Source organism: Fundulus heteroclitus, chromosome 17 (genome assembly GCF_011125445.2).
Source record: "Fundulus heteroclitus isolate FHET01 chromosome 17, MU-UCD_Fhet_4.1, whole genome shotgun sequence".
Taxonomy (NCBI): Eukaryota; Metazoa; Chordata; class Actinopteri; order Cyprinodontiformes; family Fundulidae; genus Fundulus; species Fundulus heteroclitus.
Genome location: NC_046377.1, coordinates 21243716 through 21385825, shown reverse-complemented (window position 1 = coordinate 21385825; position 142110 = coordinate 21243716). Strand labels below are relative to the sequence as shown.

The 142110-nt window shown below is 40.7% G+C and overlaps 8 protein-coding genes across 16 annotated transcripts in view; 4 read left to right on the top strand and 4 right to left on the bottom strand.

Moving 5' to 3' along the window:
* The window catches only part of LOC105937148 (SLIT-ROBO Rho GTPase-activating protein 1), a 45467-nt gene extending 12669 nt beyond the window's left edge, over nucleotides 1-32798 (top strand). Inside the window, exons 3-23 of one of the 4 annotated variants that reach the window (XM_021324414.2) lie at nucleotides 1221-1275; nucleotides 1350-1457; nucleotides 7096-7158; nucleotides 7305-7502; nucleotides 7603-7731; nucleotides 8720-8941; nucleotides 11371-11472; nucleotides 15263-15460; nucleotides 16712-16796; nucleotides 16900-16927; nucleotides 17043-17076; nucleotides 17587-17647; nucleotides 20098-20175; nucleotides 20256-20390; nucleotides 20642-20747; nucleotides 24098-24322; nucleotides 26340-26419; nucleotides 26649-26829; nucleotides 28536-28667; nucleotides 30304-30637; nucleotides 31837-32798. In XM_021324414.2, coding sequence (XP_021180089.1) covers nucleotides 1221-1275; nucleotides 1350-1457; nucleotides 7096-7158; nucleotides 7305-7502; nucleotides 7603-7731; nucleotides 8720-8941; nucleotides 11371-11472; nucleotides 15263-15460; nucleotides 16712-16796; nucleotides 16900-16927; nucleotides 17043-17076; nucleotides 17587-17647; nucleotides 20098-20175; nucleotides 20256-20390; nucleotides 20642-20747; nucleotides 24098-24322; nucleotides 26340-26419; nucleotides 26649-26829; nucleotides 28536-28667; nucleotides 30304-30637; nucleotides 31837-32289 — 3007 coding nt within the window. In that variant the 3' untranslated portion in view covers nucleotides 32290-32798. Of the gene's footprint in view, nucleotides 1-1220; nucleotides 1276-1349; nucleotides 1458-7095; nucleotides 7159-7304; nucleotides 7503-7602; nucleotides 7732-8719; nucleotides 8942-11370; nucleotides 11473-15262; nucleotides 15461-16711; nucleotides 16797-16899; nucleotides 16928-17042; nucleotides 17077-17586; nucleotides 17648-20097; nucleotides 20176-20255; nucleotides 20391-20641; nucleotides 20748-24097; nucleotides 24323-26339; nucleotides 26420-26648; nucleotides 26851-28535; nucleotides 28668-30261; nucleotides 30638-31836 lie in introns of all 4 variants that reach the window. The other 3 variants (XM_021324413.2, XM_012878312.3, XM_021324412.2) reach the window with 3 other exon arrangements.
* A 2916-nt stretch (nucleotides 32799-35714) lies between these two features.
* On the bottom strand, nucleotides 35715-43306 carry c17h12orf66 (chromosome 17 C12orf66 homolog). Its single transcript, XM_012878311.3, has 3 exons — nucleotides 43014-43306; nucleotides 39801-40107; nucleotides 35715-36630 (listed from the first exon to the last, which is right to left on the bottom strand). The coding sequence occupies exons 1-3, from the start codon at nucleotides 43243-43245 to the stop codon at nucleotides 35811-35813; spliced, it is 1359 nt and encodes a 452-aa protein (XP_012733765.2). The 5' UTR covers nucleotides 43246-43306; the 3' UTR covers nucleotides 35715-35810.
* A 5615-nt stretch (nucleotides 43307-48921) lies between these two features.
* On the top strand, nucleotides 48922-61162 carry tmem19 (transmembrane protein 19). Of its 3 annotated transcripts, none has more exons than XM_036149210.1 (8): nucleotides 48922-49005; nucleotides 54945-55092; nucleotides 56375-56488; nucleotides 58102-58239; nucleotides 58316-58392; nucleotides 58467-58644; nucleotides 60559-60768; nucleotides 60849-61162. In XM_036149210.1, the coding sequence occupies exons 2-8, from the start codon at nucleotides 54963-54965 to the stop codon at nucleotides 61007-61009; spliced, it is 1008 nt and encodes a 335-aa protein (XP_036005103.1). In that variant the 5' UTR covers nucleotides 48922-49005; nucleotides 54945-54962; the 3' UTR covers nucleotides 61010-61162. The 3 variants fall into 3 exon arrangements, with proteins under 3 accessions (XP_036005103.1, XP_036005102.1, XP_012733762.1); XM_036149209.1 differs by lacking the exon at nucleotides 48922-49005 and adding an exon at nucleotides 50898-50998; XM_012878308.3 differs by lacking the exon at nucleotides 48922-49005 and adding an exon at nucleotides 53516-53638.
* Nucleotides 61163-65358: 4196 nt separating this feature from the next.
* Nucleotides 65359-78978, bottom strand: LOC105937142 (RAB3A interacting protein (rabin3)). 3 transcript variants are annotated; one of them, XM_021324429.2, is made up of 14 exons: nucleotides 78826-78978; nucleotides 75397-75463; nucleotides 74568-74684; nucleotides 74306-74472; nucleotides 74049-74220; nucleotides 72493-72588; nucleotides 72194-72271; nucleotides 70851-71057; nucleotides 70631-70759; nucleotides 69014-69126; nucleotides 68894-68917; nucleotides 68567-68666; nucleotides 67390-67459; nucleotides 65359-65877 (listed from the first exon to the last, which is right to left on the bottom strand). In XM_021324429.2, exons 3-14 carry the CDS (start codon nucleotides 74655-74657, stop codon nucleotides 65795-65797), a joined length of 1329 nt encoding a protein of 442 aa, XP_021180104.1. In that variant the 5' UTR covers nucleotides 74658-74684; nucleotides 75397-75463; nucleotides 78826-78978; the 3' UTR covers nucleotides 65359-65794. The 3 variants fall into 3 exon arrangements, with proteins under 3 accessions (XP_021180104.1, XP_021180106.1, XP_021180105.1); XM_021324431.2 differs by lacking the exon at nucleotides 72493-72588; XM_021324430.2 differs by lacking the exon at nucleotides 68894-68917 and having other exon boundaries at nucleotides 78826-78977.
* A 2880-nt stretch (nucleotides 78979-81858) lies between these two features.
* On the top strand, nucleotides 81859-90715 carry LOC105937141 (sialidase). Its single transcript, XM_036149054.1, has 5 exons — nucleotides 81859-81962; nucleotides 83893-83921; nucleotides 83965-84065; nucleotides 86535-86814; nucleotides 86946-90715. The coding sequence occupies exons 3-5, from the start codon at nucleotides 83988-83990 to the stop codon at nucleotides 88322-88324; spliced, it is 1737 nt and encodes a 578-aa protein (XP_036004947.1). The 5' UTR covers nucleotides 81859-81962; nucleotides 83893-83921; nucleotides 83965-83987; the 3' UTR covers nucleotides 88325-90715.
* A 9703-nt stretch (nucleotides 90716-100418) lies between these two features.
* upf2 (UPF2 regulator of nonsense mediated mRNA decay) lies at nucleotides 100419-124031 on the bottom strand. Of its 2 annotated transcripts, none has more exons than XM_021324415.2 (21): nucleotides 123928-124031; nucleotides 122131-122496; nucleotides 121039-121818; nucleotides 120805-120965; nucleotides 120533-120724; nucleotides 120316-120462; nucleotides 119476-119579; nucleotides 119290-119375; nucleotides 119020-119128; nucleotides 118674-118787; nucleotides 118358-118474; nucleotides 116937-117326; nucleotides 115072-115347; nucleotides 113239-113422; nucleotides 109989-110137; nucleotides 105480-105584; nucleotides 105306-105404; nucleotides 105047-105220; nucleotides 101099-101240; nucleotides 100693-100813; nucleotides 100419-100605 (listed from the first exon to the last, which is right to left on the bottom strand). In XM_021324415.2, exons 2-21 carry the CDS (start codon nucleotides 122463-122465, stop codon nucleotides 100500-100502), a joined length of 3891 nt encoding a protein of 1296 aa, XP_021180090.2. In that variant the 5' UTR covers nucleotides 122466-122496; nucleotides 123928-124031; the 3' UTR covers nucleotides 100419-100499. The 2 variants fall into 2 exon arrangements, with proteins under 2 accessions (XP_021180090.2, XP_012733742.2); XM_012878288.3 differs by having other exon boundaries at nucleotides 123924-124021.
* Nucleotides 124032-127187: 3156 nt separating this feature from the next.
* Nucleotides 127188-136216, bottom strand: slc35e3 (solute carrier family 35 member E3). The gene is made up of 8 exons (XM_012878292.3): nucleotides 135978-136216; nucleotides 133790-134254; nucleotides 133591-133701; nucleotides 133447-133506; nucleotides 128572-128670; nucleotides 128378-128460; nucleotides 128178-128262; nucleotides 127188-128083 (listed from the first exon to the last, which is right to left on the bottom strand). The coding sequence occupies exons 2-8, from the start codon at nucleotides 134189-134191 to the stop codon at nucleotides 127982-127984; spliced, it is 942 nt and encodes a 313-aa protein (XP_012733746.2). The 5' UTR covers nucleotides 134192-134254; nucleotides 135978-136216; the 3' UTR covers nucleotides 127188-127981.
* A 3123-nt stretch (nucleotides 136217-139339) lies between these two features.
* Nucleotides 139340-142110, top strand: part of nup107 (nucleoporin 107) — a 21772-nt gene continuing 19001 nt past the window's right edge. The window contains exons 1-2 of the mRNA XM_036149363.1: nucleotides 139340-139469; nucleotides 141401-141480. Coding sequence (XP_036005256.1) covers nucleotides 139462-139469; nucleotides 141401-141480 — 88 coding nt within the window. The 5' untranslated portion in view covers nucleotides 139340-139461. The remainder of the gene's footprint in view (nucleotides 139470-141400; nucleotides 141481-142110) is intronic.

The window sequence follows — 142110 nt, the reverse complement described above, 5'->3', positions numbered from 1 at the left end:
GCAACCTTCAAGTGTCCAGCTGTTATTGATGGTCTAGGACAAAAACGTCTAAATGAGAATTTGTTTTTCTGGTTTATTATTGCTTTAAAACTAAATGCTTTCGCCAATTTGTGGTCTATCATCCAAAATCGTGCAGGTTGTTCCATTTATTAAGTTTAATCAATATCTGAAAAAGATTTAGTATTTATGCTTTGATGCATTTCTTAATGTTCTACAAAACCGATCAGCCCTAAAAGAAAAGTGGACATTTTTATTTATAAAAGAAACCCCTGACAGTTCCTCTCTATTTAAGCAAAATTCATTAAGGTGTTTCTAAGTTTAAATTCATCAGGTACACAGGTACACAACCTTATGATTTTAGATATATTTACACATTATTTGTCTTCAAATGGAAAAGTACGCTAATCAAGGCATTTTCTCAGACTTGTTATTTTGTCCTTGTGTAGACTAAGCAGCTAACTTATTTTCTTTTCCACCAAAGGGCTCGTGGTGTCTTGTTTTGGACCCGGTTCTTAAGTGGTTCTATAGGGAAACACAACCCTGACTGACCCACACAGATTTAAGCAGGTTTTAAAAATCCTCACGATGTTAAAAGAACAAAAGTGATTATAAAGAGCTCTAAATGACATAAAATTCAGTGGACGCCGCTCTAAGCAGCGTGTTGACATAGGATAGTGGCGCTTAATATAAAAACAAGCAGCAGAAACAAGACAGACATGCTCTCGCGTTGTTCTCATGTTTTGGGTAATTTTATTAATAATGAAGTTTGGTGTTATTATTGACTTTGTCCTAAATGAACCAGATTAGGAGTGAAACATGGTGTTCAAAACATAAACATAAGCTAAAATTGTAGTTAGCTAGTTGACAACACTAGCTTGCTAAGCTAGCAGAAAAGCTGAAACATTTCACGACCTCATCTCTTTCTGGAGGTATTTAATTGGGGTTTGTTCAAAAGTAAAATAAATAAATAAATATAGAACAACTTAAAAGGTAATAAAGATGAAAATAGTCATGTGAAACTAAACTAAACCATGCTTGTAGTCTTTGTTAGCATCTGAGCTCATGCTTGAAGTCTTTGTTAGCATCTGAGCTAACAGGTCAAGTATTGTAGCTCCATTTTACTATCTTATCCTTTGTAATTTTAAATAAAATATCTTAATATTTATTTATAAAAATTTAATTTTTAAAATGTTTTTTTAATATTATTGTTTTAATTACAGAAAGGACCAGAATCTGCTTTCTCCAGTCAACTGCTGGTACTTGTTGTTAAACCAGGTGAGTTAATGTGTTTCCAACTTTTCCAAAAGAGACACAGAGGAAAAAAGATTAATTATTTAAACCTTTTTTAGGTGAGGAGGGAGAGCAAAGACCACGCCACCCTCAGTGACCTCTATCTGAATAACGTCATCAGCCGCCTGACGCACATCAGCGAGGATTCGGCTCGTCTCCTGAAAAGGGTGAGGCCCCTGATTGTCGTTGTTAGACGTGGGCTTAAGCACTGGATGTCATTTGAATAACCCTGGATCTCCCAGGAGCTGAAATTTATAATACAAATCTATTTTAAAAATCTACGTTTTAACCCATAACTATAATTCCCTGTGTTAGCCTAAAACCAATCAGTTTTGTTTGCATATCCTGTGTATTTTATACAATGAGTCCACTGCACAAAACATGTTACTATTGACTCTTAATGTGTGCAAATGTGGAACCGCCGCAGCACAACTTCTTTTCTTTTCAAGAAAAGGTCTTAAAGTAAATTGTTAATTGGTAAATTAGACCTATTCATCTTTTATCGTAAAATGTATTTAATTATCATAGTCCGGGGGGGACTGTATCGGTCAGAGTTAGGTAAATAACACAACAAAGTGTAAGAGAAGAATGTATTTATGCATCTATATATATATATATATATATATAGATAGATAGATAGATAGATAGATAGATAGATAGATAGATAGATAGATAGATAGATAGATAGATAGATAGATAGATAGATAGATAGATAGATATATATATATATATATATATATATATATATATATATATATATATATATATATATATATATATATAGATAGATAGATAGATAGATAGATAGATAGATAGATAGATAGATAGATAGATATAGATAGATAGATATAGATATATAGATATATATATATATATAAAAACCAAACTGACAATTTTTTTAATATCACAGCATTCTGGTAATAATTTAATTAAGCATGGTTTTTCTAACAGCATTACTTACGGCTTTTAACAATAAAAAGCAGCTAAAAACTATTGTTATTCAAAAAAACTCAACTATTTCTAGGCTGGGCTAAGCCTTTACTGTCTCAGAATCGTAGCATCACTTCTGATTATCGTAAGATATTTTATTTGTATACTTGTTTTATGCTACAATTTTATGTTTTGAATACAAACTTGTAGATTAGGATAATTATTTGCCTTTTTAATGGAAGAAAGGAATTTTCTTTAAAAGAACAATCGCGAGGCAGTTGCCAAACAGTGATGATGTTATGTACAAAACAACAAATATAATCATTTTTAATGGTTGCCAAACATTAAGCAATAAAAGGTCTCCGACTTAAACATGAGCTTATAAAGCGTAGAAATATGAGATTTGACCACAGAGTCGGAGAAGTTCAGGTCAAACGTTGTGTAACAGGCTGTAGCTTGGAGATCTAACAAACCTGCACCTTACTTAGGGTTTTAAAAGCATTCTGGGATGAGCTGGGTGTGCTTGTGTCTGCCCAGTGGAGAATGACCACATGTGAAACGGTGATTAAAGAAATTCAGTCAGCATTTAAGTAGAGGCAGTATTTCTGCTCCAGTTCTGACCAGCATTGTTGCTCTTACGCGCACAGATACCAGCACTCCCTTTTACTTCCAAAACCCGTGTCACCAGCATGCTTTATATTCCAAAGTCATGCAGTGGTTGTGTAAAACATAGCAGTAGTGAATGGAAGCAGCTGAAAGTCTCACTTCATGAGGTTTTAGGTAGTATCACTGCAATTTATCCATCAGAAAGCTTGCCTAAAGTGTGTTTCTCTGCAAAAATGGTTTCCTAAAGGCCACATGTAGGAATTGGAGAAAAAATTCTGACATACAATCTTTCATTCACTTGGCTCAGACACAAATGAAAAATGATTCGTTGTGGAGCAAATTGATGTAGGTAAACAAACAAAAAACATTAATTCACGCAGTAACCAGAGGCCATTAAATGTTTCGTACTAGCAGAGGAAAGGTGAATAATAAAATAAAGGTCACACCTTTTCTTACCTGATTATCGTTATACCCACAACCACCAGCAGTCGTCGTGGTGAAGATTCTCATTGCTAGAGTTGTCGGTCGTAGTGGGGGCTTCTGCTGTGTCTTCGTCCCACAGATTTGGATTGTTGCCTCTCCAGAAGCCAACATTACAGTTGTTCCATGAAACCTTGGGGGGATTTGAAAGAAGAGTCAGTGTGTTGTGAGTGAGGAGAAATCTGGCCTCTTTGGTTTTGTGAGCTTTCCATTCTTTTGCATAGGGGATCAAAGTAAAAAGTGCTCACTCCATCTTTTTCAGTCCCAACATTATTTTTCAATGCATTCCTGTTTAAAAGGTCTGTTTCTGTTTTCTATTTTTCTTGCTGCTTTCATACGACAGGTCATCATCCATACTTGCTGGTGCCACCGTTTTTCAAAATTAAATCTTATTATCTTAATATTTTCAAGATGTTTAGGTTTGTTACGCTTTCATTTAAACTCATAGAAACAACAAAGCATCTAAAACGTGAAGAACCTGACAGACCTGACAGCGATCGGTACACTTTATCACTATAAAGACGTCGACTACTAGCTTCTTTAAATAAACCACGCGAGGACCTCTTTAAATGCTGCGGGTCAGAAACATCGGCCGAGCAGCATCAGACGAACAAATGGATGTGACCGCACACAAACAAATGAATTCATAATTGAAGCCGAGCTCGTCTTCCTGCTCCGCTGAGCCCCCTGCCTCATGCATTAAACAGCCAAGCAGTTTGGGTAAGGAGTTATGTGGCAGCATCAATATTGCATTATGCTAAAATGTCTGGAATCCCAGGATGGATGAATCTCATTCCCAAAGCGCCCACGGACGGCCGGCGTCGTCATGGTCACTCGGCCGGATGTCTCATCTCGGCGTCCGTCTTCTGAGGAGGGTTTGACGTGATGGAGGTCCTCCGCTCAGAGCTGCTGGCAGTCGCTGCACTTTAGCTGGCATGAATAAAAGACGAGCCGGAAGCCAGATTAATAATGAACGCTGCGAGCTAAAGTTAGCGGCGGCAGAGACTGCGCTTGTGTGTTTAATTTGTTAAAGTCCACAGCAGGCCCGCGCAGAGCTCTGTGGACTTTACTTCTCATTAAAATCCACTCTTTTACTGCAGTAATGACAAAAAGGACACATGTAGAGACCTGCACACACACAGAGACGAAGCCCAGAAAAGTCAGTACAATTTACCCAGTGACTTTGATGATAAATGCTTTTAAAATAACAGAATCACTGCAAAAACGGAACTAAAAATAAGTCATATTTTCTTGACATTAGTGTATTTGTCCTTGATTTTAGCAGGTAAATAAGATTATCTGCCAGTGGAATGAGTATTTTAACCCCTACAATAAGATAATTAGACATACTGCACTTGAAATAAGGTGATGGAGATGAGTTGTTCCTAAGGCAATTACCCAGTGACTTTGATGATAAATGCTTTTAAAATAACAGAATATGCCCAAAAAATGAGGCTAAAAACTCAACATATTGGTTTGAAACTGGATTTTGTGGTCCAGTACGTTACAATAAATATCCTCTTAAACACGTTAAAAAGATTTCTGAAAGTCTTTATCTTCTTAAAATGACTAAAACAGCAATGTTTTTGTTTAATGTCACTGTTTTTTAAGTCTAAAGGATGTTTATGTACAATTAATGATGGTCTAAAATCTCTCTTACATCTACAAAAATGTATTGAATCCTGCAATTATTAAACTATGTCCAGTATGAATTTAATACAAAATTAAGCAGATCTTTGTAAAATATAATTAACATGTTTTCAAAAATAAATCTAAGTAGGACATCCATCCATCTATTGATCCAATGTGAACATCCTTGTACGTCTTTTATGGCTGTTTTTGGTTGGTTAGTCCTTGTCTTAATTAAGCAAAGACAAATATATAGAAAACTGGACTTTTAACTCCATACATTCTATCCAAATTTAGCCTAATTATCAAACCCAATCCCATTTCCAGCACGTTTTGGCATCAGTAGACATCTCTGTGTAGATCTTTCTTAACCCTTTTCATTTTTCCACCACACTGTCATGTTGATTAGATGATAGAAAGCATTGACTTTGCAACGCAACACCAGTGCTGGGTGGACAATCCAGCCGCCATGACAGCTCAGAGAGGGTGAAGATAGAAATCTGCTGCCCAAGTGATAGCCATTCTGCAAGTTTGCATCATAAGAAGTTAAAAAAGTCAACATAAAATTCAAGCAATGAGTGAATCAATAAAAGAAAAGGCAGAGTAAAAACAATCATAAGGCTAAAGTTCAGAAAGACTCATATTGAGGGCTTAAATCTAATCTAATTTATTTCTAAAGCACATTTAAAACACCAAAATTTCACCCCCAGATTTATGGCAGGAGATTTCAAATATGGAGTCAAGGGCCACTGGGGCAGAATATGGGACTTTTCTCAAGTTCAAAAGAATTCACGGCGATCCAAGCTTTGATTTGATTTAGGCAAAGTATAAGCATCATGTTTTTTCAAAGAAATGTAGACTAAACAATCATCAGGATAAGAATGAAATGAAATTGGAAATGTCCTCAAAATTTAACCCAAAAGTGAGAAGATGAGAGAAAAGAAGGGGTCCCAGTAATGAACCCAGAGGCCCCACTGGCAAAAGACATTCCAGATGACACAAACTAATTTATGCCGATACAAAAATGTCCCTCAGGTAAGACCTAAACCACTCCAAGGCTTCACCTGTTATACTAACACAGTGAAAAGAAAATGTCATGATCAACTGTGTCAAAGGCAGCCGTACGGTCAACATAATTAGCAATTATAACCCTAACCCAGCAGCTAAAATTATCGTTAAAACCCTTTGAAAGAGCAGATTCAAGGCTCTAAATGAAACACCTAAGCCAGGGGTGTCCAAACTTTTTGTTAAATGGGCCAAAAGTCAAAGGAACTCAAGGGTCAAAAAAAAAAATTTAAAACCAAAAACATGATGTTCATTTTTGACCTGCTCTACTAAATACGATCATTTTAAATAAATTAGTCATATTTTATTGTCGAAAATGAATGTGTAAATTATTGTAGAGCCAAAATTTTAAAAATGATTTTGCTCATTTGTTGTATTAAAAGATGGTCGTCCAGTTTTAAAATTATTTTTGAATAATTTAATTTGACTCCAACATTAAACTGAACTCTTTTTGTTCTAGCAATATAATAACAGTATTTGGGTCAGTTGTTCTTCGAAAACACTTGCTGTAATTAGCCAATTTTAATAATTGGATTCAAAGCAGATTTTAATGCACCAAAGTCTGCATTTAAGTAATTAAATGTCATTGGATAAATGTTACTATGAAATTAAAGATTATGTCAAAAGTGTGTTTATTAACAGATGAATACTTTTTGTTGTACTTAACATTTTCAATTGTAGGATTTTAACATTTCTGTAATGATTTTGCCATAATTAAAAACTAAAATCTTCCTTCTGCATCAGCCATCTATGCGGGTGGAGCAAATCTTTCTTGAAATGCAGATGGAGGGGCCACTCAGAATCAGTACAGGGGCCGCACTTTGGACCCTAAGCAAAACAATTTATCGCTAAAACTGAGTTTTATTCGGCAAAATTAACTTTTCCCAGTATTTTTATAAGGAAGGGGAGTTTGGGGATTGCTTTAAAATCTGGAAACAAATGAATGGAAAACCCATTCTTTCTAATTTAAATGTTTAATCCCTTAAAACGTCCAGGTCTAACTTTGAATAACGACAGCCAGGACGGGTTTCTGCGATGCGATTTTGAGCTTGTGTTGATATATTCTTCTTTTTTTTTATCACCTGCGTCTCTCAGAGTAAGGAGATCCTCCTGCAGCTTCAGGAAGACCTCATGAAGCTCCTTAATGAGCTTTACACGGTAAGTGAAACCACATTTTTGAGTGTTTTAACGCAGAATATATTACGTTTCTCAATACCCTGGGTTATTCCACGTACACTGGACTTTAAAATCAGTGTTTATCACGATGTGAAGAAAGAAACCACGGTCTGACTGCTGTTGCACAGGTGATGAAGACGTATCACATGTACAACGCGGAGATGATCAGCGCGGAGGCCAAGCTGCGCGAGGCGGAGCGCCAGGAGGGCCGCGTGAAGGGCGTGTCGGGAACCGGCGGAGGGGTGGAGCCTGTGTTCGGCCTGCGGATAGAGGAACGCCACCAGAGGCGCAACGCCGCCCGCAAGATGGAGAAGATGAGAGAGAAGGTAGAGTAATCCTGTCCCTGAAGAAATGAACGCAAAACGTTGCAGAATAATGACTATAAATGGATTCATACTTTTATTATTTTATTGCTTTTGTTCATAGAGGAAGGCAAAGTATTCAGAGAACAAACTGAAGACTCTGAAGGCGAGAAATGAGTATTTACTGACCCTGGAGGCTACCAATGCCTCCGTGTTTAAATACTACATCCACGATCTGCCCGACATCATCGACGTGAGTATAATAGCCGCTGTTTATGGGAAAGTAGTCCCTCTGTACGATATGACTGGTTCAAAAATCCTACGACTATAATTAGAATCAGAAACTCAATGGAGTCGTCAATTGAGGCCAACTGGGCTGTTATTCTGTCCATTTTAAAATGTTTTCTAAATGCATCAGAGAAAGACTTGCTCATTTGTCTAACTCAAAATAAAATGAATTGGTATAATTGCAACTGTAAAAGTTAAAACTAAAATTACTTTTAAAATCCTATAGCCTAAATTAGAGGATCTCTCGAAAATCACTTGTTTTTTTTTCCCCAATATTGATTGGAAGAGTGATTAACTGTCACATAATTTCAGTACAATCAAAGGAAGAAGTAAGTTTAAACTTCATTATCAGATAATGTTTTAAAGATTTTGACAAAATCTCTAATGAATCACTAGTTATTGAACCCTGAGGGTAACATAAACAGCAAAAATAGCACAGAACCCGAGGATGGAGCCTTGGGGAACTCCACATGTAACTCTGGCTGCAGATTACAAATATTGAACAATGTGGACTGAGAAACTCTGATTTATTTGAATGTTTTATTTGGTTCATAGCTAGAGCAGAATTGGAGCTGTATCAATTTACCTGTATCTATTTACCTGGAAATTAATTTCAACCATTTTCACAGTTAGTTACAATTACAAGAATGACTTATTCTAATCATTTTAGGATTTTAAGAACATTGGTAAGGCCTATGAAAACATTACATTTAGGTCATTTCTGATTAAAGCTACAAGAGTCAGAGAAGGATAAACTTAACAAAAAACAACCAGAAGAAGTGAGCTGAGTCTAAGGTAACGTTTCTATATTTAGAAGAACAAAAGGCACATTAAACAGCTTTTTCACAAATGTAGTAACTTATTTCTCAGGTCAAACAATCTCAGAAAAACATCTTTCCCAAAATAAACCGGTTTTTAGCTTTTCTAAAACTTAGTCTCAACGTGTTTCTTAGTGCTGTGACTTAGGGTACCACTCCAGTCTGAGCCGGGCTCTGAGGACCTACCTATCCGCCGAATTGAGCCTTGAAGCCTCCAGGAGGGCGGGCCTGGAGGTCCTGGAGGGGGCTGTGGAGAACCTGGACCCCGCCCGCGACCGGCAGCGTCTCCTGGGCCTCTACCCCACTGCCTTCTGCCCGCCTCAGCGCTTCGGCTTCCAGGCGCACATGGGTGACACGGTGAGTAGACGTTTAATTGGCAAAAAAAGGAAAATAAAAAATGAGAACAAAACTCATAAATGTATTTCTCTAACAATCAGCCAGACTTTCAACAGATAATTTAAAGTTTTTACAGGGTTCCCGCGGATCCTTAAAAAGTCTTAAAAGGCATTGAATTCTGTATTATAAAACTAAGGCCTTAATTGGCAATAAAATGTCTTAAATCAGTCTTTCTTAGGTCTTAAAATTGTTACCAGGTCATAAATAGGATTTTATTTTTATAATCCTTACCAAACAGTAAAATAATTGACACAATTAAATTTTTTTTAAATTTACTGAACGGCTCAACTTAACAATTATTGGTTCTGTCCCGATAGCGGAACCAATAAAAACTGATGCGGCCGGATCATAGCTGTGAAAAAGAGTTGGCACTGGTTATGTTGTAGTTTTTAAAACTGATTTATAGTTTATTTTAGTAGGGAACAAGACAAAGTTTGTGAATTCAGTTCAGTAGTTGTTAAAAATATATCTGTAATTTGTGTTTTTTAGCTTTCTTCCTATATGAAATGTTTTTCAAAATTTTTAACATGTCTACTGGGCCAGAAAGTAATGATTTATGTTAAAATAAACATTTGGGTGAAGTTGTCGCAACCAGGTTTTTCTTGTTTATCATGAATTTGATCTTAACTTTTTATTTCAAGTGGCATTAAAAAGTCTTAAAAAGTCTTGAATTTAACTTGCCTTATGCTGTAGGAACCCTGTTTTAAGACAGAAGTGACCAACTTAATGCAGAATCAATAGCTACAGGGTCTTCAGATTAGCTGAAACAGTGCATAGGGAGATTTATAGGATGGACCTCCATGGCTGAGATGCTGCATCCAAGCGTTACGTCATGAAGACCAACGCAATATGTCTGACGCGGTGATTTAAAAGACGTCAATGCTTGACTCTAAGCAGTGGAGACGTGTTCTCTGGAGTAATCCCTAATGCAATGGACGACCAGGACAAGAAGAAACTGATCTGGTTTCACAGAGTCCTGAACTCAGCCTGGCAGCACATCTCTGGTATGAATCAGAGCAGAGACTGCTTCTCATCCAACATCAGTGTCTGACCTCATAAATAGACTTTGAGGAAATCAAAGTCTTTGAGATGTCACCCAAGTTTACTTCTGGATACTTTGGCATTATAGTCTCTGCTCTGTCTTCTGTAACCCCCAGTCAGTCGAGGCAGATGACCGTTCATACTGAGCATGGTTCTGCCGGAGGTTTTCCTTCCCGTTAATGGGGAGTTTTTCTTCCCACTGTCACTTCATGCTTGCTCAGTATCAGGGATTGCAGCAAAGCCATGGACAATGCAGAAGACTCTCCCTGTGGCTCTACGCTCTTTCAGGAGTGAATGCTGCTTGGTTTCCTTATATAGGAAATTTTTGACCAATCTGTATAATATGATTGAACTTGACTAAAGTGCCTTGAGAAGACATGTTTCATGATTTGGCGCTATATAAATAAAATTTAATTCAATTGAATAGTGTGTTTAGTCCAGTCCCCGTTGAACAGACTTCCTTGACTAAACAAATCCGTGACTATCAAGAGAAACGTCTTATTCTGAATAGATTGAGGACTTCATCTAAAGCGCTCCGGATCAATAGTTCTCCGGACAGTTTCTTTGATTTATTTTTTGGCTCATTTTCAGCCGAGTACCTGAACTTTTTTCAGTCATGATTATAAATTGGATCCCTGGGCTCTTTTGTTACTAGCAGCTTGTCACAAAGACGCAATTTGCGTTAATTTCTTCAGTCGAATCGATAAAATAATCCCAAAGATAACAGTTTGTCAGGCAGGAAACAGGATTTCAGCTTCAACGAGGTGATTCTAAAGAGTAATGAGGGGAAAACCTGGTACTAAGTAGATTAACTGAAGGATGAAGCATCCATTACGGTCACTGTTTGATCCTTTTCCCTGCTTCTTTAGGACATATCTTTCTGCTCTAGAGTTTCCGGTCTACCTCTTATTTTGTGGTAAATAATATTGACTGAGAGAGTGCAAAAAAGTAGCCAAAGTAAAAAAAAAAAAAAAAAAAAGCTTTAGGAAACGTGCAGAACAACTGAGCAAAACCACTTTGAAAGATTTAGAGGAAGTCTTTGAATGAAATATAAAGACATTAGGGCTGCATCAAGGCCTTTCCAAATTAAAGAAATACCTAAAACGAAATTCAAGGTAGCCATTTGTGCAAATTTAAACATTATTTTCTGTTATGTCGTTGTTTTTTGTCACAATAAGACTTCAGTCCTTCGTAAAAAACAAAAAGAAGAACTTTATCATATTTTTGGGACGTTTTAACAATATTCCGACATATAACTTGCTATTTAGAGCTCATCAGATACTGTAGCTGTAAACCAGAGCTAATCAGGATTTTTCTTCTCGCCGTGACGCTGTTTATCTCCATATCAGACGACGCAGATCGCCTCCCAGCCGCAGGTCCAGGCTGAACTCTCGCTGCGCCTCACTCAGCTCCAAACCCGCCTGGCGTCCCTGAAGATCGAAAACGAGGAGGTAAGACACACAAACACAATAAAATGATGATGGTCAGAAAATCTCACATCTAGCTACACTCATACAGCCACTCTGTGCACAAAAAAATAAAACTAACCTCCTCCTATCCAATGAAATAGAAGCAACGATGATTCAAAAAAGCTGAGATGACTTCATTTAAATTAAAGGAACTCTTTAAAACCACTTTTTTCTTTTCTAAAAACACAAGTTATAGGAAGCCAAATGCTGAAAGAAAACTAATCATTATCTACCGACAATGAAACTGATCCTGAAAGAAGTTGTGACAAAAGTTTTAGTGAATCATTAGTTTTTGAAAAAATAGCATTTTTATGAATCCCCTGTTAATTTGGGAAATTTATGATTAATTTGAACAAATACTTTGCTGCAAGGTGCGCATATTTAAATTTTCTCTAAATTATACACACAGGCTCAAATATATACATACACCCCAGCTAGTCTTTGGTTAAACGGCTCTCAGCAAGTCGCGCCTCGATCACAAGATTCCAGCATCCTTCTGGTCGGACATTTGACATTCACAGTCGGTTTAAATGGGTTTTGGTTCAAATCACAGACCAGATTTTAAACAGAGTCCACAAATTTCCAATAGGAGTGAGGGCTGGAGCTTTCAGAAGACCATTCCAGAAACTCTGTGTTAGCCTGTTCTATCCTTTCCTGATGTTTATGTGTGTTTATGGACCACACTGCAAAAACGGAACTAAAAATAAGTAAAATGTTATTAAAGTTAGCGTATTTATCCTTGATTTGAGCAGGTAAATAAGATTATCTGCCAATAGAATGAGTATTTTGACCTCTAAAATAAGATAATTAGATAAACTACACTTGAAATAAGAAGATAGAGGTAAATTGTTTCTATTTTAAGTGCAGAAATCATCTTCTATTGGCAGATCATCCTATTTACCTGCTCAAATCAAGGAAAAATACACACATTTTAAGAACATTGTTCTTATTTTTAGTTCCGTTTATGCATTTTCCTCCTGGGACACCCAACTGAGTCCAGATCTCTAACCATTTAGCTGCTGATCTAAAGTAAAGGTAGACACTGGACTAAGTCATCCTCCCTACTTTTTCCATCCAATTTTTGTAAAGCTTCAGTACATCTGGAAGGTAAACGTTCCCACAGCATGATGCTGCCACCACCATGCTTGACAGCTGGTACAGGCTTCTTCACATTGTAGCAGGTTAATCTCTAACCTCCTCCTTTCAGAAGACATTTGGCTTGTCTGTGTGGATAGTTACAACGTTCAGTCCATCTTGAAGGCGTTGACGTTGGAGCAGGAGCGTCTTTCTCGGTTAGCACCTTCTCAAGCTAGCCTCGCTGTGGACGGGGACACTGGTGCTCCAGCAGTTTCCCGTTCATTGCGGTCTTTATGCTCGGTGAGGTCCTGGGCTTTTCCTGAAAATACTGACCGGTTTCCTCTCATCTGGGCAAAATTATTCCCCAAGTGGTTTTGGAAATGGAAAAAGCAGGCAGGCCAATGGTAAGCTTCTGGAATCATGTTGAGAAACTAACCAAATTAAATTAACTCTATCAATTCTGCTGAGAAGAGAGATCAAATATGCAGCCCGAATGATGCCTGGAGCTTGTTAATGGCCACAGAAAGCATGTAGCGGTCAGAAATAGAAATGTGTACCCCCGTTTCTTGTTTTAAAAAAAAAAAAAATCATTGAAACTGCTAGTTGCGTAATATTTCCACTCTAGAAAAGAACGAGTCAAATAAAAATGACTTTCATGACGATTAGTAAACGGAAACTTAGTCGCAGCAGCTCCCAGGGAGCTGAATAATTGACCCGTTTGACCTGCTGAAATAATTCAAATTAATTGGATTTCTCCATCTTTTCAGTACGACTGCTGCTGAGCATTTTCTGGTTTGAGCTGTTAGATTCTGTTTAGTGTGTTAGATAAGCCCTAAAAACAGCAAAAAAAAAAAAAAAACACTCCAGATCACAAGTCAAAATAATTTATACCGTTTTAATTGGGTGATAATGCAGCAGATGTAGCCCCTAAAAATAAAGCTGGGCGACTCGCTGCTGCTGCAGTCTGACGCTGCTGTCCTCGCTGTTGTAGAGCACAGAGGGCAGCTGTTAACTCAGCCTGAAGGGCATAAAACTGCTGAAGGCGTCGGGATTAATGAGCAGCATCGCATCGCATCGTCTCAGCAGCTCCCAGCAAACAGAAAACCACACCCCGATCATCACAGGCAAATAAAACCCGCCCTACCTCCAGTATATGAGCTGTAAATACACTTTGCATATGAGGTGTTTGTGAGGAATTAAACCCTCTTAACGTTACCTTTCCATTTAACCCGACATACTTTACTTTAAATCTTTCAAGCACAAGCTTCGTTATGTCGGACCCACAACGGCTGAGCAGGCGAAAAAGCACTGCTTTTTAAAATAACATAAAAACGAGAGGGAAAAAAAGTAGCCAGCGTCAAAATTAAAACCGTGAGATTTTCAGGAAGCCTGGAGAACTATTTCACGTCTTGTCGAGCACCCTGCAGGCTGGGGTGGAGGTCCAGCCACCCTAAACCTACAGCTAGGGATACTATGCAGTGGTTTGCATCATGGCAGAATGGCCTAGTCAAAGTTAGTGATGCTTACAGACAGTCTATTGCAGGGGTGTCAAACATACGGCCCGCGGGCTGGATCCGGCCCACCGAACAATTTAGTCCGGCCCGGTGGCTAAATGCATTATCATTATTGAAAAAATAAATTATTTTTTATTTTTTTTCCCCAGTGTCCGGTCTGGCAATGTGGCAATAAGAATTGTTGTCTTAATGCCAAAAAGAGCTCATCAGATTTGACTTTCACAAGTGGAGCAGTACTGCTTTTGCCATAGTGCTCCGCTTGATTTATGAATGTGAATAGTTTTATTATGATTCATGCGGGGAATATCTCAAATGATATGGACATTACAATGGGAAAGTAGGATAGGAAAGGAAGAACAAGAAGAAAAAAGAAAAGGTGAAAGAAAGAGGAGATAAAAGGAAGAGAATGATGAAACAATTATTAAAAAAAACATGTACTTCGTTTAATTGAAAATCTGCAGTTCCTATATTGTCCACGAGGGGTGCTGTGTTTTAATTAGCAGATTAAGCTTCAGGTGTGGAAAATTTTATTTTAAATCATTTCTTAATTTTTTATCTGTTTGATGTATTTTGGCATGCAGGACAGTGTTTTTAAGTTCCAAAAAATTTTAATTAATGTTTTTCCACATTGTATAATCACTGTGATCAGTTCTTATGCATAATGCACAAGTAAATGTTTAACTGAGTAAAAGTATTGTTGAAATTGTACATACTTTTCTTAAAAACGCTGAGGTTATTCATAATATATTGTGTAGAAGTGAAATTAATTTAATATAAAAATCAACAACAAGTCCACATTTATTAGTTCTATTTAATCTTGCAATGAGTTTACTCGTGTGGCCCTCTTGAGATCAGATTAAGCTGAATGCGGCCCCTAAACCAAAATGAGTTTGACACCCCTGGTCTATTGAAAGATGAACTCTTGAAGATGAGCAGTTTTCAGACATTTGTGTGCACAGATGAGGAAAATTTTAATGTTTCTTCTTCACTTCACAGTTCTGCCCTAATTAGAGTTGATCCATCACATAAAACTGTAATTAAACACGTTTAAGTTTGTGGTTGTAACCTGACAAATGTCAGGGGTGGGGGGGTATATGAAGAAATAAGGGATAAACCAAGACTTTAGCCAACAAAGTCAACGTATCTCAGCTTCGGCATGTTTTAAAAAATGTTTCCTTCAGGTGAAAAAGACCTGGGGTGCCACTCTGACCACCCTGCAGGACATGACGGTGTTGGACGACTGCGACGTCTCCCAGAGCTTCACCCACAGCCCGTCCTCCGAGTCGGTCAAGTCCAGCGTGTCGGACGGCTACCTGAACAAACCCAGCCTGGCCAAGAGACGAGCCAACCAGCACGAGACGGAGCTCTTCTACTTCAATGTGAGGAAAGCGCGGAGCAGCGCGCTCACACTCTCGCTCTCCGCCCTGGACCTTACTTCTCACACCAGAAAAAGACACTTAACCTCTATTTTCTTACAGACTGACGCTATATCAGACCACACGCTTCCTGTTTTAGGCCTGTTAGGATTACCATGGATTTGTAATATTCTGAAATGGTCGAAGCAACGGCTGAAGAGCTTCTAAAGATGATGGCTGAAGTACTGCACCAACATGGGCTGAAAAGCCGCTCAGAGAGGAAGAAGCAACACTCAGAGAGATGCCCTGTGGTCGGGTGAAACCAAAATTGAAGCTGTGGAGTACAGAGGTGGTGTTATCATGTCGTAGGCGTGTTTTGCTGAATAGTGAATTGTCATCTTCAGCCATTGCAAGAAGGTTGAAGATTCAGTTCAGTTCAGTTTATTCGAACAACAAAACAATATAAGATGTGTAAATACAACACAACACAATGAATACATAAACCATAATAAATTGTTCGAAAAGGAATGGGACAAAGTATAAACTTTTAAGTTTCCCATCCCTAATGATTCAAGTGACCTAAGTTGCTCATTTAACTAGTTACATTCACTCTTCCATATTAATCTACCTGTTTTTTATCTTTCCTCGTCTACATATTTATCCAAAAGTAATTTTTTGTACCTTCTCTTAAACAAATTTATGTTCACACTCTGCTTTAAACACGGCTGTAAACTATTCCATAACTTCACTCCACTACTTGATATAGTCATTCTTTTCATCGTTGTTCTTTCAAAAGATTCAAAGTTAATGTTCTGGAGCGGCGAACAAACGGTCCTGGAGGAGTTGAAATCCATGAGCAAGGCGGCCCATAAATCTGACCCAGCCTAGAGAAATGTACATAAACTCTTGAGAAGCAACTTGGGGGATCCTAACAGACCTAAAACAGGAAAAGTTTATCCTGAATTTAATGTCAGAGGCAAGAAAAAAAAAAAAAAGGTTATATATCTTTTTACATGTTGTGGTTAAATATTTTCTGATAAACCATTTCAGTGGCAAGGTTAATGTGTAGATGTTGTTTGTCTTTGTCTCTGAAGAAACTGAAAATGTCCCTTTTTGAAAAAGTGTATAACTTAGAAATGTGAGCTTTAGAAAAGCCGCTGCTGCTTTTATCTGGGCTGTTTTTGTGTTTTATCTGAAAAAGCAGCAGGAACTCTGCAGATTTCCTCTGGGGGTGAATAAAGCTCTGTGTCATTTTCTCTATTTTTCAATCCTCAGAAGTTTCGCGAGTATCTAGAGGGCAGCAATCTCATTTCTAAACTCCAGGCCAAACATGACATATTAAAGAAAGCCTTAGCTGAAGGTACGACTGACAGAACCTCTCGTCCTTCAGGACTCGTGTTGGAATACAGACAAGCATCCGCAACTGTTACCTTTAAAAATGTTCTCTGTTCTTTTTGTTTCAGGATATAAATCTGAACTGCTGACTACCAGGTAAGGCATTTTCTCATTGTCACATTACTCATTATCTCTTCATTTTAATAACAAGTCTTACTTCTCTTTCGACGCTCTTTCTCTGCATCTCTTCCTCCTTTGCTGCTCATCATAGTCGTGGGCGAAAGAACTCCCATAGCAAGCACCAGGTAGAGTTTCGCCTTAGTCTGACCAAAGGGGTTCATCTTGGTTTTGCTAGATTGATAAATGCATAAATTTCACTGGTTCTTCAGTCCATATCAATCAAAAATATTTTAAAGTGTATTTATTTTATCTCTATCACAAAAAATGGAAATATGAAAAATGGAAAAGCTAATTGTTTGAATTCATTAACTGTAGTTTTAAAATTCTTTAACAAATAAATGAAAGAGCAAAGCAGCATGCTAAAAGCAAAATCACTCCATTTGATGTTTTAAGCTTTCATTACAATTTCATGACCTTTTCTTGATCTTTTTATTTTTATTGTCTCTTTTAAACTTGGTCAAAAGTCTTCTGCTCTCTGATTGGATATGAGGATTTCTCCGTTAGACATTAATACGCCTCTGGTTAAAAAAAAAAGCTGTCCTTCAATATTGGTTTCACTCTCTCTAAAAACAATCATAATTTCAAGTTAATTACAGAAAACATTAATTTCAAAGTTGCACTCTTGGTGTTTGTAGGATTCAACTAAAGCCATACCCTTGCTTGTGGAGAGCTGCATCCGCTACATCAATCTACACGGTAAGTCTGAGCTTTCATATTTAATGTTATTATTTTGAGATATTTTACACATTATTTTGCCAAGTAATTTTAAGTGATAAAAAATATATACATATTTCTTTTTAGTATTTTTTCCCCACAATTAACAGATTAGGATCATGAAATAAAATTGAATATCAGACAAGCATAGGCTGAGTAAATGCAAAAAAAGTAAATAAGGACTTGCCTAATGCTTAATCCTTAATGCTTCATGCATTAAGCGAAGAAAGCTTCCTAAACCAAACTAGCTACGAGTAAAAATTTACTCAAGCCCTTGTTAAATCCTAAATTAATCAATTCTTTTGGAAAGCTGAGTTTTTTGTTTTTCTTTTGTTTACACACACCCAAACCTCCTCAATGCCAGACCAGAACAGAACCAGTCAAAGATCTCATATCGTGCTTAAAAAACTGAGAGGGTTTCACCATTTTTGTGCATAAATTTCAGATTAATCCGATGTGAAAGGTTTTTATCCCATTTGATGGATGTTATTCTTTTATGCAGTGGTTATGATAAATATGTATTAGTTATTTTGCATTATGCTGATGATAATGATATATTTGGAGGGTCAAAATCTAGCAGTGAATCCTTATGGAGAGGCATTCTGGCATGGAAAATGAATAAAAAGTCTATTAGATTGTTCAAAATCTTCCTACTCAGCTTTTAACTTTTGCTTAATAATATAAATATTTATGAATTGTGTAGATCAAAATATTTTGGCCAAAGTTGTGAAGTTTAGAGTATGCAGTATTTCAATGAAATAAAAAAATCTATTATTTAAATACATTCCAATAATTTATTATAACTATTTCAATTTCTAAGATATTTTGTGGTCTGAAATTTTTTTATTTTATCTTGTTCTAGATTTTTTTCTCAATTCTCCTCACTAAGAAGGGGAAATGGGTCACTTTTAATAAAAAAAAAAAGCTTCCTGTATTTGGTCATGCTAAACCAGCGCCGTTTACAGTACAAGTCACTTGATGTTTGTGGTCCTATATTATATACAAATAAAATTAAAATCACATAATTAATATGAGACAGTGTTGTACCCAACATTTTCTGTCAGGAGGCTCCCTGATTACACCTTGGGTAGAGTAGAGCCTTGATTTATATTCAGGATGAGATAAATATGGGTAATAAATATTTTCTTCCACCTATTTTGTTTAGACCAGGGGTGTCAAACATACGGCCCGCGGGCCGCATCCGGCCCGCCGAACAATTTAGTCCGGCCCTGTGGCTAAATGCATTATCATTATTAAAAAAAAAAAAAATATATATATATATATATATATATATATATATATATATATATATATATATATATATATATATATATATATATATATATATATATAATTTTTTTTTTTTTTTTTTTTTTTTTTTTTTTTCCCCAGTGTCCTGTCTGGCAATGTGTCAATAAGAATTGTTGTCTTAATGCCAAAAAGAGCTCATCAGATTTGACTTTCACAAGTGGAGCAGTACTGCTTTTGCCATAGTGCTCCGCTTGATTTATGAATGAATAGTTTTATTATGATTCATGTGGGGAATATCTCAAATGATATGGACACTACAATGGGAAAGTAGGAGAGGAAAGCAAGAACAAGAAAAAAAAACAAAAGGTGAAAGAAAGAAGAGATAAAAGGAAGATAATGATAAAACAATTATTGAAAAAAACATGTACTTCGTTTAACTGAAAATATGCAGTTCCTATATTGTCCACGAGGGGCGCTGTGTTTTAATTAGCAGATTAAGCTTCAGGTGTGAAAAAAATTAAATCATTTCTTAATTTTTATCTGTTTGATGTATTTTGTCATGCAGGACAGTGTTTTTAAGTTCCAAAAAATGTGAATAAATGTTTTTCAACATTGTATAATCACTGTGATCAGTTCTTTTGCATTATGCACAAGTAAATGTTTAACTGAGTAAAAGTATTGTTGAAATTGCACATACTTTTCTTAAAAACGCTGAGGTTATTTATAATATATTGTGTAAAAGTGAAATTAATTTAATATAAAAATCAACAACAAGTCCACATTTATTAGTTCTATTTAATCTTGCAATGAGATTACTCGTGTGGCCCTCTTGAGATCAGATTAAGCTGCATGCGGCCCCTAAACCAAAATGAGTTTGACACCCCTGGTTTAGACCCTGAATAGGATGAATTTTATTTTTGTTACTTGTTTCACTGATTTGGTCCATTGCCACATTAAATCGATTCTATCAATTTGAAATAAGTTTTATATCTAAGGATTAGGGTATTAAATGAGAATCTAGTTATTATTAGAGAGTCATCTCTGCCTGATAAATACTGACGGTAACAGACCTTCATTTATTCCTGCTGATAAAAGCCGAAATAGTAGAAATAAGTAAAAGGATAAAGACAAACGGAGAGTTAAACGCAGCTAAAGTTAACATCCAGATGCCGTCCCCACAGGTCTTCAGCATCAGGGCATCTTCCGGGTTTCGGGGTCGCAGGTTGAAGTCAACGACATCAAGAACTGCTTTGAGAGAGGTGAGACGTCACCAGAGGGTCACATGACCGACCGGCTGTTCAAATGTCAGGCCGTGACGCCGCTTCTGCTGGTTGTCCAGGTAATGACCCGCTCATCGACGAGGAGAGCAACCATGACATCAACTCCGTGGCCGGGGTGTTGAAGCTGTACTTCAGGGGTTTGGAGAACCCTCTCTTTCCCAAGGACAGGTTTAATGACCTTATCTCCTGCGTGCGTGAGTACCGCCCGGCATTAAAGCGCCGCTTGAATCTGTTTATCTGCAAACCCACAAGGCTCTCAGTTTCCCTCTCGGTTGCTTCCTCTTTGTTTCCCATCATTGTGTCTTTGTCTCTCTGAAGCCTGTCCCCCCCCCCCCCCCCCACCACCACCACCACGTTAGAGACACCGAGCCGCCTGCCTCTCTCTTTCTTTGGTGTTACAGACACCTCTCACAACATCTCTGTCACGCCTGTTTTCCTGCTGCAGGGATGGAAAACCTGTACGAGAGAGCTCAGTGCATCAGGAAGATCCTGCTGGGCGTCCCGAGGGCCACGCTGGTGGTGATGCGCTACCTGTTCGCCTTCCTCAACCAGTGAGTGTCCTCGCCTCATCGCCTGCACTGCAAAAACAGAACTAAAAATAATTAAAATGTTCTTAAATGTTGTGTATTTTTTCTTGATTTGAGCAGGTAAATCAGATGATCTGCCAATAGAATGAGGTTTTTGCACTTAAAATAGGAACAATTCATCTCCATCATCTTATTTCAAGTACAATATATCTAATTATCTTATTTTAGGGGTCAAAAATACTCATTCCATTGGCAGATCATCTTATTTACCTGCTTAAATCTAGGATATAAACACAAATTTTAAGAACATTTTACTTATTTTTAGATCCGTTTTTGCAGTGTGGTTCTCCCCGTTCCACGTGGTTCACTGGGAGCACTGCAAAAACGGATCTAAAAGTAAGTTAAATTTTCTTGAAATGAGTGTATTTGTCCTTGATTTAGGCAGATAAATAAGACTATTTGCCAATGGAATGAGATTTTTGCACTTAAAATAGGAACAACTCATCTCCATAGTCTTATTTAGAGGGCAGACTATCTAAATATCTTATTTTAGGGGTAGAAATACTCATTCCTTATTTATCTGCCTAAATCAAGGACAAATACACTAATTTCAACAAGATTTTACTTATTTTTAGTTCCGTTTTTGCAGTGAGAGGACATGAGCCTCATCTCATAGCGGGAGGCTTAAGAACCACTCGTTCTGGTTCTGCAGCCTCACAAATAAATATAGAGTGAAGGCGCTGCGATGGGATGGCGAGGCAGGAAGTGGGACGTGCAGGCATGATGTTCCCGCTGCGTTAAATGCAGTTCTGATTAAGAGAAAAGGGTGTGTGAGCTGGACTGTTATTCACTGGCCAGCAGTCGAATTAAAGCTGCAAAGACAGACTTGGAACCATCAATCAAGAACATTTAGTCTCTATAGGAATGTAGCAGTCTAGCCAGACTTTATTCAGACGACGCAATCAATGATGAGGACTGATGGACTATTTATTAACAGACAGAAAAAGACACCATAGACACACCGTAAGAGCTGTAGATAAATAAAACAAAATTACTCCCATTAACATATGACCATGTTTCATATCTATATAACAAAACCATAAAGGATGAATGCCATTAGCTAGCATTAGCTTATTCAAACTTATTTTAGATATATAAACTCTAATAAACGTAGTCATTATAAACATAAAACTACACAACAAAGCAAACTATACCTGTTCGCCTTCCAGCTAGATGCCATATAAAATGTGGATGGGAACCCGTAATGTCCTTTAACAAGCAGCAAAACCGTTAGGTACGGCCGTTGGAACGTAGCGCTTCTTTCCGTTTTACCGGAACCGGAAATAGAAAAACATGCCTTCAAAATAAAAGCCCCGTGAGCCTTTTTGCCGCAATTCACTATTAATGTAGAATTTATTACTTAAAAACGGAAGAATCAGGAACATTAGGCATAAAAACTAAAGAAAATATATGAGTGAAAGTATATCTAACAAATATCAGTTATAACAAATAGTCTGGGTCATTTACAAGGAGGTTTATAAAAGTGTAATTTAAAGGCATAGCCTCACTCTTTGTAGGTGGGGCTGAATTAATCTCAATAATTTGGCCTTCTTGTTTATTTTTATTTTTCTTTTAGTTGTTCCAGAGTTGATACAAAAAAAGCCGTTTTCTAACGATTATTTTGTTTATTAGGGAAAATAAAAGCCCTCCAAACCAACCTGACCCTGAGAGAGAGTCTTTTCAGTCGCCTACTTACACGGGGTTAGCAACAGCGAGCGCTCACTACTTCGATTCAATTCAATTCAATTTTATTTATATATTTATATATATATATATCGATTTAATGTGGCAATCAACTGGTTTCCTTATATAGGATATTTTTGACCAATCTGTATAATCTGACCCAATCTGTATAATATGATTGAACTTGATTTTGTAAAGTGCCTTGAGATGACATGTTTCATGATTTGGCGCAATATAAATAAAATTGAATTGAATTGAATAGCGCCAATTCATGAAACATGTCATCTCGAGGCACTTTACAAAGTCAAAATCAGTCAGATTATACAGATTGGTCAAAAATTTCCTATATAAGGGAACCAGTTGATTGCATCAAAGTCTCTCCAAGCAGCATTCACTCCTGGGGAACAGTAGAGCCACAGGGAGAGTCGTCTACATTGTCCATTGCTTTGCAGCAATCCATCATACTGAGCAAGCATGAAGCGACAGTGGAAAGAAAAACTCCCCATTAACGGGAAGGAAAACTCCACACAGACGTAGCAGAGTTTTACGCTGATTTCTGAAATAAATGGGACCTTTCTGGCAACACGAAGTAGGCTGAAAGGTCTACGCAACACATCATGCTCTGATAAAGCAAAGGAAGTAACGCATAAAGTTATATATTGCCATTTATCATTTGTTAGTTTTGATGATCGGGGTTTACAGGCGATGAAAACGGCAAATGAATTTCTTCAGGAAATTTGAGTATTACACCAGACCAGTAATAAAAAATAATTTTTAATAGAGAAATGCTTTAAGGCGAGACAGTCGTGGGGAAGGCTGTTGACTCTGACGCAGGGGCGGTTCTAGACAGGGGCCAACAGGGGCCCATGCCCCTGTAGAAATAGTCCTGGCCCCTGTTATGGCCCCTGTACTGAAGACATGATATTAAATACACTTCTCTTAATTTTTTGCAATGGCAAAGAAACCATAACTGATTGGTCACTTTGACCAATATTATTACTATTTTTTACCTATACAGTTTTACTCTAAAAAAGTTTAAAACTTAAGATGTTTCACGTTTAGCTTTAGCCGTATTGAGCAGGGGGGAAAAGTTTTCAACTGCTAGATCAGGGGTCTGAAACCTGCAGTTCCAGAGCCACAAGTGGCTCACTTAATATTATTACACAGTTAAATATTGCCATTTTATTGTTTTTTTTTTTTGTTTTGTTTTGTTTTTTTTGTTCTGTGCCCCTGTGAAAAAACACTGGCCCCACCTTGGCCCCCATGGTAAATTTGGTCTAGAACCGCTACTGCTCTGACGTCCCCCATGAGGTGGGGAAGTCACCAAAGGTCCTTCCTACAGAAGCTGGATGATCAGAGTCTCCCATCGTGGCATTTTAAGGGAAAGTTTAGTGGAAGGAAAGATGTGTCGTATAAAATAATAGTATAACTAACAGGCCTCAAATCCAACAACCCAGACAAGCTGAAGGACGCCATTGAAGCTACCTGGGCTTCCTTCACGCTGCATTGATGCAGGAAGAGAAGCAAAAACCGAGAACTGAGTGCAGATGCTGAGCAGTCCACGGACATTTTGGTTTTTATTCCTGACGCCTTGTTTATTAAAAGCTCCGTCCTTTCCCCCCCCCTCACAGTCTCTCCCAGTACAGCGACGAGAACATGATGGACGCCGGGAACCTGGCCATAGTGTTCGGCCCCACCCTCCTGCCGACGCCCGACACTCTGGACCAGGTGGCCTGCCAGGCGCACGTGAATGAGGTCATCAAAACGGTCATCCTGCACCACGACAACATCTTCCCCGACACCAAGGAGCTTCCGGGCCCGGTGTACGAGAAGTGCATGACCGGCGACCAGTACTGGTGAGCCCCACCGCCGCCGGCCTCCGCCCCCGATGCGCGTCTCCCGTTCACGTTACACTTCAAAAACGTTTAAATGTTCTGCTTAGATTTAAAAAAAAAAAAGCATCTGCAGGCTTTTCCTGGTAAATATGGAGCCGGGCGTGAAAGCGAAGCTGGTGAGATCCTCCTTAAGGCCCATTCATACCTCACGTAAAAGACGGATACGTGTGGAGTGTTTCATACGTTCTAACCGTCGATTTCGTCCGTATTTTGACACGAAAATTGGGAGCTTACGATTACGGACGAAACGGATCAATACGGAGCAACGCTACCGGAAAAGGTGGGGGCGCTATTGAGTTTGTAGTACATGGGGCCCTCATGGGTTCCATTTCTTTCTCAGTTGGGGCCCTCATGGGTTCCCTTTATCTTTCTCAGATGGGGCCCTCATGGGTTCCCTTTATCTTTCTCAGATGGGGCCCTCATAGGTTCCCTTTATCTTTCTCGGATGGGGTCCTCATGGGTTCCCTTTATCTTTCTCAGATGGGGCCCTCATAGGTTCCCTTTATCTTTCTCAGATGGGGCCCTCGTAGGTTCCATTTATCTTTCTCAGATGGGGCCCTCATAGATTCCCTTTATCTTTCTCAGATGGGGTCCTCATGGGTTCCCTTTATCTTTCTCAGATGGGGTCCTCATGGGTTCCCTTTATCTTTCTCAGATGGGGCCCTCATGGGTTCCCTTTATCTTTCTCAGATGGGGCCCTCATAGATTCCCTTTATCTTTCTCAGATGGGGTCCTCATGGGTTCCCTTTATCTTTCTCAGATGGGGTCCTCATGGGTTCCCTTTATCTTTCTCAGATGGGGCCCTCATGGGTTCCCTTTATCTTTCTCAGATGGGGTCCTCATGGGTTCCCTTTATCTTTCTCAGATGGGGCCCTCATGGGTTCCCTTTATCTTTCTCAGATGGGGCCCTCATGGGTTCCCTTTATCTTTCTCAGATGGGGCCCTCGTAGGTTCCATTTATCTTTCTCAGATAGGGCCCTCATAGGTTCCATTTATCTTTCTCAGATGGGGTCCTCATAGGTTCCATTTATCTTTCTCAGATGGGGCCCTCATAGGTTCCATTTATCTTTCTCAGATGGGGCCCTCGTAGGTTCCCTTTATCTTTCTCAGATGGGCCCGCTTACAGCTCATAGCTTATCTCCATCAGTCCATGAGGTCAATATGGAACCTGTCCCCCAGGGGCCCCACTCAGTCACCCTTATGGGTCCCAATCAGCCTGACAGCAGCTGAGCCAATCAGGACTAAACTGGTCCCTCTAGAAGACTTTCAGACCTTAGGGGTCAAACGCTGCTGATCTGGTCCTAGTGAGATGAAACCGGTCCAGTCGGTTCGGTTCGCAGTTCTAACAGCAGCAGGAGTTCTATTCATATTTCCGGGCAACAAAATCACAAAGAAGGTTATAATTCTGGGCTTTAAACAATGGCGGGATTCAAGGAACGACTTGTGGAGCTTGTCTGCAAATACCCACACATATGATGTGTCGTGTCCGGGGCACAGGGACAATTAAAAAGTTTACTTATGGAGCAAATACAACAAAATCACGTCTTTGACCGTCGGCATGTTTGATCAATGACGAATTATTGGCGCCCAGCACTGCCACCTAGAGGACATATTGGTTATTGCGCACCTCAACGGACGGAGGTATGAAGGAGTCAACGGATAGAACGTACGGACAGAAATACGGACGTGTAGGCCAAACGTAGGGTATGAACGGGCCTTTAGAGGTGCTGCAGGGTGACGGAGACGTTACTTGTCAGGCGGTTTGGCAGGAACACGCGTTGCTGAAGCGAGATCCGCTCAGCTCCTCTTCCTCGCCGCCCCTGACTTAAATCCTGACATCCTGTCGGTCTGTGTGGAGCAGCCTCGCCTCCCGCTGTGCAGCGCTCCTCCCTTTGTTCCCGCGCTGAATGGACGGCCTGTCAGTCTGCTTCGCTCCCCTCATCCTCTCCTCCTCTTCCTCCTCTTCCTCTCCCCGCAGCGAGAGTCCGTTCAGCGAGCCGGGAGCCCTGGAGGAGACCGAGCCCGACGCCGGCACCGAGACCCAGACCAGCGACGAGGGTACGCCCTGACCCCTCACACGTTCGCCCACTCGCCATCCCAATCCCTCCGTCTGCTGGTGGAGAGGGGTTGCCGCGGCAACGGCAGCCATGGAGACGCCACATTCCCTCGTCCCAACTCCCCTCCACCCCTCCCTCATCTCCTTTCTGAATTGATGGAACTTGTTGGAATGCCGTCGTCTGATTGGCTGCGGCCTTCCTCTCTTTTTTCCACACCCCCCCCCCTGCAGAGGGCGAGGCCGTGGAGGCGGTGGCCCGGTTCGACTACGTGGGGCGGTCGGGCCGCGAGCTCTCCTTCAAGAAGGGCGCGTCGCTGCAGCTGTTCCAGCGCGCGTCGCACGACTGGTGGGAGGGCCGGCACAACGGCAGCCGCGGCCTGGTGCCTCATCAGTACATCGTGGTGAAGGACAGGCGAGTGCACAGTCCCAAATGGTTTGTACTCGTCAGCGTCTGACAACGCTACGTTCTCACTGCTTAACGAACGCCGCCGAGCTTTCAGGAGCTCAAAAACTGATTTGTTGTCTCATCTCGTTTTGATTCATTCGTTTATCCCAAAAACCCGCTCCATCCTTATGTCTAACAGTAATTATTAGTATTATCTAAGCTGTAATTTAGATTTTATTTGAAAGTAAATTGCATTTTTTTTATTAATTAAGCTGAAATAAAAGTAAAAATTTCAAACTAAAATTTCTAATATGTTTTAATATCTGATTTTTAATCATCATAATCTCAGGTCTTCCTTTAAAAAGAGGTTTATATAGAGGTAACAGATTACCTCACTGTTGACTGTCCTGGTTGAATAAAGCTTATCGCAGTTATCTGAAGAAATTAAACCTTTTTAATTTAGTTTTTTATGTAAATATATTGAAAATTTTATAAATTACAAACCCACAGAATATATTTCAACACATAATTGCAAATAGAACCAACAACATAATGTATATGCTGTCTTTTAATTACATTAATTATGCTATATAATTGTATCAATCCTATTTAATCACATTTAAATAATTTTCTTTTATTTACCTTACTCAATTTAATTTCCTTCACTTTAATATTTCTTATTGAATTTTTTCATGTTCCATTTTTAAATTATATTTAATAAAAAAATATATTTTTACTTTAATTTTAATAATAACGTATTCTGATTTAATTTAATATATTTTATTGTATGTTTCCCCTTTTTTTCTTAATGAATTTGATCCGTGTTCTTGGCCAGAATTTTATTTTATTCTTCTCATTAAATTCAATATTATTTCTTATGTTTCAGTTCAATGTAAACAATTTCTTTCTTTTGATTTAAATAATTTGTTTTACATTTTCTCATTGAATGTAAGAAATATTTTCCTGTTTTTTCATATCAAATTAATTTATTATTCAATTTGAAATAATTTTTTCTTTTCAATTTGGTTTATTTATTTTTTTAAGTTTTAAATTACAATCCATAATACGTTTTAAACCAGATAAGAAACATTTTTAGTTTTAATTAATTTTTTTATTTAAATTTAAAATTAATTAATAAGAATATTTCTTATGTCCATTCAGAAATACTTACATTTATTCTTATTTTGGATTTTGTAAGTCAAAATATATAAAAAATAATCACTTCCTAACAAAATAAATAGAATCTAAAATAAGTCTGTTTATATTATCCATTTTGCAGATTTATATTTTCCTCATTAAGGGTGAGGATAATGAAGGAATATTATCACTACTACTACTATGACTATTATTAATACTGGAAACCTTAAGTGTGAATTGGGGATATTCTTGCATGGGACACAGATGTAATTGTTCATGTTATAAACTTATTATACTGCTTTGGATCTGCTGTTTTAAAGTTTTTTTCTGTTTAAAGCTGTTATTATGTTGAAGGTTGTCTGTTTTTGTAATAGTATAAAACTGCCATTTCATAATTACCCGGTAATTAGTCTGTGTTATTCATTGACGAGCTCCTCTGATGGATTTCACTGGATCTGCCGCCCTGTTGATTAACAGACTAATTGGACTCAGGAGTCTCTAGCCTTGCTGCTATTGATCTCCTAATTGATGATTGGTGCGTTGTGTTGGCTCAGCAGCGATTTGTCCTGACCGAGTCCGTACTCTTGTGTCTTCAGGGCCGACGCCATGTCGGACACGCTCAGTCAGAAAGCCGACAGTGATGGAGGGAGCAGCAGCACAGAGGACAAGAGGTCCAGGAGCGAGCTGAGCTCCCCGACCGACATCCGACCGCCGGAGAATTTTAACAGGTCTGTAAGCCTGAAGTCATGGTGGAGTCTCTCATCTCCAGCTCCTCACCTCTAAAAATACCTGCGGATCCAGGCGTGCTGTTTAATCAGCTGCTTCCCATGTGATGCTTCCCTCCCTCCAGCTGTCTCTCAGTCTTTTCCTCACATTAAAGCCTAAGAAACCAGAAATGAGCAGGAGAAATGCCAGTTGTGGCGCATTAAAGAGACCCAACGGATAAAAGCTGGAGGAAAGTTGAGCCTATGTAAATAAATCAGTCCCATATTCTATTAAAAACATTCTTAAGAAGGCTAATCGTGAGTGTGAAGCAATCATTTTATAAGAACTCTTACGTTCTCTTATGTTGAGCATCGTGCAAAGGTATAATTTGGTATCGGTTTCACAAATAAGGAAATGCTAAATCTTTTTACCACATCAGCATCAAATTCTTATTAGTATCAGGACTTTGAAACAATTTTGTGACTTTGTTCTCAGAATATTACGACTTTGCTCTGGTAATATTAGAGTAAAGGCAATAAATATTTGGCCACAGAGGAGTACATTTCCACAAAGTAACTCAAAGCTCTTGGGATTAAGTTCACATGTTTACATTTTTAAAAGTTGTAAATATTTGAGAGAAAAAATCTACAATTTTTCATGATTAAAGGCATAAATTTGCTATATTAAAACTAGGATATTCTCTGAGAGAGTCAGAAATCTACGCGTAAATAAGCTCAGACGTGTATTAAAAATGTGATTAAAGTTTGATATAATACATTTCCTATTGCAAAATTAATTATTACGATTACAAGTTGTGTAAACCTGAAATAGCTTAGTTACAAAAGCGCTCCAATGTTTCCAGAGATGGAAACCCGTGCTCTAGATTATAAGAATCTATAAACTCAAGCACCTAATTAATCATCAGTCAAACAATGTCTATCCTCTACTGATCCACAACTAAAGAACAGAACTGCATTTCTAATCTCTGCATATTAAAGGAATGGTTAATAGCTATATACCAAACGCCCAAATCTACAGTAAACGGCATTTAGGGGGTTCCTGGAAGCTAAAAGGAAAGTTTATTTGCTGGCCGACATGTTTAAAACATGTTATTCAGCAAATATAGTTGTTTCCTGGTACTCGATGCCAGCACCAGTCAGCGGCTGCAGTAGAACCACAGAGCGCCTTACTTGAGGTCCGATTCGCTGCTACTCGGGTCTCTGCTGACATGCAATTCTATGGAGTTAGTTTCCTGCCAAAAGGTTGTACACAAAAAAATGTGTTTCACCCAAAAAAAACTTGTTTTGCAAACTGTCCCCAAACGTTGCACTCAAAATATCATTTATAAGTTTTCCCAGAGTACAAAACGGTCTCTGCTCGCACAAAACAGACTACAAAGTGGATACCCAGATAAATGCATTGCTGGCGGGTTTTTTTGTGTACAACGTTTTGGCAGGAAACTAACTCCATACAGTTCTCTCATGACGGGTTTGGGCTCTGCCTGAGGCCGTGCTCCAAGGACGGTGTTGAATGTCTAGAATGACCAAGCAACATTTGAGGCGCTGTCTATCTAGTATATTTGTATATCTATATATAAATAAAACAACCTTTCTTTAGATCCTTGCAGATGAGATGTGTTCTCGTCTTTCCCGATGCCAGCCACAGGAGAAAGCGAACCGACGGTCTCTTCCGCCGCCCTCTCTGCCGCTCCAACGACAACCACGGAAACGGAGGCGTGATGGAGCGAAGCTCTCCGCCCGTCACGGGTCACTTCAGTCCCAGGGATCTTCTACTGGGGCGGAGCCAGGGCATGACCCCGCCCCTCGACAGCCCGGAGCGCCGGCGCCGCTCCGCCGCCGTGACCCTGACGGTGAGCCGCCACGATTCGCTGCGGAGGCCGGAGGACACGCCCATACGGCGCTCCAGCAGCGGCCAGCACAGCTTCAGCGACTCCCTTCGATCCAGAGCGATGGACGCCGAGGCGCTGGCACAGGTTCTGATGTTTTACTGTGATGTCTGAATATCTGTTCTCCAAAACTAAATACAATATTTGAAACTCTATAAAGACATACAGGACTGTCTCAGAAAATTAGAATATTGTGATAAAGTTCTTTATTTTCTGTAATGAAATTAAAAAACATGAAATGCCATACATTCTGGATTCATTACAAATCAACTGAAATATCGCAAGCCTTTTATTGTTTTAATATCGCTGATTATGGCGTACAGCTTAAGAAATCCAAATATCCTATCTCAAAATATTAGAATATCGTGAAAAAGTATACTAGTAGGCTATTCAAATAATCACTTGAATCGTCTAATTAACTCGAAACACTGCAGGGTTTCCTGAGCCTTGAAAAACACTCAGCTTGGTTCAGTAAACTAAATCACAAGTGTGGTAGTGGTTAAGAGACGACATGAGATTCTCACAGTAACTGGTGTACTGACCATGGCATTACTGTCCTTGATTGGCCTGCCAATTCCCCTGACCTGAACCCCATAGAGAATTTGTGGGCTATTGTGAAGAAGAAGCTGAAAGACACCAGAGCCAACAATGCAAATGAGCTAAAGGCCGCTATTGAAGCATCCTGGGCATCCATAACACCTCAGCAATGCCACAGGCTGATTGCCTCCATGCCACGCTGCATTGATGCAGTAATCTGTGCAAAAGGATTCCCAACCAAGTACTGAGTGCATTAATGGACATTTTCAAATGTTGGATTTTGTTTTGCTGTTATATATTTTTTGTTTTTACTTGGTCTGAGGAAATATTCTAATATTTTGAGATAGGATTTTTGAGTTTTCTTCAGCTGTACGCCGTAATCAGCGATATTAAAACAATAAAAGGCTTGCGATATTACAGTTGATTTGTAATGAATCCAGAATGTATGACATTTCATGTTTTTTAATTGCATTACAGAAAATAAAGAACTTTATCACAATATTCTAATATTCTGAGACAGTCCTGTATAAAGATAAAACTATAATGACCAACTTCACACTTTATGGCTTTGTACAATTCTCCCGTCTTTTCTGATAACTCGATGATAATTTTCAAGCCCATTTCAGTCACTCGAAGCCGTCTTAGAGATGTTTCGATCCAACGGGTCAGCTCTGATTAACTGGGTTGGACCGAAACGAGACGAGATCAAAGGTTTTGAGGGTCAAATTGACTCGTCTTCCTGTTTGCAGGACATCGAGGAGACGGTGACCGTAGCTCTGGGCGAGCTCCGGCAGCTGGAGCGGCAGGGCTGCCGGCCGGCCCCCGATGTGGTGCTGGACACGCTGGAGCAGGTGAAGAACGGCCCTGTTGCTACCTGCTCCTCCGAGTCCCCCAGCCCCCACAGCACACCTAGCACCCCGGGCACACCTGGAACACCGGGCACCCCTGGGACCCCCGGAACGCCCGGCACCCCGAGCCCCCTTAGCCCCGTAAGCCCAATTAGCCCGCTACCCGGACCCCCCGCCGGGCCTCCCAGACCGGCCAACCCGTCCCCTGACGCCCTGGGCTCGTTCAAGCCTGTGGCAGCTGCCCGCATGGGTGCTCCCCTGCGGCCCCCCGCTCTGAGACCGAAACCCGTGGTGCCCCCCAAGAGCAGCACCCCGCCCCTGCCCCCTCCGCTAGACAAATCCTGCACCATGTGAGCCAAACCAGGCCAAAAAGCCAGGCCGAATCAGGCCTACCCGGGCCAAAACTGGGCCAGAAGAGGAGATCAGGGTACCGCTTAATGATTCTAATCAACGCGAAGGTAGAAAGGGTAGGGAAAAGGCTTTTAATGTAGTAATAAATTATAATCTATGACATGACCTATGATATGATATGCCATGATATTTCTGTGTCGTCAGGTTGGTGTGTACTCTCTTGATGTGTAGGAGTTTCCTTTCTCCATGTATCGAAGCATTAATCAAAGGTTAGCTAAAAAGAACTGCTGGTGAGGCGGAAAGAAAGTCCCGTTAACACGTAGTCTCGGTGAAGTGAATGTTGTGTCCCCAAAGACACCCGCTGGCCGCCGCGTCCAGGACCCCCACGGGTCGGCAGGAGGACGGCGGCTCGACAGCGTGCGTGACTTCAGTTAAAGCGTTTCACTCGGTTTCAGCTGCTACGCTCACCCGGGCCTCTCAGAGGTCGCTCGGTGACACCCCCCCACCCCCAACCCCCCCAAAAAAAAACAAAAAAAAAAACTTTAATGAATGTGTTCAGCTTTTTTAACGACTGTTCGGCCATCTTTACTGAATGTTCGGTGGGCGGCCCTCGCCGTTTCACAGCATCCTTGAGTTTGTCCTCGTTTGTTTGAGCGTCGACGCCTTGAGTGCCACGACACACGAAACCCGAGCGCAGAAAGCATGCCACCTCCGTCGTGTCTGTCTGTACGTCCGCGTGCGTGTGTGTCTGTGTGTGTGTTACACTGAAGTCACTAGTTAACCTTAAAATCTACAATAAGCTAACAGGGTGGGGCTCTGTGTGTGTGACAACGCCCAAAAACTACACTTGAACAGCACAGTGAATGTGGAGCGTGGTGTTAAACTGGACCGGGCCGTGTGTGCACATGTGTGTGTTTTGGTGGAAGTGCCTTTTTTTTTCTAGACCCTGGTGTTTTTTTTCACCCCCCCCGCCAAAAAAGTTGTGAATCCACTCACGCATGTCCTGACTGAAAGAGCAGCAGCACTCCGAATGAAATGATCCCTAAAGTGTTTAGTAGATCCCTGAATTATGACTTCTAACATTAACCCATTGTGACATTGCACTTTGATGTATAGGATTGTGTCCTTGGCATGTAGCATCATGACATGTTGGTGCATTTTACCTGGAGGGAGGGAGGGATGGTGGGAGGGAGGGGGGGGAAAGGGGTGGGGGCTTTCTCTGAATGTGTTTGATAATAAACAGAAAGGGTTTCTGTCTGTCAGTGTTGCTGTATTTGAAAAACTGAGCTTCCCCCCCCGAGTCGAGCTCATATAGCCAAATGGATTGTATCAATGTGTTGTATTTATATTATAAATCAACCCTGAATAAATTAGCGTTCAAGCCAGAGACGGACTGGGAGTTTGTTTAAAAAAAATAAACAAGCAACGATGCAGGTTGAAATCACTGATCTCTATTTATTCACTGGAGTGCTGATTAGCCCAAAAAAACTGAAGTCACTGTTCGGCATCTTGCTACTCCCTACTCTCACAGAGCCCCGTAGCATTTGGCTGCAACAATGGGTGCAAGTATGTGCATACATACTTGTGTGTATATATAGTATATGCAAATTCTCAACTAGAAACGCAACTCTGTATATCATTACATCATTGAAGATATTTTTGTCATTTGTTTACTTTCAATATAATAATGCATAAATGTGTGTGCATACACATGCTGTGTATTTAATGTATAGATATACACTTGAGTGTTTATTTTGCAAATTTGTAATTTTTCTAGTGTAGAAACTGAAGCTCTGTGGAGCCTAAATCTGTTCATTAATTTAGCTCTATTTTAAAATTTATGTCAGATTTAAAGGGTAATGCACAGACACAGCATAACAGTAAATGGCATTTGACATTTTAAAAGTCTCAAGCCCCCATGAACATGAGAAAATCATCGTTGTTCGATACTTTAGCACACGTATTCCCTAGTTACTGGGCGGAAAGAGGGAGTACCAATATGGCGGCTGGTGGCTTCACAGCAACCTGTTCTACCAACAGCCAATCAGCATCCAGTGAATAAATGGAGATCAGTGGTTGAAATGTGAAGACTAAATGAATGTCAGAGCTGGCGTGACGTTTCTTGGTATGGATGGAGCTCATCTCAGTCGGTTTCCAGGATTCCTGAACACCTTAACGACCTTCAGCTCTTCAGCTGGGAACAGTCTGACCACACCATGAACTTCCTTACCATATTTTGAGATGTTTGGAGATCTTATCACTTCCTGGACTTTGGAGTGTTTTTCTGTCTGCAGGACCGTCTATAGCAGGGGTGTCAAACTCATTTTGGTTGAGGGGCCGCATTCAGCTTAATCTAATCTCAAGAGGGCCACACGGGTAAACTCATTGCAAGATTAAATAGAACTAATAAAAGTGGACTTGTTGATTTTTATATTAAATGAATTTTTACTTTTACACAATATATTATGAATAACCTCAGCGTTTTTAAGAAATGTATGTGCAATTTCAACAATACCTTTACTCAGTTAAACATTTACTTGTGCATTATGCATAAGAACTGATCACAGTGATTGTACAATGTTGAAAAACATTTATTCACATTTTTTGGAACTTAAAAACACTGTCCTGCATAACAAAATACATCAAACAGATAAAATTAAGAAATGATTTAAAATCAATTTTCACACCTGAAGCTCAGTGCTACCATCTGCTGATTAAAACACAGCGCCCCTCGTGGACAATATAGGAACTGCAGATTCTCAATTAAACTAAGTAAATTTTTTCTTTTCAATAATTGTTTTATCATTCTCTTCCTTTTATCTCCTCTTTCACCTTTTCTTTTTTTCTTCCTGTTCTTCCTTTCCTCTCCTACTTTCCCATTATAGTGTCCATATCATTTAAGATATTCTCCGCATGAATCATAATAAAACTATTTACATTCATAAATCAAGCGGAGCACTATGGCAAAAGCAGTACTGCTCCACTTGTGAAAGTCAAATCTGATGAGCTCTTTTTGACATTAAGACAACAATCCTTATTGCCACATTGCCAGAAAGGACACTGGATTAAAAAAAAAATTTAATTAAATTTTTTTTAGAATAATGATAATGCATTTAGCCACCGGGCCGAACTAAATTGTTCGGCAGGCCGGAACCGTATGTTTGACACCCCTGGTCTATATATCATTATTTTTATAATATTTTGGCCTGAATGCGTCATTTAGAACAAGTCATGGACGACTTTGCGTATAAAAACCTCGGGACTTCTGGAGCCTTTGGACCGAGGAGACAACAGGTGGATCTCTTGATGTCAGCTCAAAAACCTGCCAGCTGTCCAGCACGGTGGAGGCGGGTTGATGGTTTGGGCTTTTCTCTGCAGCCTCAGGAGCTAAATTAACCAATTAAACTCATCTTAAAGAGCCAGAGACGTTTATTTGTTGAAAGCTTTATTAGGTTAGTTTGTAAATTGTGGAAAAACACTTGGAACGTTAAGCCTCGTCGTGGTCCTGTGCCTAAAGTCTCGGCTCAGCCCTTGGAGCCCGGCTTCAGGACGCTGAAGGGTTTGGAGTTCCTGAGCGAGCCGGAGATCTCCTGCAGGAAGGAGGTGATGTGCTGGTCCTTCTCCGACTTCCTCCCGTCGAAGATGACCACCAGGGTGAAGTGCGGCTCGGGCCGGGTGAGGTAGTACGTGCTCTGGACCTTGTCGTCGTAGAACTGCGCCACCTTGTCCAGGGCGTTGAGCTCGGCGGCGCGGTCGCTCATCATCATGATGACGTTGGGCCAGTGGGTGAGCGGCCGCTCCCCCGACGGCAGCGACACCACCGCCGGGAACTGCTCCACGCCTTTGGGCGCCTCCCGGTACGAGTGCGGGTGGTGGTACCCGTGGCCCTGGAAGCTGTCCGAGCCGCGGTTGTCGAACACCAGCGACACGTTGCTGGCGTCGTGCTTCCTGATGAACGCCGAGATCTTACCGTAGTAGTCCGGCACGGCGCGGGCCGTCAGGGTCTTCATTTCCCCGGGGGCCGCCTGCCGGCTCAGCGCCTCGTGGAAGTAGAAGCTGAACTTGGCGAGCAGCCCGGCGTGGAAGCGCTGCAGCCACACGTACAGGTGAGGGGGCTGCACGGCCTTCTGGGACTGACCCCCGAACAGGTTCTTCCGGGTCTCCTTGTGCCGCTGGAAGAGCAGAGCCCAGGCGGCGAGCTTGGTGTGGGCGCCGTGGAGGCTGAGCAGCGCGGGCAGGAAGTGCCACTCCGACACCTGGGCCTGGCAGCGCAGCAGCTGCGTCACAACGTCCACCTCCGTCTGGAAGCCCTCCTCCACCCGAGCCAGGATGGGGTGGTGGAACCTGAGAGAGAACGGGGCGCAGAAGGGTTAAAAACCCGACACCGGACCCAGACCCTTGGTTCTGTTCACTCATCAGCGACAGGAATGGCAGCGATTTTCTACACCGACGCTGTAAAAAGGGAACTAAAAGTAAGATTATCACACATACACTGCAAAAAGGGAACTAAAAGTAAGTAACATTTTCTAGAAATTAGTCAATTTTTCATTGATTTGAGCTGGTAAATAAGACTATTTGCCAATGGGATTAGTAGTTCTACCCCTAAAATAAGATAATTAGATATTCTGCACTTGAAAAATGATGATGGAGATGAAATGTTCCTACTTTAAGTGCAAATATCTTGTCCCATTGGCAAATAGTCTTATTTACCTGCTCAAATCAAGAAAAGTGCACTCATTTCAAGAAAAATGTACTTAATTTTAGTTCCGTTTTTGCAGTGTAAAACAGGAACAACTCCTCTCCATCGTCTTATTTCAAGTAAATCTAACTTCAGTCTTATTTTAGGGGTAAAAATACTCATTCCATTGACATATAATCTAATTTTATCTGCTCAGATTAGGGACAAATACACTGTAAAAACAGACCTAAAAATAAGTAAAAAAGGTCTTTAAATGAGTGCGTTTGTCCTTGATTTGAGCAGGTAAATAAGATTATCTGCCAATGGAATGAGTATTTTTACCCCTAAAATAAGATAGTTAGATATACTGGACTTGAAATAAGATGATAGAGATGAGTTGTTCTTATTTTAAGTGCAAAAATCTTATTCCATTGGCAAATAGTCCCATTTACCTGCTCAAATCAAGGATAAATACACTAATTTCAAGAAAATCTTACTTACTTTTAGTTCCCTTTTTGTAGTGTATGCATCTACACTGCAAAAAGAGAACTAAAAATTAGTAAAATTTTCTTGAAAATAATGTATTTGCCCTTGATTTGAGCAGGTAAATAAGATTATGTGCCAATGGAATGAGTATTTTGACCCCTAGAATAAGATAATTAGATATACTGCACTTGAAATAAGATGATGGCGATGAATTGTTCCTATTTTAAATGCATAAATCTTATTGGCATCTTACTTACCTGCTCAAATCAAGGATAAATTAACTCATTTCAAGAATATTTTAGTGATTTTTTTGTTCCCTTTTTGCGGTGAACGTGTTTGTTCTCAGGTAGCAACGATTATACAAACAGACTGCAGTGATTTTAAAAATTTTAAATGAAGGAAGACTGAATCCACACAGCATCTAAATTATATACACAGACTAGCAGTGATGCTCAACGCTCCCTGGGAACCTGCTGCTGCTTCTCCATTAATCAGCTTAATTTTTAATCTCTGGTTTCCTGACACAGAGCCGAACTTTTAGGCCCATTTCACCATCAATAATAAGGTGGAGCTTAACGTTTTCTGTGTTATCCCTTCCAGAACCAGTCTGGATCTGTGTTTGGGATCCACACTGCAAAAACGGATGTAAGAATAAGTAGAAATGTTCTTAAAATTAGTGTTTTTGTCCTAGATTTGAGCAGGTAAATAAGATTATCTACCAATGGAATGAGTATTTTGACCCCTAAAATAAGATAATTAGGTATACTACCCTTGAGATAAGATGATGGAGGTAAATTGTTCCTATTTTAAGTGCAGAAATCTTCTATTGGCAGATCTTTTTTACCTGCTCAAATCAAGGAAAAATACACAAATTTTAAAGAACATTTTACTTATTTTTAGTTCCGTTTTTGCAGTGCAGTTGTCTCTCACTGCAAAAAGGGAACTAAAAGTAAGAAACTTTCTTGAAATTAGTGTATTTTTACTTGATTTGAGCAGGTGAATAAGAATATTTGCCAATGGAATACGATTTTTGCACTTAAAATAAGAACAATTCATCTCCATCGTCTTATTTTAAGTGCAGAATATCAAATGATCTTATTTTAGGGGTAAAAATCCTCATTCCATTGGCAAATAGTCTTATTTAGCTGCTCAAATCAAGGACAAATGCACTAATTTCAAGAAAGTTTTACTTTTAGTTCCCTTTTTGCAGTGCAACGATCTCCCAGTTTATCTCAGGTCGAGTTGAACAAGTTGCTCTTCTTTATTCCACTCAATTTCAGGTTTTGGCATGTTGTGCACGGTGGTGGCAGCATCATGCTGTGGGGTTGGACGAACAAAGGATGCTTTATGCTAAATCTTCTGATGGCTAAAACTTTGGTGCTTCGGGTCCAGAAACGCATCCAAGCTGGGCTGGGATGGAGCGAGCAGGTCCAACGTACGGCTTCTAGAAAAGCCTGAAATGAGCGGCCGGGACTTAAAAAGTCGGATCTGTGTCAGAAAAGCAAACGACGCTTTAAAGCATCGCGGCAGAACGAGGCTGCAGGAAGCAGGCGGTGGAGGAGCAGCTTCGTCCATCATTAGTGCGTCTCCTTCATTTTGAGCTAAACCAAAAACAGTGGTAGCTGCATGTTGTGTAATAAATCCCCCTGGAAAGAGCAACTAAATATTTAAACAGCAAAAAAAATTAATAATGAATGAAATCCATGACCAGAAGTGCACCTGTGGGGACATTCAGGTACGTCCGTCTTACCTAACAGAGGCTCTCCTGATTTACAGCCTAATGTTTTAATGCCTTTGGCTGTAGCGTTTTAAAAGTGGGACTTTCCTTGGACTTTTTTTCAGATTTTCACTGATTCCTGGGTAACAATAAGCTGAAGGTTGGCCTGGTTCAGCCCGCTGTGCAGATTTTTTACTGCAAAAAATGGGGGAACTGCAGAAATTATCCTTTCTGGTTGAAAAACAATAAAAAAAAAACTAAAGAAAATCATTCAGAAAGTGTTGAAGGGATGAATACCTTCCAGCAGCCATTTAGGGTGCAGGACGGCCTCAGCCTGCTTTGTGCTCCAGCAACGACTCTGTTTCGCTGACACATCTACCCCCCCCCCTCCACCAACCTCATTGTGTCACTTTTTAGCAGCGCTTTACTCTCTAAATATAAAAAAAGAAAGAAAGGGAGCGTGCTTGGTGCTGCAGGGGTAGTTAATCATTTACAGGAACGCACGCAGCCAGCAGCTAAACTCCTAACGGGTCACGGTGAAACTTTAAGCTGCAGACTGATTGGTGACCCTGAGCAGACGTGACGGTCCCCCCCTCCTGAGGAAAAGACGCGCTCGGTGCAGCGGATACACACTTGGAGCTGTATTTCTGCAGCGTGGCCTCCAGCGCCGACACCAGCTCCTCGGAGTTCACGCTCTTCTGGCTGCCCAGCGAGTGCAGCTTCTCGTACAGGTCGGCCATCTCCATGCGGGCCTGGGTGAAGTGGCAGAGCTGCTCCGACAGGTGAGAAAGGAGGTCCTCCAGGGAGGAGGAGGAGGAGGAGGAGGAGGAGGAGGTGGGCTGGCTGTGGCGCCCCACGGTCACCACCTTCCTGAGCTCGTTGTACAGCGACGTGTAGACGGTGCGGATGGAGTCTTTCCGGCTGAAGAAGGATTGGCCGCCTGCAGAGGGATGAGCAGAGAAAAGCTGCTGAGGTGGACAGATTGTCTCCTAACGCAGCTGCTAGAGCGCCACCTGGTGGCGGCGTTCAGCAGCTCTATCTGCTCTCGCCTAAACTTCTGTGATGAAACGACACGATGAGCTCAGCCCATTGCTTAAAATATCTAGAATAAAATATCATGCCCTCATCCAAAGAGAGAACTAATCTGCATATTTGTTCATACATCTGTGACCCAGAGCTTCTGCCAAGACAAAAAAAAAATATTAAAAATGGCGATTACGTGTGTTCGGAACTAAAAATTACCTTTAGAAAATGATTTATGAATTTTAATAAGCTGCCTGAATGCACACTACATTAAACGAACTGTAGCAGAAAGACCGTATCAGAGGCGCACAAAGTAAACGAGGCGAATAAGGATATGTTCTGCACGTCTTGATGCTCAATTTAGATTTTTTGCTGAGATCTGATTTATTTATTTTTCTTTTTTTTTTGGGGGGGGGGGGCATTCATACAACTATGAAATGCAGCCGTCATCATTCTGCTGTCTGAACGGTTCAAGACCGCAAAGCGACCCGCGTCTGTAGATAACAGAGGGAGACGTCACACAGCAGCGCGCTGTTTGTGGAAGTAATGGTTAATATAATAGTTTCTAGAAGTGTTCAAAAAGGTTTTGTTTAAAAAAGAAAAAAAAGAAAAAGAAAAGAAAACGCAGATACCGGCCGGCATCTCTCCTTATTATTAGGAAGCTGTTGAGCAACAGGAGCCGACAATATTAAGACCACATGACAGCAAGACCAAATAAGCTAAGAAGAAAGCAGGATAAAATGTGAGAAGATCGTTCAGAGTGCAGACGCTTTGAAAAAAATAAAAAATAAAAAAAATCAGATACATATCCGAATTAGTACCACATACAGAAGTAGCACAGATTGGATTTTTTTGGGGGGTGAAAAGATCGGAATTTAGCCGTTCACACTGCCGTGAGAAAGACAGATATAGGTCGCATATGGGCAAAAACATTGGATTTGGGTCACATTTGGGCAAAAATATAATATAATAATCATCTCTATTGTGATAGCAACATATACTCAAATGAAATTTGTTCTCTGCATTGAACCCATCCACTTGGGGAGCAGTGGGCTGGCCCTGTGTACCGGCCGGGGAGCCTGTCAGACCGCGCTGAGGGAAGTAAGAACCCTCATTGCAGCTCTTGCTGCTCCCATTGACCCCAGAACGCCATCAAAACAAAAAAAAGTCGCTTATTCAAAGAAAATTGCTAGAAGGGTCTGAAAAGTTGCTAAATATGACAAAAAGAAAACGCTAAATGAGCAACAACGGACTGTTGTCTCTAGTTTTCCTTCCCTCCTGAGCAGCACGGTTGTAAGAATTTTGTTCCAATATTGTTGCAAGTAAAGAACATGTTTTGTGAATGGAAATAAAAAAAAATAAAAAAAATAACCGAAAATTTATGGAGTGAATTTTGTTCCAATATTGTTGCAAACAACATGGAACAAGATTCACCCCCATATGGTAGCTGCAGCCAAACAGGAAAGCACAGGCAGTGTTGGCTTTTCAAAATATAGTACATTTTAATCTTTCCTGATATTGGGTGTGTCTCAATTAAGGGGCTGCATCCTTCCAATGATGTATTTGTAGGCCGATTACATCATTGCCAGACGCCAAATGTGAGTAAATTTTCCGTTTGCCAAGTAAATTTCAGAGGGCTAGCTGCCACATGGTGAGTAAACGTCATCATTTGGGTGGAGGCTTCTTTATGTTCCTCTGCTTTCAGCTCGTATGACAACAAATGTGCACGTATACAAACACACGCACATGTGACGTGAGAACATTGCTAATTGTATCCCATGATTCATTGCAGGTTTAAAATTTTTTTTTTGTTTTTTTTGTTTTGTTTTTTTTAAAAAGGGAAACAGCAATGGTGGAGGGGAGTAAAAAACTGAATAAAGTTGTATTTATTACGATTTCTGTGACTAAAGTAACGTTAAAAACGTTTTTAGGCGAGAGGTTAGCCATGTTATACCGAAATATCTGCTCGGTTTAATATATCGCTTGATTTTAAAAACGCTCAGCTTTGCGTTGTCGGCTTCCACCTCCGAGGCTCACCACGCCGAGAGAGAACGCCTTTCTACCGACTGTGTTGGAAAAAAGTTCTACAAAAATCACGCAAATTTATTATTGTGGTATTTTGTTTAGTGATATAGTTATAATGAATTAGAAAATAATAAAAGATGACAAATTAATATTTTTAAATAAAATAATGTGGCCCATAACGAATATGTAAAAGGGGAATATAAAAACCGTGTACAGTTATTTGCAAAGCAGAGGAGGCAACGGGCTTCGCGCTGTCTCGGTTGCTAAGCAACAGGAGTAACGCCGGTCTTTTTCGCGTTCTACGTAGATAGGGTCCTTCGAAGGATACTCATGCATACTCGGAATTATGGTTAGTATAGGTGTGCAAATATAGGCTATACGTAATAAAGGGTGTAAATATATCGTATGCTTTACATTGTTTTAACATTTTTAAACGTAATTCTGAAGCTGTAGCGGCTTTTATTTCAATTCCATGTAGCGGAAACCCTGAATAGAGAAAACATGGAGCAGGTCAGCCGATCATAATGACTCAAAACACGCAAAGAATCAACCAAGAGAGGTCGCAAAACAACCAAAACCACTAAAAAATATATGCGGATAATCTCCGAAACTCCAGGAAAATATTGTGAGGAGACTAAACTGGGCCTGTTCCATCAAACAAAGTTTAATGCCTAACAGAGTCACGTTGTTGTTGTTGTTGTTTTTTCTCTAACAATAAAAATTAAATATAAATAGGCCGCCTTCCTTCCGATTACAAGTCTAAAGCGGGTCTTCGGTTAAAAAAAAAAAAAAAGTTACCTATCTTCTGCCCCAGGAATGTCAGGTTGTGGTACACCTTCTCCGCGGCGGCCAGGTGAGCCAGCGCAGCCAGCAGGGAGCTCCAGATGGGCCCGGAGCTCCGGCTGCTGTCCTTCTCCCGCTCCACGTAGTCCTTGGCCCGGTCGAAGGAGAACATTCCGAGCTGAGCGAAGAAGCTCTCCAGGATGGCCCTCTCCCGCGGGACGGGCCGCAGCTCCTCCACCTCCGCCATGGTTCTGAGCTGCTCGGCGTTCGCCGACTCCTCCTGAGCTAGAAGTCTTCTTCTTCTTCCTCCTCTTCTTCTTCTTCTGGTGTTTTATGGCGGTTGGCAGACCAGCTGTTCTAGTGCATTACCGCCACCACCTGGACTGGAGGGTGGACTTTACTAGACACTTCCTAATAGTTGTTTGTTTGTTTGTTTGTTTGTTTGTTTTCTTTCAGAAATAACATTACTTGATCTTTTTATTTCAATTACATCCTTTCCAAAAATATTTTCAATCGTACAGTTGACTTTTATTTTACTCAGCTCCTCATACAACTTTCTCCTTCCTGATTTACATGCATCGCACTCTATGATCATGTGCTGTTCTGATTCAGGCAGATTACAATGATCACATAATCCTGTTCCATGTTTTCCAATAATTTTAAGCGTTTGGTTGAGGCCTGGATGAACTATTGTATAGCGACATGACTGACTATTTTTCCTGCCTTTCCTCGCTTTCCTTCTGTGCCCTACACATTTCTGAATATTGTACAAGAGTCGACCGGTATCACCTATATCCCAGTTTTCCTTCCATATTTTTTAACAGAATTATTCATGATAATTTTTTCTTTCGTCTTTAGTTATTGGAATCTGTAACTCTACATTTTTAGATTTTAATAACTGTTTAGCTTGTATGTCTGCATCTTTATTACCATAAACTCCTACATTTGGGACCCAAACAAATTCAATTATTACTTTCTTAATGTGAAGTTTGTCCAAAATATAATAAATCCGGTTAACAATACCTTTCCTTGTTGAGTTATTCGATTTAATGCTTAACGAAGATGACAAGCTATCTGAGGCTATCACGTACTTTTGATTACACTGTTCTTCAATCCAATTTAAACTCATAAGAATTGCAACTAATTCTACTGTATTTGCTGATAAGTGATTTGTAGTTTGTTTCTTCAGAGCTATGTTATGTTATAGAATATATATTGCTGCTCGAGTATGTCCTGTTTCTGGGTCTTTTTTTCCATCACAAAATATTGTTGTACAATAAACCATTCAGGAATGATTTTTTTCTCCATTTTTGATTAATACATGCAAAAATAGGTTATCAGACAGATTGACAAATAGCCAATGAGGAATGTCTGGATAAGGTACCATTGGCATAAATCTATTGAACGTAATATCAGCTTTAATATTACCAATACAACCAAAACTATATATGTTTGTTTTGCTATGTTTTCATCACATAATTTGCATATTTGTTCATGTACTTGTGATGCCGCCTGTAGGAAAGAAAAGCTTTTGGCAAGACAAAAATGTGAATAAAAACACTCTAAATATGTTTCGAACTACAACTTTATAAGATTATAATTAATAAATTTTTATACATTGGCTGAATCCACAGTACATACATCAAATTTTACCAAACGATCGAGGCAGATAGTGAACAAGGTGAATAAGGGATTCAAGCTGTGCCTGAATGAAATTCAGGGAATTATTTTAGTGCAACAGTTTCAGAGAAAAAAAAAATAGATTAAAGGCAGAACCACCGGCAGCTTTAAGAACACGTCATACATTTTGTACAGGAAAATAGAGCCGAGTGGTACTCTCTCCTCTCAGCTCTCTTTGCTCTGACTGTATATGAAGCGCTAAAGCGGCCAAAAACTGGACGAAATCAAGACAGTAACTGCAGTGATTGGTGCTTTCACGAGAAGTCGCCAATAACTCAGAAAAAAGTCACTAGAATTTAACCGCTAGTCGTTTAAAAAAAATAAAAGTCACCAGAGGGCTCTGAAAAGTCGCTAAATATAGCAATAAAGTTGCTAAGTTGGCAACACTGTAGCTAACAGGGCAAAATCTGCTAACTTTTAAACACATTTGGATAAGAAAAGAACAGGAATATTAAACAATAAACTCTATGATTGCATTCAGTATGAACTGAACAAATAGACATGTTATTAAGTGTTAGGCTAGCTAACTGGTTGTTGTTTTGACGCCATTTTGGCGTAACCAGATTTAAACATTACGGACAGCAGAGAGGAGCGCATCATTTACTAACATGTTAGCGCGGCCGCCATATTGGGAGAGGAAACAGTGGCCACTAAACCGCTCAAGGTTTAAATAGGTTCAAAGCAATTTATGGTTTACAGTTGTATATTTTATTTACACAGTTCAAAGAATTGTTTTCGTTATAGGGGCTTTGAAATGTTGCTTTTCTCCCTTTCAAGTGATGGAAATGGGCTTCCATCCTTAAAGAAATTGTTTCAAAGTCAGAACTATAACTTTGAAAGTCGAAATTGTCAGATAAAAGCCATAATCGTAATATTAAATGTATTAAATTATAACTTTTGTGTCTCGTTTTATTTAAAGTGTACAAATCCGATTTATTCAAACATTTTCATGCACACGGGAAATGTGGAAAGTTCAAATTGAGGTAAATCTTTTTGTTTCTACAAAATAAAGACGAAATAAAAATAATTTTGGTGTCCATCCAACAGTCACACTGTCTTGAGTATTTTTAGAATGGATATTATGATATAATGTTAGAACAATATTATTGTTACCCTTTTGAATGAAGTGGTAAGAGTGACATTTGTTTAATAAAGATGCACCAAGCAAGCAAACGGAAATAAATATTGGCCAATTTTCCTTTGATTTACTCAAATACTGATAAAAATCTAGACGAATTGTGATCTAAAGTGGTGTAAAGTATTTTCCCTTACAGAGCCCTTCTGTTTGTTTTTTTATGTTGTGTGGTACATACAACTCAATACACACAAATGATGATTTAATTTGTTCAGGGAAGAAAGCCACCCAGCATTGATCCCTGGGAAAGCTCGTCAAATCAATGTGTTAATGTTGTTCAAATGTTGTTACGGTAGCAGAACCCGATTTCCACCATCATAGACTAGGCTAAATTCTACTTTTCAACATTTTCAAGGCAGATTTTTGACTTACATTGGTTACATCCATGTATTTCCAGTGTTTTAAAGGCTAGATATGGAGCAGGGTTTGCTTCAACAACCACCTTCCCCCTCCGGATCGGCTAAGAATTAAAGACCTCACTGTTCTGTCCACAGGTCCGATATCATTTTTTTTCTCTTCGGATTTGTGGATTCCTGGCTTTTCCCACAGAGCCAGAGCCAATGCAATTCTATCCGCCTCACTGTGATTGATTCAGATCATTTGAATCGGTCTGTCTTAGCAAAGAGGAGCTCAGAAGATTCTGCGTGGAGCAGAAAGTTGGGATGATTCTGGGAAAGAAGAGATCGGGTATCAGAGAGTCCCTGTGTTCATGATTGGGCTCAGTGACATCCGAAGGAATCCGGGTGACGCTAGATTGGACTCATTCTGGGAAAAGTATCATTAATGGTGTCACAAATCTATAAACTGTGATTATTTGGAAGTGTCAAACAGCCGGGAGAAGGTTCAGTGTTTATTCAGTGTATGTGGAGATTTGCTGAAAGCTTCATCTTTCTCTATGAATCTGATTTAGTTTAACATTTTTGTCCAGATGACGACGCACCACCTTCAGATGGATCGTTGTGACCGATACGTAATGACTTTCATCGTCTAGTTGGGGTTTTTTTTGGTTGTAATTTTCAGTCCATCCAGTTTTTATTTCCTCCTGCATGTTCACCAAGAGGAGGTTCAGAAAGGAAACCTGGCCATTCTTCTCACTAGCTAATACTGGGAGTACCAAATGTCTTCCTGCTAGTGTTGTAGTCCAGGACAACCAAACCTGAGACTGAGACCAAGAAAAGAGCCGGATTTCAAGGGAGTAGAGAACAAACCAGAGCGAGACCGTTGCAGTAATTATAATAACAGTGATTGATGCAAACGTTCAAAGAAAATCTGCCTCTGGTAGGTTAGCTGCAACGCCACAACATAAACCGGATTGTAAGCAGAGCCTAAACTACACGGACTTTAACCAATGAAACTGACAAGCCGATTAAAAGTTAAACCGAGTTAGCTTTAGCTGCAGGCGGAGCGAGTGGAGAGGACAAGTTGAGGAGTCTTTATGTCTGACCCCAGACCACGCTGCAAAAACGGACCTAAAAATAAGTAAAATGTCCTTAAAATTCAATTTTTTTGTCCTTGATTTGAGCAGGTAGATTATATTATCTGCCAATGGAATGAGTATTTTGTCCCCTAAAATAAGATAATTAGACATCCTGCACTTGAAATGAGACGATGGAGATGAATTGTTCCCGTTTTAAGTGCAAAAATCTTATTCCATTGGCAGATCATCTTATTTACCTGCTAAAATCAAGGACAGGTACACTAATTTTAAGAAAAGTTTACTTATTTTTAGTTCCGTTTTTGCAGTGCACCACCACCATGTTTGACTGCAGCTGTTCCTTTTCTGAAATGTTAATGTTCATTTAGCACCAGGTGTAGCGGTCCGCACGCCTTCAGTCAGCAGAATACTTCCCAAAGTCTTTGGGAAATATTTGAGTCACCATGGTGCTCTTGGAGTTATTTGGATGGCTTTTTAAATTTGCAAAGAGATTTTTATATTCACTCTGGTTACCCTTGTCTGGTGTTAAAATTAGTTTGATGATCTGAAACATTTAAACTCGACTTAGAAGCAGAAAAGACAGAAATCTTTAAGGGGGGAAACACTTTTTTCACAGTATTGTAATAAAACTATCTTGGGGTGTATGAAGGTTTTTGTTACAGGGTTCGTTCATGTACGCTTTAGCTTCACTGAGCTCTATTATCCACTGGAGTGCTAATCACCGTCTGTTAGAACGAGTCGCTTTGAAGCCACCAGCCGCCATATTGGTACTCCCTATTTCCCCCCAGTAACTAGGGAATATGTGCGCTACAGCATCGAATAACGAGGATTTTCTCACGTTCAGGGGGGCTTAAAACTTTTAAAATGTCAAATGCCATATACTTTTATGTTATGTTCTAAAACTATCAAGTACTGAGAAAGTCATGTGCTGAAATATTTTGCATTTTATTTATTTAAATATATATATTTAACATTTATAAATATATAAATAACAATATACAAAAACATATATTTACATATGTGTATACATGTATATATATATACACATACTTATATATACATATATATATATATATATATTTAATATGAATAACATGTAAAATATTTCAGCACATAATTTCCTAGTAGTTGATAGTGTTAGTACATCCACTGACTGTAGAATTACCTGTGAAACGTTTTCACTCAGCCAGAAAACTGCTTGTTGTTGCAACCAAATCCTATGAGATTCTGTGAGATTAGGGAGTAGCAAGATGGCGGCCAGTGACTTCAGTTTTTTGGCAAAATCAGCACTCCAGTGTATTATATAGCTCAGTGTTTAGCTTCTGTTGATTCATCAAATAAATTAAGGTATTTCAGTTAATTGTGCTTGTAATGCTTTCCGGTCAAACACAGAGGAGCTCAGGGTCACAAACTGTTTCAAGTTAGAAGTTTAAAGCTAATTTCTAAAGCTAGTTGTTCCAGACATTTGACCTGATTTGGAAATCAGATAAGAGCCCAGCTCTCCCTGAAAACTATGTGTCCTAATAAAAAGATTATCTAATTTTCTGCCTTTTCCCAGGATTTTCCTAAGCCACTGCGTGTAAACATGGTCTCAGTGAGCTGGTTGGTGTTTCACAGCTCTGTCTTTTATTTAAATGTTTCCTGTATTTGACTCCAAAGGGGAGGGGAGGATCTTTGCTCCATTTAAAAACTGTCAGCTGCTTCAAAAAAAGCTCAAAGCACGTCTTCTCTGATCTCCATCAACTCTCCTCTGGTCGGTAGGTGAACTCGTCTCTTCCGTCTGTGCTAGAGCTTAAGGTTTGACGTTATCTAAGCTAACCTATCATCTACAATTAAGTTAACCTGTCATTTAAAAAAAATCCCTTTGGATATTTGAAAAAGGTTGTTGTTGTTTTTTACAGTTATTTTGTGTGGACCTAATAAAATAAAGCTTTCAAATATAAAGGGCACCTTTTTTTGGTAATATCCTTAGATATTTGTGTGCTATACGTTTAAGGTTTAGAGCAAATTATTAGGTGAAATTGTTTAATTATTAAGTGGATGTTGTTATTTCTAACAGGGTTTCAGAAGTTTCCTCTTGTTTGAAACACTGTAAGGATTTAAAGTTGCTTTCTGTCCTCCTGCTCTGTAGTTTTCTATATTTATGAGAGCCACACAAGTCCTGTCTGACAAATTTGCACATTTTTAGTGAACGTTTCTTCACTAATATGGCAGATTTTCTTTCAATAAATGCTGTATTTCTATAAAATGTCTCCGTCAGGTTTGCTGATGGTGCTTTTTAATGTTGTGTAGTTGCAATAGCCATGCTTTAATCTTCCCGTTTAAATGCAATTCCTACCCCATGGATCTCATTTTCTGCAGCTGCAGAATTTTAAACCAAAAGCTATTTTTCTTCGTCCCGTTGACATTTAGCTGAAACTGAGCTGCCTCTAAGAGTTCATTCTTCCTCTGACGTCTAACAGAAACTGTCTGTATTAAAATGTGCAGGTCTGGGTTAGAAGTTGCCACCTGCTTATTAGGTGCATGAGTCTAATTATAATATTTTGGACTAACAATGATGTATTTGAACTATTTTCAGGGGGAAATGCAAAGATTTAAAAAGCAGAATGAAGTCAAACATTAAACAAAATACACATACAGTTGCCTAAACCTATGGGGTGCTGAAACCTTTACATCGTTACTGACGAGGATAATGACGTCCGATTGGTTTTCACGATTGCAGAATATAAAAGGGTCTGTTATAACACTTCAAGCCAGGACTTCCTGCATTCTCTGAAAGCACCAAAGCGGCCCGGGGGGGTTAAAGTCAACCCGCTGCTGTGACATCGACCAACTTTTGTAAGGGTTAGGTGCCCTCGGGGCTCACCAGTGTCATAAAAAGATAACAGACGTCACGTCACGGCGCTTTACTACTACCGCACTGCAAAAACGTAACTAAAAATAAGTAATATTTTCTTAAAATGAGTGTATCTGTCCTTGGTTTAAGCAGGTAAATAAGATGATCTGCCAATGGAATAAGATTTTTGCACTTAAAATAGGAACAACTCATCTCCATCATCTTATTTCGAGTGAAGGATGTCTATTTATCTTATTTTAGGGGTCAAAATGCTCATTCCATTGGCAGATAATCTTATTTACCTGCTCAAATATAGGACAAAAACACACATTTTAAGAACATTTTACTTATTTTTAGATCCGTTTTTGCAGTGTGGTGATCGGTTGGCTGCTGAATGTAAGGCGAGAACCTAACAGGACCACACTACCCTGCACTGCGTCAGGCACATCTTCTCAGATCCTCCACCGTACTTCAACGCGCCTGAGGTGCTTTTTACACAGATTCATCCTTTGTTTCTCAACTGACCCGCCTTTCGTATTTGTTGCCACAAAAAAAAAAAAAAAATTAAAAAAAGCTCAATCTCAGTCTGATCTGACCAGAGGACACAGCTCCAGTAGCAGCGAAATCCACCAACACCATGAACCAGATCATCCAGTGATTTCAAAGAGTTGTCATGGGAGCAGGAAACATCCAACCAGCTGTTGGGAGCTTCGCTTGAAGTCAGTTGATTGTAGGAGACGATGCCCACTGGGGGATTTTTCTGCTCCAGGAGAACAGAGCTGCGTTTGTGCTCTGCTGCTCTCGCTCCTCGTTGGGATGAGAGCTTCTCACATGTGACCACAGCGGAGAGGGATCATCGCGGATGAAGCTTTCAACTACGTGCCGGTAGAAGCCCAGAGTTTCAAGAGAAAATGGTGAGGTTTACTCTGTCCTACCTGCGCTTTAGGTCACTTTCTATAATAATAACACTGTTCTGGTCGCACCACGATTTTGGACCTTTGCTGCTTTAAGCTCTAACTAATCGGTCCGTTGATTCAGTTTTTGTTCTTGTGATTTCTCTCTAAAGAGAAATAAACGACAAAAATGAAGACTACACCAACCCAAGTTTTGTTACGGGTTATCTTATTATCTTTTCAATTAAGTTTTCTGGTAATTTAACTTTCAGTTTGTGTCTCGTAGCGAGACAATTTAACGGGTCATTAAATCTAACCTCGCGTTTCTCGTGGTATTTGTGCGTTTAATAAATGTGCAGAACTAGAGTGCTACGCGTTGTCAGTCTGGCTGTCCAGGTTACATTAAATCACTGAAATTTAAAGTTGTGACCCTGACAAAAAAACATGCAAGTAAACTGAAAGATGCTGTAAAAAAAAGTATTTCCCACCTTAAAGATATCTTCTTAAGGATGACTCCAGATATTGACAGGACCAGTTGTCCTGTTGTTTGCCACAAACCGGCAGCCAGACGTTCTCATTCAGGGTTTTCTGGGCTCACAGCAGCATTCATGGCTCCATCAATTACAGCAGGTGGTCCAGGCCCTGAAGCAGGAGAGCAGCACCAAACCATTATAAATTACCACCATGTCTAACTGTTTAAATTATGGCCAAACAGGTTAAAAATGGTATTTTTTTCTGAAATGTTGAGTTAGTTTAACATCAGATGTAACGGGACACGCAGCAGTGTTTCTGGATTTGGGTATCTCCCATTTTTGCTCAGTCTCTCCAACTGTTTTTACTTGTTTGTTTTTAATTTCTATTCTTCCATGTTCTATTCTGTTTCTGCATTTTATTCCTGCTTGCTTTTATTCTGTTTTATTTTCCTATATTTTAATCATGTAAAGCACTTTGTCTCTGTACTGAAATGTGCTATACAAAAAAAATTGCCTTGCCTAGTAGTAGTAGTACGGAGCATTCCCGGATTCGACTCATAGCAAATGGACCTTTGCCGCATTTCTTATCAGTCCAGTTTTAAATAAAAGCCACTAGTGCCACAAAAACAAAAAAGAAATTGCTTTGTAACTCCTACCAGACTGATAAATTTCAGTGAAGTCCTTTAGATTTCTTTTAGCCTACTTCGTGCTGTCAAACTGGTCCTATTTAAAGGCTTTTTAAAAAAAAATAAAAAATGGTCAAGGAGTATTTAGGCCTGGGTGAAGATGGATGAAACTGCATGCAGCTTTTGAAAATATAATATTTAGCTCAGGTAATTATTGTTTACCGTAGGGGCTGACTGGATAGAATAGAATAGAAATAACCTTTATTGTCCCTTCACGGGCAAATTCAGGTATACCAGCAAGAAGGTGAAAGCCAAATGGAAGAATGCAGATTCATACAAAGGCAAATTATATAAAAATTTACTTTTTAAAAATAATTTAAAAGTTTAAAGTTACCTTTCTTTTTTCCTGATTGTTTTTTTATGCCTATTTGCATGACCACATGGACCTCTGAGAATGTTACTTTGCGTCCCTAACTATGTTTTGTTCACACCAACTTCTATAAAATGGGTAAAACATCCTAAAAATACCTGCTTTATATGATTTAACAAGTTCTGGTGACTTCACCAAACACAATCAGTACAAAGGTCACTAGTATTTTTTTCTACTACATTGTTTAAACTGACGAGGGGAAAAAAAATGAAAAATCCCAAGTTGTCGTGGCTGAAGCATCAAGGTTCCTAACACAAGTGTGCATTTCAGAGTTTAACTCATGGATTACAATTTAAAATCAATGAAATCTGTTTTGTTTAAAGAAAGTTTTTCGATTTGTTAAACTTTGGTGTCAAATCAGTCATTTTGGGACTTTCAGTGCCATTGTGGTTAACTCTAGGAGGCCAGCATGGGCAGCATTGAGGTTCTTGGAAACCATTATAAACGCATGAAAGGTCAGATTCCAGGTGTTCACTACAAACATCTTAAATACCTCATATCTTTCTCCCAAACACTTCATCTGAATCTCCTTTCAGGCCACACTAATGTTGTATGTGTAGGTAAATAACTTTAATGTGGAATTTTTGTTTTACAGTTTTGATGTTCTTCTCATCCCATATAGTGTTAAAGATAAATAGAAACTTTTATCTATTTTACTTTTAAACAAAATAGATCCGTTTTTCATGATATTGTGGATAATGGAAATTGGATTTGGAATAAAGGTACAATAAAGCAGCTGTTAAAAAAAAGCTAAACTTTTGCTTTATAATGATAAAAGCAAATAAGTCGGTTAAAATTAACCCGAATGGTTTCCTCTGAACGCGGAGTCTAGTTGAAACGCCCCGGCTGTAATTACGGTTACTGTCACTTTAAGAGTAAAGCTGCTGGCGGAAATGAGTCCAACACTTATATCCCTCCGCCGGCTAACTTCCGCTCCGACCAACGGTCAACAGGAAGCTTCAGCCGAGGAGCTGTTAGCTTTATTCGTTCACTCAGTTAAAGCAAATTAATTTGACATTATTTGGGGACAAAAGGGGAATAAAAGCAAAACCATAAAAAAGTAAACGGTTGAATTTAATTGTTGGATTAGGAAGGAGTGGTGAGGTTGTCACAATGGCTCCGAAGGACACCGGTGAGTCAGAAAACCTCCTGAATTCCGCTATTTGTCGATGTTAAACTGTTTTTAAAAGGCCCCAAAGCGTCAGCATTTGTACGCGTGTTGAAATTAATTTTACTGAACTCATAAGATGTTCAAATGAGTATAAATCCTGTTATTGTTTTTTTGTGCTGGAGCGAGGAACTGTAAAGTAAAAAAAATATATACGTTACCTAATTTTTCACTGCAGAGAAATGAATAATTCAATCTCTTAGGAAAAATGTAACACATTTAACATTATTAATGTAAAAATCCGAAGGCAGACGAGGTGTCAATGATTTAACGACTCATAGCCACCTTTAGCATCCTTAATGCTCCTTTATTAAATGACTGTCAGTCAAAAACATTTGAGGAAGACTTTGGTTGTTTCTTCATGGGTTAAATGACGCATTTTGAGATAGACGGCCTCACGTTTGGCTTTAATACTCTGGTAAACAGAACAGGCAACACTTACAGACATCAAGGTACCCGGTCCTGAGGCGGCAGAGCAAGCCCTCATCATCAGCCCTCCACCACCGTGCAGGAGAGGTGCTCCTTGGAGGACTGGGGCCAAACATCTCTGCTCTCATCGGCCTAAGGGACATTGTTCTAGAAGACTTATGTGTCATCGTTCCTTCATCCCTTCCAAACAAGTGCACTGTTAAGACTTTTAATCTGCTGAGGTCTGGAGAGACTAAGCTGGCTTTTATTGATTTCTCTGAAGAGACTAGATGCGTCTTTGTTGTAAGCAATGAAAAAGTGTTGGTAGGCAGCTGAGCAGCGGCGTCCAACAACAGGTGGGGGAGGGGGCACACTGCTTCTAGTCCCCAGGAAGCTGCCCGTAACTCCGGCTCCTTCTCTGGTCTCATTAGAAGGCCTTTAAACTGTGGGACGGATATGAAGGAACTGGTTCAGACCTGGACGTGACTGCAGATCCGGTCCTGATCCTCTGTTTTAGAGACTTTAGAAAGCTTTATTTGTCATTTTGTATGCACAAAGTGCGTACAGAACGAAATTTCGTTTGCATACAGCTTGAAAAATATGTATAATATGATTGAACTTGACTTTGTAAAGTGCCTTGATGACATGTTTCATGAATTGGTGCTATATAAATAAAATTGAATTGGGAAAAAAATCACAGTAAATTGCACTAAATTTCAGGATAAAGATGCAGCAGCGATTTATGTAAACAATTGAAATGTAAAACAATGTAAACAATGCATTTTAGTGGTTCCTGTGAACTCTTACAGTTCGATCAGCTTCACACTGACTCCCCCCATCTCTCTCTCTCCCCCCCCCACAGTTTTACCTCTCCATCATCATGGATTCTGAGAACGACATCCTGTCCAAGGAGTATCTCAAGATGATGACGGACATGATCGTGCTGTGCGCCACGTTGGCGCTGTCCCTCTTCTTCTGGATCGTCTCACTCACCATGAGCGCCGTCTCTGGTAAGCCGCCTGCAGGGGGAAGAAGCCGTGTGCGGATTTATCCTCCGTTAAATCATGTGCTCTTCGCAGAATCTGTCTGAAGCTCTTTTTGCTCCAGAACAACCGGTTTCCTCATGGAGAAGCTTTAAACATCTGCTGGTTCTTCCCTGAAGTAATTGAGAAACACAAAATCCTGTTTATGTCCCATTTAGAGAGGAAAAAAAATAATGACTGACGTTGGAAGGACGGAGATCTTTGCTTTCTGACGGTTTTCATTAACTTTACGGCATAACAACTTGGTATTTAATCAGATGTGTGAAATGTTGCTTTTTAAATGTCTGCAAAACATCCGTTTTGTTAAGTTAATTATTAAAGACAAACATAAATTGTCCAAAGGGGGAAAAATGGGTCAGTATTTTCCTCCTGCTGATTTAGCAGGATAAACATATTGCCACAGCATGATGCAGCCATCACCATACATCACTGTGGCCAGCTTGTTCAGCTGTTTGAAGCTGGTCGCGGTTTTACAATCATTACTTGCTCCAATGATCTATTCTAGAGATTACTCAGTTCCATGTTAAATTGTCTGTATGAAGCTCCGCCCATTCGCCTGCTGACCAATCAGAGCACACTTGCGCTAAATCTGCATGTTTTGTACCAACCGTATATCTGACATATATTCCACATTTTTATTTCATGTGGGCAGCAAAAGTATTCTAGCATTGTTTTGTTTGTACAAGTTTTCTACCACATTCTAATGTTTCTCTGATGTCATATAATGAAACTTTTGTTTCTTACGGCCCATCATGGAGAAATCTGTTTTGTTTTGGAGGTTTTTTCGTCCTAAAGCAGCTTCCAACCCCAGAGATGATCCTCGCTGTGAAGACATGGGCTCTACCGAGGCCAGTTTTAGGATTTTGTTAGATTTCTAAGCTTTAAATTTTATTTTGTCCGGATCAGATGCGTTTGTGTGAACATTTCCCCCTCATAAATACGTAGTTGATGATGAAAAGCCGCCTTGTTTCAGGCGCTGCTGCTGAGCTTCAGCTCCTTCACGGCTGTCTCTGATTGGATGTTCTTCCTCCTCTGATCCGTTTGATCTTTGCAGATTTTAATGGACCTCCTGTATTCGTTTCTGAACCGGCCTTCTTTACGTCCTCTTTGCTGCTCCTTTGTATTATTTTTTTATGCTCTTTCAAAGATGAGGAAGTTTAATAATTTAGGAGTGGTGGTTCTGATGGTAACTTTACACCTTCTTGGTTAAATGAACGGACCAAATCCTGTGGTCGGTTTTGTTCTGAAGGGAACCTGCAGCCGGTTTCACCGTGGCGCTGGCTGTTCTCCATTCTGGTTCCCCTCACGCTGACGGGTCGAGCCCTAAAGAGACGCAGTCTGGACCGGTCCGGAGCTCTCGGAGGTGAGTTTACGGCGCCGTGTGGGAAGTATCAGCACATTTCTCTTTCTCTGCAGAGATTAGGGGCCTGGATGCAGATCTCAGATCACGACCCATTTTAATGCTGCAAACGTTCAGGTTGTGACACAAACACCAATTATTAAAGATGTAGCGATGTGCGAGAACTAAATTCTGGATTTTAAAAAATCCTTCCAGTTGTTGTTGTCTAACCCTTCCAGGCTGGAGGAGGAGCGACTAAAACGAATCATTATAAACTCCTAATTAATCTGACATCTGAAGCTGCAGGAAAGTTTCTCTTCACAAACAGATTGCATGCTTTTATTTTGAAGGATTGCATGAGTGGATTATAATCTGAAATCCTTTTTATTTATGAAGCACGTTAAAAAGCAATAAGAACTGCTGTAAGAACTAAACTTGGTGAATAGGGACATAACTACTCCTGCTGCTGTTTGTGTAAAAAAGGTTTGATTTTAATGGAGGTTTCAGCAGCCGACATCTTTGGTGCCATTTTATTCCTTTGATTTGCTGAAAGTTTTAGTTTTTCTCTTTTTTTCCCCTGAAAACTCGTCGTCTCTCGTCTCATCTGATGATCAAGCGCCACCTTGTGGCCAAAAACCACAGCAAAAAAACTGAATGGTTGATAAAAATGGAGTAGAAGCCACCGAGCAGACGTCACAGGAAACAAGACAATGCTCGCTGTGTCTCAAAAAGCTCCCACTAAGTTGTGAAATTACATTTTGTTTTTTTATATATTGGCACAGAAAGTTCTTGTTTGTTGCTGCTGACGTCGTAGCCTCGTTAAACCTGAAAACGTCTGCAGCTCATCTGCCCTCGCGTCTCGTCAAAAACCCCAGAGGAAGATCAGTATTTGTATCTGTTGACAAGAAGGGCCTGATAAGAACACTAATTTATTTGTTTCTATTCAGTTATTTAATAGGATCCTGTTTTGTTATAATCTATTAATGTGAGAGGACCACAATTTGTTTATTCAGTCAGTATTTAGTACAGGTGGCACAATAAACTGTTAAAATATGGTGTGCCTCTTAAAATTCAGCATATTGTAAAAAACGATTACTTTACTCATGATTCTCAAATAAAAAAAAAAAAAGATGCTTTTTATCCCGGAAAAATGTCGGATGTTTTCATTTCCACAAGGTAAAAAAAAGAAGAAATATTGATCTATATTTAATTTTAAATACTGACTTCATTTACAAAAAAAGTTTATTTCTGAAACCTGAACTTCTTCGTCTCTGTGGGAAACTGTTCAACCTAAAGGACGACAGTTTGAGGCATCCAGTATTATTATTGGTGTTATGATCGGATATTAATCAATATTAGATATATTTCTCTACACTTTAAACACCTGAAAAAAAAAAACTGCTCCACCCACAATCCTTTGCTGCATTGCTGTCACATGGCTGCAGTGAGATGGTTATTGATAATTGGCCCAGTTTTACTAATGGGTCCATCCCTTGTTTTAGAAAATAATCATTGAAAACTTATTTATTTTTAGGGTTAAATGAATGAACTATTTTAATTTTACTAAATATACACAAAATTAAACGGTCATCCTTCATTTTGGGTGTTTAAGGCCCGGTTTACCTGTGTTTTGGCAGCTCTGCTGGTGGGCTTCGTGTTGACCATGGCCAACCTGAGCTTCTTCTCGGCCCTGCTGGCCTTCTTCATCACCTCCAGCAGGCTGACGCGATGGGGCGCGGAGAAGAAGAAGAAGATAGACGCCGACTACAAAGAAGGTGGGAGGAGAGACTCAGCAGCCCGGTCGTTTCTAACCCTGAACAAATCGTGTAAAACTGCAGCTTTTCTTTCCAGGGGGCCAGAGGAACTGGGTCCAGGTGTTCTGTAACGGAGGAGTTCCCACCGAGCTGGCTCTGCTCTACATGATCGAGGTAAAGAGCCAGAACCGAGCCGCGCCGCAGCGGGTTCACCGCTCCGCGTAAAGCTCACAGGCGCTGTGCTGCAGGTGGGTCCCGGTGAGATCCCCATCGACTTCGGGAAGCAGTACTCGGCCTCCTGGATGTGCCTGTCTCTGCTGGGCGCGCTGGCCTGCAGCAACGGAGACACCTGGGCGTCAGAGGTGGGGCCCGTCCTCAGCCAATCAAAGCCCAGACTCATCAGCACCTGGAAGGAAGTCCCAACAGGTGAGAAAATACCTCGTATGGCATGTTCTGGAGAGCTGCTGTCCTGCAGCTTTTAGATACGTCCCAGAATCCAACGACCGGCCCAGAACCTGAGGAGGTAATTCATCTCACTGAGGTGCGTCCAGTAAATGGTTTTCGGACGGCATATTCACGTGTTGGAACGGCCTAGTCAAAGTCCAAACCTACATCCTCTCCGTTTGAGCTTCTCTGTGAAGAAGAATGAGCGAACATTTCACCGTTCCTGGTGTGAAGCGACTGAATAAAAAGGTGTTAAATAATGAAACCGGTCCGGATCGCTTCTGATTTTCCTTTCCTACCTGAGAACCAGCAGGATTTGCTCCTCGTTGCCGATTCTCCGAGGAGACAAACTGCAGGCGTCCTCCTTCACTTTGGGTCAGTGGGTTCAGAGTTCAGGCCGTAAATACTGATGCAGAAAGTGAACGGCATCAGGATCGACCCCTCCTGACCTAAAGTGGCGTAAAAACCGATTTTTTTCCCCAATCGGTTCGTTCCGAACAGGAACTATACTATGACGGAATCATAACGTTTCCGGTTATGAGTTCCACCTATAAATTGACGTTCCCAAACCGATCAGAACAAAAAAATACTGTTCCTGGAACGGTTAATTTCGTTCCTTTCGTTTGACAAATATAGCTATTGATATTTTGTTTGGAATGAGCGTTTTACTTAACGATGGATCGTAATTTACCTCTTATTTAAGATGTGTAGCTCTAGTGGAGACACCGCTCTCTCTCCATTCAGTCAGCGAATGTGTGATGTCACACAGGAAGTAACCCTCAGCCGTCATGGTAACGTGCGCTAACCTGACTCTCGCCATATGTATGTCGCTCCGCCTAGCTCCACTCACATCCATCTGGGACCTCTCCATAGGAATGGCCTTTTTTGAAGGCTGGGCCTTATCAAAAATCCTTGCATATGATTGGATAAGCCACTTGTCTGTCATCTTTATCGACGTGCTATTTCAACCACTCACACTGAAGCTAACCCGTGACGCTGTGAGAGCGACGCAGGAAAAAACAAAACTTTTATTTTTTTTTAAATGTGTTTGCGGCTCTAGTGGCACGCGTTTTATTGACAGTAAGCTGACAGGAAGAGGGGGAAGACAGGCGGCAAAGCGCCGCGGGTCGGAGTCGATCCCGGGCCGACCGTGCCGAGGACTAAAGGCCTCCTAACATGGTTCATGCTAACCGACAAGATGTCCGCTGTGGACGCGCCCTACAAAACAAAACTTGCCAAATCCGGTCGGGAGAAGGGCGAAAACATGGTTTCCACCAACAAAAGCCTTCAGAGCCGTTCTCTGATGTTCTTTTAATGAAACAATATTAGGTAGATTGGACAACACGGAAGAAATAGCAGCATCAATGCTAACGCTTGCTTCCTCGATGCGAGCCGCCATTGTTGTCTGAATCAAAACAGTCTCATGGTCACTTCTCCACTACGTCACATCTATGAAACTCCAGCCCTGTGTCCTGATTGGCCAGACAATAAAATTGGTTGGAGAAGTCACTTTCTATGGGCGATGTCCCAGATGTATGTGGGTGAAGCTAGGCGGAGCGACATACAGCTGGCGGAGTCAGGTTAAACGTGCGCAGCAAAATAATTACTTTTTTGTTTAGTTAATTAGGCAACGAAAACTTTGAGGAACGAAATAAAACCGGTATTAACCGGTTACCATTATTTTTAAATAAGTGTTCCAGTTCCAGAACATAAAAAATAGTAACGTTTCCGGTTTCATTTCTGTTCCCTGTAAAATACAAAAAGTTCCTGGTTTTCGTTTTCGTTCCTTGAACCGGTTCAAAGCCCTGGTAAAAACCTCAGATTTAAATCCTAAAAGCCGCCACGTCTGCTTCCTTTGACCTGAAAGCAAACTGCAGCTTCTTCTTGTTTACCCAGGAACCAACGGTGGCGTCACTCCTGTGGGACTGGTGGCCAGCTTCCTCGGCGGCGCGGCGGTGGGCGGGGCTTACTTCGTCACGCAGCTCCTGACGGTTGGCGACCTGCACCTGGCCGACCCCCAGTGGCCCCTGGTGGTGTACGGCGGCGTGGCCGGGCTGCTGGGCTCCATGCTGGACTCCTTCCTGGGCGCTCACATGCAGTATTCAGGTAACGGTTCTCTTCTTCTTCTTCTTCTTGTCCTTCGGCGCTGCTTCTTCTTCACCGACCCGCTCCTCTTCGCCCCTCAGGCTTCGACTCGAGCATCGGGAAGGTGGTGAGCTACGAGTCGGCCACCACCCGGAGGATCTGCGGGAAGCCCATCCTGGACAACAACGCCGTGAACCTGTTCTCCTCCGTGCTCGTCGCCCTCTTCCTGCCTGGGCTGGCGTGGGGGGTGTGGCCCCGATAGGCGTCGAGGACCGTGGTTCTGATCACAAACGCACCTGGACAGGTGAACCGTGGCTCCAGCATCATCAGCCGTTTGAAGAGTTTAACACGTGTGGTAATAATTATGCATTCCTACAACCCGCAGAGAAACTGCATTAATTCACATTTTACAAACCTCAAAAATCACTGACAGCTTAATAAACTTCACTGGTGACTCTTTGTAAATCTGCTTCCACTCTTTTCACTTTAAAAACATTTAAAATCGTCCAGATCTCAAGTCTCACGTCAGAAATTTAACTGCAAACGAGGTTTTTAAGAGAGATTGCAGAAGTGAGCTGGAAACTCCTAAGTCTGATCTTTTTCCGGTCAGTGAACACACCACGCGATGCTCTGAACTATTTCAGATCCACTGAGCTATATTATACACTGGAGTGCTGATTTTGCCGAAAAACTGAAGTCACTGGCCGCCATCTTGCTACTCCCTACTCTCACAGAATCTCAGAGGATTTGGTTGCAGCAACAAGCAGTTTTCTGGCTGTGTGAAAACGTTTCACAGGTAATTCTACAGTCAGTGGATGTACTAACACTATCAACTACTAGGAAATTAGGTGCTGAATTATTTTACATGTTATTCATATTAAAAAAAAAAATATATATATATATATATATGTGTGTGTGTGTACACACATGTAAATATGTTTTTGTATATTGTAATTTTATATTTATAAATGTTAAACATATATTTAAATGAATAAAATGCAAAATATTTCAGCACATGACTTTCTCAGTACTTGATAGTTTTAGTACATAACATAAAAGTATATGGCATTTGACATTTTAAAAGTTTTAAGCCCCCCCTGGACATGAGAAAATCCTCGTTATTCTATACTGTAGCGCACATATTCCCTAGTTACTGGAGGGAAAATAGGGAGTACCAATATGGCGGCTGGTGGCTTCAAAGCGACTCGTTCAAACAGCGACGATTAGCACTCCAGTGTATTATATAGCTCAGTGTTCAGAGTCGTTGGGTTTGTTTAAAACCTCCGACCAGTGCTGTCATGATGTTCACAGAAGAACCTGAGAGCGTCGCCTCTGATCGGATCATCTCAGTGAAGGTCGGACCTTCTGCTCCACCTGAACGCCACCAGGTCTTCATCTCATTCGTTCCTTATGTTAACGTAGCGGCGTGTCAAACCCCTGGAAGCCCCTAACAGGAACGGATAATGTCCGTAACGGCTTTCCATACATCCGGACGCTGGAACCAGACAGACACTAATTCAGCTTTTTAATCATCCTGCTGAGGAACAAACAGATATTTTAAACAAGTTACTTGTTTAAAATCCAACTTTTTTTAGCTATTATGGATCAAATCGTAGACTAATGGCTAAAAGTAGAGAATAAATTCATGATTAGCATCTTAACGAGCAGATTTATCATTAAATGTGATGTGCATGTGCTCATGCGCATAAGGCTGCATGCTGCAAGTTACGTTGCTCCGTTCGTGTTTTTTAACTTTGTTTAACTTTATTACTTTTCTCTTTTTTGATTGTTCTGGTTGTTTCACGGTAACTCTGAATCACTGTCCTATCTATCGGGGTCGTTCTTATTGAGTTTCCACTGAGTTTTCGTGCTTTTTTTGTGCTGTTTTAAGTAATTTCGGCCTATGATCATTAAAGTATGTCTGAGTCTGAAATGGTTCAGGGCCTCCGATTGATGAGAGGCTTTAAACACTCGTCTCCAAAGTTCAGACCCAGATTTTAGCCAATTTTTAAATTATAAACGTTTTCCTGCGAATTGATGGCCGATATTTTTAGTTTTGAACCTGGAACCAGCAAAAAAAAACTGAGGATGAAGGGATGGACAAAACGTTTGAGGAAGTTTATTTCCCGACTGCAGAGGAACCATGAGAGACGTTCTCTGATCGGACCTCAGCCAACCAGTCGCTGCTTCAGAGCCAGGAGGAAACACTGCGACGTACCCATAGACATAATTTAAGAGTAGACGCGTCATTGGGCGAGTTCTGCCTATGCTGCGATGCGTCAGAGTGTCCGCCATCTTTAATGTGGCAAATCTGCAGTTACTCAGTCACTTAAACAGTATCAGAGGGACTTTAATCTCTGAATATACTTTGTATTCGTAGTATTTTTGTTTTTGTAATATTACAAGTTTATTTTCGTATCCCTTTAGCTTCATTCTCCTGAATTTATTCTCCTAAAGAATAAAAATATTTAAAATAATCTAACCAGGCCCTATTACTCCAGGAGTGAAATAATTCTGCAAACGGTGACTATTCTGGAAATGTTCCCCCTTAATTCTCATAATGACGTTTTTCTCATAACATTATCACTTTTGTGTTTGTTTGGTTTTTTTTACTTTATTGACCTAGGACTTTTTTTTTTCTCTTATTAATTTTACCTATTTATACCTCCCCCAAAAAGTCTGTTCCTAAAGGTTCACATGTGACACTGTTTTATGAATTAATGACGACCACAATGTTTAGATTTAACAAATTGATCCTTATATTCATAACACATACACACACACAAATTTTTATATATATATATATATATATATATATATATATATATATATATATATATATATATATATATATATATATATATATATATATATATATATATATATATATATATATATATATATATAGCCTGCGTTGCCACTCTGCAACTTTAGTGTGTCCAGTTTTGCAACATGGTGCAGCCTTAGTTTATAGAAGGCAGATACAAGTAGTGAAATCAGCCAGAATACATTTCCATGCAGCACAGGAATGAGGCATCCTCTCTGATCCATGTTCACTACAACAGAACTTAACTTTTTTCTGCCACATACAATATGGCGGTGACGTTGACGTGCGAACCTGCGCCCTATGACGCGTCTACGTATATGATGTCTGTGGACGTACCTGCCCAGGTTTCTCCTCGTCTTCGTCAGATGCCAGGCGACCAGAACCTCCCACAGATCTGATGCTGCTGAAGAACAAAACCCGACCCTGAATAAACGGGTCCTGGACGGCGATGGAACCGAGGGTCCAGACACAGCGAGGCGCTACCGAAACCCCCGACCAGTCAGAATCAGAGCGCTGGCCCTTTAAACGCGGGGCTGGGAAAACAGTGACGCAGAGCGGCGGGTTTCCAGAGGTATCACTGTTTTTATTTCAGAGTGTCTGAGAGAAAAGGCACTAAACCAAACCAGGAGTGAGACGGAGGAGCAGGGGAGTGAAGTTTAAAATCAACACCCAAACGTCACAGAACATCAGGCGGCCGGGGAAGGATCCACACCACAGCACAGCGGGACGTCCCCTCCCGCCAGTCGGGACAATTCACAGCTAGAAGAGGGAGACCCCCCCCCAGAGGAGGACAAACCCTCAGCGACAGAAACGACTCGACAGGAGCTTCATCTCTGAACAATAACTGACTGATTATTGTGTCCGCGGCTGAGTCCAGGCCTCGTTCTGCAGGGTCACACCATGCAGCGGGGGACAGTTTCAGGCCAAATATACCAGAGGAGTCATTTTACAACAAAAATATACAACAGAACAAAAATAACACTTTCATTTGCAACAAGTTCAGCATCAAAAGTCTTTTTTTTTCTTCTTTCCCTAAAGAATCATTTAGCAGGTTTAGGAGTAATTTCTCAATAGAAGTTAATTTACGTCACGATCTGAGAGGGGAATAAAAACACTTCTGGGAACAAATGAGATTTTTTTAAAACCAAAAAAATAAAAAAATGAATTTTTCAAATCCTGAAAATAAAACATCTTAGAACATTTTGAATAGAGATTTGCCCAGATATAAATTACACTTGGTTTTTGAATAATTTAAAAAATATTTCTGACAGCAAATGTACATTTAAATCGGAGTTATTTTCAGAACCTCCAGATTAACTTGGGATATTTCAAAAGTAATTTATGAAAATAAATTACTTGTTTAAAGGTTAAACTCCAAAATAAATTCAAGTTTAAAATCTGAAAGAGAAAAAAAACACATTTATATTCATAAATTATAAGTTATATTTTTGCTAAAGGTGTTTTCAGGTAAAACAAAAAGCTTCAGTTTTAGAGGAATAAAGGAGTTTATTGGCCTATTATAATTCACATGCTAAATAAATAAAAGTTACTCAGAATAAGGATTTAGCAGTTTTCTGATATTAAATTTGAACTTTTGTCAAAATCTAATTTGTTTATATTTAACTTGAAACTAGGTGTTTTTTTACTATTATTAAGATACAAAAATTAAGAAATTTGATTTCAAAAACTCATTTTAAAACAATCGACTTTGGGGTAAAACAGAAATAAAAGCTGCTGAGTTTTGATTTGGCAAATATTGCAAATTAGATTTTTTGTCTCAGAATTCTAATAATTATAATTTGGGCCGTTTTTCTCTTCCATAAAAAGATGAAACTTTGGTCTTAAAATCTGTAAAGTCACTGAAACACGACGAGCTTCATGAATTTCCCGTTAAATGTTTTATTTTGTAGTGTTTTTTTTAGGCTCTTAGCTTATCTGCGAGTCCAAACGGACTCCTGGATCATTTAGTGTCCTTTACGTTAAATTCCTCTTACCGTCACATAATGGAGCTCAGAAAATGAAAACACACCAGAACCTAAAGCGCGGTCCAGAACCTCAACGACAAACCAAAGCGCCGGGCTTTCAGTTCAGTCCGTCCGGTTCCCGTGAACCGACACAGTTTTTCCTTCACACACTCAGAAGCGCTCCAGCTCCAGAACCGGACCAGAACCGGGCCGTGCTCGGACTCGCTGTGACTGCAGGGCCGGGCCGCGGGTCCGCTCACAGCTGGTCCTTGTAGTATCCCAGCTTGGCGAAGGACATTTCCCTGCGCAGCTGCATCACCTCCCAGAACATCTGCTCGGCTGCCAACACACAGAACATTTGGACCGGTTTAACTTAGCGCCGCTCTGCTGGCGGTTCCGTCTGGAACCGACTCTGTCAGACTGGGGGAACTCTTCCTTTAATAAAGCATAGGCTCTTACTAGGGCTGAACAATTTTGTAACATAATCTAATTGCGATTTTTTTTCTTAATATTGTGATTTAATGCGATTTTTTTTTCCAGTTTATTTATCAGGTGTTTTAAAATATATACAAACAACAAATCAATCTGTTTCCTCGCCATGTGGATTAGTTGCTAAAAGACCCACAGCATCTAAACTCAGTACAGTAATGATTGCGTTCTGCCTACAATATATTTTAATCAAAATTGCAATTTTGACTTTTCTCCGCATTAACCACAAGCAACAAAAATGGCCTCTAAATAAAGATGTTTGTAAACAAGGACTATTTTAAATATGAACTTTTAATGTTTCTATTGATCAGAATATTATTCAAGAGAACAGCTTTTAATTTAATTGGACATCAATCCTTGTTGAACATAAAGTCCAACCAACAAGCAAGTCTATGTATTAAACTGATTGACCTGTACTTAATGCTTTGTATGATTATAAAAACTCTAAAACAAGTAATAAAATTAGATTATCTCACTGCTGCAACTGTCTTCCCTTCCATGTAGAGGCAAACCCACTTTAAACATTTTACCAACACCTAATGGACGCGTCTAATTCCCTAATTGTTACATAGCCAAAAATTGCAGACCTCTGCGACTTGGAAATTGTGTTATTTTAAATCACAATTATATTGAAAATGCGATTAGTTGTTCAGCCCTAGCTCTAACAGGTCGAACGCCGAGTCCAGAAACAAGAAATATCAGCATTTAGGAATTTTGCTTTTCAAGGTAATTGTTTTCTAAAAGGTTAAACTTTAATGATTCTAAGTGCCGGGTTCTAATTTACAGAACCTTACAGAACTGTTTCACATTTTCCATTAATGGGTTTTATGGGGACGGACCAACGCTAACCGGTGCAGAACCGAACCATGAAACCTGGTTTCATACACAAAATAATAAAAAAATAAAAAAAAACTCTTAAATCTGTAACTAAATAACGTCCAGTCGGGCTGGACGAGGAACTCCTGAACATTAGTTTGAGTCTTTCCTGGTGGGTTTAGGCTCGGACTTTGACTAGGCCATCTTTGACCCAAACCGTCCCATAATGCCTCTGGCTATACACCGAATGTTATTTTCTCTCCCTGCAGCTAATAATGAATAAAAGCCACAAAACAACTAAAAGTTTGATTTGGTTTCATCTGAGCAGAGTAGCTTCTTTCGTAAATGGATGAATGATGTCTTTCCTTTTGCCTCGCCCATAAAGGTGGGCTCTGTTTTTATGAAACGGGGCTGAACACTAAGACAGAAAACTTCAGATTAGTTTTTCTTTAATAGTAATCAGGTTTCATTTTCCTCCATCCTGCACCGCTTTATGCTGGCCTGACCCATAAAACCCGCTGAGAGGCGTCGGGTTCGGTCTCTTACCGTCCTGCTGTTTGACCAGCCCTTGATGGATGTAGCGAATGTAGGTGAAGAAATTACATACAGCCGTGATCTAAGGGGAAAAACAGAGGAAATCACGATAAAACGTTGCTGCAGAAACATTATTGATCACAAAGAGCTGAAAAAGCAACTCTCTCTGCTTTTTAGGCCAAATTATCAAAAACTCCCAGATTCTTAAGGCTTCCTCTGAACTATGTGCCACCGGTGCAGAGCTTGAGGGCATCTAAAAAGGTAATTATGTCATAATTATATCATGAAAAAAAGTCTTTTACTTCACTTGTTCAATTAAATAAAACAGCTTTTCAACGTTATTCTGATTTACTGCGCTGCAAAATCGGATCTAAAATCAGCAAAATGTTCTTAAACCTAGTGTTTTTATCCTTGATTTGAGCAAGTAAATAATATCATCTGCCAATAGAATGAGTATTTTGACCCTTAAATTAAGATAATTAGACATCCTGCAGTTAAAATAAGACGATGGAGATAAATTATTCCTATTTTAAGTGCAAAAATCTTATTCTATTGGCAGATCGTCTTATTTACCTGCTCAAATCAAGAACAGATACACTAATTTTAAGAAAATTTTACTTATTTTAAGTTCCGTTTTTGCAGTGTGAGCTCCATCTGTACAAAGATGGACAACAAGACGGGTGGAAAATTATAATTTCAGAGGCGTGCAGCAAAACGTCCAGATTAGATTTAAATTTAACTCAAAGCCATCGTTTTTTATCTCATTTTTAAGTTTAGCTAAACATCTCTGATGAAACAAAGACTAGATTTCAAAAGTCGAACATTAAGCTGGAAAATAAGATCAGATAAAAACATTTTGTTGTTGCTTTTCTTTTTATTTTAGGTGAAAATTAAGTTCAACAATATAGAACAAAACACATGCTGAGGTTTATTAAAACAAAGAAGATACCGGTGAATGTGAAGATTAGGTGAAAAATCTAATAATTATCAACTTAATTAAGATCAATGTGTGAAAATTTAAGAAATAATTAGAATGTAATGCTGAGATCTGCCCAGTTTCAGGAAAAAATGTGTAAATAATAAAAAAAAAATCCTAAATCCTGAACTTATCTAACAGAGGTTTAGTTTAGGTGCGGTGTTGTGCGTGACGTAGTTCTGGTTCCGGCCTGCAGGTGGCGTCTGTACTCACTCTGTATCTGCAGAAAGGAGAGACGTAGTAATAGTTGGACGAGTCTCCAAACTTGATTCTGTGCTTACAGGTTTTGGTCTGACCGCTCAGCGCACATTTTCTGCCAGAGAGAAGAAAAGTTTTCACGTTTTCTTCCTGTTCGCTTCAACCAGGAGGACGAGGAGGAGGAAAGGAATCAATCTGCAAACCAAAACCAAGGCAACAACATCCCAGAAAAGCTTTGAGGAGAGAGGAGGGACAGAAAGGAGGCGAGGTTGGTTCTGATCGCTGGGAGGAACCTGAAGGAACGAGTTAGAGGAGCCAGGCGGGTTACACAGTCGCACTCACCTGTCGAGCCCGGCGCTTCGCCCGCTAGAGGAGCAAATTAAGGGAAGATGGAGACGTGACGATGGAGTGAAAGCTGGATGAAGGGGGGAGGAGAGAGAGATGGAGTGTGTTTGTTCTCACTTTGGTCCGCCGCACTCCACCGCCGACGCTTTGACCACCGGCAGCGGCTGGAAACCCACGGGCTCCACGCTGAGCGTGTTCTGCTCCACGGCTTCCAAGATGGCCGACCCCAGCTGGAGGACGACAGCAGAGAGACCCGGACTGAGACCGCGGTTCTGACCGGGACCCGGAGGTCCAGATGGTGAATCAGTACAAATCTATTCTCATTAACTAGGGCTGAACAATTAATTACATTTTCAATATAATCGCGATTTAAAAAAAACGCAATTTCCAAATCGCAGAGTCTGCAATTTTTGGCTATGTAACAATTATGGAATTAGACACGTCCATTAGGTGTTGGTAAAATGTTTAAAGTGGGTTTGCCTCCACATGGAAGGGAAGAGAGTTGCAGCAGTGAGATAATCTAATTTTATTACTTTTTTTTAGAGTTTATATAATCATACATAGCATTAAGTTCAGGTCAATCAGTTTAATACATAGACTTGCTTGTTGGTTGCACTTTATGTTCAACAAGGATTGATGTCTAATTAAATTAAAAGCTGTTCTCTTGAATAATATTCTGATTAATAGAAACATTAAAAGTTCTTGTTTTAAATAGTCCTTGTTTACAAACATCTTTATTTAGAGGCCATTTTTGTTGCTTGTGGTTAGTGCAGAGAAAAGTCAAAATTGCAATTTTGGTTGAAATATATTGTAGGCAGAACGCAATCATTTCTGCTCTGAGTTTAGATGCTGCGGGTCTTTTAGCACCTAATCTGCACAGCGAGGAAACAAAATGATTTGTTGCTTGTATATGTTTAAAAAGACATGATAAATTAAACTGGAAGAAAAAAAAAAAAATCGCATTAAATCGCAAAATTAAGAAAAGAAATCGCAATTAGATTATTTTCCAAAATCGTTCAGTCCTATCATTAACGCTCGTCGGTAATAAAGCACAGAATGTTCTGAAAGGCCTGAAGCTCTTCCAGTCTGATGTGAAACCGGGTCAGACTGGCCTCGGGGGTTCTGCCTGTCTGACAACATGAAGAATTACTCCAGGAGGTCCGAGAAGGACCCAGAACATCATGTGCCTGTGGGACAGCTCTACGACCAGAACCACTGCTGACCCGACAGAACACATTCTGTGAAGCGTCGTGACAAAAAGCAGAACCTTTCAGAAGTTACGTCTGACCTGAAGACAAGAGCATTTCAGACACAGATCAAACGTGCATGATGGTCTGCGGCTGCTTCAGAACCTATTGGACCTGCAAGGTGGACGGAACCACGGATTCTGTTCTCTACCAAATAAAACCCAGACTGAGAAGGTCGGCCCGTCGCTTTGTGACCCTGATGCAGGAGCTGGAGGTCGACGGTCCAATCAGAGACGGACGTTGTTTTTGCTGGTCCTGCCGGGCCTAAACCTAAACAGCCATTACAGGCCTTTGTTTGGCAATGGTATAAAGCTTGGTACTGCATCACTACTCCAGACTTTTTGAATTGAGAAAGCTTCCTGGAGAGGAAGCGAAACGTCTTCAAACTACGGAAAACAAGTCCAGTTGCTTTGTTTTTTTACTTTTTTTGGAATAAACCTAAACAGAAATCGGTCTAGAAGCAGGTTCTGGTTCTGGTTCTGGGCACCTCGCTCTTGTTGAAGGTGAGGCAGGGGTAGATGTCCTCCTGGTAGACTCGCTCCAGGAAGCTGCAGGTCCGGTCGAGCGTCGGCGCCTCCCTCCACGCTTTGAACTCGCTGAACAGCTGAGCGTCGACCTTTAAGGACGGCGAAGACAGAACAGCTCATCAACACGCATCTTTTTTTCTTCTTCTGTGGTAAAGCTGCCGTCTGAGCGGCGCCACCCACCTCCCGGCACTCCCTGACGATGGGCTGCGTGGCCGCCGGGTCGGGCTGCGTCCCCAGCATGGCGGACGAGGTGCTCTTGTTGCGGCTGTGGCCCTTCTTGAAGGGAGCCTTGGCGCCGCCGGCAGACGGCAGCTCAGCCACGGGGGAGGTGGGCGAGGACAGAACCAGCGTCTTCAGGGCCTGGACCTCCGCCTGGAGGACGTCGATCTGAGGGAGACAGCGGGGACGATTCCTTTAGTGCAGAATCAGCGTACTTACATACACCTGCACTGTCTGAAAGTCTCTGCAGCCCATCAACACGCTCAATTTAAAGCGGCAACATGTAACCTTTAGCCACTAGGGGGCACTAGACCTGTAAGTTTCTGATTTAGCGCCCCCTGAAGGCCACCGGCGGCACTGCTCTGTCCCAAAGTTGGCCTGCCTCCATGTTTTGGAATCTGATAAACACGTTTAGACAGATTGAGACGTTGTGGAGTCATTTGTAAAGACGAGGCCACATTTACGCCTCTAGGTGTGAACGACTGCCGTAACCTAGTCTCTGTTATGTGATCTAGAGCGATTCAGAGACGGATCCGACCCTTTCAAGTTACACTGCGATATTTTTTGAGAGAGGCAGCCCGCATTTAGCATCGATATGCGCCAAATGCTGCATATTGACCTGAAAAAATGATTTAATAAACCTTAAATTAAGCTCCAACTTTGGTCAAAACTTACACGGTGCAGCTTTTAATATCCCAGTTCTACCCATTCTGCCTAAACGAGTCCCAATGTTGCCAGAAGCTTTTTGAAGGTAACAGGGAGGGCGAGATTGTTAAAACAAATTAAAGTAAACCTTGAAGCTGTGGGGAATCGAGTTAAAGATCCACAATAGATGTTAAGCACCTGATGTTTGTAAAAATGACAGAAATGTTTGAAAAGCTCACAATTTGATGATTTTGAGTGGATGGAAACTTTATATTTTTATATTCAATTCAATTCAATTTTATTTATATAGCGCCAAATCATGAAACATGTCATCTCAAGGCTCTTTACAAAGTCAAATTCAATCATATTATACAGATTGGTCAAAAATTTCCTATATAAAGGAAACCAGTTGATTGCTTCAAAGTCCCAACAAGCAGCATTCACTCCTGGAGAAGCGTAGAGCCACAGGGAGAGTCATCTGCATTGTCCATGGCTTTGCTGCAATCCCTCATACTGAGCAAGCATGAAGCGACAGTGGGAAGATATGGATGATAAAACAATTAAACTATTTGTAAATGTAGATTTACTGGCTGATAAATATATCATTTTTTTAACTCGTAAACTCAGAGGACAGGAATCCCACGCTGTCAGAGCGTCACCTTGCCCAGAGCTTCCCTCAGCTGTTTCTCGGCGTTCGCCTGCTTCACGTTTGCTTCTCTCACCATCTTGTGGGCCTCCTGGAAAAAACACAAACAGCAACAGGATGTTTCAGGAGCGCGCTGCAAGCAGGAGGAGCCACAACTACAAGAATGATGATAAAAGGCTCAGAGAACCACAAACACGGAGTCCCAACACCATGTGAGAGGAGGAGGAAGGTAAAGGTCAGCCTGCCTCTGTCTGGCTGAGGAGAAGAGGAAGAAGAGGAGGAGGAGGAGAGATGAAGGAGAGGTGGACCGACCTGGAAGAGACTGGCGGTGAGCTCCTCCAGCTCCTGGCCGAGCTGGTCTCTGACTTTAGACAACCTCTCACACTCCTCATCCTTCAACAGCAGCTCCTTGCACACAAACACACACCGACGGCAACACCGACAGAAAACAACAGAAAAAACAAACAAAACAGGTGAATGTGTGGCGCTAAAAAATAAAAGAATGGCAAAAATAAAAACACACAAACGGAGGTGAAATGAAGATTAAACCTTAATGCCAACAACAAATATGGAACAAAGGAAATTAAATATGGCCGCTGACGTGTCATCACACACACACACACACATCTTTTCACGTTATACCAGCAGCAGCTCGTCCTGAATCATTTTATCATGATTTTAGGAGACAGGCCGACACAGAGATGTGGATTAGTGTTCAGAACCTTCTTTCTCTGCAGGTCCAGCTCGGCGCCGCTCGAACCTGAACGATTCCCGATTCCAAATGTTTTAATGAAGCAGAGTAACAAAGTACCTGCTACCTCCTGGTCCAACAGATGAGCTCCTCCCAGCAGTCTTTGCACTGTTTCCAATACAATTGCATGTGCGACCTCCTTCCACTCTCAACACCAAACTGTTTGTTTTTCTTTTTTTTTTTCCCCCTTCAATCCCACCGTTATGTTTAGTAATTTGAGACAAAAGCTGCAGCGTTTTGATTTAATCCATCCGAGTGCAGTATTTGCAAGCCATGCTCTGATTGGAAGAAAAAAAAAACAGTCTGTGATTGGCTGGTGGGGTGGACAGTTTGTGAAGTCGTGAGCGCAGACACAGAACCAAGTGCGAGGACGGTGGGCTGAGAAGAGTTTTTCAGAGTTGAACGCTGTTGATGTTTAAATGCTGACTTCCTGTCTCACTGGCCGCTCAAATCAAAAGGCAGAAAAATAACGCCATAGGACACCTACCTGAGCACAACGCTGGCGCAGTGCATCGTGCCTCCTTTGCATGATGTGATCAAACGTCGCACAGCCAACTTGTCGTTATTTCAAGCTTCACCACACTTTCCATCAGCGCCACACACACTCCCTGCAGATTCTTCTTCGTTGGTGTTTGGCAGCTGCTTCTTGCGGTCGGCGGCCCGGGTATCGAAACTAGGAGCCGTAACTTTAAAATTTTAACGTTTCCGTGAGAATCGAGATGCTGGTCCTGGTTAACATGGATTCTCGGCGCGGGGCTGCTGGGGTTGGTCTCCACCATCTTCGAACGTCTACAGACGGAAATCAGCATCTAGGCCAGAAAGGTCATCATTGGCCTCATCTGGTCTCTAATGTGTTCAAACAAACCTCTGAGGACAGCCGGATTCATGCAGAGGTGAATTTACACACAGTTTACCCATTATGTGAGTTTAAGGCATCGTTTTCTTTCGTCTTCACCGCGATGCTCTACGTTGTGTTGATCCTGATTTATGACAGCGAGGTTTGTGGTTGTGACGGGACATAATGTGACCACGAAGCCACACTGGCGCTCATTGATGGGAAAACTGTGAATTAAAGTGTTATTGGGGGAATTAATGTGAGCGTTTGTGTGTGTCGTACCCGCTGAGCCTTCGCCAGCTCCTCTTTCAGCCTCTCGTATCCTTTCTCTCGGACCTCCATCACCGACGGGCTGCGCAGCCGCGACAGGCTCTCGCTCAGCGCGCCGCACTCGTCCCCGTCCTCTGCGCACAGGAAGCCGGCCTCGGCCGCCTCCGCCTCCAGGCCCGGCACGCTGCGGGCGAGGAAAACAACAACGGGAGACGGTGAGTGAGCGGAGCGCCGCGGCCCGACGGCGCCGGTCGTTTCCAGGCTGCTACCTTCCATTGTGGTTGTGCCGCGGCGTGGAGTAGACCGGCTGCGTGGGGAGCTGGTCGGCGCGCAGGGACTTGGGGAGGCCTGCAGGGGGCGCCCCCAGCGAGTGGGTGCGGTACAGGGAGGTGGGCGGGGCGCTGTGGCGGGCGGGAGGGCGCTGCTCGGTCTGGTTCTGCAGAACAACAGAACAGGGTCCGGTCCAGAGACCACGTAAGGCGACGATGACCTAGAACTCGTTAGCTCAAGCTAGCAGGAAGCTCCGCCTACCTGTAGGTCAGGTGTGGTGGGGGAGGCCAGGTTGACCTCATGGAAGCCCTCCAGCGTCTCGGCGTTGCTCTGACCGCCGCTGCAGGCCATAGCAGCTGCTCTCAGACATCATCCGCTCTGCAGACAGCAGACATGCGTTACACCGCCCACCGTTTGGTTATCGCACATTTTCTGCTTTACGAGTCAGTCGCCACTTAAATCGGATCTTAATTCATTAAATTAAGACTTTCAGAAAGCCTCCAGAACAAAAGATCCGGGTCACGTTTAAAGGTTACAGAGTTTCCTACTCTTTGTCTCCTGAGACCTGAGCCTCTGAGCAGGACGGGTTTCAGAAAGATTAAATCCCGTTTGGACCCGAAAATGCTGGGAATTAATTTGTGATCATTTCATATTTTAGTTCTCATGTGATGAATTTACTGCATGTAAATGTCGACCCTGGTCCGGCTTTAGATTTTACTCAGAGAAACTCCCAGAACCAGAAAGAACTTGCAGGACGTTAAACCCAATTCTTGAAAAGTTTGTGATTTGACAAAATTTTATTTTAAAATGTATTTTATTTACATTGAAAAATTTACTCTGTTATATTTTATCTCCGTTCGATTTTTTTTGCATTGTATTTATGTATTTTAGCTTTCAGTTTTTACCTACGGCTCTGCAACTGTGATTTCTGTACAGCACTTTGGTCAACCCCGGTTGTTTTAAATGTGCTTTATAAATAAAGTTTGAGTGATTTTGAGCAAAGTTTCCCTCCAGCTCAACGGCTTCCTGCTGCTAAACGAATCTGTGAAGTTTAGAGGAATTAAAGCGTGTCCGTCTGTGGTTCTGGTACCATAGTTCAGCTGTAGCTGCAGAGGCCAGCAGACTCTGGTTCCCGGTGAGCAGAAACGGTCCTTCACCTGAAAGAGACACAGAGGACACCGGTTACTGCAGGTCTGGCCCGATCTCACGGATTATAATATGAAATAATACAACAAAAAAATATATAATTTCTAATCCTAAATCCTTCTGAAGTGGCAGAAAAACCTCAGGCTCGTCTCTCCTGAGCTTTTAAAACCTGGAGCGCCAACATTAGGTGGTCGTCCATCAAAGCTCGGCTCATTATTTATGTAAGACGGAGGATTTTAACCGCCTCACTGACCCAAAGCAGGGAGAACCAGGAGCCGACCCGACTGAGACCTTCCTCAGCATCATGTGAGAAATTAAACTTCAGACCATAAGTAGGTTTTCAAGGAGCTCATTGAGGGTCCTGCTAGTTTTAAGTTTATCTCTGTAAATCCTGAGTCTGCTCGCCCAACAGCGCATCCATTGTGGCTCAGGAAGTCACGAGGCAGAGGAACTATTGGAGGGAATGTTTGGGGATCTGAGAGGAAAACAGGAGGCGGTCTCATCCGTCCTGCTTCCAACCCGGAAAACTTATCTGTGCATTTCACGCTTTACACGATTAAAAACGTAGGAAAATATGAGCAAGCTGGGATGAAACGTAGAACAGATGGAAACTAGATAAAACATGAGGAAATGGAAACTAAAAGCAAATATTAAAAACAGTTGAAACAGTTTAACTAGAAGAGTTTTTAATCTTGATTCAAAAGAACTTTCAGCACGTTTATAGTTTATATTTTAAACCCGTTTCTCTTCGAGCGTTTAACTCCAGCAGGAAGTGGAAACAGGCGTGAAGACAGAGCGGCAGTCCGCCACACCGGTCCCACCTGACGGACCTGGTGCTGGGCGAGGCCCGGTGTGCAAACAAGAACCGGACCGCGTGACGGCGACACGCCCGCCGTCCGCCTCGGCTGGGAGTGTCAGCGGGAGCCGGCGCCGCGCTCCGCCGCCAGGACCGCAGTTAGGGTCAGAATCAGTGAGGCGGGAACGAGCTGAGGTTAAGGAGAGGATCAAAGATGGCCGCCGCTTTGAAATAAAAGAAAGTTAAAAGTGTTTATAAGCAAAACTTTGTTTGGATGTCATAATCTGGAACGGAATATTTAATAAATACTTCTGCGTTATTCTGATTGTAATTTATCTACATTGTTATGCGATCACTTCTCCCTGCAGGTAATGTCGCTACAAAGATAAAAAAAAAACAAATAAGATTTTATTAGCTACACTATATTGCAAAAAGGGAACTAAAAATAAGTTATATTTACTTCAAATGAGTGTATTTGTCCTCGATTTGAGCAGGTAAATAAGATGATCTGCCAGTCAAATGAGTATTTTTACCCCTAAAATAAGATAATTAGATAAACTTTCAATTCTATTTAATACCCTGTGCAATAATACTGTTAAATAATCGACTACAGCTGTGTAGTTATCTCACTACCTCACTGTTGTTCTTTACCTGGTACCACTTAATGTACATCAATCCATTTGTATATAAGTCACCTGAATGTACATAAATCATCCTAAATATCTGCTTTATTTCCTTTGTACTTTTATTTTTTATTTTTTGATACACTGTATATAAGTAGACATATACCTTATGCACCTTTTCCTCCTTTTGGCACCTTTTATTTATTAAGCCGATGTGTGACAAGTGAATTTCTCCACTGTGAGATCAATAAAGCTTCTTATCTTATCTTATCTTAAACTGCGCTTCAAGTAAGATGATGGAGACGTGTTGTTCCTATTTAAAAAGTGTTATAATCTTATTTATCTGCTCAAATCAAGGACAAATACACTCATTTCAAGAAAATATAATTTATTTGGAGTTCCTTTTTTGCAGAAATTAGAAAGTATCTAATAGATTGCTTGGTTGGGCCCGTTAAAAATCTAATAAAACGTTGAATTTTGAAGACAATCAACGACTTCCTGCAGGGTTAAAGTCGTCCTTAAGCAGCTCCAAGATGCCAAAGAGACGTTCAGGGACACGTTTTCTCCCCAGGTGAAACAACACCTGGCTCAAACCGACCAGCGGCTGATCTCCTTACGGCCCGTCTCCATGGAGAGCGTTCCTGGAGAGTCTGCGGTAACCCGACACGGCGAGGTACGCCGAGCGCAGATCCGGTTACTCCAGCAGACTCTCTCTGTGGAACGCACAAACATCCATCCTGTCAGCAGATTCTCCCACCCGAGCTGTGGATCTCTGCAGCTCCCCCACAGCCACCATGGTCCTTCTCCTGCTTCTCTGATTAAAGCTCTCCTGTCAAGTCCAGGTGGACGTCCATGTCCTGGTGGGTCTGCAGGAGGTCCATCCTCTCTCCAGGTCCAGATGCTCAGGGGTGTTGCTGTAGAACCAGAACCAGAACCTTCTCCCTGACCCGTCTGCTGGGTTCCTTGGACTTCACAACGCTTTGCTCAATGTTCTCTAAAAAAAAACAACTGAAATCTAGACAGATGCAGTCCAGATAAATTCAGGGCTCTGGGGTTTTCACTTTGGCCTTTGCAGGTTAAGGATCTCAGCTTAATCCAGCCTCTGAGGGGGGGGCTTCTGGTTCTGGTTCTGGTTGGTTCACCGGCACCGGCCGATCCTCAGCTCATCGCACAAGCCAACCTCATCCGGTCTGACTCAAGCTCCTGCGGCTGAAAGCGCGCAGACAGGTGTCGCTCACCTGCCGCATCTCACCTGCTTCAGGGAGCAGAGCTAGCATGGCGGCTAACAGCTGCTAGCAGCGAAGCGCCGAAGTAAGCGTCCGGTTCGGAGCGCCAGAAAAAAAAAATGCCATTTCACCTTTTTAAAAACAGCTTCAAAATCCAAATAAAACAACTACACTGATCAAAATTAACCCATTATAAATATTAAAACACAGACTTTGACATCTCAGATATTCTTTAATGCTTTAAGGCGCCAACGTAGGACCTACTCAGTGTTTTCATAACTATTACAGTCCATCCATTTAAAATAATATTTCAATAATCGATCCAATATTTGACCAGTGTACTATTATAAGATTAGAATTAAATTACATAAAGGAAAAGTATTAAACGGCCCTTTAACTGCGATGCTACAAATCATATGCTAACTTCCGGCGTCGCTGCGAGCTAACCGGCTACTAACGGCTGATGCTACAGAGCTAACCGCCGCTACGCGACGCCGAACATGCATCAATCATGCATGGGAGCGGAATCCGTCCATGGCGGACACCCCAGCACAATTACGAAATAGATTTTAATTCACTTTATAAAGCGGTGAGCTGAAAAGCTAGACGCCGCTGTCCGATGATGGGCGCATTTAGCGTATTATTCCATCGGGCGAGCTAGCGGGCTGCGTCGCCGTGTTCAACCGGGTAACAGCGCCGGTAACCGTTAAAGACAGCCGGGGACTCACCGTGAGGATGACAGCCGAGTCGGTGGGTCTGCCTCCCGGTAACCTACCGGACGGAACGACCCGACAAAACAAACAAACAAACGCCGGAGCGGCTGTTGACGCAGAGCCTGACAGGAGATGCGTTTGAGGACGGCTGGGAAAACAGACGAGCGGCACTCGGCTGGCAGAGTGATTGGACTTTACTGCACTCCTGTGTTGAGTGTTATAACAGGTGTAATCGTTATTTGGAGGTCCAAAAGGTCCACTTTTGTTTATTACTAAAGCAAATAGAAATACATAACATTAAAAATATATTAATCTCAATTTGTTTTTTATAAAAATATAAATTTCACTAGTCAAAATGTATGTAATTTAATAAGTTTTCGTGGTTGCATACAGTAGGCGATTGTATGGTTTTAATATACTTTCCAATTTCAATACGTCAGCTAGCTATTGAATCATTTAAATAATTAGCAATGTACACATTTTAACATTTATTTTATTATAACATAAAATCGTTTATTTGTTGATTTATTTATATGTGAACTACATCATTAATACCATTATGATGAATCGGGGCTTGGTTGGGGAGATATCAACTTAAATATTAAGATTTATTTCTCTTCCCAAACGCCAGCATGGGGAGTTCTCGCAATAATCATGTTGGAAATATAAAAATATAGAGTCCTAGAGCGCTATTATTATTATTATTATTATTGTTGTTATTGTGCCAAATTTCTAATTGTAGTTATTGTTTTACTAATTGTTTTTCTCCAGCAGAGATCTTGTTTAAATTTTATCTGATTCAACCAGCAGAGGGCGCCTAAGTTCTAAGTATATTTTATTCCACAGGCAAGTAAGACCTGACATGTTTTCCATTCATTCATTTATTCATTCATTCATTCATTCATTCATTCATTCATTTGAGAATCATACAGCAAAGTGTGGCAAATACAGCTGCAGATGTGTGCAACTATTAAATACAGGAAGTCTAAATAAGACATAACTAAATATGGGGAAATCTAATGTATTTCATAGATGTCAAGGCAAATTTATTTTAAGTTTAAAGTTGAATTAGAATAAATTATTGGGTCAGATCAAGTAAGTTCAAGGCATCCACAATGTAAAAGAGTATATTTGGTGAAACCGTTTAGGGATTTGTGATGTGAATTAAATATTTAATAGAATTATTAAACTTGGATTAATAAGTGTTTGTGTCAAAGAACATGCACTCATCATTATCCATATTTATGCTTATTAATTCTGTATAAAGCCAAAAATAATGTTGCTGTTTTTTTAAAAATAAAGGTTTGTTTGTTTGTTGGCTTTTGAAGGATTTGCTTTATTTGTGAAGCCTAGAACAGACATAGGATATTATTTTCCCATCGGCTTGCAGAGGACTGCAAACACAAACTCTTGCCAAGTCCCTATCAGATTTTACTGTATAAAAAAGAATCACCTTCACTTAAATAATGCCTCCATCCATTTTCTACATCTGCTTATCCTTGCAGGGTCACTGAGGCTTTAGCGTCTACCTCCAGGGTTAATTGGGCATGACGCAGGTTATCCACGGGACAGGTGTCCTCACTCACGTAACAGCAATTTAGAGAGACTATACCTTACAGTCACAGTTTTGAACTGTGGGAGGAAGTCGGAGTAACCAGAGAGAACACATGCATGAACAGGGGAAAATTTCAAACTTAGTGCACAAAACCCCCAGGCTGGGATTCAAACCCAGGACCTTCTTGGTACAAAGCAATAGCATGTTAGCTCTCAGTGCTAAACTAGAGCAACTAAATACAAATTTCCTCTGCAACAGTTTCTTTTTATCCTCCCACTTCTATATTAGTTTGCAATGGAGCTGTTTTAAATGTTAAATTTTACTTCTATTATATGTTAGTGCTTTATTTCTTATTTCAGAAATGAATGTTTTAAATGTTTACAACTGTTTTCTTTTCCTTTTCATCTTAAATGAAAATATTAATATGATCAGTATCGTTCGAATCTGGTTGATTTTACACCAAGAGAAGATTTGTGGTACTCAGGGAAGAAGTATGCGAAGGTGGAGCAGAGCAGGACATTTATGAAGGCAGGGAGACAGCGGTGAGGTGTGAGGTAGCAGATGGGGATGAAAGAATATGTGCTTAAAAACATCTAAATTTCTATCAATTTACCTCTGAAAACATGCCAGACAACTTATATTGACATGATTCTAGTTATAACAACTAAATATTATTTAGCTTAGTCACTTGTTCTTGCCCGTCCGGTGACACGTGTTAGTCATGTTGTCTTGTTTTTACAGATTTTAATAATATATCATTGCATATGTTGTCATCGAGTTGTCCTACTTGTTAGAAATACGGGTTTGATTGCTGTAATGTGGATAAAGATATTTGTATTGATTAATTAGAAGGGGGATAAATAGATTTCCACATGCAATGTTAAACAAAATATAACTTGAAAACAGATATTTATAGTAGATACTCCGTTTATACAGTTTTCTTATGATCATTTAAGAGATTCTTGACTCGTTTCCTTTCAGAAACAAACTTCTTGGTTGAACAAAAATATTTGTTGCATTTTAATCTACATGAGGTGTGACATTTTTTTAGCTTAAGTTCCTGAAACGGATGGAGACGAGTTTGAGGGTGATTTATGCACATTTGTCTTTTTTCTGTTTTTTTTTTATTTGGTTGTTGTAGTCGTGTTGTGTTGTGATGACGGTTTAATTCCAAAGCAGCTCAACAATCTAAAGCATCTGTGTCATTGATTTATGACGTGACAGTAAAGAATTCCTGTGTTTTGGTGTCACTAAGAGCGAACCATGAATGTCCGACTGCCTCTGAACCTGTCCAAGAGAAACCGAGGAGTGACTGAAATAACTTTCCACTGTGTCACAGTAACCTCCCAGGTACACTTGAATGAAACCACACACACACACACACACACACACACACACACACACACACACACACACACACACACACACACACACACACACACACACACACACAGACACACACCCTCCTGTGGGTGGAGTTCCTGGTGGTTTAAGATGGTGTGAGCAGCTGGGGAAGTTACACACGGAGCTCAGATCTACTGGAGTGATTCACGTTTCTGCAGCTGGTTTTATTATGACAGATCTGTGGAGCTGTGAGGTGAGTTTGGACTTACTTTGTACTGGAAGAAAAGAAAATTATTTAAAAATGACTTTTCTAAAACGGTTCCTCAAAGTAGACTTTGTTTGTTCACATATTTAATATTTTTTACTTGTATTTCTGCTGTTTTAATCTCATTGTGACGTCGTGAAAGGACAAATGTTGCTCAAATTGGGAAAGTTAGATTGCAACTTGGCACCAAATGTTTTGGAGAAAAATATATTTTGAGAAATAGTTTTAAAACATAATCATCTGCTTGTATACATATTCTAAGTAAAATACACTTTTTACTTATTAAACAATTTTTGCCACATATCAAAAGTAAATGTTGACACCAAACCCTTAACACTTAATGTGTTAAAGTTACACTCACTCTTTTTAAATATTTTTATTGTAAAATGCTTAATAAATTGAGCTGATTGAAATTATTTCAGTTTTTACTGATACATTCTTTCAGAGTAAGATGAACTGCAGTGGTGAATAAAAAAAATCTATGATTGAGAGACGATTTCAAGAGAACCTAAAGAAACCAAACCAGTACATAACCCTTTGCAAAGAGTAATATACTTGAAATTAATCTTATTAAGTATACTTATGTATAAGCTTAAATCTTAGTATCAATGTACTTGGACTTAGACTCCTGTTTATACTTTTCAGTATAAGTCAAGTATTGTTAAGTATATCAAGTAAACTGCCTCACTTTTAGTATGAAATAAGTATACTCATTGTACACTTCAATAAATTACGTTTACTGAGGGTAAATTAGCTGTTACACTTGGTAAAAACAGCTCATCTGTGTTTTTAAAGTTTTTTACACCTGAACGGGAGATCTGTTTTTTTTTTTACTGGACTTACTCTGCTTCTAAACAGCTGTAATATTTTGCTCCACAAGTGGCCAAAATATCAACCTTAATGAGCCCAAACTGGAACCATGTCCACAGTGATAATATTTCCATTGGAGCTGCAGCGACTCGCTTCGTTTTGCCTTTAAAGCTCAGCGTGAAACCACTTTGTTTCTCCGGAAGTTCCCCTCACTGACAGACAGGAATGTCTCAGAGGAACCTGCTGGTTTCGGCCCCATTAGGAGCCTGTTCTGCAGCTGCCTGTTGTGGGTCAACTGGTCCGTCAGGTGTGCCTCGGTGCAGGGATGCAGAGCTTGAATCATCAGACAGAAAGTCACCAAACGTTCTGAACATTTGAGAGACAAAAGCCGCACTTTGCACATTTATGCAACAGAGACTGATATAGATTTTACCGGCGGAGATAAGCTTCTAAATCCCCGACGACTGTTAAAGATTAAACCTGCGGGTTCCAACCTTTTACCACAATAGTAGCTCCAATGAGGAGATATTTCTCCTTTAAACTTCATATATGACTTCAATCAATACGTTCGTCTTCTATTTTGCCCTCAGTACCATCAAACATTAACATAATATGAACAAAATATGAAAGCAAACATAATCTCCATATTTAAAATTAATAGATTTGTTAATATTCTGGCCTCTGTATAAAGCTCTTTCATGATCAAAAGTTTCAGCAATGCTTAAAAAACTAAAAACTAATTTAGAGTAAGGAAAAAAAAGAAAATGACAAAGAATTTATACACATAATTTTTAACGTTTTTCATTAAATTAACAAACAAAAATGTATGTATGTATCATAACATTTGGTCACGTATTGCATTTGTGCATGTTAAAAATACTCAGATTCAGGTCTTTTTAAAGGAGCTATTAATTGGAAAACTACTATTTATTTGTATGAAAAAACATAACCGTCAACTAAAAATGTATAGGGTTTTTACACATTTCAAAGATCATCAACATAACAAATTCAAATCAAGCTGAAATGACAATAAGCAGCTTTTCAGACTTTTTTTTTTTTACATTTATATTAATCTTATAACCTCTTATTCCTCCTTTTTTGGCTACAGAATTGCTCAGACAAGAAGATTTGATTATCCTTCTAAAGCCACCCAAACAGCCACAAAAAGACCAAATGCCCGCTGACTTTTAATCCCTCTTCATCATGGATGTCCGTCTGCAGGGCAACACTCAGCTACACTACGGGGTCAACGGCGGCGCCAGTCGAAACTCTGGGCCTGGAGTGAGTACTTTCCTGTACGTTGTCTTTGTAGAGGATAAAACTGATTTCACACACACACACACACACACACAAAAAGTCTACATGAAAAAGAAAAGGAAGAAGAAGAAGTGTTATTAGCTTACATGCATGAGATGCACCTCTGCCTGGCTTCACCTCTGTTGGCTAACAGCTAGCCAAGAAATGTTTCTTAGCTCGTCAAACAAGCTAACAACAATATAAACATATTAAAATGGTTACAGACTCAATTGTTCTTATCACAGATTGTCTGTAGGGAAAAAAACAAATCACCATTTTTGGGATATATAGTTTATCTTAGGATTTTGTTCGAAGGACATCTGTGTATTGTTTTGTTTTTAGCTTAGCTTACTTTTTGGCGGGAAAGTATGACCCTACACTGGGCTTATGTTCTTCTACAAAATCCTCCATAATGCAGAGTTTTAATTTCTGTTTGTAATTCAGGAGCTCCAGTGCTAGCTAGGTGTTGTAGAAAGTAGCGACTGTTACCTTTCTAAAGACTGTTACCTTTCTACAACAGAAAAATAAACCAGCTGGAGGCTTCTAGAAACAACCCAGCATCGCTAATGGTAATGTCGCGTTTCATTTGCGCTGAGAAGAAATTAATTCTGACTCTCAAGTCAGAAAAGTGAGCTGAAAGAAATTTTATCTGCGGCATTTTTTATTTTTTTTTTTGTTTTCTTCAAATGGTAAAAATTAGTTTGCTGATTTGCTGCCGTTCATGTCGAGGCGTGGCTGACTGACTCCCATTGGTTTCTTTTCAGCTTAACACTGGTCAAAGTTTCAAAATGAGTCAACATTTAGGGGTAACCTTTATTTTTTAACTGGTTAATTAATAGAACAGAACTGAGTATACATTATTAAAATTAACTCTCTGAAATAGCTTTTCATAGTCTGATTTAATTCCAATCAAATTGGTGCCAAGCAGCTTTGTGTAACCAGATAAAGATCTGACAGATCACCTGGACCTTTTAAACCCAGTTTATCAGATAAACAACTGATACGTCAAACAGTATTTAACCTTGGCTCTGTTCTATATTTACACAATGCAATCAGCGAGCACCGACTCTGAGAAAATCACACCGGCTTAGCGACTAATTCCCATTGTTTGACTTTGAGAGTGATATTCATTATCAGCAGGCAAAACAGTCGAACCAGTTGAGTCGCAGTTTTCTGGATCCTGCGCTGCTTCGCTACAATACACATCATTCATTTCAGCTGAAACCAGCAGACCGGTGTTTATCTCACACTGGTTTCAGCTGGGTGTTGCTGCAGGTCTTTTTGTGTCCGTATCTGTAAGGCAAAACAAAGCATGCAGTCATCTTGTTGCGTTGGTTTTCATAACCCTGATGTCAGCAACAAGCACTGTTCGCATAGCTGATCTTAAACTCAAGGTCATTGCTTTTAAAGGAACCAGATAGTCTTCAGTGCAGTGATTGTTGTTTGGTTGCTTTACTTAAACCAGAGAGATTGGTTATTCCTCATGGCACACAGCCATAAAGAGGAGGTAAAGCTCATTATATCAACCTGCTGCCATCCAGAACCCGGTCAACAATAAGAATCAGGTTTTAAATGGGTGAATTTAAAGAAACAGTTATGGGTAGAAGCATTAAAATAAATGGTGTGTCATCTAGTTACTTGGATTTTCTGGATTATCAGTCAAAAATACAACCTGCTGAGAAGGTTTCCCGGTTCTATACAGTCAGAGGTGGTTTGGGCCATTTCTGCCCAGTCTCTGTTTCTTGAATCATGCACGCTAACCTTTACTAAGGCAGTGAGGCCAGCAGAGCTTTAGACGTTGTAATAAGTTCTTCTATCACCTCCTTGATGAATCGTTGACAAGATCTTGGGGTAACTTTTGGCTTGCCAACCACTCCTGGGAATGTTTCGTGTGTAGATACCGGTTCTCACTGTGGTTCAGTGGCATCCCAATGCCTTAGAAATGGCTTTATAAACCTTTCAAGACTGATAGGTAATAATACCCTTGGTCCTCATCTGTATCGCCTCAGTTTGTGACATGATGTGTTGCTTTTTAAACCTTTTGCCGACATCTTGTTGACAGATAGGTTATATTTATACTTTGTCGCACAACTGTACGTAACTGTATTTCTAGCACTCTAAACAGTTTAACAGCTCTGTTTGAACCAATAACATTGGAGCTGAACTAGCAAAGGGAAAAGGCCAAGAGGGAGCACAAACTTTCCAACATAAAAAACAGCGGCTTTTCAGCTAAATTTAGGGTGGAAAAAGAAGTATTGAAGTTTTTAGGAAATGATGTGTCTGCATTCACTTTCCAAACACAACAGCTGTATAGGACGATCTGTAGTCCTTCATGGCTAGCATAAGAGAAAACAGTAGCTATCAGCTTGTTTGGAACAAGAGAGCTTTGGTTGGTTTGAAATCAGTTTTCTCAAAATCATTCTAAAATTTCTTCAAATCTTTTGTATATTACAGGGAGACAGCACTCTGTCGTATCTGAGCCGTGAGGAACAGGAGTGTCTGCAGTTCCTTGAGGAAACTATCGAGTCTTTGGAGGAGAGTCTGGATGATGAGCAGCTAAGGCACGAGCAAAGAAGGCCCTATGCACAGCACAGCAACCCTGTTGATCAGATTGATGGACTTCCAAGCCTGACTACAAGCCGTGAGGTGTCATCTCACGATATAATTGACCTGGTCCATCCAGACCCAGTCTTGGTGCAGACTAGAGAGGCAGCCTTCAGTCCTACCCGTACAGGTACAATACACAAGTGGTTTGATTCTGGAATGTGCTTCAGTCATGACTTGTACATTTAGATAATCCTGTTAACTATCGATGTAAATCAGTACTTCATGACTAATCTAAATATTCAACCTCTTTACGTCCAGATTTTCACCACATACTACCAACACCTGAGGCAAATCCAAGGCATGACAGTTACCCTTCAGAGTATAACCCACCTTTACGAAGTGGAAGCTTTGGTCCTACAGACTGTCATTCCTCCTACCACCCTCCAGGCAGTGTCCCTACTCCAGCTTTGATTGCCCAGAAGATTGCAGAAAACCAGGGAGATGGAACTTCAAACTTGCATCCTTCCTCTTTACTCCGGCGCCTTAGCATGGAGTCAGACAAAACACCAAGAGACAGATCAAATATGTCTGTGCACCATGGTCCTCCTACCTCAGTAAAGCCAACTCACTATCCTCCAAACATCAATGTGAATCACGGTGGAAAGGAACACCAAAGACCAGTGGTTAATGTGAACCTTCACGAGCGGCAGGAGCAGATGCTAGCAAACCTGGCAGGTACTTCTCACCCTCTTCTGCAGGATAATTCTCATCAAGGTACAGAGCAGAACACTCAGAACAGTCCAGCCCGAAGTATTTCCTTTAAAGACCCAGCACCGGATAAATCCAGGATGGAGGCTCTGTCGAAGCTGGGCCTGACAAGGAGCAGAGCTGCATCACTCCAGACAACACCCAATCACTCCCCATCAGATCCAGACAGCAGACCTTCCAGCGCAGACCTTCCAAAACCAAACCTACCAATACCACCTCCAACCACCTTTAATGATACAGAAATCTTGCACGCACATTCCTTTAAAAGCCACGATGAAAGAAGCTCTCCGTTGATCCCATCATCTCCAACAATCTCCCAAAACACCTATCCTCCCCCTCCTCCTGCTGAGGTCACCTCACCAGCATTTAACAGCTTTGGAGGGAAATCCATTGTGGTCCATCCCTCTTTACCGCAAAAGAATGAACTTCCAACCTCTCCAACTAGCCCTGGACCTAAAAACCTTCAACTAACACCATCGTCCCCCATAGAGTTCAATCCCTATGGAGGCAAGTCCAAAGTCCTGACCCCTGCGACTGCACCTGTGGCCAGGACCAATCTACCTGACATCCTCAGCTCTCATATTGACACAAGGGAGCCACAACCCACTGACCCTAACAGGCATGGAAGAAAGGGACGTAGTATTGACCCTGTTTCTGGACTATATCGGACTAACGAAAGCCAGACTAAAAGTTTCAAACCTCCACCACCAGCCCCAGCACCTAGACCTCCTCGGCAGTCCTACCACGGCATGCTTCCTTCTCAGAACGCACATAAACCACCATACAGGAGCCTGTCTCCCGAATACAGGCGAAGGAACAGCTCCATGTTCCGTCCTCAAGGTATCACGGTACAGTTTTGTGGACGAGGGCCAATGGACGAATCACGCAGGGAGGCATTAAGGAGACTGGGGCTGATGAAAGACTCCTAATCAACCGTTTACAGATTTACCATTCGGTCTCCACCGGTTGAACTGGAGTATCTGCATGTCTTTGCTAATGCCAATGGTATGCAAAAAGTTTCCCTTATTTTCCAAGTATGAGGTGGGCCTGTAGGCAAACCGGCTTTTACAGAGGAATGAAGCCGTGTACTGGACAGACCTGTACGGGCACTCCTCACCATAGTCTTGATCCACTGAGAGTACCTTTGAACACTCGACATTGTTTTCTCAGAAGAAATCTTGACTGGTTCAAGATCTTCTTTCAATTCTTATCAAAGACACAGTGTAAAAAAAACCTCTGCATGAAATATTGTGAGGGAAAAGGACAAATCTATGCAGGGAAGTCAAGAATGATTTAATTTGCCTCGCCTCTTTTTTTCATTAGCTAAAAGGAGGTTGATTGTACACATATTAACATGGGAGAAGGAATTAGTTGTACATTTTTCAATCATTTGTTTAATGGGTTCTTTGTTGCTTTTAGACTTCCTAAATCTGTTTGCGACCATGAATCCACTGTTTTCTACTGAGGCATGCAAACTTCACACAATTTTGTAGCTCCATTTGCCTTGGACACCATTTTTTTCCTTTTATTCAACCAACTTAAACATTTAACCAGCCTCATTTTGGAAAAACTAGTGAAATTGGCACATTTTTGTGCTTAGATGCATTAGCGTTCCGCTATTAGCAATGCAAAAAGTACAGTGCCAACCCACTAATGCACATTTAAACACTATAGCACCATGTTCACAGACAGAGAAAACTCACTATAATGTGTATGACCAATTTAATCTAAAAAATAACTGATGGAGGTGTAAATAAAATGATAATTAATGTAGATATGACCAGATATTATTAGCGAGGCGGCCATATTGGATTCTAGAATTTAGCCTAAAATTCACCGTAACATAGTTGAGGTTTCCAACTTTGAACTTGTAAGTTCAAACTTTAATTCATCCAGCCAGCTCAGTTATGCTAACTTCTATTAGCGATTAGCAATATTATCAAATCATTGACAATTTACAGTTATGCATTAAAACATTATAGCAACATGTTCAATGACAGAAGTTGCACAATGCAACGTATGTGACAAATGTAGATATACAAAAAATGATGGTGAAAATAAATAGATCTGACCAGCCATCATTAGGCAGCCGGCAGCCATATTGGATTTTAGAACTTAACTTTACAAATTCAGCTTTCCCAGAACATTCTAGTTAATGTTTCCAACTTGAACTTCTAAATTTATTTCATTCATTCAGCTCGATTACACTAATTGTCAGCAATATTAGCAATACAATGACGATCTGTATTTATAAATGCAAACGTACCTACAACCTTTTAAATAGAAATACTACAGTACAGCATTTTTTACGGATTTAACATATCATATTGTATTGGATTGGATTTTACAATTTATCTTTCCAAATTCCCCAGCTGATTCTTCCGAGTTAGAACTTGCAGAGCTACTAAATAAATGTAAATTATCCATCCAGCTCTGGTTCTGCTTTAAAGTCGGAGCTGCAGAGTTGTTTTGATCATTGTATGCCAACGATAAAAGAAATTACTTAAAATAGTGCAATAATTCTCAACCTATGTCAAATTTATATACCTTCTAGCAAGTTTCATCACAATAATACAATTTTAACTTTCAATTAATCACTTTTTTTCCAATCTACAGAACATCCAAAAACCATGTCTAAGTTTTATAAATTATAATTAGCACAAAGGAATAATGATGCTTTTGATAAAATTGTGTAGATGACATCAAAAACCAGTTTAAGAACAAACACCAGCCCTGTAAGATACAGAATATTGGCATTAAAATTATTTTGGCATCTAATCAAGTAAATCATGTTAATATAGTTTGTAGAATTGTAATTAAAAAAAAAACTTTAAAAATGTGGGTTACTTTTGGTAATATCCTCCATTTTCAGGGACTATTTTTAACATTTAAACATGACAATATGGAGCTTTGTCTTTTAGATGTATATATAGACATATGTCCTTTTCTGTTTATGGGAACCTTTATGATTGTTTACCTGTACCTTTATTGAGCAATCTGGTTTTTTTTCTACCAAAGCTTGGGGAAAATGACTTTTCTTTACTTTTGTTTTACCACCTGTAAAATGACTGAAACCTACGCCTTGAGGAGGAGAAGCGATAAGTGGAGAATGCGAACATGCAAAGTGAAATGGTTCTGCAAAAAAAAAGAAAAAAGAAAGAAAAGTAACACAGATATGCATTTTCTTTGGAGAATGAGGAGCTGGATGGTGTTTTTCCTCCATGGACAAACCTCCCACACTAAGCCACAAAGTGCTAGAACGGGAATGTGGGGAGGACTCGGACATTTTTACCATGTGGAAGGAGTACTTAAAAAAAAAACCCTGCTCTTTTAAGACGGTTCACTGTGCAGAAATCCAGCTGTAAAACCACACAGTCTAGAAATACATCGCGGGTTACTTCTGTGTGTTTGAATCTGTCAATAACTTTGCTGTTTCTGACATTTGTGAGTGTGTTATTTAACTGATGTGTATGCGTGGTTATGTGTGTGTGTGTTTCGTGTGTTTTATCCAGACTCCGGCCTCTGTGGTTCACCCACAGTAATTCTTGAAGTACAGTTTTTTTTAGTAAACTTTGTTTACGGACTCCGGTTCTCTGTAGTTCATCTACAGTTCTTTTGAAGTATATGATGGTGCATAAATAAGCAGAATAAAACTACATTCTGCTGAACACACTCTATGAGAATATTAACATCAGCGTTTAATGTTAGAAATCGAGACAGTCATGTGAAAGCTGCTGTTTCCCTGAAATGTCCACATAAGACATATCATGTATATCTTAATATATCTATTGTTATATATAATTATATATATATTGTTATATTGTTGTCCTCTGTAAACTTTTTTTTCTTTTTGGTGAATATGGGAAATAAAAAGGTTTTGCTTGAAATTGTCAAAATGTTTTGTGGTTGTCAGCTCAAGTTTCTGATTTAAAAAAAAAAAAAAAAAAACATTTAGTGAGACCAGATATTTACATACCCTGCATAAAAGATGGATTTTTCCTTTACATTCTGACTTTAACCAGACTAAACCTTTTCCTGTTTTTGCTCAGTTAGGATAAACAAAATATTTCTGTTTGCTAAATGTCAGAATAATGAGACAGAGAAAGTTTTTAGATTTTTTTACTTTTTGAAATACAGACATTTTCTTAGCATTTAGGATCATTGTTTTTTAAACAATATGACGTGGGTTAAACGTTTTCAATAGTGGCCTTTGTGGAGGAGCAGAATATAGAGTAACAACTGCTATGCAGATGACGCTCAGATATACAGTATGTCCATCTAAAAGAGACAAATTTATTTTGTGCCGAATCACAGAAAGTGTTTGAATAAATAAAGGCCTGGGTGGTATTTGACTTCCTAGATGAAAGTAAAACATAAGTCATAGTTGTTGGTAGCAGGATCACTGACAGCAATAGGATGTATTACAGCATCTGATATATCAGACAGCAGCAAACTGCTGATAAAGAAATGGTCCAAATGAGAGTAGGAATGATGGACATTTGAAAAGAAAGTATATTCCTTATTGGATGAAGAGATCGTCATGCATTGATAAGACCATAATCACTCATGTATTGTTTTATTCAACCCATTTCCTCATTTAGACCAAAGGTTAGTGGTTCTGCTGTTGCCCAGCCCCATAGGGTCCCAAAATGCAGCAGCACGTCTTTTAATTTGCACAATATGAAGATTTTACCCCATTTTAGCTTCTCTGCACTCTTAAAACTCATCTGTTTTTGCTTTGACGTCACATGAGATGCAGATTTTTACTCCCATTTTGTTGTTTGACCTTTTCTATCTATTGAATGACGGCTCTTACCCCTGTTTCATGTTTCTTAGTTAATTCACATTGTGTCATTTAATATGAATATAATTTTAGTCTTGTTTGGTGCTTTAGAAATAAAGCTGGATTGGATTGGATATGTTTTGGGGTTCCTTCCTCCAGTTTCTCGCTGTCGTTTTGCCGCTCAAACTGGGTCAGATTTTTAGGCCGCCTTCCTCACACACGCCCGTTCTGCTTTGGCCAGAAAGTTACACCAGAATTGAGATCAGGTCTTCGTGATTGTTGTCCTTAAGACTCCATCGTCCACTTAAAGGACCCATTTCTGTACAAACTGTCAATGTCTGGAGATGTTCTCTCCCACTGTCTGCGAAGAGACCCAGTCCCTGCTGCAGTCAACACACGCCCGCATTATGATGCTGCCACCGCCATACTTCACAGCTGAAATGTTCTCAGGCTTGTGATCGTCCTCGTTTTTCCTCCAAGCATAACGATGGCCATTGTATTCAAAACACTTCCATTTTAATCAGACAACAGGACATGTCTACAAAAATTAACTTCCTTGACTCCGAGTGTGTCTGCAAACAGTAATCTGTGATTTTCTGCAGCTTTTGGAGCGATGGCCTCTTCCTTCCCGAGTGGCATTTCAGCCCATGTTGGTACAGGACCGTTTTCACTGTGTGGTCCGACTCTTACCAGCTTCAGCCAGCACCTTCAAATGGTCTTTAGCTTCGGTTCTTAGGTCGATTCACACATTTTCAACTAAAAACCAAATCACCTCCCGGGACAGAGAACTCGTGTCCTTCCAGAACGGCGTGACGGCTGGGTTTTAAACACCATTTAGAGTTGCTTATACCTGAATAGACATTTAAGGTGTTCACAGGTGTGCCCCCGTTTAACTCAAAGGTTCTGATCCCACCATTCAGGAGCCGATAAAGCCGTGACATCATCAACTGGGCTCTCCCAAATTGGCATAGTCAACCGCACGTGACCAGGTGAAGGCTTTCAAAAACTGGCCAATCACATAAAGAGGCGGAGCCAACTTAAGCATTTGTTCTTTAACAATGTCCATCTGGTTAACTCTGCACTGCTATTATTTTGAACACAGTTAATTATCTATATAGACCTGACTGCTGGGTCTGTTAGTTTTTAATTCCTCTACTACACCTTCTGGTATATATTTAGTGTCTTAGGAATACTATTTATCCCAAAACTTTTTTTTTTGCCATTCATTAAAAAGCAGGATGCACCCAAAAGCAGGAAGAAACAGCACGATCAAGTGTTTTTTCACAGAAAATAAACGTATCGACCATCACAACTTGATTTATCTGAACGACATCCCGCTGCTGTAAAGAGATAAAGTTACATCACCGCCTTCAATTTATGGAAAGGTTGATAAGGCCTGCATGTGAGAAACCTTCTCAGCTGTGGGGCACGTGTGCAGATATTTCAGAAGCAAAGCAAGGTGGTTGAAAACTGCAAGCTGCAGCTGGAAGCCTGGAATAACGTCCCGCCCAAAGAGAGAACCACGTTCCAGCGGTAAGTCAGAAAAACACAGCAAGAACAGCCGATTCATGCGTCAGCCAGGCTAACGAGGCATTTCCCTGCAATATTTAGGTTTGGGATACTACGTTAATCAGGTAAATTGTCAAATGTATGAATAAGAAGTTTATTATTGCACCTATTGCTGTCTCTTTACAGCTCCTGTACATCTCGTCCGAAATTAAAACTCAATGAAAACTCAATTAAAACAAGAATTTTGATTATTAAAGCTTACAGATAAAAAAAAAATGCAATTCAGTGTTCAAAAAATTTGAAAAAGTAACTAATCCTAACACCTGAGCCTTTAAATGGTCTCACTCTTGGTCAGCATCACGGAGAAGATAAGAAGAAAGTGTAGTGCACTGCAAAAAGAGAACTAGAAATATGTAAAATTTTCTTAAAATGAATGTATTTTTCCTTGATTTGAGCAGGTAAAGAAGATTATTTGCCAATGGAATTAGTATTTTTACCCCTAAAATAAGATAATTAGATATACTTCACTTGAAATAAGATAATGGAGATGAAATGTTCTTATTTTAAGTTACAAAAATCTTATTCCATTGGCAAATAATCTTATTTACCTGCTCAAATCAAGGAAAAATACATTAATTCCAAGAAATTATTTCTTATTTTGAGTTCTATTTTTGCAGTGTAGAAGGAAAAAGTGTGCCAGCAACAGGGATAACCGCAGCCTTGAGAGGATTGTCGAGCTTCACCACGAGTGGACTGGTACTGGATCGGCGTATCAAGAACCGCTACAGAGAGACGGATCCTACACAGGCGTCTTACCTGAACCAGAAACAGAACCAGACTGTTGCTCTGAGGTCCAGAGTCCTCTTTTCACAGGAAAGTAAATTCTGCATTTAATTTAGAAATCAAAAGGTAACAAAGAGAGGACCAGGATCCACGCTGCCTGAAGTCCAGTGAGACGTTTCCACATTCAGTGAGGATTTGACGTTCCATCTGCTGGTTCTGGTCCACAGTCACTGCAGCATCTACCAGAACATATTTTGGAGCGCTTCACGCTTCCTTCTGCTGAGAAGCTTTGTGGAGAGACGCCGATTTCACTTTCCAGCTAAACTCGGTACCGACCCACACTGCTAAAGGTACTAAAAGCTGCTCCAATGACCACGGTGGTACTGTGCATGACTGGGCACCAAAACGGGCCTGACCAGAACCCTCGTAGAGAATCTATAGAGCATTGTCCAGAGGAAGGTGAAAGACACCAGAACCAACAATGCAGGCGATCCGCAGGCAGCTAGCAAAGCAACCCGGTGCTTCCAGAACCCCGCAGCAGAACCACAGGCGGATCTCCTTCACGCCACGCTGCACTGACCCAGTAATCAAAGCAACAGGAGACCAGACCCGGTTCTCGGTGTACTGTCCCGGTTTTGAACGCTGAAAAAAAAAAAAAAACACGTGGTGGACACAAAGTTCTAACATTTAAAACACAGCCAGAAGATTTCAGTCACCAGCTGTCTGTTTACGCAGCTGCGTTTAACATCTGCAGCGGCCATATTGGATTGGGAGGTCGGTGTTGCGGTTCGGATGTTCTTGTTGCATTTTTTTATATTTCCAAGCACGCGCGAAAGCACCTTGATTCTCACGTTAAGTCATACATGTGAGGAATTTACAGCATTAAATTACAATTTAAATCCAAATTCAACAGACTAAATGTCAAACAATGGAGGTGAAACGTAACAATAATGAATAATGCTGTTGGGTAAATTTCACAAATGAATCTTTGTTTTATGTGGAACTTAAACCTTTTTATGATTCTGTCCGTAAAAAACATGAAAATGAGAAAGCCTTCGCAAAATCTGGCTTTATGGAAAGCATTATTTTCTTAAAAAAATACATTCTAAAACACTGTATGCTTTATTTCATAATTTTTTTTTGGTTATTCTTGTGAAATTTAGCTTTTTATGTGATATTTATTGCACTCCTAGTAATTTAGTGTTTCATTTGTAAGGTGTCATGTCCCTTGTACTGTATAAACTAACATAAGTTTGTAAAATATATTTGATGAGATAATAATAATAATCAAGGTACAATAGTTGGGTCAAGGTCCAGACCGCGCCCTCATAGCAAAGCCGTGCAGAAATATTCCTGCAAATTTCAATGAGCTGAAGCAACTTTGTAATTTCTAAAAACAGACACTGATGGGTCGATGTGTCCAGAACAGCTAGAAACTTGAATTTTAAATAAAAATATCAGTTGGAGAAGGAAATTATTTAAAAATCAGACCAAGGGAGGACCACCAGAAACTCGTTTTTCTAACCAAGGCGTCTCCAGCTCCTAACTAAACCGATCAGAAAGGGCCTGGAAGGGGGGGGGGGGGGGGGGGGTCCGTTCCCTTCATAGCTTTTATTCTCTCCATGCTCAACAATGCGGTTCAGTATTTAGAAAAGCTGCGGCAGGAAAAGATTAAATACGGCGGCTGGCCTTGTAATTAGATCCGCACAAACAAGACGCGCCCTCAGAAAAACACCCGGCTGCAGAAAAGAAACCATTTACAGAACAGGAGGGGGAGACGGGGGGGTGAAAAACACACATCCATCATCTCCACACATTTATTGCGCTGAAATTTCTTCATAATGACACAAAGCTTCAGCAGGAAGGTTTTCTGGTTCACGGAGCTGAATCCAGGCACAGAAACTAGAAGCAACGGCAGTTTGGTTGCTACAGAAAACGACCAAGAGCCGCAGCAGAAAGGCCCAAAGAGCAGAATATATATATATATATATATATATATATATATATATATATATATATATATATATATATATATATATATATATATATATAAAAAGCTTGAACAGATTAGATTAATCTAAGGTGGCAAAGGTCAACACCGAGGAAGACTCCCAGGCACACAGACCAGAAGGAGGGAGAAGATAAAACTCCACAAATCAGAGCAAATTTAAATCATACAAACAAATAAAAAAAACTTTTAAGTTTTAAAAAGCTTTGGAACAGGATAAATATGTACACCCAGGTGTCGATCCGGGAGCAGTGATGCTGTTGGATGATCCGCTCCTCATCCAGAGTCAGAAAGTGTCTGATGGTCGGAGACGCTTCTGTTTTCAGTTCAATTTATAGTTTAATCAGAAAAAAAATAAACGCTTCAAAGTCATATGCTGAGGGATATTTACCACTGCACAGTCAAGACGTGTTTTAATTCTACATAGTTGATTTACAAGGGACCAAAATACAGGGGGGAAAAAAAAGGTCAGGAACTGAGCTTTAAAGATGCAGGCTGGTGGATTTTCTTACTTTTCAGATAAACTCTACAGATAACAGATCATAACAACTCAACCAGAGCAAGAAAATACAATATAAAATAAATAAGAATCCCTGCTAATTTGAAAAAGGTCAGTGGAAACATGCAGAACAGGGTTGATTGATGTAAAATAACAATTAAGACTTTTCTACTGATTTAGTGAAGAAATCATTTGTATTTTTTCTTAAAATCTAAATAAAAACAGAGAAACTTCTTTATTGGATTCATCCTTCTTGGTAATAAATCATATTCTGTGGGAAATCCTGATTATTTCTGTTTACATGGAGCCACTTTTATAAGGAAATCAAGGTTGCGGGTTGAACGCTCCTCTGATTTTCCTTAAATATGACACCATTAAAGGGGAAATAAACAGGTTTTTCATCACTTCATCATTTAGTCAAAGCAAATTTTGCAACAGCAAAAACCTGCTTGGATGTAATATCTTGTAGGCTCATATATTTCTGTGGCAGAAACCTCTCCAGTTCCAGCATTCGCAACATTTCTGCACATTTTCTGACTGTAAACATCTTTTAACTCAGAACATCTGATCAGAACCTCTAATTTTAATCTGCTGGCAGCTATAGAGCCAGATTTTTAACAACCAAAATGTATAACATCAACTAATGTGCACAGGTGATGCAAAACTACCCAATTTGTGTTTGTAATAACTGTAATAACTCCTAAAAATGGAAAAACAAGAGTGAAAACGAGGCCATTGTTGCTGCAGCTGCAGCTGAAGTCCACCGCATTTCTGAGATTGAGATCTGTGGCGATGAAAGACCAAACGGCAGCGTTTCTCATCAGCGGGGGGGGGGGGGGGACATTTTATGGGTCGAGACGTTCCTGACTTGTTCTCTGGGAGCTCGGTGAAAATGATCCGCAGATACGAGACCATCAGGCGCTGCTCCTCATCTTCCACTGAAAAGCGTCTTTGCTTCGCTCAACAAAAACCACCGAAGAAGAAAACCGCTTCGTGCTCCCCCGTCCGACAGCAGGATCCAAAAACAAAAAAGAAAGAAAAAGACGAACATCCAGACGTGTTCTCCGTTAAATCGGTTTATTGTTCCTCCACCTGGTGTGGCGACGGCTGCTAACCCCCCCCAGCCTGTCCATCCAGCTGCGTTCCTCCTCCGGTCCCCGCCGCTGCCATGTTCTCTGTCATTTCAGACCACAGACAACAAAAAAAACGAAAGAGAGCCCTCCGCCTGACCTCTGGATGCCGGCGCTCGTACTCGGGCCCCGGGCCCCTGCGCTTGCTAACAGTGTGTTCAGGTCAGGGGGGTTTTGGTCTCTCCCGGCGTCTGGGGGACTCGCTCCCGCCTGCGACCGCTTTCCCCCCTCAGATCTCCCCGTCGTCTCTCTCTCTGGCGCTCGCTCGCTCGCTCAGCCCGGACTCGGATCAGCGTCTCCTGGAGGACACAGCGGGACAGTTACTGTAGCTGCAGCTCGAGCTAGCAGCCTTAGTTTCTCCATTTTTGGCTAATTAGGGGCGCTGCGGCGTCAGAGAGCTGAACCTGATAACGACCAGACGGCTTTACCTGCTAGAGTCTAAGGCTACGTTCACACTGCAGGCCTTGATGCTCAATTCTGATTTTTTTTTTTGTGAAATCGGATTTTTTTTGCGTGTCCGTTCACATTTCCAAATATATGTGACTTGTATGTGATCTCCTGTGTGAACTGCATTCATACCCTACGTTTGGCCTACACGTCCGTATTTCTGTCTCCGTCCGTTGAGGTGCGCAATAACCAATATGTCCTCTAGGTGGCAGTGCTGGGCGCCAATGATTCGTCACTGATCAAACATGGCGACGGTCCAAGACGTGATTTTGTTGTATTTGCTCCGTAAGTAAACTTTTTGTTTGTTTCGGACACGACACATCATATAAATGTGGGTAGTTGCGGACAAGCTCCGTAAGTCGTTCCTCGAATCCCGCCATTGTTTAAAGCCCAGAATTATAACCATCTTCGTGATTTTGTTGACATTTTGTACTACAAACTCAATAGCGCCCCCACCGTTTCCGGTAGTATTGCTCCGTATTGATCCGTTTCGCCCGTAATTGTAAGCTCCCAATTCTCGTGTTAAAATACGGACGAAATCGACGGTTAGAACGTACGAAACACTCCACACGTATCCGTCTTTTACGTGAGGTATGAATGGGCAGAGGACGCGATGACGTCATACGTAGCAAAGCGTGCTCATTGTTTGCAGGAAGTAAACATGGATCGTAATGCTGCAGCGTATCTTGCGTTCTTTACGTTATTCTCCAACCGGAGCAGCACATTACCAACGCAATCTTTTAAAGAAGATCGAAAAAGAAGAGAGACAAATTTTATTGATGTGAGCGGCTTTACTGATACGGACTTCATTCATGATTTAAGAATGACAAAGGAAACCTTTATGTGCGTCTGAACGGATCTCTTTAGCGCTCTCACGTAAAAACACACATCTTCGGCGGCCATAGCAGCGAGTAAACGCGTTGCTGTGGGGCTGTATTTACAACAGGTGCTTATTATTACCACACAATAGCCAACCTCTATGGCATAGCCAGGTCCACCGTTAGTAACGTTTGTCAAGTATCAAAGACGTACAGGTCGGATAAATGCGACCCGGCCGTACAGACACAGGTCACATTTGAAAAGATCAGATCTGTGTTGTTCAGACTGTCATGAAAAGATCAGATCCAGGTCGCATATGGGCAGAATAGGCTACGTTCACACTGCAGCCTGAAGTGACCCAATTCCGACTTTTTTGCACATATGCGATCTGTATCTGATCTTTTTATGACAGTCTGAACAACACAGATCTGATCTTTTCAAATGCGACCTGTGTCTGTACGGCCGGGTCGCATTTATCCGACCTGTACGTCTTTGATACTCGACAAACGTCACTAACGGTGGACCTGGCTACGCCAAAGAGGTTGGCTATTGTGCGGTAACAAGCACCTGTTGTAATTACAGCCCCACAGCAACGCGTTTACTCGCTGCTATGGCCGCCGAAGATGTGTGTTTTTACGTAAGGAGCGCTAAAGAGATCCGTTCAGACGCACATAAATGTTGCCTTTGTCATTCTAAAATTATAAATGAAGTCCGTATCAGTAAAGCCGCTCACATCAATAAAATGTGTCTCTCTTCCTTTTCAATCTTCTTAAAAAGATTGCGTTGGTAATGTGCTGCTCCGGTTGGAGAATAACGTAAAGAACTCAAGATACGCTGCAGCATTACGATCCATGTTTACTTCTGCAAACAATGAGCACGCTTTGCTACGTATGACGTCATTGCGTCCTCTACTGCGCATGCGGGACACTTAGGCGTATGAATGCAGTTCACACAGGAGATCACATACAAGTCGCATATATTTGGAAATGTGAACGGACACACAAAAAAATCGGAATTGAGCATTAAGGCCTGCAGTGTGAACGTAGCCTCTGTTATCTGGAAACCGTACGGAGAAAAACCTGAACGTGCAAATATAACAGCTCTCTAAATCTGAGTGTTTAAGGCTTTATTCCACATGCTGCCTCTGCTGCCTCTGCTGCTTGGCCTTCCTCTCTCTCTCCCTCTGCCTGCCGTGGACCTCATGCTTTTCAACTCTCGCCCTTTTCTCTCTGCTAAAAAGACAAACCAGGGAGGCCTCTGTCAGCCGGCGACACAACGGGCCCCCCCCCCCGTCCGCTCGCCCTGGAGGAGCGCCTCACCTTCCTCCGGTCTTGAAGATGAGGTCGGCGTTGGGAGCGCCTTTGGGGTGCTGGTAGCGGGGCCGGCGCTCTCGGTTGGTGTTGGCTGGGGCCGGCCGCTGGGCGAAGGACTGCATCATCTCTGCAACGAGCACAGAAAGCGGGTTTAATCCGGAGAACGCGAGGGAAATTAAACATTTACGGAGGGTCTGTCCACGGCTTATGTCAGGAGTGAAAGAACAAATCAGGATGTTTTACAGGTTTTGGGTTTTTCCCCTGACAGGCCGGTTAGCCTGCTTTCCTGCCCCGGATTAAATTGAACCGGGTGACAAAAAAGGTAGCAGGAACTACATTTTTCCATCACTATCTGCAGCGTTTCCTCATTGCGGAGCCGCTTCGGACGCCTTACGGAGGCCCTGTGGCGTACCCTGATAGTCTTCCTGCTCCTGCCTCTCGTTGATGTCCAGCGTGAGTTTCTTCATCCTCATCCGCTCCTCCTGCTCCGCCTGCTGCTGGTTGAAGTGGTTCGCCGCCAGGTGGGACGACAGCGGGACGTTCAGGATCTTATACTGTCGACCAGGAAAACAGAGAACCGCTTAGCTAATGAATGGATAAACCTTCATTTGTTTCATGATGTAACAACAGGTTATCAATACAAAGGGCGTGCACTGCAAAAACGGAACTAGAAATAAGTAAAATATTCTTTAAAATGAATGTATTTGTCCTTGATTTGAGCAGGTAAATAATAGGGCTGTGCATAAAAATCGATATAAAGATTAATATCGATATTTTTAAAAACGATTTAATATCGATATTCTAGCTTTCAATATCGATATACCTCCCAACCTCTAGGGGGCATTATTACAGCGCAACCATTACAGTTCACAGCGAAGGAGAGCAAGTGAGACGAATTTGTGGAACGGTCGACAGGATTTTAGAAGCTCCTTTGTCCCTAAAATCAGATGTTTGGGCACATTTTTGGTTTCTGTGACACGTTAAATGCATTGAAGCAAATGCACTTTATTTTCCTGTTAATATGTCTGTGATCAATAAATAGAACATAAACATAATATTTGGCTGATTTTGGTGATTGAATCACTGAGCATTAATTCAAAGTAATAAATATCAATATTGGAATCAAAGCAAGCTGAGCTATGTATCGAGAATCGTATCGAATCGGCTCATCCTAGATGATACCCAGCCCTAGTAAATAAGATGATTTGCCAATGGAATAAGATTTTTGCACCTAAAATAAGAACAATTCATCTTCATCATCTTATTTCAAGTGCAGGATGTCTAAATATCTTATTCTAGGGGTCAAAATACTCATTCCATTGGCAAATAGTCTTATTTACCTGCTCAAATCAAGGATAAATACACTAATTTTAAGAACATTTTACTTATTTTTAGATCCGTTTTTGCAGTGTGTCCTCTACAACACACTGCAAAAACGGATCTAAAAATAAGTAAAATGTTCTTAAACATAGTGTTTCTGTCCTTGATCTGAGCAGGTAAATATGATAATTTGTCAATGGAATGAGTATTTTGACCCCTAAAATAAGATATTTAGACATCCTGCACTTGAAATAAGATGATAGAGATGAATTGTTCCTATTTTAAGTGCACACATCTTATTCTATTGGCAGATCATCATATTTACCTGCTCAAATCAAGGACAGATACACTAATTTTAAAGAAAATTTTATTTTTAGTTACATTTTTGCAGTGACAAGCACTGCTAGCTTAGCTTAGCTGACTGTGCTAACAGAGACAAAACCCCATCCAGCAGCATCTTCACAGCTCAATAAACTGACGGGTCGGCGCATGGAGCTGAATCCACTGAAAGGCCTCCTTTAGTAGAAAGCAGACGCCGGCGTGCTGAAGGTGGAGCAAACAAACACCGGCTTCCTGCGGCAGCTCAAAGCTGGTTCTGTGGGCCGGAGCGGTCCAGGCGGCCGGCTCTCACAGCACGCCTGTGTCCTGTAGGGACGTCAGAGTGTTTACACAGCCAGACATCACTTCCCGTCCTCACGCCTCGCCACAGAGCGGCTCTGTGTTCCCCGGGCTGACGTCTGAACGGAGCGGACCCTGGCAGGGAGACGGACACGCCCTGCAGCGCCGGAGCCGGCCTCAGCCCTCAGACCGCAGCTTTCCACCCCGCAGGCCTCGCTCCTCTGGCTGCGCACGAGGCCAGAGGAGAGGAATAACAGGGCTCCTCTTCTAAAGCCGCTTTATCCTCGTTTTTACTGGAAACGTTCGCCCAGCGACTTTACTGAAACACGTCTTTACGCATACAGAGTACCCACTGCACAGTGGAGCAGTTGTTGCCCTGCAGCAAGAAGGTCCTGGGCTCAAAACCAGAGTTCAACCTTTCTGCATGTGGCTTCCTCCCACAGCCCTAAAACCTGACTGTGAGGTTAACTGGAGTCTGTAAATTGCCTTTAGGTGTGAGTGTGGATGGTAGTTGGTCCTGTGTGCCTCTACAGTCCCGTTAACACGACCCTTTTTAACCGTGCCGAGACTTTGTTTAAGCTCGGTAACTGAGATAACTATCAAGTGTAAATGGATCGCAAACTGAACTGAACCGAGCCAGACACAACCGAACCGAGCTAAATCTAGACCAGTTCGATAGGTGGGCTCGGCCCGGTTTTTCAGTGGCACGGTTCTCGGATAACAAAAGCCCCATTTATACTACCCTTGTTAAACCGTGCCGAGCCGAGACCAGTCCGAGCTTGGATCAGTTAACCAAGCCGAGCCTCGTTCTGATGACAATATCCTGGTTCCTTGGTTGCTCCTCGCCTCCTAGTGGTGATCTGCGGTACTGCTGCTCTCTGGGATTGAAGGCGGGACCGAGCAAATCAAAATGGCGGCGCCCGTAACATTTAGGATGTTATGGTTAGACAGAGTCGGCTTTTGGGACGTGGATAAGACAAACGAACGTCTAATAAGGATTTACAGACACAGGAAACAACAACAGACGCTGAGGTTCATCACGCTGCTAAGCAGAATAATCACTGGAAACCGTGTGGCACGGTAAGGAAGCTAGTATTATTATGAATGTCTGAAATCTGTCTGAATGAAGTGTGAATCGGGACGTGCAGCCAGACACGCCGGAAAACCCGCTGACAGTCAGCTGACTGTAAGGGGATGACGCGGTCTGCTCATGCACTCTTTATTAGAAAACCGGACCAGAAAAAAAAAAACAGTCCGAGACCTGCTCAAGAACTGGTCTGCAGTTAGCACGGTCCGGTTATGATTAGCGCGGTCTGGTTCATTCTGCTGACCTTTTACACACAAGAGTTATCTCGGTTACCGAGCTCGGACTGGTCTCAGCTCAGTTAAAAAAGTGTAGTGTAAACGGGGTAATAAATACCAGCTTCCTTACCATGACACACGGTTCACAGTGATGATTCTGCTTAGCAGTGTGATGAACCTCAGTGTCTGTTGTTGTTTCCTGCGTCTGTAAATCCTGATTAGACGTTCGTTTGTCTTATCCACTTCCCAAAAGCCGACTCTTATCAAGTAAATTCACCAAAGGTTGTCTTCTTCGCCTGATTGTCCGCAAACAACGACATATCACAATTATAACCAAACAGAACTTCCTGAATGTTACGGCCGCCGCTATTTTTATTTGCTTGATTCCCTCCTTCAATCCTAGAGAGCAGTAGTACCGTAGATCGTCACTAGGAGGCGAGGAACCGTGCTAGCGTGATGTGTAAACGGTCGTAAGAACCAAACTCGGCACGGTTAACTGAACCAAGCTCGGCACGGATCGGTTAAAAAAAAAGGGTAGTGTGAATGGGGCTTATGATGCCCTGTGGCGGACCCGCCTCTCGCTGCTGTGACTCCTGGCTTATCTTCACCAGATGTTACAGACCAAACTGTGCATGGAGGTAATGAAAGTATTTAAGAGGCATTTCTTTGGCTGCTTTTTTCTTCTACCTGAACATCTGATCCGTCTGTGTGAGGCTGACAAAAAGAAGACGTGTCAGACCGAAAACTGGGACCTAAAAGCAGCCAAAGACCTCCGCACTGCAAAAATAGACCTAAAAATAAGAATTTTCTTCTTGAAATTAAAGTATTTTTCCTTGATTTGAGCAAATAAATAGGACTATTTGCCAATGGAATAAGATTTTTGCACTTAAAATAGGAACAATTCATCTCCATCATCTTATTTCAAGTGCAGTATATCTAATTATCTTATTTTAGGGGTAAAAAAAAATACTAATTCCATTGGCAAATAATCTTATTCATCTGCTCAAATCAAGGGCAAATACATTAATTTCAAGAAAATTGTACTTATTTTTAGTTCTCTTTTTGCAGTGCGGGGAGCTTAAAACCTGCTGATCCGGACCGGTTGCTGCTCTTCTCCCACCTGCTGCTTGTTTCCTTTGCGAGTGAGCATGACGAACTGCATGGTCTCGGAGATGTCCGTGTCTCCTTCGCCCATGCAGTGCTGTCCAGAGCCGCCCTTCTTCAGCTGACTCTTCAGCTGCAGAGGGATGGCCACGTCCAGCTGGTGCACCTTCACCGCCTCGCCGCTGCGCTGCTGCGGAGAGCAAAACAAGCACGTCAGCGGGCGTCGCCCGGGACCACCGAGTCCGGTTTATGGTGATTATAGGAGGGTGCAATGCCTGCAGGTTCTCCAGCATCATCTTATCCAGAGCCTGGATGAAGTCTTCGTCCTCAGCACAGGCCACGTGTTTCAGTCCTCCGCCGCGGATGGTGACCTCCTGCCGGCAAAAACAAAAACGGTTTACAACGAACCCGTTTTCCACCGTGACGCTGGGAGGTGATCGGCTTCTTACGTTGTTCTCTTCGTCCGTCTCGTTCTCTTTGTTGGAGTCGGTCAGATAATCAGTGTTCTCTTCCTCCTCTTCCTCCCGCTCCTCTTCCTCATTCTCAGATCCTTCCTGTGGAGAAAAAAAAACCCAGCAGCTCGTTAGCACCCAGAGAAAAGTAACAGTAAAGAAGAATAAACGCGAGTCGCTGAGCTCTGGGAGTAACTCTGGTGGGTCGGCGCGGACGGAAAGGTTCTCCACGGTTCCTTCTCGCCTCCATCAGAGGATGCACTGCAAAAACGGAACTAAAAATAAGTAAAATGTGCTAAAAATATATGTATTTTTTCTTGATTTGAGCAGGTAAATAAGATGGTTTGCCAATAGAATAAGATTTTTGCACTTAAAATAGGAACAACTCATCTCCATCATCTTATTTGAAGTGGTGTATATCTAATTATCTTATTTTAGGGGTCAAAATACTCATTCCATTGGCAGATAATCTAATTTACCTGCTCAAATCTAGGACAAAAACACAAATTTTAAGAACATTTTACTTACTTTTAGATCAGTTTTTGCAGTGTGACGGTTCTCTCTGCGGTTCTCTGGAGTCCCGGCGCCTCAGAAACGGCTTTGCCACTTTTCCCAGGCTGACAGATGTCAATAACTTAAGCTTAATGTCAATTGAGAGCGACGCATTGCTTCCTTTGAGGTGCATCAAATAAGCGGCGCCGCTGCTGATTGGACCGGGCGGAGCTGCTCCAGATGTTCTTGCCTTCTTCGTGTCGTCAGAAGGGTTCCGGTGTAGGTACCAGATCGTCTCGGGCGCTACCCGATGACGTCTATATATGGCAACTCAACTCAAACTACATTATGCCTGCGGTCTCCATTTGTTACAAATCTATTTTATTTTGTTAATTAACGGTTATTTTCCCGTAAATTAGTCGAGGCATGAAAACTTTTAACATCAATTTTTACAACCTTAGAGAAATTTAATTCCTCGAATTTTTTTTAAGTTGTGAAGGGAAACTAAACCATAAACTCATTTCATTTTTAATAAAAGTCAGCAGCCAAATTTAATTTTATCACGGCATTCATCACTTTAAAAATCAATAACGTTTATTCCTCCTTTTTGTACTGATGTTGTTCTTTCTGATCACATGTTTTTTTATTATTCCAGATGAAATTGTGATGAATTTGATTATTTTTTTATTGTGGTATTTGGTACATTTAAGATATATGCTGGATAAATTAGTCTGGCTAGCCCTTCCATTTTTGTTAACAATATTCTTCCAAAGATTGAGCCAATTGTCAAATATTTGTGGATTTTTGTTTTGTAAAATGGCTTGAATATTTGTTCAAGCTTTTGAGAAAAAAGAAACCGCTAAATTAACTTAATAAAATTGATTTGTTACAAATGCAGACCGCGGGCTCTATGTAGTTTGTTTGAGTGGCGTTGCCATAAGGTGACGTCATCAGGAAGCGCTGGGACCATGGAGAATTTCTTCGTAAAATTGTCCGTTTACAAACCGCAATCCTGCTCTCGAATAAAACCTACACCCCGCTATAATTACTTTAGTAAGTTGTCCAGACAAAAATTACAATATTTTGCGCAATTGAGCAAACGTTAAACCAACCATGTATAGTGACGTCATCAGAAGGCGCAGGACCCCCGAGTCGATCTGGTACCTACACCGGCTCTGCGAGGACCTGATTCTACAGATGAGGCCGTAACCCGGCAGGCTGATTACGCCACACTTCCCAGCAGCAACTTTCATTTAAACTCTGCATTTTGTGTTTAATTGTGTCACTTTTGCCTAATGTTTACGTTTGTCTGATGATCTAAAACATTTAAATGTGATAAAGAAAAAAAAAAAACTAAAATCAGAATTCATGAACTCTTTTTCCTCACCGTTTAATGGCGCGTCTAGATAAGAAGCACCGGGAGTTCATCTCTGGATAAAACAAGCCGACCAGGAACATTACCAGAGGGTTCGTCTAATTTTCCTGGTTATTCGTGGATCGTCATAAATAGGGATGCACGATATTTATCGGACCGATAAAATATCGGACCGATATGGTGGAATTTTATATCGGCCCGATAAGTAAATTCTTCCGATAAAAATAGCCGATAAATTAATTAAATGTGGTGGAATTTTATTCAGGCAGAGTAGCCCCAAAGCGGGGCTTACTATCAGGACCCACGCTTGGCTCCATTATTGTCTGACTATAAATAAACAAAATTAGAAGATGAGCAAGAATTTCGAGAGGAGGAAAGAAGGATTTGGGTTTTAACACAACAAACCTAATAGCTCACCTGAAAAATCGTCATCATGGCATCTCATTTTTGAGAATGCACTTTTATTGACTTTATTGAATTTTTATATGCATATGTTAGTACAGATAATTTTATGTTCGAAAATTATTTGACTTGACTCCAAAAACACCTTTGCTGATAGCCTTCTGAACATTTTTTAAGAAGTTTGACTTTTTTCTTTGACCTTTGCTGTGGTTATTATTTTTTGACTTCACAAATGCCTTTGCAGTTAAGCCATAGATTTGTTCAGTATTTTTTAAGGGATGCTCTTTGTATTCTAAATTGATTTGTGTCTTTTGTTATTAAAAGCAAATTACAACTTTTTTGTGTAATGGTATTAAAAATGTTAAAAACATTTGAAGAGCCAAAACCTTTTCTTTGCTGTTATAAATAAGCCACAGCTGTTAAATAATTTCTTTTTCATAGCACAAGCTGCAGATTATGCAAAAACTATATTGAATATGAACTTATCGGTATCGGAATCGGCCATGAAAATATCGGTTTAAATTTTTTATATTGTGCATCACTAGTCATAAACAATAATCCACATAGTAAAAGGCTGTGGCTGAGCGTTTAGCAGAAAACACAAACACAACCATCAACACCTTTTCTTTTACAATTGCGAATGTGGAGAAATCTTCACACTTCACCCGATTTGCTTTCATGACAAAACAAAGAAACAAAGTAAAACCGAAACTATTTTAAGTTTTTCATCCTGACTGAAAACTTTCATGATGACACAAACAACAACAAAGCCGGCAAGAAAGTCTGCGATCGAAACTGAACCGGTCCTGAAACCCAGAGATACAATCAGTGCTGCACAAAACACAGACGTTGCTGTCGTTTTGTAATCGCTGAATGTTTATATGATGTTTTTTTCCATTAAAGTTTTGCCACAGTTTTCTGGGTTAACTGCATATATAAAAAGGCCTTCCTCATGGGAGGGGCCATTCTAGCAGAATTCAGACCCTGCAAGGCTCAGGGAAACGATAGAAACCGCAGAGCTTCCATCTCTAGAGAGATGTGTGGCTAAAGTGCAGCTCCGTATTTAAAAAAATAAAACACAGATGTAAGTCGTAGTGGCTGTCGAGCGCGGCGGCGGAGGGCTGAAGGCCCCCTGCAGTCACCGAGGTGACCCTGAACACCTCTGTGGTCGAATGAGCTGAACTGGGACCAAACAGCAGCGAGTTTACAGCAGACTACTGAGGGTCCAGGTGTTGCAGCGGCCTAGTCAAAGTCCCGAACATGAAGGAATGCTAAAGCACGACGTGAGAGACCACCAACGTCTCTCTTGTTCATCCGATGTCACAGTTTCACTATTTTTAGGACCAGAACATTTCTTAAAGGTGCATAGCTACATTATTTGATTCATTTATTTATATGTCAGTAGCTCAGTCTGGTTGCATTACAAAGTTTTTATGAAAGATTATCACATCCTGCTGGGGTATTAGCTGTTATTTTGGTGTTTTATGTTTTGTTTTTGCTCAATTTGTTATTAAATAAAGCATTTTGTGTTTATTTATGGTTTTAACGTCACTGCACATGCGCAGCAGGGGTTAAAACAAGGAAGCGGCTAACGGCTATTAGCATCTCCCAGTGAAACAATGAAGAAATGTCCAGGATCCAGTGAAAATCTTATTCCAGGAGGGAAAAGTCTGGAATGTCTCTGGGAATCCAGTCTGAACGTTGGTGTTCACTGAAGCGGACCCTAAACCTGCCGAGGCTCAGATGTGACGCAGAGTTGACTGATGTGAGTAAATGTTGTGATGTGAGGCTCTTATAGTTGCTGTAGATCGGTTTATTTAAATAATAACGTTGGTCTTCAATCACGCTGAGCTGCAGCTTTACTGTGAGGCGTAGCAGAGGGTCAGGCTCAGTCCGGCATTATTTACATGTTATTTATTAATTAAGCAAACCAATTATGAAAGTTCTGCGATACTGCCACTAGATGGCGCCACATCTGTTTATATTTGTTAATCGCGCCCGACAGCAAATTATCTTTTGGCTCAAAAAGGACCATAACATCATTATCAAGATGGAGGCTTGGTGTATATAACCTTATTTTATCCTGATCAAACGGTTTTTGGTCTGTTTTTTATGAGCATATAACGTGGCTATGCACCTTTAAGGCAGTTCTGCTACAGGAAACTGTAGATCTGACTCGGTCCCGTCGGACCGTCTCATCACTCTGCAAACGTGACGTAACCATCAGCAGGACTCACATCCTCCTCCTGTTCGTTCATCTCGCTCTCGTTGCCCGACTGCTCCTCGGTGTCGGCGGCTCCCTCCTCGTCCTCGTCCTCGTCTTCCTCGTCGAGAGGCTCGCCCTCGCTCATGGCGCTGGAGCGGCCGTCCTTCTCCATGGCCATGCCTTCGATGGGAAACACACAGAGCCCACCGTTCAGACACACAAAACACAACAAAACATGGAGGGAAGAACTTTATCACAGAGACGTTCATTGGATGACAGAAAACAGGCATAATTTTCACAGATTTAGTTAAACTGAGGCGCAGAGATGAAGCTGGAAGCATGAAGATCAGGTCTTGTGTGACTCAGGGACTGAGGAATGTCTCTGGTTAAAGCATGACGGGTAACAATGGGCCACTGTTTACCTGTAAGGGGCCTCCATCAATCACTCTTTACTCCGCAGCATTCATGCTGTCGCTGAGAAACTCGTGGTGGAAAGTTACAGGGTAACTTCTCAGAAGGGCCACCAGGGTCTCACTTCTGCACCTTTCAGCCAACAATCCCAGGAGCTTTGACCTCAGCGCGTCACACCAGAGGCACTTTCTCCCAGGGTGGAGCTCACATTCCTCTCTGCATTCCAGCTGAACACCTTGAAACCGCCAAACAAAGGCGGGGTTTCATGGCGGCGCGCGGCCGCGGAGCCAGATACGCCCACAGCATGCTACACGTTTCCTGCTTCCTCCTTCCTACTTTCACCCCAGCCGCAGCGTTTCAGCCAGAACGACGAGCCTCTAATGCAGGGGTGTCAAACTAATTTTGGTTTAGGGCCCGCATTCAGCTTAATCTGATCTCAACAGGGCCACACGAGTAAACTCATTGCAAGATTAAATAGAACTAATAAAATTGGACTTGTTGTTGATTTTTATATTAAATGAATTTCACTTTTACACAATATATTATGAATAACCTCAGCGTTTTTAAGAAATGTATGTGCAATTTCAACAATAGTTTTACTCAGTTTAACATTTACTTGTGCATTATGCATAAGAACTGATCACAGTGATTATACAATGTTGAAAAACATTTATTCACATTTTTTGGAACTTAAAAACACTGTCCTGCATAACAAAATGCATCAAACAGATAAAAATTAAAAAAATATTTAAAATCAATATTCCACACCTGAAGCTTAATCTGCTGATTAAAACACAGCGCCCCTCGTGGACAATATAGGAACTGCAGATTTTCAATTAAAGGAACAACATGTTTTTTTCAATAATTGTTTCATCATTCTCTTCCTTTTATCTCCTCTTTCACCTTTTATTTTTTCTTCTTGTTCTTCCTTTCCTCTCCTACTCTCTCATTGTAGTGTCCATATCATTTGAGATATTCCCCGCATGAATCATAATAAAACTATTCACATTCATAAATCAAGCGGAGCACTATGGCAAAAGCAGCACTGCTCCACTTGTGAAAGTCAAACCTGATGAACTCTTTTTGGCATTAAGACAACAATCCGTATTGCCACATTGCCAGACAAGACACTGGGGGTGAAAATAAATAAATAAATACATTTTTTTTGAATAATAATAATGCATTTAGCCAATGGGCCGGACTAAATTGTTCGGCGGGCCGGATCCGGCCCGCGGGCCGTATGTTTGACACCCCTGCTCTAGAGGGAACCTCGCCTGTCAAGTGTCGCGGTGCAAAGAAAGCACCGTGACACTCGACCTAAATCTGGAGGTTTTGCCCTTAAACACGCAGCAGATTCCAAACTATCGTTACTGAACAATTAATAAACCACAATGAACAATAAATAAGCACAGCCAGGGATCCAGAACCACCTCAGTTCAGGAGACTTTGACTAGGCCGTTTCCAAACCCTTCCTTCTTTCCCTTTTACGCGTCCTGTTGTAGATTAAGGTAAGAGAGTTGCAGCATTGAGATAATCTCATTTTATTACTTGTTTTAGAGTTTATATAATCAATAGTTAACAGAAACTGTGAGGAATCTCACCATAGTGGTCAAACTTGCTTGTTGGTTGCACTTTATGTTCAACAAGGATTGACGTCCAACTCAATTAAAAGCTGTTCTCTTCAATAATAATATTCTGATTAATAAAATCAGTTAAATTTCTTGTTTTAGATAGTTTTACAAACATCTTTATCTACAGGACATTTTTGTTGCTTGTGGTCCATGCAGAGAAAAGTCTAAATTAAATCAAATTATGGTTGAAATAAATCGTAATTTTGAATCGTGTATCTATACTTTGGTCTCATCTGCCAAAGGACATCAGGGTTTCCTCTAGGATTTCTTTAAACCGCGCTTTTTTTGTTTCTTTTTGGGGGGGAGGGATGTCTAGAACTAAAACGTACCTTTATAAAATGATTTATGTATTTTAATACATTGCCTGAATCCACAAACAGAGGCACACAAAGTGAACGAGTGACTGAAGCTGTGAGTGAATTAAATACAGGGAATTATTTTAGCGCGACAGTTTCAGAGACAAAAAAAAAGACTTTTATTTTAAAAACTACATTCATGTGACGAGGAGGCAGCAGCCTGTAAGACAGCGCTGAGGGAATAGAAACCTTCGACGCCAATCCTAGTCATGTCTCAAATTACAATATATGGAATATCGGCCTTAATTAACACAACAGACTTTCCCTCCTAAGTTTTAACTTCCATAATATTCCCATCCAGCCCAGAGGACCAGTCTGGCTTTCACAGCACAAAACCTTCAGCTTTTATCTTTTCCTGCCGTTTCTACATAGAGTGAAATGCTGCTTTTCCAGCCAGATGAGAATGCAGAGCCGCCGCATATGAACTCCTCCTGTTTGGAGGCGTTTCTCTGCCCTGCTGGACTCACGGCGCTAAGATTTATGTCTCCCTGCTCTTCTGGCTTCAGCCGTCATGAAACAGAAAGTCGCTTTTGAAGGTGGAAACATCGCTGAACCTGTATGCGGTGAAAGTCTAAAAATACCCAGCGTTCCTTTCCAGGTGAAGCTATTTAGTGAAATGGGCTGAAAACAAAGCGATGAAATCATCTTCTATGAGTAATTTCTGTTTTTCTGACGCAGCTGAAATGAAATAATTCATAAACATAATTAGCTTTAATCTCCAGCCATTGTCCCTGAACCCTATGAGCGGACGGGATCCTTCAGGTGAGAGCGTGCGTTCGGTATGCGGCTGTTTCGGTGAACTTCCTACGCGGCAGGGAATGCAGAGAAACCGGAGGAACCGGCTGCGGCGCCAAAGCCGCAGAATCCGGACGCTCGTCCTTACCCAGTTTGACGAGCACTTCCCTCTCCAGGTCGGCGACCTGCTTGGTGGCCTCGTCCAGGGAGCAGCTGAGCCTCATCTTGGGCCGGAGCAGCTCCAGCGTGTCGCTGATCATGTAGTCGATGTCGATGGGGAACGGGTGGTCCTTGGTCCACACGTCCACGCTCTTCTTCCACCAAATGTACCTCTGCAGAGACACACAACCGCCCGTCACCAAACGACCCGGGAACGATCCCGCTGTAGGTACCAGATAGACTCAGGCCCTGCGCCTCCTGATGATGTCACCTTATGGCAACGCCAGTCAAACAAACTACATAGAGCCCTCGGTCTGCATTGGTAACAAATCAATTTTATTAAGTTCAGGGTTCCCACACCTTGGTGAACATCAAATTCAAGGACCTTTCAAGGACTTTCCAGGACCAATTTCCTCAAATTCAAGGACCACACGTGGCGGCATTTACCTACTGTGACCGCTGAATAGGTTATCATATTTTAATACAATGCAAATTCAATAAAAGACTAAACAGCATAGAAGTTGTTGGGTCAGAAGCAATGCAAGAAAGTTGACTTAATTTATAGCCTACATTGATATTGATCATATTTATAGCCTACATTTATATTGATCATATTCATAGCCTACATTTATATCCACAGTACATGGCTATGCCATACTACATTACATATAAGATGTACATTAGCCTACCGTTTCATGGAATTTATGGAAAAACGTGCAGCATTGAGATGTTCAGAATTATATCAATTTGTTTCACTTACTTTCATCTTTGATTAAGCTAGTTTTTGACTTTGACTCTAAAAAGTCGCTAAATATAGCGACAAAGTCGCTGAGTTGGCAACACTGCGTGAATGTAACCTATTGGACGCACGTAGGCCTAAACCTAACTAACGAAGAAGAGCGAACGTACTTTTGCAAATTAAAAGTCTGCGGAATCAACGTAATTTTAAAAGATCGTGTGGTAGTAAAATAATGACACATGAGTCGTCATCCATGTGAACTTTCAACCCCACAAAAAAATTCAAGGACTTTCAAGGACAAGGTGTTTTTTTGGCTGTTTTCAAGAACTTTCAAGGGCCTTGAATTTATTTTTTCAGATTCACAAACTTTTAAGGATTTCAAGTACCCGTGGGAACCCTGTAAGTTAATTTAGCGGTTTCTTTTTTCTCAAAAGCTTGAACAAATATTCAAGCCATTTAACAAAAAAAATAAATAAAAATTTGACAATTGGCTCAATGTTTGGAAGAATATTGTTAACAAAAATGGAAGGGATAGCCAGACTAATTAATCCAGCATATATCTTAAATGTACCAAATACCACAATTAAAAAAAAAAAAAAAAAAAAAAATCAAATTCATCACAATTTCATCTGGAATAATAAAACAAACATGTGATCAGAAAGAACAACATCAGTACAAAAAGGAGGAATGAACGTTATTGATTTTAAAGTGATGAATGTCGTGATAAAAGTTAAATTTGGCTGCTGACTTTTATTAAAAATGAAATGAGTTTATGGTTTAGTTTCCCTTCACAACTTAAAAAGGAATTAAATTTCTCTAAGGTTGTAACTTTGATCCTGCAAAATTACCGATTAAATTGTCAGACTACCTCACAAGTATTCCAAAATGATGTTAAAAGTTTTCATGCCTCGACTAATATACAGGAAAATAACTGTAAATTAACAAAATAAAATTGATTTGTAACAAATGGAGACATAATGTAGTTTGTTTGAGTTGAGTTGCCATATGTCTGGTACCTACAGCGGCGCCACTCGCAGACGAGCGGCCGCTTCAGCAGACGAGCAGCTGCTTCAGCAGACGCACCTGGAAGTAGATGAGGAAGCAGTCGAGCTTCTTCTTGCTGGAGCCGCGGTCGAAGTACTGGCCGCAGGTGTCCAGCAGGGTGCAGACCAGGCGGATGCGGAACAGGTGCTCCGGCGGGTCCAGGGGGCTGGGGCTGCCGTCCTGGTTCACCCCGAAGGAGATGAAGGAGAAGAGGGTGCGGAAGACGACCGCCGACTCCACCATGCGGTAGTTGTAGAGCTCGCCGAGGAACTTGGCGCTGCTGATGCGCCGCTGGTTGAACTTGGGCTGATTGACCTGAGTGAGAAAACGGGAGATACTGAGATAAAAACACCCATGTGTAAAATAACATCACCACTCTAAGATTATCTGAAAAAACAAAAGGAAATCCCAAAGTATGAACAGTTTAAAGCCCTGCTCTGTGGGTCTAAAACCCAAATAAAATCTACAGACGCTGGAGGTGGAAGAGCAACAGAAACGCTCAAGGGGTGTGAATACTTTTCAGATGAACCCTATGAACCTTTGAGCCAAGTTTCATCCCCTCACTGCAAAAACGGAACTTAAAATAAGTAAAATACTCTTAAAATTAGTGTATTTGTCCTTGATTTGAGCAGGGAAATAACATGATTTGCCAATGGAATAAGATTTTTGCACTTAAAATAGGAACAATTCATCTCCATCATCTTATTTCAAGTGCAGGATGTCTAATTATCTTATTTTAGGGGTCAAAATACTCATTCCATTGGCAGATAATCTTATTTACCTGCTCAAATCAAGGACAAATATACTAACTTTAAGAACATTTTACTTATTTTTAGATCCGTTTTTGCAGTGCTCTTTGAACGGCCAAACCTGAACTTATTCACGTTATTTCAGGTGAAATGAAAGAATCCACTGCAAAAACTGAACTTAAAATAAGTAAAATGTTCTTAAAATTAGTGTATTTGTCCTTGATTTGAGCAGGTAAATAAGATGATTTGCCAATGGAATAAGATTTTTGCACTTAAAATAGGAACAACTCATCTCCATCTTATTTCAAGTGCAGTTTATCTAATTGTCTTATTTTAGGGGTCAAAATACTCACTCTATTGGCAGATAATCTTATTTACCTGCTCAAATCAAGGACAAATACTCTAACTTTAGGAACATTTTACTTATTTTTAGATCCGTTGTTGCAGTGTCCATCTGACTGTTACAAACTGATTCGGTTCTTTTCTCTGATCCATTTCTGGAGCAGAAGAATCAGAGTCTCTGACCAATCAGAACCGAAGCCTGGATGATTTATTGCTGCGTCTCGAGTCCAAAAGGAGGCGAGTTAGTTAAGTTTGGGTCTAAAACACAGTTTTGGGTAAAAGAATCAACATTTCTGAGAAACAGCCTAAAAACACCTGCAGAAAACGACCCGATCTGCACTTAAAGGCTGAAGAAATAAATCTTGTTTGGCCAGAAAAGCCTTAAAATGTTTCAAATTACTTTAGAAACATTTTAAAAAGGACAGGACTGTCGGCCCGGCCCCCAGAGGACAGACGGTTCGGCGCCAGCAGGACGGCCCTGCAGCGCTGAGCAGCCCAAACATTCCAGCTTTTACAATAATTAACTAAATGAACCTCTAATTATCATGCTGTTATATATTCCTACACTTGGAGATGTTAACAGCAGAAATAAAGTGTTATTCTGTGTTTTTTGATTAAAAAAAACAAGAAAAGAGGATTTTTTTGGGGGTTTAACTGGGAATAAAACATTGATATTGGAACATTTTAGGCTTGATTGATGCTTTTTCCTCCTAATTTATCAAATAAACATGGAGGACAACGATTGACCTCAGAGAAAACACAAACTAATGGGAGTTTTATAGAAAAATCAAAGAGGCTGAGCTGGTTTTTCACCTCCATGCCGAGCCGGATGTCCTCCAGCACGCCGTCCACCACGTGGATGCCCACGTCCTCCTGGTAGGCCACCAGGCCGGCCAGCAGGTTGGCCACGCAGTGGATGCTGTTGTACTTGACGTTCCAGATGTTGATCATGCAGCAGATCAGGTAGCCCTTCACCTCGGGGTCCTGCCACGGCAGCTTGCGCATCTGCCGCAGCACCTTCTCCGTGGTCACCTTGGACAGGTCCTTGTACAGAAGCTTGCGGATGTACTCCTGCAGCGGCGGCCTCTTCTTCTTCACGGTCTTCTCTATGGGCGGCGGGTTGCAGTAGTAGTAGGCGTTCTCCACCATGGTCACGTAGCGGGCGTCCAGATGCTGCGCCTGCTTCTTCCGCATCATTTGTTCCTGCGGGGCAGAGAGGATCGGACTGAACGCCGGCGGAAACGGCAGCAGATAAACTCTGAGGCTTTTCTGTACTACAACGCAGCCGAGTCGGTCGACGGCTGGACATTTAAAGCTGTGCTGGAACGCTCATTTCTCCATTTTCACCAATAAAACGGTAAAATATTAGCTTTCACCAAACTAAACCCTTGCTTTGGTTCTTCCAAGCAGCTAAAACCTTCTTGCAATCTTTCTGAAATGTTGAGTCAAGATTTCAAGATTTGATTTCCGTGAGTTAAACTCTCTTTTCTCTGGTATTTATCGGCAACAAAACTGACAAAACTTCTCATCGCGAGACTCGATCTGGCTTCTGATTAGCGCACTGCAAAAACTGAACTAAAAATAAGTAAAATGTTCTTAAAATGTGTGTATTTTTCCTTGATTTGAGCAGGTAAATAAGATGATCTGCCAATAGAATAAGATTTTTGCACTTAAAATAGGAACAATTCATCTCCATCATCTTATTTCAAGTGCAGTATATCTAATTATCTTATTTTAGGGGTCAAAATACTCCTTCCATTGGCAGATAACCTTAATTACCTGCTCAAATCAAGGACAAATACACTAATTTTAAAGAACATTTTGCTTATTTTTAGATCCGTTTTTGCAGTGCGGCAGCCGGGTTTCAGGCCAGAAAGGGCGATGCTTTGAAGGCTACACTGCAAAAACAGAGCTAGAAATACGTAAATTGTTCTTAAAATGAGAGTATTTGTCCCTGATTTGAGCAGGTAAATAAGATGATTTGCCAATGGAATAAGATTTTTTCACTTAAAATAGTAACAACTCGTCGCCATAATCTTATTTCGAGTGCAGGATGTCTAATTATGTTATTATAGGGGTCAAAATACTCATTCCATTGGCAGATAGTCTTATTTACCTACTCAAATCAAGGATAAATACACTAACTTTAAGAACATTTTAATTATTTTTCATCCGTTTTTGCAGTGTAAAACCAGATCAGATCAGCTCAGGAGAGGACGAGGAGCCGCACTGACCAGCAGGACGCTGGTCCGCAGGTGGGAGTCGGGCGATCGGAACAGGAAGCGGCCGCAGGTCTCCAGCAGGGTGCACGCCATCTCGATGTGGTGGTGGGTGAAATCTGACAGCAGCATCTGCGGGGAAACCATCAAACATTTCTGAGCTTCCCAGGGAAGAGATGTCAGATTTTCTGAACGTTTACAGCAGGTTATAAAAAATGCTGAGACAGAGAATCTCAGAATGTTGCATTTAGAACATCTTCCTTCCTGAAGAGAGTCGGGATCGGAGGCATTTGAAGGGTCCTGCAGATCCGAGCCGCCGGTTCTGACCCACCTTCAGGCAGTGAAGCGTGTCAGTCTTTGAGAACATCTTGAACTTGGAGAGCTCGCCGATGAATCGCACCGTTTTGTTTTTTGTCTCGATGTTGATTTGGTCCTTCTTACGGATCTAAAAAAAAAAAAGAAAAAAAAAAGAAAAGGGGAACAGATTCAACTCAGTATGAAAAATCCACTTTTCTTTGTTAAAATATTTCCAAATCACTTGGAAATTATTAGTTTTTTAGATTTCTGCATGCTTTAATAAATTCATTTTTAGACTTTAAGGCCCAAAATGAAATCAAAATCAAAGACTGTGCATAAACCCTGTATTTGGTGATTTAAATGCAGCGAACGGGACGTACGTGGAACCTGAAGTCTCCCTTCAGCATGGAGCAGAGGTCCTCGGCCACGTCCGACATGCAGGGATGCAGAGTTGCCACCAGGCGAGAGTAGAACGGCAGGAGATCCAACCTGAAAGATCAGTTGGAGATCTTCAAACAAAAACTCGGTGTGACAGCTCCTCTTTGTGGTGCTTCCAGGTATAAAATCTGACAGGTGAAATTTGATATCTGCCTCACAAAATGACTCAAAAAGTCGTTTTAATCGGCTTGTTTAACGGCCGGCTAAGCTACCTCTGCCTGGGGACGGTAAACAGAGCTCGGACCAGCTTCCTCCTGTTGGATTTGGTGTTCATGTTCATGCAGAAGTCCATGGCTGCCTGTTGGAGTCCAGAAAACCAACATGTTTAAGGTTTTTCCAGGTTAAAGTCACAGATTAGAGCAGAGATGAGTGTCTGGGACGCTGCCTGGTGTCTTTACCTTGTCTATCAGGTCTCTGTTGACACAGTTGGGGAGCTGCTGGATGAAGGCGTCCACTATTAGCTTCAAGTGCGACCCGGTGTTGGCCTCCTCGTCTTCTTGCTCTGTGCAGACAAATAATGTCAGAAATCCAAAGAACCTAAATCCACAAACTAAAAAATAAAAAATAACTGGAGCAAATGTGGGACAACAGCGACGTTACAAAAACCGATGAAACTGAAACTGATCAGGGATCAGATGAAGGAGCTGCAGGAGCATCTGGTTCTGTTCTACATGTTGCTCCATGTGTCTGAAGTAAAGAGAGAAGCTTTTCTTCCAAAGAAATTATCCAAAGCCAAAAATGTGTGAAAATGTTTCAGACTGATAAACAAACATAAAAGGTTGGGTTTTTTTTAACCACAATCCCAAAAGCATCACCAGAAGAACGCCACTCAGTGAAACATGGTGGAGGGAGCATAATGCTGTGGGGACACTTCTTCCAGATGGAAAAAAATAAATACCAAACAGTTTAAAACCCGAAACCTCCATGATGAGGAAGGATTGTATAATTCAGCTTCACAGTAAGTCCGAGGCTACATCAAAATCTGCAAAAATAATGAGAAATCTCAGAGAAAGTTGTGTTGACCCAGAGAGGCCCATGGACAGAGATGTCCTCCCCAACTCAGAGATTCAGGGAACTTTCTCAAGCAGATAAGAAAAGACGGGACTCCTGCTAAAACTAAATGCTGAAATTTAATCTAAAGTTTCTTCCATAAAATAATAAGTTTAGTCAGATTATGTTAAGATTTTCTGTTCAGCTGTCCCATTAAAGCTGGAAAGGCTCTTAGAAATAGTTCCTACCTTGCTCATCCAGCAGCTTTTTGGCCAGTTCCTCATTCTCCACCTCGTCTCCACCCTCCAGCTCCAGAGGCTCATCCGTGATGTCCAGAGCCTCCAGTTCCAGCTCCAGATCCTCGGTGGCGCTCACGTCTTTCCCTTCCCTGCCATCTGATCACAACAACATTCGGATCAAAGCTCTGAATCCGCCTCTTCCTGCTACTGAGGAAAGAAAACCTACCCTTGGAGTCCTCCTTGTCTTTGGCCAGGCTGCTCTTCTCGTTGTCCTTGAAGAGGATGGCCGGGACGAAGGCCTTCAGGTCGATCAGGTTTTCGTAGAAGTTACGAGCGTCTTCGTCCTCCCAGATCCCCCCCTCCAGTTCGTACTCCCCGGGCTTGCCGGGGGTGAAGATGTCGATGCCGGGGCCGTGCTCTGGGGGAGAAAACCCACAGAGGAGAGAGTTGGAGAGGTTCAGGGCTCTAAGGAATGACGCCTGACGATCGGCCGCACACCTTCCTGCACGGTCTTGTCCTGCGGCAGCTCCGGCATGTTTTCGTCCAGCAGGTCGGCCAGAGACTGAGTGTTGGCCAGCAGCTTCTGGTAGGACGTGGCAAACTCCTCATACTGCTTGTGCCGGTCCTCGCTCAGCTCCCCCTTGGAGTGCAGGATGCGACTGAAACGGCAGCACAGGTCAGACTCCGCAGCACGAAAAGACCGAGACCGAGAACCCCGGCGGACCCACTCACCGGTTCTGCCTCTCGATGTTCTGCAGCTCCCGGTGGTCCTTCTTCAGATGCTTGGTCAGCGAAGTGAAGTACTCCCGCAGGAGGTTCTGGAAGGGCTGCTGCTTCTCCGTGCTGATGATCTCGCTCGGAGGGAAGGTCAAGCAGAACTTCTCCGCCGCCAGCTTCACCTTCCGGGGCACCAGCCCGGCGATGTCGTCGCCGCAGTGCTTACAGAAGCTGATCACCACGGACACGTGGGTGTGCGTCTCCCGGTCCGTGCCGATGATGTTCTTCAGCTGCTCGTAAATCAGCGACAGGCCCTCCTTGTCGGTGAAGAGCCCGACGATGGTGAGCTCGGCGATGAAGCGCAGGTCTGTGCGCAGCTTGCTCACGTTGGGCGCCTTGTCCTCCTTCCTGGCCTCGAAGTGCTTCTTCCACGCCTGCAGCAGCAGCGGCGCAAACTCGGTGTAGCGCTGGTGGAAGAGGGAGCACAGGTGGACGGCGCAGCCGACGTCGGAGATCTTCAGCTTGGCCTCCACCAGGGAGCTCACGGCCTCGCCGATGTACTTGCTGAGGTTGAGGGAGGCGAAGTCGTTGGAGAGCACGTCCCGCTGCTGTTCGGTCAGCGTGCGCAGCTTCTTGACGAAGGCGGTGTTCTTCTTCAGGCTGGAGTCCAGCCGGCTGAAGAAGGGCTCCTCGGGTCGGCTCTCGTGGGCGTTCTGGTTCTTGCTGCGCAGCTCCTTCCTGCCATGATGGCGTTCCCAGGCCTCCTGGTGCAGCTGATGTCCCTCCTCCTTTTCTCTGGAAACACACCAAAGCAGCAAGACAACAGGGAATTAAAGCGCCTCACGGGACGCCAGAACACTGAAACTACTGCTGAGCTCCGTTATAAATATATTTGAATTTAGTTTAGCTGGATTCAAGTTAAATGCATTCACTTTTGTAAAGATTAGATTGTGTTTATGGCACATTTACATGGTAAGCAATTAAACAGAAGCTGCCATTTTTTGACAACTAGTGACCTGGACTGACTGGTCCCAACTTGATTGGTCCTGGATGTCTGACTTTACATCGCTCTGATTTAATATTCTAACAAAGCTCATCATGACTTACTTGAGGAGCGCCGCCTCCTCCTCACGCTGTCGCTTGGCCTCATCCTCTTCAAGCTTCCTCTGCAGCTCCTCCTGCTGCTGCTTCTCCTCCTCCTCCTTCTTCTTCTGATCCTCCTCAGCCTTCTGCTTCTCCTCCTCCTTCTTCTTGCGCTCCTTCTCCTCTTTCTTCTTCTTTTCCTCCTCTAAGCGCTTTCTCTTCTCCTCCTTGCAGACATCCTTCTTGCCGCTTGCTTTCGCCTCGTCTTTGGCTTTGTCTCGAGCAGACGCCGGCCTCCTTTCAGCCTCTTTGTCCTCCTTTTCTTTGTTGCTGAGGGAGTTGACGTCGTTCTCATCCATGTTTACTGAGGGCTCGCTCTAAGCAGGCATACTGAGGAGGGATAACGACACAAATCTTGTCAACAAACCTAAAGACTTTTCACATTCTTAAAAAGCGTGATTGAACACCTACACGAAGGAATAAACTGAAGGCTGGTTCACAAAGCAGGATTTTAAAATAGTTCAAAGCCTGAGAGACACGCAACAATAAAAAAAATATATCTTAGATAAAACAGGATATTTCTAATAGCTAATTTCAGTCCAGAACCAGACAATTTTTTTCAAAACTGTTTGTGAAGCTGAATCCTTCTGTGTAGGGGGGAGGCTCCTCAAGACTCCTTTGGTACACGCTACTCAGTTACATGTATTATTTAATGCGAGTACGGCATTTTTAAATAACTGTACAACATATTTTTCTTCTCTTGTGAACTTTTTTTTCCTTTACTTGCTGCTGATATGCTTGCATTTCCCCACTATGGAAAACTCAGGAGATGAGCCGGTGTTACGCTGACACATGTCACGCATCTTAAATCCAACCAGTTATGAACTGGATCTTTGGACTTTTTGTTACCAGCAGCCGCTATTTCTTTAATTTACCCAGTGTGGGGAAAAAAATAAGACAATAAAAATGATTTAAGCACTAAAACATAAATATTTTAGGTGAAAAAATAGGAAATCCAACAGTAACTGTTGTGATTGTCTAGCTTATTGTGATTCTGTTTCAAGAATTAGCACAGAGGGAATGAACAACTATAGACAGAGAGAAATATGGGCTCATGGTCTCTATATCTACGTCACAACAGTCCTGTTTCAATCTGAAGCACTAACCTGCAGAAGCTGTTAAAAAACATCAAGTAGAACCTAAAAACAGCTCAGTCAGTGCAAAAGTCTTGCGTCATTCCTCATTTAGTAACTTAAAAAAATATCTAAAAGTTAACAGGTTTACAGACAATAAAAAAAATATTTTAACTCCACACGGTTCCATACCATTAAATTCACTTTGATTTAATTTCATCACATAGAACTCGGACATGCATAAAACAACCTATTGTTGGAACCAGGTCAAGAGTATTTTTAAAAATTATATTTAAAAACGTCAACGTCATTTAACGTCTGAACCATTGACTTAAACCGTGGGGAAAAAAAGGGTCGAGAATGAAAGCAACGGATCGCCCGTTAAACCGACACGTTTACCGCAGGAAGATGAGCTCCTTTGGATTTTAATGGATAAACTCGTCGGTGTGCTTCCGCTTCACGGTGCTACTGACAAGCTGCGGCGTTAAAATTCTGTTTAGAAATTCACAAATTAGCATTAGCATTAGCTAACGCCTAGATGGGACCGACATAAACAAAGGTTTATGCGCCCTGGTAATGCGCATTAAGCTGTGCCAACGCTAACTTTAGATAAGATAGAGGATAAAGACAACAGGAATAGGTTAAAAAACTATCCAAATGTGGCTGTAAAATGAAGAATTGTACCTACTGATCGCTCCAAAACAAACATCGGTGAATGGTTTTCAAGTTAACCGACGTAGGACCCTGTGATTTTGGTCCTATATGTTATGCCTGACTAAAAACATAAAGAATAAAAGATAAATTGCATTTTTTTTGACAACTGGAACGATTTGTGTATATACATTCAGTTTTATTGTAATATCTATACATCTGTAATTCAGTATATATTTTCGCAAATTAAAATTATGCCAACTGGCAATCTTTACGGTTGCTTTTTGTTTTCTGCTGACGCTAGGCTAGGCTAGGTAGCTAAACACTCCCAGTAATAAAGGTGTTGAGCGACATACCGCCGGAGTATAACATGATCTAATCGATTTAACTTAAAACACCTATCAAATTAACTACTACAATAGCCACAATGTTAATATTATTGATAATATTTATTTTTATATCGCATATTTTAACACATTTTATTAACTATTTAACAATAATTTGTATATTTGATCCATCTCTATTATTATTAATAATTAATTATTATTATTATTGTTGTATTTATTTATAATTTGGATTTCGACAGTAGTTGTATCCTTATAATTTCTCCCTTTGCTGTTTATGTTTCTGATCAACAAACAAATCATAATAAAAACACAAAGGTAACTTGAACAAATACAAAGAGACTGTTTTCAAATTATGTTTTTAAAAGTTGGGGGCAGGGGGACTGTTCAAACCGACCTGTGCTAAGTAAAAAAATAAAAAATAAAAGGCTGCAACAACAGCCATTCGTTCATGATAATGACTAGCAATAAGTCTTTTATGTTACTGGAGGAACATAATTATAATCTCTTGTAGTTCAGATACACTGCAGGAAGGTAGGTTTTCCAGCATGTGTTTAAAGTCACACCACAACAGCTTGATTTGATTTATTTTAACTTGGTGTCAGATTCAAACACCTAAAACATTCATTAACAACACAAGAAGGAGAGACAACAATGAGATTGGTTTTCAAATAATCTTGCAAGGAGATCGAACAGAGTCCAGTCCAACACATTCAAAGGTAGAATGGTGTACTTTGGATCATTGTTCTAATGAATAGGTGCTTGAACTCAAAGTCATAAACTGGTGGCCAGACTTACTGGAGGAGCACTCCTACCAGAAACGACTAATTTCTGGTAGAGAGCAGAATTCATGGTTTCATCAATTAAGATGTTTGTGTTCTGAAGCAACAGAGCAACCATAGACCATCACACTACCATGTACAATGTTTGACTGCCAAGTTTATGTTCTTTTTCAGAAATGCTGTGTTGGTTTTATGCCAGATAAGACCCCTGAATATCTTTCTTTCCAAAACAGGCCTCTAATAGAATAATGTTCAAAAGGTCTTGAGGATATCCAAGGTTTTTTGTTTTGTTTTATTTATTTATTGGTAAATGTGAGACCGACCACAGGGTTCTTTTTGGTCAGCAGTGGTTTTGGCTTTGGAACGTCTCCCATCGAGGCCATTTCTGTCTGTTATGGTTAAATCATGATCTCTGACCTTAACTGAGCCAAGTGAGGTCTGCAGACGTTTAGATGTTGATTGAGTTTAAGCTTACTTCGTGTTATCAGGTTCTATCTAATTTCTTGATTCTACGAGTCTGGGCCTGGGAGTGGCAGGTGAAATTAAACTCAACTATCCAAAAAGTGTGGTTAATCACAGTTAATTTATGATTCAACAAGGAAGGCAGGTTAGATCGGATAGCTTTTCTTCCATTAATGAAATCATCATCCAAAAACAATTTTTTGTTTATACTCAGGATATGTTTGACATGTATTTGACACATTAATGTTTGATGCTCTGAAACATTAAAATTTGACAACAAAAAAACGACTTTTCCGAGTAGTTTCCGAACCACTAACGTTTTCTTTAACACTGCTCATTTAAATATGATGCGAGAAAAAGAGCTGAAATAAATGTTTTCTCTGGCCATTTTGTAATTAAAATCATTTAATACAATTTTTAGGTGTAATGCTGTATATCTGAGGCTAAAAGAGTAAGCTATTCTATGTACTCTTGTGACTCAATTGTACACAAAGAAGAAAGCAACAGCGTGAAATTGTAGCATAATTTCACCAGTTTAATGCAAAACATCGAAATTTTTGACATTACAACGAGACTGATCACCGTCTCATCTGATTGGACTGAGCTTCATCAGTGTGATCCAGACAACCAATCAGAGCTGTGGAAGGTACAAAAGACATCTGAAATGTTTCTGACTGAGAACAAATAAACTATAACTTTGTTTATCCCAAGTAAAAAACAAAAACAAAAAACAACAACTAAATATGTCAAAACACAAATAAACTGATTAAGAATAAAAAAAGAAAATTACAGCAGCGTGTAATAAACTACAAATGTTGCAGGCAGTAAACAATAAACCAAACAAAATTAACAATGATATAAAGAAACTGGTATAAAAACTGAATAATACACAAACTTGTGTTTAAATGCTCAATTTCAGAAATGTTTAAGGCGCACCTCCCTACATGTTTCACATGTTTTCCTGGTTCAGCACACCTTTTATGATGGCTGACCAACAGGATGTTGGTGAACTGGAATCACCCAAACCAGGTGAGGTAAAGCAGAGAAACATCTAAAACATGCAGGACAGCGTGGCTCAAGAACCAGGGCTGAAAATCACCGGTTTAAAACATGAAACATTTTGGTGTAAAAATCATTTCGGGCTTAAAAATGGAATTCTGAGGAGATAAAAACCCCAAAACAGACGAACTGATTTGCATCGTCTAAATGTCTGAGGCTGAATTCAGTCAGAAAGAAATGAGCTATGGACACGGTCAAGATGTAAACTCAGCCTTCTTGTGGACTGCAGTCTGAACCTTTTGTAACCCTTTCTAAGCCAGTATTAATATTTCAATCATCTGGGTCAACGTAAACCTAAATGCTGCAATATAAAAAGAGTTTTCAGCTAACAGACGAGGATGACTGTTGTGTTTCTCAATGTTTGGAGGAGGTAAGGTTCTCTTTTTGGTTTAATTTTCTGGTCCAGATAGACAGCTGTGTCCAAGTTTCAATGATCTACCATCATGCTTGTCCAGTGTTGTTAGGTTAGTGCTGCCAGAAACTACAAAACATGGTTTGGATTTCATATTTATGCTCTTTATGTTCAACTGAAACTGAAAACACTTGAATCCACTCATGTTTATGATGGTCATTAATTTTGCATTCAGTACAGGTGGTTAATGTGGATTTTCTTATATTACTGCTGTGAAAAAAATGCCCCGTAGCACAGTCGGGTGCTTCAACAGGACAGTGACCCAAAGCTGCTTTTAGACTGGATCTAGAAGGCTAACGGTACGTTTCTGGCCCTCCCAAAGTTCCGGCTCCATGGCAGGAAACCAACCGATTAAAGAAACCCTTTAAAACGGCCAAAACGAGAGCTGAAATATCCCGACACAATAATGCCAGAAGCTCGCAGATTGCTACATGGTAGCAGTGACTGAGGTACAAATTGTAAGGGACATTTAATCAAACGTTAGTAGGCATGTGTTTCTACATTGGTGCATCTTTGTATGATTCTGACCCCAAAATGCTCAAAATGGACGACTCTCATGCCCAGGATGAGTGGGACACTAACGATGTGCAGGCTAGGCAGCATTTGCACTCACATCAGCTGGTACGTTGGATAGAAAGCCACCTTACAAAACGCAGAACCTTCCAGCCATGACAACTCCAAGGGAGCTCACCAACCATGACCGATAGCTTCCTACTGTATCGCTTGTTCCTTGCTAAATACTAGGCTCCTATAAAATCATCTAAATATATGTCAGAAACATGTGCAGGAAATTCTGCAGACAACTGCAGCAACTGTTTGAAGGCCGCTGTGTTGTTCTTTGTTGGAAATAAAAGTGTAGTTTTATGAAGCTAACACCGAGTCCAGCCAACGCTGCGATTTGTTCCAGCTTCTCTTCGTGGATCGCAAAAAACAGAAAGAAATGTTTTTTGTTCTTCTAAAATACATTCCCCCAGAAAAATATTAAAATAAAAAAAAAGAACTAAAGAGGTTTCTTCACTGAGGTGGAACGGCCTACGGCCTCTGAGCCAGGCGACTTTTCCCCTCCTCGTGTTCAAGCAGCTTGAAGTGCGTGTAGGACAGGATTCCTGCCAGCGTACAGAGGATCCCCAACGCCTAAACGAGACAGGGGAAGACCCAAACTCAGTTCAGGGGAAAATAAAAGCTTAAATCCACAGAGCAGCACTAAATAAATAAAAAAAAAACAGACCTGGTTGAGAGAGAGCGGGTCGTTGAAGAGCAGGTATCCTCCAATCAGAGTGATGCAGAACTTAAAATGACCAAACATGTTGTAGCTGACAGGGAGTCAAGAGAGCCTGAACTGAAGAAAACCGTAAACCCACAAAGAAATAAAGAAATGCAACAAAACACAGTTAAACGACCAAACGCCTCCGTGTGCATGAAGGATACGTCACAGCCGAGGTGTTGCCGATGATCCAGTAGATAGAGAGGTTGACGAGGAACGCCACCACGCCCGAGAACAGCACCGTCACCTGGTCACCAAGGGAACAGCACTCTCAGGTCAGAGGTCAGCGGAGAAACGGTAAAGGAAACAACAAGTTTCTGCACGTTTTGCATCTGTGTGTGTGTGTTTGGTGTCTGACCAGAGCTGGCAGAGACCACGGTCCGAATATGCCACCGTCTCCGGTCAGCGGCTCAAACACCGGGATGATGCCGAGGAGGAACGCCGACGACAGAGGAGCCTGAAACAGACCCAACGTTGAATACTGACAGAATATCCTCATATTACAGAGTCAGTGAAGCACTGCAGACCTTTATACAGAACCCCCCCCCCCCCATACTGAGGCCTGAGCAGCGAATTTATTAGTGTCCGGTTAAATGAGCTGGCTTTTTGGAGGCCTAAAAATATACGACAAGTCAACAAATTCTGCACAGACATCAAGTCGTGGGTGAAAATTAAGGGTTCTGCAAAAGTTGCTCTAGAAAAACGCTCCAAAGCACCACCCTAAACAGCCTCTTCATTTACTTCTCTTCATCGTAGACGTATGAGATTTGGTGCACTTATTGAAGCCCCTAGCTTCCATTCTCTGCAGCAGACCACTGAGCTATATAATACACTGGAGTGCTGATTTTGCCGAAAAACTGAAGTCACTGGCCGCCATCTTGCTACTCCCTACTCTCACAGAATCCCATAGGATTTGGTGGCAACAACAAGCAGTTTTCTGGCTGTGTGAAAAAGTTTAATAGGTAATTTTCTAGTCAGTGGATGTACTAACACTATCAACTACTAGGAAATTAGGTGCTAAAATATTTTACATGTTATTTTTATATATAGATAGATAGATAGATAGATAGATAGATAGATAGATAGATAGATAGATAGATAGATAGATAGATAGATAGATAGATAGATAGATAGATAGATAGATAGATAGATAGATAGATAAAATGCAAAATATTTCAGCACATGACTTTCTCATTACTTGATAGTTTTAGAACATAACATAAAAGTATATGGCATTTGACATTTTTAAAGTCTTAAGCCCCCCCTGAACATGAGAAAATCCTCGTTATTCGATGCTGTAGCGCACATATTCCCTAGTTACTGGAGGAAAATAGGGAGTACCAATATGGCGGCTGGTGGCTTCAAAGCGACTCGTTCTAACAGCCGGTGATTAGCACTCCAGGGTATAATATAGCTCAGTGCAGCAGACAGGAAGGCGGCCATATTGGATTGAATTTGTAATACTGACCCTAGTCTGGGCACTGGATCAAACTCCTTATTTGGTGAATTGGCTTGAAATTTGGTAAGTTTGCAGGCATGGAGGATCTAAAGGTATAAAAATCCTGACTTTCATGCATGTCGGGGGGAGTGGCCAGACCTAAAAGCTTGACTTCTGGACAATCAAAACTGCTTTAGGTTCTGCAAAGAGCCACGAGGCCCTCTGTGGTGGATCCACATCTGGTGCGCAACAAACTCAATGGACAAACGCTTACATCACCTAAGCCCTTGATTTATGGATTAAACGTTGCTAGACACCCTGATGATTGTAAAAAAAATAGTAAATATTACAAAAATGTTTTAACTACATTTGTTTTTAAGGAAATATTGACACCTATCCAGGAGTTTTGGTCAATTCTGGCGGTGCCAATAATTATGGGAGCAGAGATTAAAAAATAATTTAACATCAGACTCCACCCCCACACCCCAATTTAATACATTTACTTAAATTAAAGGTTGCATTTTGTAAATGTCCTATTTAAGATCAAGGTGCTGCAATAAAAGACTGATGTATGTTAAGACTTTAGAGGGTGCAACCAGAGCGCTCCGTATTAAAATGGAGTAAAGCAGAAGTGATCAAATCTTCGCTACAAATAGGTAACTACGGAGGCGTTTAACTGCCAGACGTGATAATTAAATTTAGGAGCAGTATCTCGTTAAAACGAGAACATTATCTCGTAAGAATGAGAAAGCTCCTGATTATAATGAGATATAGTTTTATGGCATGACATCGCGTTTCATTCACATATCAATGAAGTGTGATGGGGAAACGGAGATTGAGCCACTTTATACCTTTTTACTAAGAAGAGGATACTTAAAAACAGAGTGAGTGATCAATTAAGTCACTGAATGGTGGATGTGTGTTCAATCGGCCCGGAAAAAAACATGAAAACATGCCTTTGTTTATTTCATCATAACGAGATAATTTTCTCGATATAACAAGAAAACTATTTCATTAAAATGAGAAACTTTCTCATTATAACGAGATACTGCCCATAAATTTATTTATCACGTCTGGCAGTAAAACGCTTATGTAGTTAATGAATAAAACAAATGCATGCAATGCGTAAAATTATAATTTTTAAGGGAAAAAAGCAATATAGGTTTAAATCAAGGCAGAGTTTGAAAAACCAAGCAGCAAAACCATCAAAATATTTGGGTTAATGCCTCCTAGAGTGTTCAATACGAGCAGTACTGATGACGCTGCATTACTGACGGTGAATATTAACTCCAGTCATAAACTTTCCTCCAGCAACCCTGAAATGGTGCCAGGATGTATCAAATGAACCAGGCTCTGAGTGTTAAGCGACCAGAACGCTGACATTTGAACATGCAGAGAAAGTGTCTGTAGCAGGAATTTCAATTATATGTAATTACAGCAAGTCTGTAAGTTAACACCCAATATAATCTGAGTCGGTCAGAAGTTAAACACCGACGAGGAAGTTACTGTATTCGGTCAGGCTGAATGATCCTGAAAATCTAGATCAAGATGTTTTGTTTGTGCAGAAGTATTCACGCCCCGTGAAGCTTTACTTGGCAGCCAAACTCTAATGAACAATGAATGATTTTTTAAGAGATCCAACACAAAGTTGTGCATAACTGTAAAGCAGAAGAAGATGATGCATGGACTTTACATTTTTATTCATAAACACAAATCTGAAAAGTGCGGCGTGTTTTTGTCGACCTCTCGGGAAATGTCTCCCGCTGATTCTTCTCTAGCTCAAGCTCGGTAACACTGAATGCCAGATTCTCCGTTTGCCATAGGGCTGGACTTTGACTAGGCCACTCTCAACCCCTCCATTGTATCTCCACGTTTATCATTTTTACTGGTACCTGCTTTTTCTGAAAGTGTCCCCTCAGCATAATGCTGCCGCCACCACAGATGAATGGGATGTGCAGCGTCTTGTTTTTGATCAAATATGGTCTTTTGCATGTAGGGCAAAAAGCTCAAGGCAAGGCAAGGCAAATTTATTTATATGGCACAATTCAGTACAGGGACAATGCAAAGTGCTTTACATGATTAAAATATAGCAAATTAAAACAGAATAAAAGCAAGTAGGAATAAAATGTAGATAGAAAATAGAACAAAAAAGTGGTGATTCAGTTAACTAGAACAGTTGAAGGCAATCCTAAACAAATGTGTTTTTAATCTTGATTTAAAGGAACTCAGGCTTTCAGCACTTTTACAGTTTTCTGGAAGTTTGTTCCAGATCAGTGGAGCATAGGAACTAAATGCTGCTTCTCCATGTCTGGTTCTGGTTCTGGTTCTGTAGAGCAGGCTGGAGCCAGAAGACCTGAGTGGTCTGGAGGGTTGATGCCCTGATAACAAGTCTGTGATGTATTTAGGTGCTAATTCAGGGATTTATAGACTAACAGAAGTATTTTAAAGTCTATTCTCTGAGATATAGGGAGCCAGTGTAAGGACTTTAGAACTGGGGTGATGTTCTCTACGTTCTTAGTCTTAGTGAGGACGCGGGCAGCAGCGTTCTGGATCAGCTGCAGCTGTCTGATCCACTTTTTAGGCAGACCTGTGAAAACACCATTGCAGTAATCAATTCTACTAAATATAAACGCATGGATTAGTTTTTTCAGATCCTGCTGAGACATTAGTCCTTTAATCCCAGAAATGTTCCTCAGGTGATAAAAAGCCGACCTTGTAATTGTCTTTAGATGCTTTTGGAGGTTCAGGTCTGAGTCCATCACTACTCCCAGATTTTGGGCCTGATTGGTGGTTTCTAGCTGAAACAACTGAAGCTGTGTGTTAACTTTTGATCTCTCCTCTATTGGTCCAAATGTTATTACTTCTGTTTTGTTTTTATTCAACTGAAGAAAATTTTGGCACATCCACGTATTGATTTCTTCTAGGGTTGTGATTATATTCGCAAGACACCATTTTATTTCTGCAGGTAAAGAGATGCCAGGTTCAGAAGATTTCAGGCACACAAAGCATGAGGTCAGCAGTGATTAAAGTCCCAGCTCGACTCTTTATGACAGGGGTGTCCAAACTTTTCAGTACATGGGCCAAAATTGTCAAGTCAAAGGAACTTGAGGGCCAAAAGATGAACACGATGTTTTAACCAATTTTTTTAGTTTCATTTTAAATACATGTTAGTCAGAATTTTTGCAGGAAATGAATGTGTAAATCATTGTAGATCCAAAGGTTGAAGAAGTGGTTTTCCTCATTTGTCGTATTAAAAGATGGTCATCCATTATTTAGAATAATTTAATTTGACTCTTTAACAGCAATAAACTGAACTCTTTTAGGTCTAGCAATATAACAGCAGTATTTTGGTCAGTTGTTCTTTGAAAACACTTAGCCAGTTTTAATAATTGAATTCAAAGCAGATTTTAACGCACCAAAGTCTGCATTTGAGTAATTAAATGTTATTGGATAGATGTTACTATGAAATTAAAGAGAACGTTAAAAAGTGTGTTTATTAAAAGATGAATACTTTGTGTTGTCCTTAACATTTTAAACTGCAGGATTTTAACTTTTCTGTCACAATTTGCCCGAATTAAAAACTAAAAGCTTCCATCTGCATCAACCACCTGTGTCGGTGGACCAAATCATTCTTGAAATACAGTTGTGGGGCCACACAAAATCTGTACAGGGGCCACAAATGGCCCCCGGGCCGCACTTTGGACATGCCTGCTTTACGAGGAGCCATAACCGACCTTCGACCTGCAGCCGTACAACGCGGCTACTGCTCATACGTCTCTGCTTCAGGCTTCTTACCTGATAGTACAGGAGCTGCATGGAGTTCACCTGGAGCTCATGTTGTTTGGCCCCCACCCACTTGGAGACACGAGGACAGGCAGATATTAATTATTCGCTTCATTTTAGCTCAGTTTTCTGCTCTCAGGGTTTATATTTACTCACCACCTGGTAGAGGGAAGTGACAAGAACGCCCAACGTAGCGAACACCGTCCCCAAGACGTTGAAGCGCACGTCGTAGTAGGAGTTCAATAACACCCCCAACGTTATGGGCACCTGGAAGGACAAATGAAGCAAAACTTTTAATGAGTGTTTTATCCAGAAAATAGCAGAGTGCCACGATTAGTTTGCAGATTTTGCTCACCAGAGTCAGCTTAATCTTGGTAGAGAAGGTCTTCTTGTAGTAGGTGGTCTGGATGAGGATGATGACGGGTGTGGTCATGGCTTTGGCCAGCTGATACGTCCCTATCGAGTTGTTCTGCAGGGAGAGGTTGGTGAAGGCCACAAACCCACAGAAGCTGAGCGCCAGCCACATGATCCTGCGCACCGGGAGGCTCTTGGGACAGAAGAAGTCCATTTTCTGGCAAATGTAGAGTCCCGACCACGTGACCACAAAATGCACAAGGGTGAGGGTCATGTTGGGGAAGCCGTAGCGGACATAGATCCATTTGTTGATGAAGACGATGCAGATGGAGGACAACAGGTTGACCAGCAGGCCGGCGACGATGCGCCTGTTGGCTGGGAAACCAAAGAGCTGCCCGGTCATGGCGTCTGACGTTGCTGAGCCTAACTTTTCCCAGGACTGATCCGCTAAGCTCAAAGTTACGGACTAAAAACGGAGAAGAGAGAGAGAGAGAGGTCAGTGATGAACACGGAGGCATCAGATTTGAGAAAATATCATCTGAAGACACACACTGCAAAAAGGGAACTAAAAATAAGTAAAATTTTCTTGAAATTAATGTATTGGTCCTTGATTTGAGCAGGTAAATAGGATTTTTTGCCAATGGGATGAGTATTTTTACCCCTAAAATAAGACAATTAGATATACTGCACTTGAAATAAGATGATGGAGATGAATTGTTCCTATTTTAAGTGTAAAAATCTTATTCCACTGGCAAATAATGTTATTTACCTGCTCAAATCAAAGACAAATACTGTCATTTCAAGCAATATTTTCTTATTTTTAGTTCTATTTTTGCAGTGCAGGTATTACACTGCAAAAACAGACTAAACATAACTAAAAATAAGTTAAAATTTTCTTGAAATGAGTGTATTTGTACTTTATTTGAGCAGGTAAATAAGATGATCTGCCAATGGCATAAGATTTTTGCACTTAAAATAGGAAGAACTCATGTCAATCAACTTATTTCAAGTGCATTATATCTAATTATCTTATTTGAGGGGTAAAATGACTCTTTCCATTGGCAGATAATCTTATTTACCTGCTCCAATCAAAGACAAATACCCTCATTTCAAGACATTTTTCACTTACTTTTAGCAGTGTAGTAAGCATCGGGTCAACCCCAGGCACTGAACTCATCCTTTTTTTTATCATTTATTTTCTTCTTGCAACATTTCCAAACTGGAAGAGTTATGATTCAAAACTGTTTATTTATAAAGTGCCAATTCACAGCTAACTGTCTCAAGGTATGACGGACAAACAGGTGGATTTTGCCCAAATAGACAAACGTGTGGACTTTGGACAGACGACTGGATGAAAAGGCAAACCGATGGAGGGACATATTTACAAAGAGACTGGATGGGAAAAACAAAGCACAGACGTCGACATGAATTCACCTTTTTTAGGCCAGAAAATAAAGACTTTTCTATGCTAAAAATAAAGAAAAAAAACATACAAAGAGGATACTGGTCCAGAGACCCCACAGAGACGCTCAGACACACTGCAAAAACAGAACTAAAAATAAGTAAAATGTTCTTAAAGTTAGTGTATATGTCCTTGATTTGAGCTGGTAAATAAGATGATTTGCCAGTGGAATAAGATTTTGCACTTAAGATAGGAACAATTCATCTCCATCATCTTATTTCAAGAGCAGGATGTCTAATTATCTTATTTTAGGGGTCAAAATACTCATTCCATTGGCAGACAATATTATTTATCTGCTCAGATCAAGGACAAATACACTAACTTTAAGAACATTTTACTTATTTTTAGATCGTTTTTTGCAGTGCAGTACTGACAACAGGAATCAGTGATTTCTATTTGCCCTAAACCTTTTCTCCTCTTCAGGAGAAAAGAAGAAGAAGAAGAAAAACTTGGAAAATAGAGAAACTGAGTCCTGATCCAGCCGGGTTCCCTCAGCATGTGGCAATGGAGGGTTATTCTGAGGGAAAAGTGCTGACTCCACTAGTGTCTGATGCTTTTATACATGCATTTACTCCTGTTTAAATAAGCATCAGAATCTAACCTTATCCAAGTAAAATTAATAAAATAACTTACAAACGAGTTCCTGTGACTTTAATGATTATTATAGCTTGAGTTGAGCTGCTTTGCTGTCAGGGTGTTTCTCTGCCACGCAATGAGAAAACTTTACCTGGGGGTCTCCATCTACCTTCCGGCTGCCCTGCTTTTCTCCCGGACCCGCTCCGGTCCCAGCCTCCAGCTGCAGCCCCGGCTTTTCCAGAACCACTGTCTCCTCTGTACCTGTGGATTATTCTCCTCTGCTCCCAGACACGCAGCCGTGCAGACGAATAAAAAAAAGCCCGAACCGCCCGGTTTGTTCCTGTTTCCTCCGGAGCCACAGCGGCTGCTAACGGAGCGGAGGGAGGACTGGGCAGCAGAGATGGGTCTCACAGACAGGATGTCTCACTCCGCACAAGAAAAAAACTCTCTTCTTCTTCTTTTTCTTTTATTGGCGGATTGCAAAAAACTTATAGGTGCATACCGCCACCTACTGTACATGAGTGTGTAGCTCTATGGTTCCACCTACTATCTTCTATTTTTTAATTTTGTGTTATGTAAAAATAAAAACAATGCTTTAATAATTACCATATTTTCTTCCCTATCTCCATCTGTCCCTAAAATTCCTTTAATATTCTAATCTCTCCCTTTTTCCATAATTACTTTCCTCGTCCTCTCTCTATCCGTCGCATATTTAATGCAATTCATCAAAACATGATCCACATTTTCTTTTTCTGCACAACCCTCACATATATCATTACTTCTCTTCCCTATTATATACAAAAACTCATTCAAGTATGTGTGTCCAGTTCTTAGTCTAGTAAAAATTACTCTTCGCTTCTGCTTCTTTTTCCATAATCTTTCCATATTACAGATTTTTGAACCTTATATAATCTTCTTCCTTTCTAATCTTTATCCCAAATTTTTTTGCCATATTTCTGTTTCTTTCTTTTTAATTATTGATTTACCTTCCCCTTTCCCAAATGAAATCTGATCTTTATTCTGCTTTCCTAAAGCTTTTTTAGCTAGCTTGTCTGCAGTTTCATTTCCTTTCACCCCTTCATGTGCCGGTGAAAAAAAAAAAAAAAAAAAAAAAAAACTCTCGGTTACAAGTACAGCTAAAGAAAATTAATAATATCGCATATCGTGAAATAAATATAAATATTGTGAAAATGTTTGGTGTTATGGAGATATATAATCATTTTTTGTGTTAATCATGTCTTCTTCTTAAAGCAGTAAAGAGTTAAGCAAGTTTTAAATAATATGGTTAAACTGTGCGGCTTGTAGTGAAAAGTAATAAATGCGTTCAACCGTCTCGTGGGATACCACCAACTACGTTCACACTGCGGGCCTTGATGCTTAATTCCGTTTTTTTTTGAGAAATCTGATTTTTTTTTGCGTGGTCGTTCAAATTTCCAAATATGTGCAACCTGTATGTGATCTCCTGTGTGAACTGAATTCATACAACCGCATGCGCAGTTGAGGATGCGATGATGTCACACGTAGCAAGCGTGCGCAGTGCTTGCAGTAGTAAACATGGATTATAATGCTGGTGTGAATTTTGCGATTTTTAATGGAGGTTTCTCTCCATTGACTGCTCTCCTCATTGTTGTCCTCCATGGGTGTCGTTTTTTTTCTTCCCGCTTCTGCATAGCAGGACGCAGAATAGTGGTGTTTGTCGAGTATCAGTGACGTACAGGTCGGAAAAATGCGACTTGGCCGTACAGACACAGGTCGCATTTGAAAAGATCAGATACATATCGGAATTAGGACCACATATGTGGCCTGGGTCGAATTTGAAAAAATCAGACTGTTATGAAAAGATCAGATCCAGGTCGCATATGGGCAAAAAAATCTTAATTGAGTCACTTCAGGCTGCAGTGTGAACGTAGCCTGAGAGTCACGTGAGGTTTTATGGGGTACCCTTCAAGATGGGTTACAGTTTGAAAGCTTTTTTATTATCCTTAATGTATTTCTTGGTAGAATCCTAGAAACACCTGGTCAATTAATTAAAAGTTAGTTCCTGAGTTGACACTGGAATGCAGATCTGTTTTGCTTGGGAGAATTTAAGTGTCATAGTGACTGAGTGTGTGGGTGGACCTTACCCTTCCAAAAACACTCCATGAGGGACGGGCCGGCCTATCAAAAAATGCGGCCCTGGGCGGTTTCGAATAGACACTAGTTTACAACCGGCATGGACGGGTGGACTCCGGGTTATACTACATGAGCATTATGATAACGCTTGTAAATGTGTGTCTCCCCTTGGAATTCCAATTGTAATAAATATATGTATATTCCAAGTGTTTTGTCTCTGATGATCGTTTTCTTCCTTTGCTGCCAAATCTGCGAACTGGGTGAGGCGGGCTGTAGTGAATGAAACAGGAAGAACTAGACTGGGCTATGCTGGAACTCAAAGGCTAGATACCGCTCATTACCAGGTAGTGGTGTTATACTCCAAAAGGTTGTTTGCTGGACCTCCAAAAGAAAATGAAGGAGAGAAGATAACTGAAGCTCTAACCAAATTCACCATCCTTGATGATCAGTCGTTTTCCGTGGTCAATGATGTTGTTATTTGTGATCTTTAAGTACCAGTTTATTAAGTACTCAGTATCAATACTTGGAATCGGCAAGTATCTAAACTGAAGTACTTCCACTTGTACTCGGTCTGGAAAAAACTGGTATCGGGACACTCCTATTTTTCACGACTCTCGAATCAGAGACAATTCCAGAAGCATCTTACCTTCTTTCGCTCGCTGGTACAAAGTCCTCTTTTTTAAAGATGAAAGTAAAGTTTGTATTTCATTTGGAAATCAATGTCCCAAAGTCTTCAATAAGAATGCAGAGGCCCAGGGCGGGACCCATTTTGCTTTCTGGGTTTCCTAAACACCTCAGAAGAACAGGCTGATGAAAAAAATGTCACACTGCATTGATGCCGTGATTCATGCAAAAGGAGCATCAGACAAGACTTAAATGCTTAGAAATTAACATTTTGTTTTAAATATTCTTATATTGATCGTATGTGATATTCTAGTTTTCTGAGACATATGCATATGCGATTAATTGTGCAGATCAAGTAAAATACAAAACAGAAAAAAAATCTAAAGAAACAGAGAGATTCTTTGGTGTAAAACATTTCATAGGAAGACATTAGAGGGAGATGGGAAGCCAGTTTGATTCATGTGAGTTTGATTACTGAGTTTGGGTACACTGGATTAAACACTGCATTGAGTACAGTGATGAGATAACAGAGCATGTTACACTGTCAAAGGAATGAGGAAAAGGGAAGGCTAAAGAGTCAAAACTTAAAGAAAAAAGTGAAACTAGATTCTAATTAGTTTAATTAGATAAAACTCAAGCAATAAAATCAATCAGGAAATATTTAATTATATAGTTTTTATGTTACACGATTTAACGCTCAAGCGGTTCACACTCCATACCAGCGGGTGGCGGTAATGATCCAGTTCCTTGTTCGCCGCCAACAAGCACCGAGAAGAAGAAGTGAGCCGGAGGCCAGAGGGGGCGCTAGAGCGCTTCGAGCTTTTTCAATCTGCGGGGAATGAGAAGAGAAGAAGGAGTCCTGCTAAACCTCGTGAAGCGGGAACTGACAGCTCTATAAAATGGACTGGTAAAAGATGCAGTTTAAAACCTTTCAAATGTTTTATTGATGTCTCCGTTGCTCCACGTTGAGCTTTTGTCCGTTTGCTTGTTGTGTGGTTTGACTCCGGCGGAGCTAACTATGCTAACTATGAATGGGGGATGCTAACAGGCTAGTTTTTGTTGTTGATATGTTTAATTTAAGTTGCTCACATTTGGAAATGGGACATAATTATCATTTTCACGAGTAAGAACACGAAGAAACGTAGACATAAACACAGTTTAGGATAAAAACTAAAACCAGTAGAGGCTTGCTGTTAGCAGACATAGAAGAGTAATTAGAAATTAACGCATTAGCTTCAAATCTGTCGTAAATATCTACAAAAAGTGAATAGAATGATCCCCTCCAGACGATTATTTAATATTAAATACGATTTGATATAGCTTTTTGTTTCACTGCGGTGCAGAAATAGATGTCGGGTACACTAATTTTCCAAAGGTTCAACATCCTTCTGATATGTTTTTTTAGTTTATGTCGAACGTGATTGGAAAATAAACTAATCAGAAAAATAAAATGTGGATAACCAACAGAGATTTTAGACTAGTCACAAAAAAGCTGCAGCTTAATGTTAAGAAAAAAGTTATTAAGTACTAGTACCTGAAAATAACAAACAGTCCTAAATGTCTCATTGTGTTGATGCAGCCATCGGGCGTTAGACTTGTGTTTAACCATTCGGCGTTTTCTATAATTTATATAAATTATGTTATCTATCTACATACATACACTCGAATGCATACACAGAAAAACATTGTACAGTACAGCAGATTAAAACGCATGGCCTATGAATAAATCAGGCACTTGTCTTTACGTCTTTTATTTAAAAAGGCTGATATCTGGACTATTATTCAGTTTCGCTTCACAGATGGAAACATAGAAAGTTTTCCTAGTTGCTTTATGTTTTCTTCTGAAATCGACGTTATTAATTATTCTTATGGCTCTTTTCTGTAGTTTCCGTAATGATTAAAGTGTTGTTTTATATACAGTATATCACCCCAGTGCTGCAACGCCCCATTTCACAAAGCGGGGTTGCAAGTGAAAATACAGCTGTTAATATTTTCTTTAAATAAAGTCCTCCACCCCTGTGGACACCTCACCCACATTTAAGTGATTTTATTTCAAGTTTTATCTTCTGCAGCTCCGTTTTTAGGTATTCCCTTATTATTACACACCTTTCTATGTTTTCTTGTAAACAGCTTGTACAGCTTAATATGTTAGGGTCACATTTCATGTCTTTACTTAAATGGCACCAACCCAATATGTATAGATATGTAATTAATTAATAAGTTTTATATTAATTATAAATTGTACACCTCCAGGAAAATCAGTGTCCAACTACTGTTTTAGACGAATGGGTGTTCTAGAGTCAATTCTTGGCAAAAGATGAGTTAATATATCAGTTATTTATGATAACTCACACCATCCCATCATTAACTGCAAATGTTGCAATTAACAGCAACATCCTATAGCCAATAAATGCGTTAAACATAACAGTAGTTTATAACTGGATCTAACTTGATTAAACTGTATTTTAAACAGAATTTTCTTTATATTTTATCGTGATGTGCTGCCGCGTCCTTTTTGTGTCTGTCGTGTTGCACCTGGACACAGACCCCCTTTTTTCCTGCTTTTTAATGAGCATAGGGTGAGAATGCAGCTTTAATCCTTCGTCAAATAACACTCGGTAATTGGCTGCTGCAAATCTTCTGCTTCAAAGAAATCAGAGGATTTCAAACACTTTAACTCCATCTTTATTACTGCAAGCAAACTAAATATATCTAGTCAGATTTCGCTCCTAAACGTATAAAATAGTCGAATAAATCAAAATCAATTAAAGGGAAAGGATGTAGTTTTGAGGTGAGTCATTGTGGCCGTCCCATCGTGTGTGTCGTGTCGTCCTGAAGGGCCCAGAGCGAGCTGCCCTCTCCGGTGGTCCGGGAGGACGAGGTGACGGTCGCCGCCCGCAGGAGGAAGAAGGTGGCCTGTATCCTTTAAGAAATATTCTGTTGGGGAGCTAACGTTACATTTTTAGCATCGCTGAATCCGATGGATTTAACCAGGAGCTTAAAATTAATTTATTATTTGAATGATGAACAATTGTCTAATTACAGGTTATTAAATCAACACAACTTACTTAAAATTAAGCATCTGCCATGTTAGAAGATGGCTGGAAGGTCATTAATTAAACTAAAGTGTTTAGCAGAGACTGACCGGGGATTTACTGCAGGTTTCCTTCTAATCTTCACCAGCAGATCTGAATTTAATTTATTTGTTCTGTTGAAGCTAAACCGTGTAGCGCGGCTCATCGATGGAGAAGTTGGTTTAGGGCAGGGGTGTCGAACATACGGCCCGCGGGCCGGATCCGGCCCGCCGAACAATTTAGTCCGGCCCTGTGGCTAAATGCATTATCATTATAAAAAAAAAAAAAAAATATTTTATTTATTTTTTTATTTTTTTCCAGTGTCCTGTCTGGCAATGTGGCAATAAGATGCCACAAAGAGCTCATCAGATTTGACTTTCACAAGTGGACAAGATAAAAGGAAGAGAATGATAAAACAATTATTGAAAAAAACATGTACTTTGTTTAATTGAAAATATGCAGTTCCTATATTGT

Excerpts from the sequence above, each read along its gene's own strand:
- LOC105937141 (XM_036149054.1), top strand. The coding sequence starts at position 83,988 with ATGGATGTCCGTCTGCAGGGCAACACTCAGCTACACTACGGGGTCAAC. Across the intron at positions 84,066-86,534 it reads GTCGAAACTCTGGGCCTGGA|GGAGACAGCACTCTGTCGTA; the intron begins GTGAGTACTTTC and ends TGTATATTACAG. Across the intron at positions 86,815-86,945 it reads CTTCAGTCCTACCCGTACAG|ATTTTCACCACATACTACCA; the intron begins GTACAATACACA and ends CTTTACGTCCAG.
- LOC105937142 (XM_021324429.2), bottom strand. The coding sequence starts at position 74,657 with ATGGCCTGCAGCGGCGGTCAGAGCAACGCCGAGACGCTGGAGGGCTTC. Across the intron at positions 72,589-74,048 it reads AGCTGGCGAAGGCTCAGCGG|GAGCTGCTGTTGAAGGATGA; the intron begins GTACGACACACA and ends TTTGTGTGCAAG. Across the intron at positions 71,058-72,193 it reads TGAGGGAAGCTCTGGGCAAG|ATCGACGTCCTCCAGGCGGA; the intron begins GTGACGCTCTGA and ends TGTCTCCCTCAG.
- slc35e3 (XM_012878292.3), bottom strand. The coding sequence starts at position 134,191 with ATGACCGGGCAGCTCTTTGGTTTCCCAGCCAACAGGCGCATCGTCGCC. Across the intron at positions 128,671-133,446 it reads TGCAGCTCCTGTACTATCAG|GCTCCTCTGTCGTCGGCGTT; the intron begins GTAAGAAGCCTG and ends GGTCTGTTTCAG. Across the intron at positions 128,263-128,377 it reads GGCAACACCTCGGCTGTGAC|CTACAACATGTTTGGTCATT; the intron begins GTATCCTTCATG and ends ACTCCCTGTCAG.
- tmem19 (XM_036149209.1), top strand. Across the intron at positions 58,393-58,466 it reads CTCTGCTCTACATGATCGAG|GTGGGTCCCGGTGAGATCCC; the intron begins GTAAAGAGCCAG and ends GCTGTGCTGCAG. Across the intron at positions 60,769-60,848 it reads CGCTCACATGCAGTATTCAG|GCTTCGACTCGAGCATCGGG; the intron begins GTAACGGTTCTC and ends TTCGCCCCTCAG.
- c17h12orf66 (XM_012878311.3), bottom strand. The coding sequence starts at position 43,245 with ATGGCGGAGGTGGAGGAGCTGCGGCCCGTCCCGCGGGAGAGGGCCATC. Across the intron at positions 40,108-43,013 it reads ATTCCTGGGGCAGAAGATAG|GCGGCCAATCCTTCTTCAGC; the intron begins GTAACTTTTTTT and ends ATCCCTCTGCAG. Across the intron at positions 36,631-39,800 it reads CTGCAGAAATACAGCTCCAA|GTTCCACCACCCCATCCTGG; the intron begins GTGTGTATCCGC and ends GTTCTCTCTCAG.
- upf2 (XM_021324415.2), bottom strand. The coding sequence starts at position 122,465 with ATGGATGAGAACGACGTCAACTCCCTCAGCAACAAAGAAAAGGAGGAC. Across the intron at positions 121,819-122,130 it reads GAGGAGGCGGCGCTCCTCAA|AGAAAAGGAGGAGGGACATC; the intron begins GTAAGTCATGAT and ends GTGTGTTTCCAG. Across the intron at positions 105,585-109,988 it reads TGAACGAACAGGAGGAGGAT|GAAGGATCTGAGAATGAGGA; the intron begins GTGAGTCCTGCT and ends TTTTCTCCACAG.